The 121,896-nt window shown below is 38.8% G+C and overlaps 1 protein-coding gene and 1 pseudogene across 5 annotated transcripts; one reads left to right on the top strand and one right to left on the bottom strand.

Moving 5' to 3' along the window:
* The first annotated feature begins 377 nt into the window (after positions 1 to 377).
* Positions 378 to 110,743, top strand: Flt3 (fms related receptor tyrosine kinase 3). Of its 5 annotated transcripts, XM_021236324.2 has the most exons (25): positions 388 to 659; positions 1,313 to 1,365; positions 30,056 to 30,177; positions 52,623 to 52,825; positions 56,885 to 57,000; positions 66,117 to 66,246; positions 68,043 to 68,170; positions 68,581 to 68,720; positions 68,818 to 68,971; positions 69,985 to 70,153; positions 78,706 to 78,809; positions 80,025 to 80,133; positions 80,384 to 80,562; positions 81,925 to 82,031; positions 82,118 to 82,250; positions 82,341 to 82,445; positions 93,052 to 93,162; positions 94,492 to 94,645; positions 96,976 to 97,058; positions 97,349 to 97,476; positions 104,489 to 104,611; positions 106,400 to 106,511; positions 106,849 to 106,948; positions 107,402 to 107,507; positions 110,181 to 110,743. In XM_021236324.2, the coding sequence occupies exons 3-25, from the start codon at positions 30,070 to 30,072 to the stop codon at positions 110,301 to 110,303; spliced, it is 2,925 nt and encodes a 974-aa protein (XP_021091983.1). In that variant the 5' UTR covers positions 388 to 659; positions 1,313 to 1,365; positions 30,056 to 30,069; the 3' UTR covers positions 110,304 to 110,743. The 5 variants fall into 5 exon arrangements, with proteins under 5 accessions (XP_004854862.1, XP_004854861.1, XP_087055510.1 ...); XM_004854804.4 differs by lacking the exon at positions 1,313 to 1,365 and having other exon boundaries at positions 379 to 659; XM_087199384.1 differs by lacking the exon at positions 68,581 to 68,720 and having other exon boundaries at positions 387 to 659; positions 68,894 to 68,971.
* Positions 110,744 to 120,240: 9,497 nt separating this feature from the next.
* Positions 120,241 to 121,078, bottom strand: LOC101700317 (protein YIPF5 pseudogene; annotated as a pseudogene).
* Between the last annotated feature and the right edge of the window lie 818 nt (positions 121,079 to 121,896).

Here is a 121,896-nt window from a genome sequence, read left to right as displayed (position 1 = left end):
TCCAGCCATTCACTGGGTCCTGGGCATCCTAGGGGATGGAGGGGGAGACAAAGAAAACTACCTTACGATTAAGCTCCACCAAGCATAGAAAACCCATGGAAGCATCAGTGTGTGGCAGAGATTCAGCGCCCTTCTGGGGGGGGCCTCAAAGATCCCCGAGTGCACAAGGAGGGAGGTTTGTGGTTCCCTGTTGTCCCCTCCCTACCCCTCTGGAATCTAAACGAGAGGGTTTGGGGACTCCTGGGGACAGCAAAGCAGCCAGAGCCTTGGAGCCAGTGTAACTTCCCCGGCGGAACCGCGCCCAGTCTCCCCCGCCGCAGTCGGGGAGCCCCGGGCGCAGCCGAGTTCAGGCTGCGGACCGCGGCGGGCACGTGGGCTCGGCCGCAGCGCTGCGCCAGGCAACGGCTACCAGGCTGGGCCCAGCTTCGCAGCTCTCGCCTCGGCCCCTGCCTCTGGGGAGAGGGTTCCTCCCCCTTCCACTTTGCACCAGTCCGAGGGAATTTGCGGTCGGTGACGCGCATCCTTAAGCGAGCCACCTGCAGCGCGGGGCGCGCCGCTCCGGGCGGCTTCGCAGGGCTGGGCCGACGCGGCCTGGGGACCCCGGGCTCCGGAGGCCATGCCGGTGTTGGCGCGGCACGGCGGCCGCCTGCCGCTGCTCGGTAAGGCCCCGCTCGCCTGCTCGCAGCCCCCCGGCGTCCCGGGCGCGGCCCCTCGGCTCCCACCCCGCGTTGGGGGACCGGGCACGCGCCCCTCCCCGCGCTCGCTCGTTCCCTCGCCGCCGCGCCCCTCCCCTCTTTCGCGCCCTCAAGTCTGGCCCCAAACTTGCCCCCGGCCCCGGCTTTTCCCACCCCGCGTCCTCTGCCCTCTGGTCTGGCATAGCTCCCGCATCGCGGCCGCGGTCCGAGCTACGGCCCGGACTCCGCAGGCGGCCTCGCCAGGGCTCCGCGCCAGGTCAGGGGCCGCGCACGGGGCCGGGCCGTCCGCGCGAGTCTGCGGCGGCCAGCGCGGCGCCAGGTGGCTCAGGACCTCTCCCCGACAGACCTCTGCTCCTGTAGACTCCATCGGGGCCTCCTCTAACTCTTCTTTTGAGATTTTGATTTATGGAGTGAACTCTGATGGGAAAATGCGCCCGCATCCTCCTTCAAAGCCAGGTCATCTCCAGTAACGACTCCCTACCCCAACCCCTCCCCACCCCAACCCCGCCAGATTTTGGTCAGGTCAACGAATAGTTACTTTGGGAATATTATGCAAACAGGATTTATATATTAAAATACTAGCCGCCCCTTCCTCTGACATTCTCTTCTTATCCTAGGATTAAACCCCACTAGGATTTTCAAGGACTCTGAGGACTGTCCTCTCAAATAGGTAATCTGCTGGCTGGCATAGTTGTGGGGGAAAAAAAAAATCTTCCAATCTAATTCGCGTCAGCTCTCTGTTTGGAAATATGAGAGGGTTGAATCGAATTTGGGTTGGAGGAGACAGAGCGCTCAGAGCCTGGAAGCTCTGGTTCTGTCTGCAACCTTGGGACCGGCACTCACCGCCCCTCCTCACCGGCCTTTTCTGCCCAGTGACGGCTGCGTCCCCATCCAGCTCCAACATTCTAAGATTCTAAGTGAAGTCTGTGATAAACAGAGAAGATGTTTGCAATACAGACGCGCAGGATTTCTAATATTTTTTTACAATTAATTCGGAATTCTAGCATAAGAAATGTAAAATAAGGGAAAAATAGAAAAACAAAGACATTTTACGTTTTAAAAAAATCTTTACTAATTGCTGAGTATGTACATTTCAAATATATGGTACAATGTATTTTTCAGGTTCTATTAATATGAAAAGTTAGAGTTCTGTATTTAGTGTATTTTTCAGTAGCATAAAAAGGCTTTCTGAAGATACAAAGGGGCCTGGAAATGTAGCTCAGTGGTAGAGCCCACGAAAGACCAGTATTTACAACTGCATTTAAGCTACATTGAATTATTTTATATGTAGGAAAGATTTCAGAAATTTCTGTCTCCTTCCAGATTTTTGAAAATGCAGAATAACTTGCATACAGTAAATAGGCACAGATTTTAAGGAGTACAATTCCATTAGCAGTCTTAACATTAGTGTACCCACATTACTATGGACTCAAGGTACGAAACAATTCCAGCCCTGCCCTCTCTGTCAAAATGGGCCCATAGATAACCACTAAATCACTTCTAATATCATAGATTGTTTTTTAACCTGTTTTTGAAGTTCAAGTAAACCAAACCATTATTATGATACTTTTTAACTAATTAATTTGTTTATTTACTTATTTTTTGTGGTGCTAGGGATGGAACCTGGGGCCCAGCTCATGCTAGGCTAATGCAAGGACACCCCCCTTCCCCTATTATGTCTTTTATGTGGAACTTCTTTTATTCAACCTTATGATTATGAGATATAATGTCTCTGTAGCAGTGGTTCTCATTTTAAAAATTGGTGGTTGCCATCCTTGGTATGAATACACTTTATAATTCGTACCATTCTATTTGTATACCAACCATTTATCACTGAAAACATTTGTTTTATATTGTTATGAATAATATGGCTGTGAATATACTTTTACACACTTTTTGGCAGGTATGAACACCCATTTCTCTTAGGATTATATAACAAATGGAATTCTTGGATCATAGGAAAGACATATGTTCAGTTTTGGTAGATACTGTCCATTTCCAAAGTGGTTGTACCAGTTTACATTCTTACTAGCAGTATATGGCAGTTCCAGTCCTCATATCTTTGGAACTGCTTATTATATTTTTTAATAAAATGAGAAGCTTAAAAGCTAGGACCTTAAAATGTTTAAAAGCTTTAAATTCCTTGAATTATTAGGTGAGATCCCCATTTCCCTTATGTTGTAAATACTATCTTTCATGAACAGTGATGAAGTTTTTTTTTTTTGTACGGGGGATTGAACTCGGGACCTTGTACTTGCTGGGCAGGTGGCAGAACCACTGAGCTAAATCCCCGGCCCAATGATGAAGTTTTTGTTGTTGGAAGAATGTGAAAGTATTCTCCATGGCCTTATTTGCATTGCATGCTGGTAATGGAAAGAGAGGAGTATTTCAATATTTCAGTAACTGTGATACGATCTCTTTCATTAGTGTCAAAAAATTCATAGTCAAAGCCTTGAATTGCACACTCTAGTAGCCATGCTTTAGTGCCTTCTTATAGCAGGCACTGTGTCAGTCTCATAATAGCCATCCTTTGCCCTTTTGCTTTTCTTCCTGTATTTCCCTTCTTGTGAACTGCTGGCCCAAACAGGAATGAGTTAGGAGAAGGTGCAGGGAAACGATGCTGGGCAAAGATTAGTGTTTGGATTGGATGGGACACTAGACCTGGTGACCTGACATTAAAGCCCCTCAAGCTCTAAAAGTCTAATTATAATTCTTGCCATCATCTAGGTTTTGATTAGCTATTGATTTATTCTTAGGTACTTCATATGCAGGAAGTTTAACTGGGAACTACTTGCTTTACACTAAAAAGTAGCTCTTGTTTTTATAACTAAAAAGGTACTTATAGTAACTTTCAGTTAAGATTTGTTGTGGTTGAATTCTGTTGTTTAACTGAAAAAGTAATCAGGTAAGGAGATTTTAAATATGGGGAAGAAGACATATTCTTAGGGAAGACTTCAGATAAAAAAATGAAAAGAAAGCAGGGGGAAAACAGTTTTTAAAAGAATTATTTATAAAATTTTCTTGAATACCTATTTCTGTAGTAGCCATAAGGGGTTCAAAGATGAAGGAGATGGAGGTAGGGAAACTTACATTATTTAACTAGTTTTATTCTATTTAACAAGTCCATGGTCTTTTTGGGGGGGGAACATTTAAACATGATGCTTTCTTTTAGTTAATTAAACTTCCCAACAGTCATTTCTTACATGATTTTCAGTAGGTGATGGAGAGTAACAGGAGTCGAAGTAGTATCAATAGTTATTTTCATCATTAAACATCTACCAGGTTAAAAATCAGGGAAATTTAAACCAGTTCAGAATAGGAATCCAGTTTTTTTTTTTTTTTTGGTACCAGGGATCGAATTCAGGACCTTGTGCTTGCAAAGCAGGCTCCGTGCCACCAAGCTAAATTCCCGGTCTGGAATCCAGGTTTTTTACTCCCTAAAACTTCTTAAATATGGATTGATTTCTACAGCAAAGAAAATGCTTTATCATTTAAAATGAATGGACCGTTCCAAAATTAAATATGGCCACATTTTACGTCTTGGAAGGAAACAATTTTTTCTTTATTTATTTTTCTTTATTTATTTTTTTGGTATCGGGGATTGAACTTGGGTCCTAGCAACAACAATTTTTTTCTTTTTTTAAATGGGGCCTCATTGTGTTGCCCAGGCTGCTTTTGAACTCCCTGGCTCAAATGATCCTCCTGCTTTACCCTCCCGAGTGACTGGGCCTGCAGGTGCTTGTCATCACACTGAGCAAGAAGCAATTTTTAAGTGATTCTTTTTTTTCTTTTAAATTATTTTATTGGTACATTTTAGGCATATAATACTTTCACATTTATCATTGGGTGCTTTTACCTGTACATGATGTATCTTGGTTCTTATTTTTTTCCCCATTACCTGTGCATCCTTCACCCCCTCTACCCTTCCCTATTTGCATAGATTTCGTTTCCATTTTTTTTCTTTTCTCCTAATTTTTCCTTTCCCTTCTTTTCTTTCCCCTTCCCCTCCCACCACCCCTACACCTTTGGACCTTTTAATATTTCAAATTATCAATTAATTATTCATTTTAATCATTTTAATCCTTATTTTTACACTTTCAGTTTCTCACACTAGAGAAACTATTCGGTATTTACACACTTATGCCCTATTTATTTCACTTAAAGAGTATGGCCTAAATATGCATCTATTTAGCTATAAATGTCTCTAGTTTCTCATTCTTTATGGTTGAGTAGTACTCCATTTTATTAGAAAACCACATCTTCTTTATCCAGTCTCCAGTTGATGGGCACTTGGGCTGTTTCTAAGCTTTAGCTATTACAAACTGTGCCGCTCTAAACATGGGTGCACATATATCGCTGTGGTATGATTCTTTTAATTCTTTGGGGAAGATACCCAGCATTTTAAGTGATTCTTTGAAAATATTTGTTGACTACATTTTTTTCCCCCAGAGAGCATTCCTATTCCCTTGAGAAGCTCACAGGATGGCTCTGCTTTGATAATCTCTCTGCAGTTCGTAGGTTCCTCCTATGTCCTCACTCTCTAATGAATCTCAGATAGCAATGTGGCAGGAGCCCTGTCATACACTGCTCAAGACTGCCATCTTTAAAAAAGGTTGGCATCTTGCTTACTCCCAAATACCCACCAGACAGTGTCCCAGTCATTGAGTGAAGATTTCGATTTGACAAAAAGCAAGTGATATCAAGAGTACTGTATTTTATTATTTTTCTTGATTTTGAAAAGCATCTTGCAGATAATAGGAGTAATAAGAAGAAAGGAAATCTGAGGGACTGAAAATTGGCTTAGCCTGTTTATAGTTTGATCTTGCTTGTCCTTCATTTACTCAAATAGCAAACTCTTGAGACTCACAGTAGGCAGTTTGTCTGAGTGGAGCCCTTTGTTTTTCTTAGGTGACTTTGTGACCCTAAGATTTTTCCCCATCACTTCCAAAAAAGCTTTAGCTGTTTCTCAGGTAGCCATAGTTATACGGTTAAAGGTTTTTCTGTCTTTTGGGAGTCTGTGCGCTTTATACCTAACTGATTTAGTTACTTCTGATCTGTGCTTTCTATCACTGTATCCTCAGTGGTCCTGAAGTGATGAAAGCTTTTATAGAAGTCACTGATGATCGTTAGTTTGACTCATGCAATTCTGTTCTTTGGGTACCAACACATGTGAAGGAAATATAAAAATAATATAAAGTTCACACACACAATGTTCTTTTGTTGCTAGAGGAATTGCATAAGATCCTAAAAGAGGAACTCTTGGTATTTTTATGTTAAACAGTAAAAAATATTTTTTCACTGCTGTCATTATAAGGTCAATTGGTAGCCAAGAATCTTCCATGGAAGTCTTTAGTGTGTACTAAAGCAGGATATTGCCATTATTTTTTTCCTGTACTGCATTTTGATGATAAGATATTCCCCAAATTGAGTTTTATTTTTTGTTACGATTTTCATAAGGTTAGATATTCTGTTCTTGGAGGCAATGCAGATACATGTATTAGGACTAACAGCACAGTTAGGAAACATGTGCTCTTCACTTTGGCAAGGAAATTCTCTGCACTTAAGTTCCTCATTTGTAAAGTGGAGCTATCTTACTCTTTCATCAGATAATGCCTGTAGAGCCCAGCTGCACTACATATTAGGCAGGTGCTTTGCAGAATTCTGAAGAAATCAGTAGGATTTAGAGTCAGTCAGAAGGATTGACAATTTCCTTTCTTCCTCCCTCCCTCCCTTCCTCCCTTCCTTCCTTTTCTCACTCTCTCCCTCTGTTACTCTTCCCATAGAAGTTTTTAGAGCATTGTTTATGTCCAGGACCTATGTTAAACGTTGCACGGGGGCAGGGGATTTAGCGTAAAGGCACCGTACTGCACAAAACAAAACAACAACAGAAAAACCTGTTGCACGGGGCTGGGGGTATAGCTCGCTTTTAAAGCACTTGCCTAGCATATGTGAGGCCCTGAGTTCCATCCCCAGCACCACACACACACATACACTTGCCATCCAGCACTTATACTAGTTCCTTCCTTTGAAGAGCTCACAGATCAGTGATGCAGCCAGCAGGGAAAGATCAGACACGAAGACTGAAAATTATGCTGTGATTTTAGAAATATGCACAAAATTTAAGCCTCTGCCCAAACAGAAAGTAAAGCAAAGCTTCAACAAAAAGTAATGTCAGAGCCATGATTAGGAAGATCAGTGAGGGCTTACAGAGAAAATGGAGGGCAAGACCATTCCCAGCAAATAGGATAGTAAAAAACAAGGTTCAGAGATGACAAATAGGAAGTAGATGCTGCTGGGACCCAGTGTATAAAATCTCCAGGATTAGAGTAACTGTCATTATAAAGTTGCACATCAGCAAACTGTTTAAAGACTGCTCAATGAGTAGTTGGAAAAAAGATCCACCTTGTACACTGAGCATCTTATATAATGTACAAGGAATATTGTGGCACTGTGCCAAAGGACTGGGACCACACTGTGTAGATGGTCTCTGGATGGGTTTCAAGGGGCTCTGTGTGTGTGTGTGTGCACGCAGGCACACACACATACACACACATGCATGCGGGATGATCACGAGTTCAGTCGTTCATTCATTATTTATCTTTAGAGAGTGGATTAATTACTTTAATTAGATTTTCAAAAGGATTTGTGACTCAGAAAAGGGTAGGAACCATTGCTGTCAGTTGTGGAGGCTGTTAAACTGAGAATTTGTATTTTAGAAAGGCATTCTGCTGTCCATGTGGAGGATGGATACTGGGTCAACAGGACTATGGAGGCCAGGTAGATAGGAAGTTGTTGGCAGTAATTCAGGCCAGAGACAACCACAAAGGCTTTAGTTAGAGCAGTGGTAATTGAGATGCAGGAAATAGTCAAGAAGGCAAAATCAATAAGTTTGGTACTTGACTGGGTGATGGAAGCATGAAGAAAGAGTCAAAAATTACTTTGAGAGCCCGATAGGGTGGCATACAACTATAGTCCCAGATATTTGGGAAGCTGGGGCAGGAGAATTGCTTGAGTCCAGAAGTTTGAGACCAGCCCGAATAATATAGTGAGACTCAGGGCAGCGGGGGAGAAGGAGAAAAGGAAGGAAGGGGGAGGGAGGAAGGAAGGGGGAGGGAGGGAAGAAAGGAAGAAAAAGGGAGAGGGAAAGGCTTCTGAGTGTCTAGCTTCCATGATAGTGGATATGTTGGTACTAATTGAGGGAGAGAGATGAAGCAAGCCTAAGGAGATGAGTTTAACTTTGATGTAAGTTTCCCGGGAAGCCATACACGTAGAGGTTTGAAACTCATAAGTAAATAGTGGTTACGATCATGCGAATCTACAGAGAAAGAATACAGAATGGAAGGGTAGTGTGAATAGGACCTTAGTCTACTGCTGTTATTTACCAGATGAGGAAAATGGGGCTCAAAGAGGTTAAATAACTTGCTCAAATTCAAAGCTATCCAAGCTAAACTTTCACGGGAGGGACTTAGAACTCAAGTCTGTAATTCTTACCTGGTTTTCCTTGCTTCAGAAAAAGGTTTGGCTTGAAAATGTGTCTTGACATCTTCGTGTTTGTTTTGCAAGGTCTAATTCCATATATCTTTCAGTAGAGAGTAGAGCTTACGTTGACCTGAAGTGCAGTGATTAGTGCCAATTTTTTCCAATGTCCCTCTACTCCTACACCAGTCTTTTTCTTTCAGCCACTTTGAGAATTTTTTTTTTCTCTCAATTCCAAAGTTTCACTCTGAATGGGAATTTCCACTGGGGTTTTGCAGTGGATTCTTGGAAAGAACCTTAATATTAATGGTAGCAAATTTTCCTTTAGCCTTTCAAAAGTTAGATTTATTGAGGTATAGTTTTCATATAGTAAGTTTTGCCATTTTATTTTATTTATTTATTTATTTATTTATTTGGGTACCGGGGATCGAACTCAGGTCCTTGCGCTTGCCAGGCAGGCGGCACAACCACTGAGCTAAATCCCCAGCCCAATTTTACCTTTTTAAATGTATAGTTCTATAAGTTTATTTAAAAATAGTCATGAAACTGATACATAATATAGGTTTTTCTAGTCCCCCTAAAAGTGGAGCAGGGTTCCTCTTTCCCCACAACCCAGCAAGCATTTGTTATTGGTTGATTTCATGATAGCAGCCATTCTTTCTAGGGTGAGGTGGAATCTCAGCATTGTTTTCATTTGCATCTCTCGAATGACCAGTGATGTTGAACATTTTTTCATGTATTTATTTGCTATTTCTACTTTTTTGTCTGAGAAATGTCTGTTCATTTCAGATGCCCATTTTTGGATTGGGTCTTTAAATTTGGGAGGTCTGATCTTTTTTTAACTGTATGTACTTTTATTGGTACATTTTAGGTATACAATATAATGACATTCATCATTAGAGATTTGTACCTTTACATAGTCTCTCTTGGTTCTTATTTTTTCCCCATTCCTAGCCCTCCCTTCACCCCCTTCACCCTTCCCTATTTACAAAGACTTTAGTTCCATTTTTTCCATTTCTCATCATTTTTCCTTTCCCTTCTTTCCTTTCCCCTGCCCCTCCCACTACCTCTACCCCTTTGGACCTTTTCTTCCTATTTTGCATTATCGATTATTCCTTCTAATCATTGGTACATTTTAGGTATACAATACAGTGACATTGATCATTGGAAATTTGTACCTTTACATAATCTCTTGGTTCTTATTTTTTCCTCCTTCCCCTGCCCTCCCTATTTACAAAGACTTTGTTTCCTTTTTTTCATTTTCTCATATTAATTCCAGTCCCTTCTTTCCTTTCCCCTACCCTTCCCACTTTCCTTTCCCCTTTGCCCCTTTTCTTCCCATTTCACATTATCTATTATACCTTTTAGTCCTTATTTACACTTTCAGTTTCTCACACTGGAGAAACTATTCGGTATTTACACGTGTGTGTCCTATTTATTTCACTTAAGAGTATCGCCTCAATGTACATCCATTTAGCAATAAATGTCTCTAATTTCTTATTTTTCATGGCTGAGTAATACTCCATTTTATTTTTTTTTTAAAACCCACATTTTCTTTATCCAGTCTCCAGTTGATGGGCATTTGGGCTCTTTCCAAGTTTTGGCTATCACAAACGGTGCTGCTATGAACATGGGTGCACATATATCACTGTGGTATGATTCTTTTAATTCTTTGGGGAAGATACCCAGTAGGGGAATAGCTGGGTCAAATGGGACTTCCAGTCCTAGTTCTTTGAGGTATCTCCATACTGATTTCCACAGTGGTTGCACCAGTCTACACTCCCACCAGAAGTGAAGCAGTGTTCCTCTTTCCCTACAGCCTCACCAGCCTTTGTTATTGGTTGATTTCTTGATAGCAGCCATTCTTTCTTTTGTGAGGTGGAATCTCAGCATTGTTTTCATTTGCATCTCTCGAATGACCAGTGATATTGAACATTTTTTCATATGTTTACTTGCCATTTCTACTGCTTGTCTGAGAAATGTCTGTTCATTTCAGTTGCCCATTTTTGGATTGGGCCTTTAAATTTGGGAGGTCTGTTTTTTAAGGTTCTTTATAGATTCGAGATAGTAGACCTTTGTCTGAGGAACAACAGGTGAAAATTTTTTCCCACATTGTGGATTGTCTCCTCACACTATTGGTGGTTTCTCTTGCTGTGCAGAAGCTTTTTAATAAGAAGAGATCCCACTTGTTGACTGTGCTAGTTCATGGGCTACAGAGGTTTTGTTCATAAAATCTTTCCCTACACCAACGTCTTCAAGAGTTCTACCTAACCTCTGTTCCAGCCAGTTCAGTGTTTTCCATTTTAATATTTAGATCTTTAATCCATTTCGATTTTAATTTAGTGCATGGTGAGAGATATAGGTCTAGTTTTAATCTTTGGCAAGCTGAAACCCAATTTCTCCAGCACCATTTATTAAAGAGGCTATCTTTCCTCCAGTGAGGGTGTTTGGCTCCTTTGTCAAAGATGAGGTGGCTGAGTGTGTCTGGAGTTGTTTCTGTATCTTCTAATCTGTTCCACTGGTCCTCAGGTCTGTTTCTTTGCCAGTACCAGGCTGTTTTTATCACAGTAGCTTTGTAGTATAGTTTCAGGTTGGGGGTTGTGATACCCCCTGCCATGTCTGTGTTACCTAGAATTGCTTCTGCTATTCTGGATCTCTTCTTGTTCCAAATGAATTTTTGGATTGTTTTCTCAAGGTCCATGAAGTATGCTGTTGGGATTTCAATTGGGATTGCATTAAGTCTATAGAGCAGTTTTGGAAGTATGGCCATTTTCACTATGTTGATTCTTCCTACCCAGGAACAGGGGATGTCTTTCCTTTTTCTGATATCATCTTCAATCTCTCTTTTCAGAGTTCTGTAGTTTTCAGAGAAGAGGTCTTGATTTCTTTTGTTAGGTTGATTCCTAGGTATTTCAGTTTTTTGGATGCTATTGTGAAAGTAATTATTTCCCCTATTTCTGTCTCACTGAGTCTGTTGTTCGTGTAGAGGAAAGCTATTGATTTTTGTGTGTTAATCTTGTATCCAGCCACTCTACTGAATTTTATTATTAAGTCTAGAAGACTTTTGGTGGAGTTCTTGGGATCCTCTATATAGAGTATCATGTTATCTGCAAATAATAGCAGTTTGACTTCTTCATTTCCTATCTTTATTCCTTTTATTTCTTTCTCTTGTCTAATTGCTGTGGCTAATATTTCCAAAACTATATTGAACAGCAGTGGTGATAGTGGACATCCTTGTCTTGTTCCTGATTTTAGTATGAAGGATTTCAGTTTTTGACCATTTAGTATGATACTGGCTGTTGGTTTTTCATAGATGGCTTTTATCAGTTTGAGGTAGAGACTGTCTATTGCAATATTTTGTAGGGCTTTTATCATAAATGCATGTTGGATTTTGTCAAATGCTTTTTATGCATCTACTGAGATGACCATCTGTTTTTTTCCTTGGTTCCATTGATATGATATATTACATTGATGGTTTTGCATATGTTGAACCATCCCTGCATCCCTGACATGAATCCCACTTGGTCAGTGTGTATGATCTTCCTGATGATCTTCTGCATTCTATTTGCCAGGATCTTATTAAGGATTTTTGCATCTGTGTTCATTAGGGAGATTGGCCTGTAGTTCTCTTTTTTGATTGGGTGTTTCTCTGCTTTGGGGATCAAGGTGATGCTTGCTTCCAGAAATGAATTCAGGAATATTGCTTACCTTTTGATTTCATTGAAGAGTTTAAAGAGTAGGAGCAGTAGTTCCTCTCTAAATGTCTTGTAGAATTCAGTGGTGAAGCCATCAGGATCCAGGCTTTTTTTAGTTGGTAAGTTTTTAATTATGTTTTCAATTTCATTGATTGATACTGGGTTGTTTAGAAATTTTAGGTCATCTTTCTTCAACTTTGGTAATTCATACATATCTAGGAATCTACATATCTGTCCATTTCTTCTGTGTTTTCCATCTTATTGGCGTATAGGTTCGGGAAGTAGGTATTGATGATCCTGTGGATTACTGCTGGGTCTGTTGTAATTTCATCCTTTTCATTCCTAATTGCATGGATTTGGGCCTTTTCTTTTCTTTTTCTGATAAGGTTGGCTAAGGGTTTGTCAATATTGTTTTTTCTTTAGAAGAACCAACTCTTGGCTTCATTGATTTTTTTGTATCATTCTCTTAGTCTCCATTGCATTGATTTCTCCTCTGATCTTCATAATTTCCTCCCTTGTCTTAGCTTTGGGGTTGTCCTGCTCTCCTTTTTCTAGCAGCTTGAGGTTCAGCATCAGGTTGTTTAATTGGGCTCCCTCTGTTTTCCTAATATGAGTATTCACTGTTATGAATTTCCCTCGTAAGACTGCTTCCATTATGTCCCATAGATTTTGATATGTTATACTGTCATTTTCATTTAATTGAAGGAACTGTCTGATTTCTTCTTCAATTTCCTCTGTGACCCATTGGTTATTCAGAAGTATGTTGTTCAATTTCCATGTGTTTATGAAATTTTTGTGGTTTCTTTTGGTATTGATCTCCAATTTCATTGCACTGTGGTCTGATAATATACAGGGGATAACTTCAGTTCCTTTGCACTTACTTAAACATGTTCTATGAGTGAATATGTGGTCTATTTTGGAGAATGACCCGTGTGCAGCTGAAAAGAATGTGTATTCTGATTTTGTGGATTGGAACACTCCGTAAACATCTGTTAAGTTCATTTTTTCAAGAGTGTGATTGAGCTCTAGTATTTTGTTGTTTATTTTTTGTCTAGCTGATCTATCTATTTGTGACAGTGGGGTATTGAGTTTCCCCACTACTATTGTATTAGTGCATATATGATTTTTCATGTCCATTAGTATTTGTTTTATATAGTTGTGTGCACTAGTGTTTGGTGCATAGATATTTATGATTTCTTTCTCTTGTATTGTTCCCTTTACAAGGATATAGTGTCCTTCTTTGTCTCTCTTAATCAGTGTTGGTTTGAAATCCACTTGATCTCCAAAGAGGATAGTTACTCCTGCTTTTTTTCAGGTTCCCCTGTCACTTGGAGTATTGTTTTCCACACTTTAACTTTCAGTCTATGAGTATCTTTTTGAATTAAGTGTTTCCTGTATGCAGCATATTGTTGGATCTTGCTTCTTGACCTGTTCTGCCAGTCTATTTCTTTTGATTGGTGAATTAACATTAACATTGATGGTTGTAACTGATACCTATTGACTTATCATTGTCATGACTTTTTCTTTTTGATGGAGTCTCTCCCTTTGCATTTAATTTCTTGTCGTGCCCAATGGATTCATTCTGCTGGGCTTCTGGGGATTGTGATCCTCATTGTCTTTTCCTAGGATACTGTCTAAAATTTTTTGGAGTGCTGGTTTGGTGTTCATGAAGTTCCTAAGGTGCTCTTTGTCATGAAAATATCTTCTTTCACCATCAATTTTGAAAGAGAGTTTTGCAGGGTACATCAATCTAGGTTAGAGGCTGTTTTCCTTTAGGGCTTGGAATACATCACTGCAAGCTCTTCTTGCCTTGACAGTTTGTGTTGAGAAGTCTACTGTGATTCTGATGGGCTTTCCTTTGTATGTTATTTGTTTCTTTTCTCTAACTGCTTGTAGAACTTTGTTCTTCTGCTGGGTTTCTGGAATGTTAACAATTATATGCCTATGTGTAGATTTTTTTTTGATCAAGGCTATTTGGAGTCCTATATGCCTCACTTATCTGTATGTCAAGTTCTTTTCCACTGCTTTGGAAGTTTTCTGCCATTATTTCTGTGCACAGTTTTTTTTTATGTCATCTGCACTCTTTCCTGTTTCTTCATTGACTCTAATCAGTCTTATGTTATTCTTCTTTTCATCTTCTAGTAGCTGCTGGATTGATTTTTTATGGTCCCCTACAATTTTAAAGCAGTTTTTCTTTTCTTAGTCACTAATTGCAATCTTATCTTGTACATCTGAAATACTGTCCTCACATTGGCTCATTCTGCTGTGTAAACTTTCAGTGGAGTTTTTAATGTCCTGGAAATCTGTTTGCATCTGTTTTATGGATTCCATTTGTTTCCTATGTTGGGATTCCATCATGTTCCTCAGCTCCTCTCTAGATTTATTAATCATGTCTTGCACTATGAGCACAATCTCTGCTGTTATTGGAGAAATTATTATTATTATTATTTTTTTTTTTTGGTACCGGGGATCGAACTTGGGTCCTTGCACTTGCGCAGCAGGCAGCAAAACCACTGAGCTAAATCCCCAGCCCTGAGAAATTATTTCTGATTTCATTTTGTTGCCAGTTCAGGTGATTGAGTATCATAGTGTTCCATTTCTTTTACCTTTAGGGTTGCTGTAGGTGATCTAGAAGTCTGGTTTTGAGACTTGTTTACATGCCTTCTCATTTCAACAGGGCAGGGGTGGCGGTGGTGGTGGTGGTGTGCTGCTGATGCCTGCCTGGCTCACCTCCTCTGTGCTGGGAGCAGTGCTATGGCAGCCCAGAAGCCTCCTCCTCTGTCATTTTATAACCTGTTTGAGTCTGTTTATTTCTATTTGAGACTTGTTCATGTTGTTATATACCAGTATTTTTTTCCTTTCTGTTGCTGGGTAGTATCCTATATGGATATGCAACACTTTATTTATCCATTAAGCAGATGACTGTTTATTTATTTGGTCCCAGTTCCTGCCAGTTATGACATAAACAGCTATATGAATTTAAATACAGATTTTTCTTTGATCAAGCCTAGTTGGGGTCCTATATGCCTCACTTATCTGTATGTCAAGCTCTTTTCCCCTGCTTGGGAAGTTTTCTGCCATTATTTCTGTGAAGAGATCTTTTATGTCATCTCCACTCTCTCCTGTTTCTTCATTGAGTCCAATCAGTCTTATGTTATTCTTCTTTGCATCATCTAGCAGCTGCTGGATTGATTTCTCATGTTCCCTTATAATTTTGAAGCAGTTTTTCTTTTCCTGGTCAATAATTGCAATCTTATCTTCTATATCTGAAATTCTGTCCTCACATTGGCTCATTCTGCCTGTGTAGACTTTCGATGGAGTTTTTCATGTCCTGGAAATCTATTTGCATCTATTTTATGGACTCCATTTGTTTCCTATGTTGGAATTCCATCATGTTCCTCAGCTCCTCTCTAGATTTATTAATCATGTCTTGCACTAGGGGCACAATTTCTCCTGTTATCTGAGAAATTATTTCTGATTTCATTTTTTCCAGATCCCCTTTTGTTACCAGTTCAGTGGGTCCAGGTTGTTGAGTATCAGAGTGTTCCATCTCATTTCCCTTTGGGGTTGCTGTAGGTGATCTGGAAGTCTGGTTTTGAGACTTATTTACATGTTTTCTCATTTCGACTGGGGCGGGGGGCTGTTAGCACCTGCATGTATTACCTCCTCTGAGCTGGGAGAGGTGGGACAGGGGCTGGGAGGTATGGTAGGGATGGTTGCCCAAAAGCCCTTTCCTGTGGGCTGGGAGCAGCGGGAGGGATGGTGGCTGGGAAGTCCCTTCCTCTGGACCAGGAGCAGTGGGATGGCAGCTCAGAAGCCCCTACCTCTGGGCTGGGAGTGGTGGGAGGGATGGTGGCCTGGAAGCCCCTTCCTCTGGGCCAGGAGCAGCGGGACAGAAGGTGGCCCAAAAGCCCTTTCCTCTGGGCTGGGAGCAGTGGGAGGGATGGTGACCGGGAAGCCCCTTCCTCTGGACCAGGAGCAGTGGGATGGTGGCTCAGAAGCCCCTACCTCTGGGCCAGGAGCAGTGGGACTCAGTACCGTGGTCTGGGGGTCTGGTGTCCTCTGCGTCTTTGTAGTGTGGAACCAGGTGGCTGCCTGTCTGCAGTGGGGTGATTCGGTGTCTTCTGCGTGACTCGGGACCTCAGTAGAGCGTGCACAGACCTGCCTGTCTGCAGTGGGCTGATTCGGTGTGTTCTGCACCCAAATACAGATTTTTCTTCTAGCACAGGTTTAACTTCTCTTGTGTAAATACATAAGAGTGTTATTGTATTGCTGGATTGAATGATAAATAAATGTTTACTTTATAAGAAGGTGCTGGACTGTTTTTCACAGATTGTGCCATTTTTATGCACCCCAAGAATACATGAAAATTGCAGTTGCTCAACATCATTGTTAGCATGTGGGTCAATTTTCTATTTTTTTTAATTAAGTTTATTGGTACATTTTAGGTATAGAGTATGATGACATTCATCATTAGGAATTTGTACCTTTACGTTATATGTCTTGGATCTTTTTTTTTTCTCCGTTCCCCTGCCCTCCCTTCAACCCCTCCACCCCTCCCTATTTACACCTCTCCCATTGTTTCCCTTTTTTCCTTTTCTCATATTTATTTCATTTCTTTCTTTCCTTTCCTCTATGCCTCCTACTTCCTCTTCCCCTTTGGACCTTTTCTTCCTATTTCACATTATCTATTATACATTTTGATCCTTATTTACACTTTCAGTTTCTCACAACAGAGACACTATTTGGCATTTACACATATGTGTCCTATTTATTTCACTTAAGAGTATGGCCTCAATGTGCCTCCTTTTAGTTATAAATATCTCTAGTTTCTCATTCTTTATGGCTGAGTAATATTCCATTTTATTAATAAAAAACACACCTTCTTTATCCAGTCTCCAGTTGATGGACAATTGGGCTATTTCCAAGTTTTAGCTATTATAAACTGTGCTGCTATAAACATGGGTGTGCATATATTGCTGTGGTATGATGCTTTTAACTCTTTTGGGAAGACACCAAGAAGAGGAATAACTGGGTCAAATGGAACCTCTAGTTTTAGTTTTCTGAGAAATCTCCACCCTGATTTCCACAGAGGTTGCACCAGTCTATACTCTCATGAACAGTAGAGAAGGGTTCCTTTTTCCCCACAACCCCATCAGCATTTGTTATTGGTTGATTTCTTGATAGCAGCCATTCTTTCTGGAGTGAGGTGGAATCTCAGTGTTGTTTTCATTTGCGTCTCTTGAATGACCAGTGATGTTGAACATTTTTTCATATATTTACTTGCCATTTCTAGTTCTTCATCTGAGTGTCTTTTCATTTCAGATGCCCATTTTGGATTGGGTCTTTAAATTTGGGAGGTCTGATTTTTTAAGTTCTTTATATATTCTAGATTGTAAACCTTTATCTGAGGAAAAGCTGGTAAAAATTTTTCCCACATTGTAGGTTGTCTCTTCATTCTGTTGGTGCTTTGTCTTGCTGTGCAAAAGCTTTTTCTTTTCTTTTTTTCTTTTGGTACTGGGGATCAAACTTGGGACCTTGTGCTTGCGAGGCAGGCCCCAGAACCACTGAGCTAAATCCCCAGCCCAAAAAGCGTTTTGATAAGATGAGATCCCAGTTATTGATTCTCTGTGCTAGTTCCTGTGCTACCGAGGTTTTGTTCATAAACTCTTTTCTTATGCCAGTGTCTTCAAGAGTTCTACCTAACTTATCTTGCAGCAAGTTTAGTGTTTCTGTTTTAATATTTAGATCTTTGATCCATTTCTATTTTAGTTTAGTGCGTGGTGATAGATATGGGTCTAGTTTTAATCTTTGTCAGGTTGAAATCCAGTTTTTCCAACACCATTTATTAAATAGTCTGTCTTTCCTCCAGTGAGGATGGTTGGCTCCTTTGTCAAAGATGAGGTGGCTGAGTATGTCTGGAGTTGTTTCTGCATCTTCTAATCTATTCCACTGATCCTTGAGTCTGTTTCTTTGCCAGTAAAATGCTATTTTTATCACAGTAGCTTTGTAGTATAGTTTCAAGTTGGGGGTTGTGATACCCCCTGTCATGTCTCTATTGCCTAGAATTGCTTTTGCTATGCTAGGACTCTTCTGGTTCCAAATGAATTTTTGGATTGTTTTCTCTAGCTCTGTAAAGTATACACTTGGAATTTTAATCAGGATTGCATTAAATCTATGTAGCAGTTATGGAAGTATAGGCATTTTCATTATATTAGTTCTTCCTACCCAGGAGCAAGGGATGTCTTTCCATTTTCTGATATCCTCTTTGATCTCTTTTTTCAGAATGCTGTAGTTTTCAGAGTTGAGGTGTTGGATTTCTTTTGTTACATTGATTCCTAGGTATTTCATATTTTTGGATCCTATTGTGAAAGGAGTTGTTTCTCCAGTTCCTCCCTCAGTGGGTCTGTTGTTTGTGCAGAAGAAAGCTATTGATTTTTGTGTGTTGACCTTGTATCCAGCTTCTCTACTGAATTTGGTTATTAAGTCTAGAAGACTTCTCGTGGGGTTTTTGGAGTCTTCTAGATGGAGTATCATGTCATCTGCAAATAATGACAATTTAAATTCTTTGTTTTCTACTTTTGTTTTTTAGCTACTCTAATTAGAGTGTAGCAATGTTATTGTAGTTTTGATTTGTATTTCCCTAGTCACTGATGATGGTAAGCAATTATTCATGTACATGTTATCTTGTATTTTGTTTGGTAAAATGTCTCCTGAAATATTGTTCCCATTTTTAATTGGGTCATATATTTATTATTGGGTTTTAGGAGTTCTTTGTGTATTATGCATACCAATCCTTTATCAGACATGTCTTTTCTGGACATATTTTCTTCAATTGATGTCTTGTCTTTTCTTTCTTTTTTTTTTTTGGTACTAGGGATTAAACTCAGGACCTTGCACTTACAAGGCAGGCGTGGTGCCACTGAGCTAAATCCCCAGCCCTTGTCTTTTCATTTTTTAACAATGTCTTTTGATGAATCAAAGTTATTAATTTTGATAAAGTCTACTGGAAGAGAAAAATTTCCCATAGACTAAACACTACTTTGGTCATACCAAACCAAACTTAAAATTAGACCTTAAAGGAACAAAGTGTTTATAACAAATTTGAGAATATTTAGCAGAACACAAAAATATTGGACACCAGGTAAAATTCACAATGTCTAGCATGCAATTTTAAGTTATTAGAAAAAGAGAAAAATTTAATGAAAGATAAGAATTAAAAGAAGTCATCCAAAATAGACCTATAAATGACACAGAATATAGAATTAGCAGGCAAGAACATTAAAACAATTATTATAACTATATTCCATTTATTCCTGAAGATTGAGGGAAAACTGTATGTGTTAAGTGGAAACATAGATATGAAAATGGTTCAAATTGAAGTTCTAGACATGAAAACTATAAATGCGCTAGATAGGATTAGTAGCAGTTTTAAATACTGCAGAAGAAAATACAAGTGAAGTTGCAAGCATAGCAACAGAAACCATCCAAAATGCACAGAAAATCAGGGAGCTCCAGGAGAGCTTTGGATGGTCAAATATAAATGTAATTAGAATCCTAAAGGAGAGGAAAAAAAGTATAGAAAAAAATGTTTGAAGAAATAACGGAGGAAAAACTTCCAAATTTGATAAAAATGATAAACCTATAGATGTATGAAACCCAGGTACATGACTCATGAAGAAAACTATAAAAGGTCCATTATAATCAAATTTGTTAATACCCTTGATAAAGAGAAAATCTTAAAATCTCCCATAGAAGAAAGATTCATTGGTTCAGTAGACATATTGTCACAAATGATGTAAGCCAAAAGATAGTGAAGCAACATCTTTTTTTCCCCACATGCCCTTCACCAATTTATTTTATTTTTTAAAATATAGTAAAACATTTATTGGTGTGTTTTAGGCATACATAATGATAACCCTCCTCATAGGGAATTTGCACCTGTACGTTATACATCCCACCCCCTTTTTCCCATGCCTTCAAGCCCCCTCCTTTCCCTATGTACAAAAACTTTGTTTCCATTTTTTCCTTCTATTTTCATTTTTTTTCTTGTTCCTTCCTTCCTTTCTCCCTCCCTCCTCCCTTGTTCCCCTTCCCATTTGAACATTTTCTTCCCATTTCCCAATATCTATTATACATTTTAGTCCTTCTTTTCACTTTTGGTTTCCCACACCAGAGAAACAGTGCAGTATTTAAACATGTGTGTCCAGGGCTGGGGATTTAGCTCAGTGGTTCTGCTGCCTGCCTCGCAAGCAGAAGGACCAGAGTTCGATCCCTGGTACCAAAACAAACAAACAAACAAACAAACAAACATGTGTGTCCAATTTATTTCACTCAAGGTCCATCCATTTAGCTATAAATGTCTGAAGCTCATCCTTTTTTATGGCAGAGTAGTACTCCATTATATTAAAAAACCCACCACTTCTTTATCCATTCATTGGTTGATGGATATTAGGGATGTTTCCTTTCAAATTTCCAATTACAAATTGTGCTGCTATAAACATGGATGTGCATGTATTGCTGTGGTATGATGCTTTTAATTCTTTTGGGAAGATACCAAGAAGAGGAATAACTGGGTCAAATGGAACCTCTAGTTTTAGTTTTTTGAGGAATCTCCACACTGATTCCCACAGTGGTTGCACCAATCTACACTCCCACCAACAGTGGCAAGGGGTTCCTTTTTCTCCACAGCCCTGCCAGCATTTGTTATTGGTTGATTTCTTGATAGCAGCCATTGTTTCTGGAGTGAGATGGAATCTCAGTATTGTTTTAATTTGAATTTCACAAATGACCAGTGATGTTGAACACTTTCATATATTTATTTGCTGTTTCTACTTCTTCATCTGAGAAATCTCTTTTCATGTCAAATGCCCATTTTTGGATTGGATCTTTAAATTTCAGGGGTTCTGATTTTTTTGAGTTCTTTATATAAAATTCTAGATAGTAGAACTTTGTCTGAGGAACAGCTGGTAAAAAATTTTTTCCCATGTTGTGGGTTGTCTTTTCACTCTGTTAGTGGTTTCTCTTGCTGTGCAGAAGCTTTTTAATAAGATGAGATCGCAGTTGTTGATTCTTTGTACTATTTCCCATGTGGTCTGGGTTTTGTTCATGAAGTCTTTGCCTACTCCTATGTCCTCAAGCATTCTACCTATTCTCTCTTCCAGCACCTTTAGTGTTTCCATTTTAATATTTAGATCTTTGATCCATTTTGGTTTTAGGATAGTGCGTGGTGAATGATCTGAGTCTAGTTTTAATCTTTGGCATTGGGAAAACCAGTTTTTCCAGTACCATTTATTAAAGAAGTTATCTTTCTTTCACTGAAGGTGGTTGGCTCCTTTGTCAAAGATTATTTGGCTGAGTATGTCCTGAGTTGTTTCTGCATGTTCTATTCTGTTCCATTGATCCTCAGGTCTGTTCTTTTGCCAGGACCATGCTGTTTTTTTTTAATCACAGTAGCTTTGTAGTATAATTTGTAGTATAATTTCAGGTCAGGGTTTGTGATACCCCTTACCTTGCCTTTGTTGCCCAGAATTACCTTTGCTATTTTAGGTCTCTTCTGGTTCCAAATGAATTTTAGGATTGTTTTTTTCTAATTCTGTGAGATATGCTTTTGGAATTTTAATTGAGATTGCATTACATCTGATAATTTTGGAAGTATTACCATTTTCAGTATATTGGTTCTTCCTATCCAAGAATAAAGGATATCTTTCCATTTTCTAATATTCTCTTTGATCTCCTTTTTCAGAGTACTATAGTTCTCAATGTAGAGGTCTTTTACTTCCTTCACTAGATTGATTCCTAGGTATGTCATTTTTTGGGATGCTATTGTGAAAGGGATTATTTCTCTAATTTCTCTCTCTGTGAATCTGTTATTTATTTACAGGAAGTCTGTTGACTTTTGAGTGTTGACGTTGTATCCATCTATGCCACTGAATTTGGTTATTAAATCTAAAAGTCTTATGGTGGAGTTTTTGGGGTCTTCTATGTAGATGTTATGTTATCTGCAAATAATGATAATTTAACTTCTCCCTTTCCTATCCTTATTCCTTTTATTTCTTTCTCTTGTCTAATTGCTCTGGCTAGTGTTTCCAGAACAATGTTGAACAAGAGTGGTGACAGTGGACATCCTTGTCTTCTTCTTGATTTTAGAGTGAAAGCTTTCAGTTTTTGTCCATTTAGTATGATGCTGGCTGTTGGTTTGTCATAGATGGCTTTTATCAGATTGAGATAAAGCCCATCTATACCAATTTTCTGTAGGACTTTTATCATGAATGAGTATTGGACCTTGTCAAATGCTTTTTCTGCATCTATTTAGAGGATCATATGATTTTTGTCCTTGGCTCTGTTAATACAGTGTATTACATTTATTGATTTGTATATGTTAAACCATCCTTGCATCCCTGGAATGAGTCCAACTTGGTCATGATGTATAACCTTCTTGATGATTTGCTGCATTCTGATGTTTGCATCTGTGCTCATTAGGGAGATTGGCCTGTAGTTCTCTTTTTTTGATTGGATCTTTCTCTGGTTTTGCAATCAGGGTTATGCTTGCTTTCAGGAATGAATTTGGGAGTATTACTTCCCTTTCAGTTTCATTAAAGAGTTTGAGGAGTAGCAGCATTAGGTCTTCTCTAAATTTCTTGTAGAATTCAGCAGTGAATCCATCAGGGCCTGGGCTTTTCTTTGTTGGTAGGTTTTTAATTACATCTCCAATTTCATTGGCTGATATTGGTTTATTTAACATTTTAATATCTTTTTTATTAAGTTTTGGTAATTCATATGTATTTAGGGATCTGTCCATTTCTTTTGTATTTTCCATCTTATTAGAGTACTGGTTTGCGAAGTAGGTATTGATGATTTTCTGGATTTCTTCAGGGTCTGTTGTGATTTCAGCCTTTTTATTCCTAATTGCATGGATTTTTGAGTCTTTTCTTTCCTTTTTTTGATAAGGTTGGCTAAGTGTTTGTCAATTTTATTTAATCTTTCAAAGAACCAATTCTTTATTGAGTCTTTGTATTGTTTTTTAGTTTCCATTGCATTAATTTCTACTCTGATTTTTATAATTTCCTCCCTCATATGAGCTTTGGGCTTGACTTACTCTTCTTTTATTAGAAGCTTGAGGTCCAACATTAGGTTGTTGTTTGAGCCTGCTCTGTTTTCCTGATATGGGTATTCACTGCTATAAATTTCTCTTGTAGGACTGCTTTCATTGCATCCCATAAGTTCTGGTATGTTGTATTATCATTATCATTTAATTGTAGAAACTGTCTGATTTCTTATTTAATTTTATCTGTGACCTACTGGTTGTTCAGGAGAGTGTTATTTAATTTCCATGTTTTTATGAAGTTCTTGTGGTTTCTTTTGCCGTTGATCTCCAATTTCATTGCACTATGGTCTGATAATATGCATGGGATAATTTCACTTCCTTTGCATTTACTTAAGTAAATGAGCTAGTATGTGGTCTATTTTGGAGAAAGTCCCAAGTACAGCTGAGAAGAATGTCTGTTATGATGATGTGGGGTGGAACATTCTGTAGACATCTACTAAGTCCATTTGTTCAAAAGTTTGGTTCAGTTCTAGTATTTCACCGTGGATTTTTTGTCTAGTTGATCTATTTGTGACAATGGGGTATTGAGGTCCCCTTTACCACTGTATTAGGGTTTATATAGATTTTCATGTCCATTAATATTTGTTTTATATAGTTGGATGCACTACTATTTTGGTGAATATATATTTATGATTGTTATCTCTTCCCCTTGGATTGTTCCATTTACCAGGATGTAGTGACTTTCTTTGTCTCTCTTAATCAGTCTTGGCTTGAAATCCACTTTGTCTGCAAATAGAATAGCTTTTTTCTGGGTTCCTGTCATATGGAATATTGTTTTCCATCCCTTGACTTTCAGTCTATGAAATTGTTTCTAAATTAAATGTGTTTCTTGTATGCAGCATATTGTTGGATCTTACTGCTTGGTCTTTCTTTTTTTTTGCACCGGGGATTGAACTCGGAACCTTGTGCTTGTGAGGCAGGTGGCAGCACCACTGAGCCAAATCCCGGGCCCACTTCTTGGTCCATTCTGCCAGTCTGTTTCTTTTGATTGGTTACCATTAACATTGATGGATATAACCGATATGTATTGTCTTATTTCTGTCATGTTATTTTCCAGTTGTTGGTGAAGTAACATCTTTAAAGGACTAAATTAAAAATACATGCATGCAGAATTTTATATACAGAAAAATATCTCAGCAATAAAGAGGAAACAATTTCTTAGGTGTACCAAAACTAAAAGAAATCACTATCAGACTAGTATAATAGAAACTTTTAAATGCTGTCCTTCAGACAGAGAAAATAATATAAGATGACAATCTGAAAAAAAATAAACAAGAAAAAAACTGGAAAATCTGAATCTACACAAAGGCATAAAAAATACTGGAAATAGTAATTATATGAGTCAATGTAGACTTGCACTGTTTTAATTCCCTTAAGGAATTATTCACTAAAGAAAAAAAATAATATTTTGAGGGGGGTTTATAACTTATGTAAAATTACAGTGCATAAAAGCAGTACTATAAAAACTGAAAGGGACAAAATTAAAATGTAAGTTGTTTAAACATGAAATGGTATAATATCACTTACAGGTAGACTGCAGTAAGATATGGATGTATACGACAGACCCTAGAGGCACTACTAAATAACAAAACAGAGCATTATAGCTAATAATGCAAGAATGGAAATGAAGTGGAATCACAAAAAAATTCAGTTATTCCCAAAGGAGGCAGGAAAAGAAAAAGGAAATAAGAAAAAGGAATTAAGAACAGATGAGACAAGTAGAAAACAGAAAAAGATGATATATTTAAACTAATCATACTAATAATCTCATAAATAATGTAACTATCACAGTTAAAAGGTAGAAGTTGACCAATTTGGTGTAAAAATGCAAAACCAAACTATATGCTGCATAGATGGAGCCGATGCAGCGTATGAAAACAAGTATGTTAAAGGTAAAAAGATGGGAGAAAATTCCATGATAATATTAATCAAAAGAAAGGTATGGGTCTATAATATTATTGGACAAAACAGTTTCAGAGCAGAGAGTCAAGACAAAGGAGTCACTTTATAATACTTTAAGGCTTGATTCATCTAAAGAAGATACAAATCCTAAATATTAATGCATCTAATAACAGAGCTTGAAAATACATGGAGGAAATTCTGATTGAATCGCAAGAAGAAATGGATAAATCTACAATGATATCAAGAGTTCAGCATTCTTCCTTCAATAATTAATAGAACAAGGAAAAAGAAATCAGTAAAATGCAGAAGACTTGAGCAACACTATCTGCCAACTTGAGGTAACACATTTATAGAACATTTCACTCCACAACAGTTGAATGCACATTTTTTTCAAGTGGACATAATATGCTTACCACAACAGAACATATTCTAAACTATAAAGCAAATTTCAACAAATTTTAAAAAATTCAAGACATACAAAATGTATCTTCTGGCTGGAGTAGTACTGAATTAGAAATTAGTAACCAAAAGATATCTGGGAGGTTCCTAAATGTTGGGAAACCAAATAACACATTTTAAAAATAATCCATGTATCAAAGAAGAAACAGAAAATAAAATATGTTTTGCATTACATCAAGATAAAATTATTATATATCATAATTTATGGGTTGCCCCAAAAGCTGTATTTAAGCAAAATTTTATAATATTAAAGTATTATTAAAATTTAAGTGTTAATATAGCATGAAGCTATAATGCTATAAATTGTATTAGCAAAGAATAAAGTCTTGAATCAGTGGCATTAAATTCAGTCATAAGAAAACAATAGAAAAATAGCAAATTAAACTGCATATAAGCAAAAAAAAGAATAGAAAAGAACTATGATCAGAATGAAAAATCAGTCAAAAAAATACACAAAAAACAGAGAAAGTTAATGCAACACAGCAATAAAAGATCAATTAAGTTGATAAACCTCTAGCCAAAGCAACCGGAAAAAAGAGCAAAGACACAAATTGCCAATATCAGGAATGACAGAGATAACATTACTACAGAATCTCCAGATATGAAAAGTATAATATGTAAGACTGGAATAGCAGTTGAGTGGTAGCCTTTGCTTAGTATGCTCAAGGCTCAGGTTCAATCCCCACCACTGAAACAAAGAAACAAACAACTTTACGCCTTTACTTTGACAAGTCTGATTTAATGGAAAAATTCCTTGAAAGATATAGTACCAAAACTCATTCAAGAAACATTGATAATGTAAATATTGCTATAATAAAGAAATTGAACATGTAGTTTAAAACATACTCATTGAAAACTACTGGAGAATCTGGCTTCCCTGGAGGAATCCACCAAACTTTTAAAAAGGAAATAAAGTTAATTCTATGTGAACTCTTCCAAAAAACTGAAAGGAAGATAGCATTTTTGAACTTGTTGCACAAGGCCAGTGTTACTCTAATACAAAAGCCAGACAAAGATATTAAAGGAAGATTACAGATTAAAAACTGCCATGGGGTCTGGGGATTTAGTTCATTGGCACCATGCCTGCCTCTCAAGCACAAGGTCCCGAGTTCAATCCTGGATACAAAAAAAGAGACACTACATCATATCCAACTGGTATTCATTCCAGGAATGCAAGATTGGATAACATTTGAAAATCAATTAATGTGTTTTACTGTATTCACAGACTAAAAAGGAAACACACACACACACACACCCCTCAGTAGACAGGTAAGGATCTCACAAAAGTTAGCACAATATGATAAAGCTTCTTAGCAAAATAAGAATAAAAATGATCTTCAAACTAATTAAAGGTGCTATGAAAAACCAATAGCTGGCATCACCTTTAATAGTAAAAGAATATATATTTTCTCTTAAGATCAGAAACAAGGCAAGGATGCCCATTCTTTCTATTTCTATCAACAGTGTATTGAAGATTCTAGCCAGTGTGAAAAGGCAAGAAAAATAAATGAAAGATTTCTAGACTGCAAAGGAAGATGGAGACATGTCTCTTTGGCCTGATCGTCTATGTACAAAATCCTATGGGATCTACAAGTGATTGCAGCTAAATGAATTCTGTCAGTTAGCAGGATGTAAGGTCAATGTGAAAAATCAGTTGACTTTCTATATCTTAGAAACTTATAAGTGAAGTGAAAAATTGAAGTGAAAAATTTAAAAAGGCATCCAAAATATTAAATAAATAAGGTTGGGCAGGATTCGTATACTGAAAACTATGAAACATTGCCAAGAGAAATTAAAGAAGACATAAATGAGAGATATCCTATACCGTATTTATATATTGAAAGACTTGATGTTGTTAAAATGTCAGTATTGCCCAAATCAATCTCATGATTCAGTGAAATCTCAGTCTTTTTGCAGAAATCAACAAGCTGATTCTAAAATTCATATGGAAATGCAGAGACCTAGAAGATTCCAACACTATTTTGAAAAGAACAAAGTTGATTTAACTTGTAATATTTAATTTCAAGGCTTGTTACAAATCAATAATAATGAAGACAATGTGGAATAGGTATCCAGATAAACCAATAAATGAATGGAACAGTATAGTAATTTCAGAAATACATGGTCAGTTTCTCTTTTGACAAAGGTACAAGGATAATTCAGTGGAGAAATAAGTCTTTCAACAAATGATGCTGAAACAATTCAGTATTCATGTATAAATATATTCATATGCAAAACTTTGACTCGTATGTCACATCATATGAAAATTTATCTCAAAATGATTCGTAGACCTACATGTAAAACTAAAAGTAAATGTAAAAATCTAAAATTATGTAACTTATAGGAGAAAACTTTTCTGACTATAGATTGGGCAAAGTTTTTTATATTGAAAATTTTTAATATTTTCTGGGCAAAGATTTGTTTTAGATACAAAACTAAAAGCCTAACCCATAAAAGAAAATTGATAAATTGGACATCTTCAAAATGAATAATTTCTGATTTCAAAAAAGACCACAGACTAGCAGGAATATTTGCTAATTACATATCTAATAAAAGGAGTTATATCCAGAATATAATTTTAAAATAACTTTTGGCTAGAGATGTAACACAGTGGTAGAATGTTTGCCTAACCAAGTGTGAGTTGTGGGTTGGGTTCCTAGCATTGCAAAAACAAAATAATAATAATTTTTAAGAAACAGCAGCAAAACTCTCAAAAGTCAATCATAAAGAGTACATTATATCATTTGCACAGGATGAATACATTCTGGAGATTTATGGTATAGCATGCTGACTATATATTATGTGAAATAAATGTCAACATGTAATTATATTTTATGACATATGTTCTCTATTCTGAACCATTGTAGGTATTTGTTATTTTGATTGCATAGATCAGTGAAAAATAAATAAATGTCAAAATGTTCACATTTAAAGAATGCATTAGCAGGACATGGTGTCGTATGTCCATAGTCCCAGCTACTTGGAAGGCTGAGACAGGAGGATCACTTGGGCCCAGGCTAGGCAACCTAGCAAGAACCCATCTTAGAGGGCAGGGTGTTGCATATTTGGAAATTGCTAAAAGAGTAGATTTTAAATGTTATTACCATAGAAAAATAAGTATGTAAAGTGATAGATTAAATAAATATTAAAAATAAGTATGTGAAGTGATTAAATCATTCCATGGTGTATACCTATATGAAAACATCACGTATAATTTTGCCAATTGAGAAAACATCAATCATAACAGTAAAATAACCCTATTAAAAAGATGTGATTTAGGCAAAAAAAATGTAAACAGACACACCACCAAAGGCTGTCATAGAAGCACTGAAAGGTGCTCAGGATTAATCAATAGGAAAATGCACAGAAAACCTCAGAGAGATGGGCATGGTGGTGTGTGCCTATGATTCCAACATTTTCTGTAATTCCAGTATTTTCTAAGACAGTAGTTCTTAATGTTCTGTCTGCAAAATGATGATAAGTATACAAGTTGATAGACAGGTTAGTAAGTTTGATTGTAGCATTCATTTTACAATGTATATATCAAAATATCATAATGTATACTGAAATATTTACACTTTGTCAAGTACCCCCCTAAAAAGCTCTAAAAATACCCCAAACAAATATAAACATATAAAGACAGAAAATGGAAAAGAAGAAAATAAAATCTGAGAGGTTTAGATTAAGAATATAGCTCAGTGGTAAAGTGCTTGCCTAGCATGGCCAAGGCCCTGGATTCCATTCTTAGCATCACACACACGCGCACACACACACACGCGCACACACACACACACACAGAAATGCACACAAATGTACAAAGGAAGGGAGGAAGGGTAAAAGGGAGAGTAAGACGGGGAAAAAAGTTTGAGAGCTTTAAAGCAAATGAAGGGAGTGACTCGTAGCTGGAGGTTGAGAACAGAGAAACAGCCTGTTCTCCGTGGTAGAACCTGAAAAGAGTATAAAGTGCCAGGACCAGCTTCCAGAACATAGACAACAGGCAAGAAAGATGTTTTCTCCGGGGAATCTGACCATCCAGTGAGAAAAGTGGCCAAGACTACTGATTAACCTCCAGAGAAAATCAAGCAACAACACCCCACACCAGCTGCACAGTGCTTACCATGGACACAGTGCTTTTCCCATTTGTGAGCAGATTGTCAAGAACTGCCAGTCATTTGGCAAAAACGTTCATATGCAATAGTTAGAGGACAGAAAGTGAAAAGAAATCAAAGAGCTAATTCAAGAAAACTCTTAACAGAGATATATGGATTTCTGGATTGAAAGACTCACAGAGTACCCAGCACCATGGATGAAAATAGACTCAACGAGGCATGTATTTTTGAAAGTTTTACTGCACTGATTATAAAGATTCTATAAGCATGCATAAAGGAAAAAAGAAGAATTCATGTGCAAACAATCCATTTATTGATGCACTAGACTCACTGTTGAAGCTTAATAACCACATGTGGCTAATGACCACCTTATTGGACTGCTCAGGTGTAGAGGTTCCCACCACCACAGATAGTTCTGTTGAACAACCCTGCTTTAAACACCTCCATACCTGCTTAAAGTAGACTTACTTCATGAAATAATATTTCCTACATACTTTCATATTGGCTGATTTTCCCTGATTACATTTCATTTTTATTTTCTGGTAAGATAAATATGTGTTTACTTTTAAAGTGTGCATGTATCAATGTCATTGTTTTTATTTTGTTTTACAGTTGTTTTTTCAGTAATGATATTGGAGACTATTGCAAATCAAGATCTGCCTGTGATCAAATGTGTGTTAATCAATCATAAGAACAATGATTCTGCAGTGGGGAAATCATCATCATATCCCAAGGTAAAGTAATATTAAAATTATAGATGTAGCCATTCTTTTCTAGAGACCATACTTTGTAAACTGTTTTTGTTTGTTTGGTTTTTTTTTTTTTTTTTTTAGGGTACTGGGGATTGAACTCAGGACCTTGCACTTGTGAGGCAGGCACCAGAACCACTGAACTAAGTCCCTGGCCATACTTTGTAAACTGTTGAATTCTACCTTTGCTAAATGGGCTTTTTTATGCATTAAGAATATTAAACACTCACATGTGGTGTGACTGCACCATTTATATTCCTAGCTACCTTGCATTCCATTTCATTAAAAACTATGTTTTGGGGCTAGGGGTGTAGCTCAATGGTAGAGCGTGTTATTGGCATGGATGAGGGCTTAGGTTCACTCCTCAGAACTGAGGGCTGGAAGTGGGGCTGGGGAGATGTGTGTTTGTGTGTGTGTGTGTGTGTGTGTGTGTGTGTGTGTGTGTGTGTGATCCATATTCTCCTTTGGGTGTGGATTCAGAAAGGACATTGATACTTAGCATGAAGAAGTAGTGACTATTTCCCTTCCCTTAAAGAGAATCCAGGATTCTCTCCTAAGCTTGAATCCCTAATTTCTAACCATCTCAAAGTTATGAATAGATTTTTGCATTGGCACATTAGAATCCATTTATATTATTTATACTTTCCAAACTTGCTCTTATTCTTGTGTTATTGATTTTTATTTATACCTCTGTCTAGTTCACAGGCCTGAAAGTTGAACTTCATTTTGGATTACTTGCTCTTTCCTTGCCTTCACATTCTGTTAGTTACCAAGTCTTGGCATTTCTCTTTAATAGTTCTCATATTATCACCTCAGTTCTGTAGTCTCACTGCTACTTCCCTAATGTACAATGTTATTGTCTTCCTCAGAGTCACATATCTTAATCGCCCTCTTCCTGCTACAGTTCATCTCAGCTATGGCTGCCAGTCCAGCCTTTGTGAGGCCCAGCTATGTCCTTGACTGCTCAGCTCAGAACCTTCCATGACTTGTCACTACTTAGACTGACATCCACATTACTTCCTGATCTTGCTCTAGCGCTTTCAAATTATAACCCTTTTTCTCATTCTTCTCTTTTATGCTACTCATCTAACATAGCTATATGCACCTCATTACTTTTAAAAATATATGTTTTATAGCCCGGAGTGATGGTGCATACCTGTAATCCCGGCACTTGGGAGGCTGAGGTAGGGGGATAGCTGCAAGTTTGAGGTCAGCGCGGGCTAAGTAGTGAGTTCAAGGCCAGTCTGAACTACACACTGAAACCCTGTCTTGAAAAAAAAAAAAGTACTCCACTGAAAAAATGTGATTAAGACTGAAAATACTAGAATTCTCTATACAATAAAAATTGAACTTAAATGAGCCAACTTTATGGACATTTCCAGTCAGGAATTCAGATTCTTGTTTTCTTTTATATAAGTCTAACACACAAATACATGATATCATGGCCTGCCCCTCCCAAAATCAGAGAAACTAAAAATATTGTCAAGTTTTAAAAACAGTGTGAAATAGTTTTCAACAATATTTTATATGAATATAAAACTTTCAGTTAAATACACCATTTATTAAATGTCAGAAGTGTTGATTTAATTTTAAATAGATACAGGTATCATAATATAACAGCTCATTAATAATGAAGGCATTTCAATGTGGCTACAAAAATTTTAGTAGTATTTGCTAAAATATTTAAAAATTTTAGTGTTTATTCAATATAAAAAAATACCTGTATGTACTTGTTTTTTTGTTTTTGTTTTTGTTTTTGTTTTTGGTACCAGGGATCGAATTTGGGTCCTTGTGCTTGTGCAGCAGACAGCAAAACCACTGAGCTAAATCCCCAGCCCTACTTGTTTTTTTTTAATAAACACAATCTTCAAAAAAAATTAATGCTGATTGGTCTTGGTTCCTAGCAATAAATCTTGTATTTTAATCTAATATAAATTAAATTCTTATCTAATATTCAGGATGATGTGAAGACCCATTAGCTCTTAAACCACATTAAACAACCATATAAATCTGAACTGCTGCAAAGAAGTACAATCTTCATAGTATACTTTCATATTATTGAAATTGAATCTGGTCCTTTGGAATGTTTTTCCCCTTCAATGTCAAATAGATTGTTAGAGTTTCAGTGGCTTTAAAAATGGTTTTGACTGCTTCACAGCTTGTAGCTCTCAGATGACACATCTTTCTGGAAATCTTATGTTCAACAATGTTTTCAATAACTATGCACTCTTTAGTAGACAAAATTTCTCAGTGCAGCTGTCTCAGTCACTTTCTTATTGCTAGGACAAGATACCTGACACACACAACTTAAAGGTGGAGAGGTTTATTTTGGCTTATGGTTTTAGAAATTTCAGTCCATGCTTGGCATACTCCAAGGAAGAATCAGCAAGGTGGAAGGGCCTGGGAAGAGTACAGTTGCTCAGCTCATGAAAGCTAAGAAGCAGAAAGAAAAGGTAGGCAACAGGGGGGGAGATAAACCCTTCCAGGACACACTCCCAGTGAACTACCTTTTCTGACCAGGCCCCACTTCCCAACAGCATTTTCAGCTATGGATACATCAGTAGATTACTCCACTGATGAGTATAATACACTCAATCCAATTGCCTTCTGCACACATGAGAATTTGGGGGAACATTTTAGGTCTAAACTAAAACATTGTGCCCAGGCCCCAAAAGACTCATGTCTATTTCATTAGGCAAAATGTATTTATTCTATCTCTAAGACCTACCAAAGTCTTAACATTTCTAGCATTGCTGGAAAGTCCCTCCTCACCACAAGACTTAAGGCAAACTGTTAGATGTGAACCCCTGTAAAAATTAAAGAGAAAGTTAAACCTTGCCGGCATACAATGGCACGGGATAAACATTTCTATTTCAAAAGGGAGAAATGAGAAGATAGAAAGGAATGAGACCAAAAGAACCAAAATCCAAGAGGGCAAACATTAAATCCTGTAGCTCTGTGTCTAGCACCTGGGCAAGTTGTGGCAAGATGTGATCTCCAAAGGTCTTGGGTGGCCTTACCCCTATGCATTGCCAGTTGCAACCCTCATGGGCTCTTTAGGGTGGTTTTGCCTACTACCCACAGCTTTCCACAGCAAACATTCCACATTTCTGGCTTCTTCAAATTCCTGGTGTCTCCACTGCAGTTTTGGCTTTAGTCTCACAGCTTCATGCACTGGCTTCTCAGGGGCTCACTGCCTGGCCTCTTAGGCCTTCTTCTGAAAACTAGATGGAAGCCTCCTGGACCACACAACTCTTGTATCCTGTGTGCCCATAAAACCAGCACCATGTGGATGATGCCAAGGTCTTTTGACACCTTGAGCAGTAACCAGGCCCTTTTGGATCATATCTATAAAGGCCTTAGATAGAGTGCCTAGAAGGCTTAGCATTGTGTAATGAACCCTAGGAACCCAGTTCCCTAGGGAGCCCTTCTAATCAGGGAGCCCTGGGGCTCTCTTCTCAAAGCAAAGCCTTTCAAAGGAATTTACTTTTACCCTTTTATACCCTTGTAGGGTCTTGCTGATTCCTGAGATGCTTTCAAACCATCTTTACTGTTGTCTTGATGCAAAATCTTTGGCTTCTTTGTAGTTAATGCTAATCTTTTTAGCAGCTATGTTCTCCTTTACCCAAAATTCACTATGTTCTCCTTTACCCAAAAGGCACTTCATTTCTGGTGAAACTCAAAACTTTTAAAATCATTCAACTGTGGTATTTACACTTGATTCTCCATCTAGATTTATCTAAAAGCTGTGAACAGAACCCATGTCACAATCTGAATATTGAGCTGCCTTGAAATTTCCTCAGCCTGATTACTTAGTTCACTGCCTTTGATCTCAGTATCCCATAGAGTCTCAGGATATTGGGGAAACATAGACAAATTTTCTATCAGAGTGTAACACACATGGACTGTAGCCAAACTGCCAATGGAGTGTTTGTTACCAACTGAAATCTTCTGAGCCTGGCCTTTATAGTCTGCATTTTTATCAACATTCTGGTCTTCTCAGCTTTGTCCAGAATCTCCCATCAAGCACAGCTTACAGCATTCTAGAGCTTCTCTAACTGGAATCTTTCCCAAATCTTTCCAAACCCCTTCTACAAGCCAATTTCAAAGGTTTCTAAACCATATAGTCAGGTAATCGCAGAAAGAACCCTACTCCTGGTAGCAAAATCTGCCTTAGTCACTTTGTGGTCACTGGGACAAAATATCAGACAGCTGCAACTTAAAAGAAGAGAAGTTTATTTTGGTTCATGTTTTCAGTTCGTGGTCAGGTGGCTCCAAGGCAGAAATGGCATGGTGGAAAGGAATAGTGGAGGAAAACTGTTCAACCCATGGCAGCCAGAAAACAGAGAAAGGAGGAGACTGGGGGAGACGTACGTCCTTCCAGGTCATCCTCACAGTGAACTGCCTCTTCCAACCAGGCCCCACCTCCTAACCACATGTTCAGCTGTGGATTCAGTGGATTAATCCATTGGTGAATATAGCACTACCATGATCAAATCACCTTCCATACACATGAGAATTTGGGGGAATATTTTAGATCTAAACCATAGCAGTAACTCTAAATAAGCATCCACATCCTCAGGCTGTATTTCTAGTATATCCTGAACCCAAAAAGATGGTTTTACTGTTCCTACAATTCACTTAATTGTTGTTTAAAATCTGAATATTTCCATAATTTATCTTCTCTATTTGGAATGACAGTTCTGACCATTCCTTTTAATATTAGATAACTGTTAGCTCACAGTTTAGACCAACTATTACATATTGTTCAATTTTTTTTTTTTGGTACCAAGTATCGAACTCAGGACCTTGTACTTGCAAGGCAGGCGGCGGCACCACTGAGCTAAATCCCCGACCCTAAATTTGCTTTTAAGTAATGACTTTACTAGTGGCAATAATCTAGTATTACAATGAAACATACTTTTTTCTTCCTGTAAACAGTGAGCACAGACAGAGAACCTAGTACTACTTTGAGATTACCTCTCCTCCCAAATAAACTACAGGTTCACTTATACTTTTCTTCCTCCAGAAAGTCAAAGCTACATTTAATCTCAAAGTCCTCATGAACAGAATTTGTGCTATTGTGTCATAATTCTGAGAAACTTGAACAAAGCTAAAACAAATCCACACTATATTTTCAGGCAGGTGGTCTACACACACCATTTCATTTTATTTTCCCTGTCACACCCCACTTTTCTAGGGAATCTAGTCTTTTGTTTTTGGGGTTTCTTTTTCTGTAACAAGGTTTGAAAATGAATATAGACATTCTCTGTGTTATAGATCACCCTACCTAGTTTCTCTGGACTTTTCACAACATGTCTAATTGTTTTATTTATGTAAGCAGCCAACTATGTTAGGGATTTTTTATACTATGCCACATCTTTATTACTTAGTGTTCCTTATTCTAAGAAGACTAGTGGACTGACCCTCACTATTATTACAAAAGTGGCATTTTTTATTTAACATTGCAGGGTTTGGGGTGCCCCAATCTCTTAAATAATAATACTTCACTGGGCCCAGGGCCTCAGCCCAACTGGGTGCCAAGGACTTCCCCTGGCTCTCTAGCCACCAGGACTCAGTGCCTCACAACCTCTTGTATGTTTATCTTGTGGTTCCTCTTTGCCATTCTCTCCTCAGGGATCCTTAGATTTGTCTACTCAGATGAACCCATCTTGCATTTTAAAAAGTGTTTTATTTTGAAATAATTTGAGACTTATCAAAAACTTGTAGGAATAGCACCTGGAGTGGAATGAAGAAGTGTTGGTTAAGGGGTACTGAGTCTCAGAGAGGAGAGATAAGTTCTGGAGATCTATTCTACAGCATGGTGACTATATAATTATTATGTATTATAATTATCTTAAAATTTTTTCTTAAATTTCTCAAAGTCTCTTAAAAAGTTCTAAGAGATTTTAAGTGTTCTCACTACCAAAAACTGACAATAAAGATGGAAATGGTGGATATCTTAATTAGCTTGATTTAAGCACTCTACATTTTGTGTATTATATATAATTAAATATATATAATTTATATATGTATACAATATCAAAACATGTAGTACATGATATATTCAATGTATATTTTGATTATACCAAATATATATGTATATATCTAACTCATATATAATTTTTATGGGAATTTAAAATTTAAATTTAAAATTTATTGTGAATTTTAAAAAGATAAAATTTCTACACATACATTCTCCAGTTCCCATTAAGATATAATGTTCACATCTTATATCACCATAGTACAATGATCAAACTCAAAATATTAACAGTGTTACAAGCAACATGCCTAATTGAAATTTCACCACCTTTTCCACTAATACATTTTTTGTATTCTAGGATCCCATCCAGCATCTCACAATGAATTAGGTGTCATGTCTCCTTAATTTCCTTCAGTACATGACAGTTCCTCAGTTTTCTTTGTCTTTGATGATCTTGACATTTTTGAAAAACACTGGTAAACTATTTTATAGACTATCTCTTGAGTTGGATTTGTCTGATGTTTTCTCATGAGTTGAGATTATGCATTTGGGGCCAGAATTTCCCAGAAGTAGTGTGTTCCCTTCACAGTGCCTCATACCAGGTGTTGGCAGTTTGTCTTGTTACTGGCGACATGAAATTTGAGTGCTAGATTGAGACAGTTTGTACCAGGTTGCTTCCTATGAGGTTACTATTTTCCTCCCAGTATTTAATAAGTATTTTGGGGGAGATGCAAATATCCTACTATCCTCAAATTTTTGCCTAGTGAGGTTAGCATCCACTGGTGGTTCTTACCTACAGTTATTACTATGGTACTATGGTGTTTGCCTAATGGTGATTTTCTTCATCCTTCATTCTCTCTTTATTCATTAATTAGAATTCTTCTGTGAGGAAGAACTGTACCTTTACTATCATTTTATTTATTTATTTTGTTAGTTATTTAAATCAGTATGGATTCCTATATATTTATTTTATTCTGTGGGTTATAGTTCAGTATTGTCCTTATTTTGTTGCTCAAAAGTTCCAGCCTTGGCCATTGGAAAATACTTCAGCTTGGCCGCTATATCTTTTCCACATGTCCTCATCTTTTTTTCAAGTACTTCCTTACTTTCTGGCACTGTAAGATTGCTAGAGACCCCTGCACTAAGTCTCTAGTCCCCACCTGGTCAAAATTTTATGCAAGTGTGAAGGAAAAAAAAACAAACTAAGTATACAACCAAGAAAAAGAAAGAGAGGACTGGGAAAGCCAATGCTGGATCCCCAGCAAAAGATCCTGGTCAGTCACATCCACTGATTTTTATTGTTCATCAATTGGGGTGAATGTGTGCAGTACTGGCAGATACTGTGGAAATTAATGCAGGCAAAGTTTTAAAGAGAAGAGACAAATTATTTTCAAAATAGAAGAAAGATAGACAAAATATCTTATCCCACTCTCACTTTTCATTATCTTGGTGGTATCTTTAAATGTCAATTTCTTAATTTAATATAATTTTCATTCTTTTCCTTTTTAATGTCATTTATGCCCTATTCATAAAATCTTTTCTAATTCAGAGTTATGAAGATATTCTGCCATGTTAAAGAAGCTTATCATCTTATTTTCACATTCAAGCCTATATTCTACATAAGGTTGATTTCTGTAGGTGCGAAGTGAGGGTCAGGTTTTCTGCCTGCAGCCCATATGTATATTCAATTGACCAACAACATTTATTGAAAAGACTATACTTTCTTCACTGCTCTGTGGTGTATACACACACAAATCCTACCATGGATTTTGATTATGATTATACCAAATCTATACAAATGATCTTCCACTTATGATGGTTGGACACATTTTTTCAATTTTATCATGCTGTGAAAGTCACGTGCATTTAGATGCTCAGTAGCCCCTGTCCCCGAGGGACCTATGTGCTACAGAACCCTGCAGTAAGTCTCTAGTCCCCACCTGTTCAGTATGAGATGCAAGATTGAAGAAGAAAATACACTAAAAACAGATCTAAGAGAGAAAATGGGGACTGGGACAGCTAATGCTGGATCCCAAACAAAAGATCCCGGTCAATCACATCCACTGGTTCTCGTTCATCAGTTGGGGTAAAGGTGCAATACGTGTACAGATGTGTGGTATGTGCAGTTACTATGGAAGTTAATGCAGGCAAGGCTTTAAAGAGAAGAGACAAAGCATTTTCAAATTAGAAGAAAAATAGACAAAATGCATGGTTGTAATTAGAATGTTGTCCTTCTAGCTATGAAGGCACTAACTGTGGGAATGGAATTTGGGTGCAAATGACTCTGACCTCAGCTATGCATGTTATCTCATTTTAGGCCCACAGCTTCATAGGCCATTATTCTGGTCTTGGCCATGGCTGTTAGTGGGGGACGGCATGTTGACCTGCGTGCTACTGCAGTGCTCATGAGATGCTTCTGTGAGTCACGTAGCTTCAGTCAGACTCACTTCTTAAAGTAAGCCAACTGAGGAATTTAACTCTTTACAGCCTGCACTGCTTATAGCATTCTTTGGACATAATCAGTATTGCAGCATCCTGCACAAGATAGTTCAGGTTCATCTTGCATTTTTCTTGCCTTATGTCTATAATTAGGTATTTCTCCAAGGAGCATTGGTTTCACAGGAAATATAATTTACTTTTTTTTTTTTTTTGGCAGTTCTGAGGATCAAACTCAGGGCATTTGCACATTCTAGGAAAGCACTCTACCACTGAGCCACAGGCCCAACCCTAGGAGAAAATATATATAAACCAAGGGCTGATAGCTGATTGTGCTCATTTCTATTGGACTGTCATTGCTTCTAGGCCCTCTCAGCAAAGAGAACTAGGAGATATATTATTTTTACAGCAAGTTCATGGAGATAACTCTCATTTCAGTACAGCACTGAAATGTTCAGTTTAGCCTACCTTCTTTCCTCTTTGCACTTGTCTCTATAAGGTAAAAGTTTTGTCTCTTGGCATCATATTTTTTCCATCATAGAACACAGACAAATTAGTTCCAGAATTATTCACCAAGACCACAGGGAGTTAAGTAGAATGCAGTGCAAATGTAGAGTGCATCTTGTTTTTAGCCTTATAGTATCCAAAACATTATTTTCCAAAATTATTTAGGTTATTTTCTTTTCTACCCTCTTCACTATGGTTTTACTACTTATTTATAATACAGTTGAAGTAATTTGGTTTGTATTCCATTTTTAACTTTTAATTATATTAATATATGTTTGCAGTCATCTTGGAGAGTGGTTACATGTACCTACCGCAGCTTGTTTCTCTTCTTTTTTAACCCTGTTCCCACTCCTTCACCCTGCCTCGCTCTTCCTCTAATTCCCTGATCCCATTTTTCCTTCTTGTTGATGTTATTAATCTTAGCTCATGTTATGGCATATAATGTTTACATTATCTATTAGGTTTCTGTACATGGCATATCTTTATTCCACTTATTTCCCCTTCCCCTCCACCCCTTCTGCTTTTTCCCTTGGACCACTTCCCTATTGCAAGAGATCTATCTCCTTGTTCCTTTCTGTCTACCCTTTATTATTCTCTTTCTTTGTAATTTGCCTCACTCAAATGAGAGATACCATATAGGATTTAAGTTTGTATGTCTGGTTTCTTTCAGTCAACATTATATTTTTCAGATGCATCCATTTTCTTACAAATGTCTTAAAGCTATAATTCTTCATTGCAGAGCAATATTCCATTACATGTAGATGCCACATTTTCTTTATCTAAGCATCTGTTGATGGGTATGCATGCTGTTTCTAGGATTTAGCTATGGTGAGTTGTGCTGCTATAAATATTGGTATGCATGTATCACTGTAGTATGATGTCTTAATCTCTTTGGGGAAAGTACCTAGCAGGGGATCATTGGGTCATATGGAATTTCTAATTTCTGTTCTTTGAGAAATCTCCATACTGATTTCCATGATGGTTGTACTAGTTTACTTCCCATCAACAATGAAGGAAGGTTCCTTTTTCACCACAGCCTCACCAGCATTTGCTATTGTTTGATTTCTTAATGATTGCCATTCTTGCTGGAGTATGATGGAATCTTAGCATTGTGTTTCTGTAATGGGCAGAGATGTTGAGCAATTTTTTATACATTTTTTGACCATTTGTGTATCTTTGCTGTGAAGTATCTGTTCATTTCTCTTGCACATTTCTTGACTGGATCTTAAATTTAATTTTTTTGAGTTATTTGTATATTCTAGATATTAGTCCTCTATCTGAGGAGTAGCTTGAAAAATTTTTTTCCCATCCTGTAGGTTGTCTCTTCTCTCTACTGAATGATTCTTTTGCTGAGTAGAGGCTTTTTAGTCTGATATAATCCCATTTGTTGATTCTTGCCATTATTCCTTGTGCAATTGAGGTTCATCTAGAAAATCTTTTCCTAGCTCTATGTCTTCAAGTGTTTTACATTTTTTATCCTCTAGCACATTTAATGTTTCTGTTTTAATGTTTAAATCTTTGATTCATTTTGATTTTAATTTAGTATACTGAGAGATAAGGGTCCAGTTTCACTCTTCTGCACATAGATAACCAGTTTTCCCAGCACCACTTGTTAAATAGGCTATCTTTCCTCCAACATATATTTTTGACCCCTTTGTTGAAGATCGAATACCTGATCGTGTGTGGGGAAGTTTCTGTATCCTCGGTTCTCTTGATCCATGTATCCATTTTTGTTCCACTACCATGCCATTTTTATCAATATTGCTTTCTAGTATAGCTTGAAGTCAGGTTTGCTATCCCTCTTGCTTTGCTCTTGTTGCCCAAAATTGCTTTTGCTATTCTGGTCTCTTCTGGTTCCTTATGAATTTTAGGATTGTTTATTCTAGATCTGTAAATTATGCTGTTGGTATTTTGATTGGGACTGCACTGATTCTGTATAATACTTTTGGGAATGTGGCCATTTTGACCATATTGATTGTGTCTATCCAGGAGCAGGGGACATCTTTGCATTTTCTGATGTTCTCTTTAATCTCCTTTTTCAGAGTACTGTAGTTTTCCTTGAAGATACTGTGAATGGTATTATTTTCATAATTTCCTTCTCAGGCTGTTCATTGTTGGTGTGTACAAATCTAAGGATTTTTGTGTTGATCTTATATCCTGCTACATTGCTGAAGTTCATTATTCTAAGAATTTTTTGGTGGAGTTCTTTGAATCTTCTATGAAGAATATCATGTCATCTGCAAATAATGATAATTTGAGTTTCTCCTTTTCTATATGTATCCATGTTATTTCTTTCTCTTGCCTAATTGCTCTGGCTAATGTTTCAAGTACTATGTTGAATAGAAGAGGTGGTAATATACATCCTTGTCTTGTTCCTGATTTTAAGGGGAATGCTTTTAGTTTTTCTCCATTTAGTATGATACTGGCTATTGGTTTGTCATAGTTTTTATCATATTCACATATGGTTCTTCTAAACCTGTTTTCTTCAGAGTTTTTTTTAATCATGAAGGGGTGTTGGATTTTTGTCAAAAGCCTTTTCTGCGTCTATTGATATGACTATATAGCTTTTGACCTTGCTTCTGTTTAGGTATGTATTACATTTATTGCCTTACATATATTGAACCATCCTTGCATCTTTGAGATGAAACCTGCTTGATCATAATAAATGATCTATCTGATAATGTGCTGCATTCTATTTGCTAATATCTTGCTGAGGATTTTTTACTAAGGAGATTGGCCTGTAGTTTTCTTTTTAGTTGGGTTTTTATCTGGTTTTGGGATCAGGGTGATACTGGCTTCCATAAAGGAGTTTGGGAACACTTCATCCTTATCAATTTCTTTGAAGAGCTTGAGGAGTATTGGTAATATAATATCCTCAAAGGTTTTGTAAAATTCAGGAGTGAATTCATCAGGTCCTGGGTTCTTTTTAGTTGGCAGAGTCTTTATTACTGTGTCTATTTCATTGCTTGATACTGGTTTGTTAAGCATATTTATGTCTTCTTGGGTTAGTTTTGGTAGTTTGTATGTGTATAGGAATCTGTCCATTTATTCAAAATTTGCTAATTTGTTGGAATATATTTTTTTAAAGTGGTTACTATCTTCTGGATTTCTAAAAAGTGTGTTATGATTTCACCTTTTTCATTTCTGATTGCATTGATGTGAGTCTTTTCTCTCTCTTGGTAAGACTGGCTAGGGGCTTATGTATTTTATTTATTCTTTCAAAGAATCAGCTCTCCAATTCATTGATTTTTTTTTTAAATCTCAATTTTATCAATTTCCACTCATCTTTGTAATTTCCCTCCTTAATTTCAGTTTGGGGTTGATTTGTTGTTGTTTTTCAATTTTCTTAAGATTTCTAAAAAGATTATCTATTTGACCTAGTTCTGTTTTTCTGAAGTGAACAGTAATTGCATTGAATTTTCCTCTTAGAACTGTTTTCATAGTGTATCAGAGATTTTGATGAATTGTACCATCATTGTAATTAACTTCTAGAAATTTTAAAATTTCTTCTGTGACCCATTGGTTGTTTAGGAGTATATTGTTAATTTTCTAGGAGCTTTTTCCTTTTCTGAAATTTCATCTGTTGTTGATTTCTACTTTCATTGCACAGTGGTAATAGTATACATGGGCTAATATCTGTTCTTTTATATTTACCTAAGCAGGCTTTGTGTACAAGTAGTGATCTATTTTGGAAGAAGTACCATGTGCTAGTGAAAAGAATGTATGTTCTGTTGTAGAGGTGGAATACTTTGTATATATCCATTAGGTCCATATGTTTAAAGGTATGGTTCAGCTCTGAAATTCCTTTTTTGTTTGTTTGTTTGTTTTGTTTAGTTGTTCTGTCTCTTTGCAAAAGTAGGGTTTTAAAATCCCCTACTGTGATTGTGTTAGTGTTTATTTGATCTTTTAATTACAGCAGTTTTTGTTTTATGAAGATAGATGCTCCAGTATTCAGTGCATATATGTTTAACAATGTTACGTCTTCTTGTAGGATTGTTCCCTTAATTAGTATGTAGTGATCTTTGTCTCTTCTAATCAGTTTTAGCTTGAAATTTACCATGTCTGATATTAGAATTTCTACCCCTGCTTATTTTGGGGGTCCTAGTGCGTGAAATGTTTTCCACCTCTTAATTTTTAGACTATGCATATCTTTTGGGATTAGATGAGTTTTGTGAAAGCAACAGATTGTTGGATTCTGATTTTTGATCCAGTCTGCTGGTCTGTGTCTTTTAATTGGAGAGTTGAGGCCATTATCATTGAGAGATATTACTAAGATGTTTTGGTTACTTGTGATCCTTGCCTTTATCTGTTGGTGTGCCCTGTTTCTTTCCTGATTTTTTTTGTTGTTGCTGCTGTTTATCCATTGACCTCACTGATTTCCTCTTGTTGTTTCTGTCAAGAATATTCTTAAGTATTTTCTCTAGAGCTGGTTTAACACTCAAATATTCTGAGCTGTTCTTTTTCATGAAATACCTTATTTCTCTATTTTGAAGGATAGCTTTGCTGGGTAAGTTATGGGCTGAAAGTTAGGGCTTGAAATACTTCTCTCCAAGCTCTTCTGGTCTTTAGAGTTTGTGCTTAGAAGTCTGCTGTGATTCTAATTGGTTTGCCTTTATATGTGATTTTTTGTTTTTCTCTGGCTGCTTTTAAAATTCTGTTTTTTTGCTAGCTTTCTGTGAATTTAATAAGGATATGCCTTTGTGGGCTTCTTTTTTCATTGTAATTATTGGGTGTTCTATAAGCATCACTTACTTGTATTTTAAATTCTTTTCTCATATTTGGAGAATTTTCATCTATGATTTCTGTTAGCATGTTGTAGAATCCATCTATGTTATCTTGTTTTTTTCTCACTCCGATTAGCTTTACATTGGTTTTGTTGTCATCTAATAGCTGCTGGATAGTCTTCTCATGTTATCTTATTTTCTTTTTGGGTTCTTTAAGCTCTTTATTTTAATTCACTATTTTGTCTTCAATATCAGACACTGTCTTCACATTGGTCATTTCTGCAATATATGAATTTTATACAGTTTTTTATTTCAGGTATTTCTGTCTGACATCTTTTCAAGGATTCATTATCCTTATTGAATCTGTCATTAAAATTTTGAACTGTTCGGTTAGATTGTGCAGTATTTTTACCTTTTTCCCTGGAATTCACAGTGGGCATATTGAGTGAAATTGCTGTGAACTTTTGGTTCGTTTCTTCTTTGAATTTATCTATTTTCTTCATCCCTTCTATGAACTCTTCATACATGTTTGCTACCTGGTATTTGTTTTCTTCTCCCTTTGTAACCTCTTGCTCTGCCTTGGGAGAGTTGGGCGGGGATTCAAAAATCTTCTGATTCTTTGCTTCCCTGTTCTTCCATGTGAATCTTTGTTTATTTGCATATATATGTTTTAAATTATATATGGCCCCTTTCCCCCCTCCCTCCCTTTTTGGAGAGTTTCCTGTTGGTTGGGGCCTAGAGAAGTGAGGAGAGTTTGTGGCTTATATGGGATTTTTAATAGGTTGTTGATGCGCCATGAATAATTTTCAGCTTGTATGTCCAATGCAAGTATTTACTCCTTCTGTTATTTACTTTAAGTGATTTTGACTCTGTCCCTATGTTTCACCAAAAGAATCACTTCTGGTTATAACAGCATTCACAGATTCAGTCTTACAAAACTTCTATATGATAGTTTTTGCAGTTACACTTCCCCTCTTTCTCTATACTCTGTGCACACTATTGACTGTTTGCTATTTGTGGTTGTTCTGCAATGAGGTAGGAGAGGTGGGGTGGGGAGAATGGGAAGTGCTCGGGTGAGAATTGCTAGACACTAAGTTGGAGGTTTGAAAGGGGGAATAGTAGTAGATGAGAAGAAAAGGTTGATGTGGGGCCTGATTTTATTGGAGTACTTTTTAGTTGAAGGGTTAGGTTAGTACCTAGAGTTTTCAGGGATATTTTATGGGAGCAAGGGTGAGATATGGGAGAAAGGGGGTTTACTTTGTGATTGAGGAAATCTATGTGGTTGTCAGAACTTGCTGATAGGGAAGATAGTAAGCTAAGTAAGATATGGAAGAGCCAAAGCCTTAGTGTGGAGGATTGAGGAATATTACTAGAGAAGATAGGAGTGACTGTGAGGGAGCTAAGTATGGGGAGTTTAAAGACTTGGGAGAGGAGTTTATATGTTTGGAAAAAGAATAAAGAAATATGTCACATTGCAAACATGTCATATTGCAAAGAAATATGTCACATTACGTATGTGCTTCCCAAGTAGCTTCTTTGCCAGAGTGAGTGCTCACACCCCAATCACTCCTCTGATCCCTCCACTGCAGTGGTGAAGATGACTCAGACACAGGACTTCATTCTTGCAGAGTCTGATCCAGGCTGAGCTCTTGGGTTAGAAACTCTTGCTGTCCCGCTCCCTGGGTGTGATGATGGACTCAGCAGACAGGTTCACTGGCACAAAACTGTCCACTGAGTCAGGATTATTCCTATGCAATCAAATCAGCTACAGTAGTAATAGGCTAATCTGTTCTCATCATATCTATCAGGGCCAGTTGAGAAATAGCATGCATGAGATCCTGTTTTGGGTCTCCCTTTAGCTTAGAGAAGAAACCCACAGTTATAGTGTAAGCATCGTAACAGCCCAAGGATTGACCCACAGTTAATGTGCCCTAAATGTGCACTAAATGGGATGGTTGTATTTCCTCTAATGGTGAAAAACAGCTTTTAACAGTAATTTTATAGAATCAGCTATCTAAAGCCCAAGGGTTTGGGTACTGGGTATTGCCAGAGGAGGGAAGAGAAGATAAAAAAGAAAAAAGTTTTATTTTCTAAGTCCTCTGCTCTATGACACAGGAAGTAGGAAATAGGGTAAAAGCAAAGGAGCAAAGGACCCTAACGATGGTAAGGGTATTTTATATGTTTAGAAGAGAAAACTGGGTAGAAAATTGGTAGTGAGAAATGGGGATGGGAAATGATTCTATGGCTGTTAGAAATATTAGAAAAAAGTTAAAGGGAGACAAATGAAAAGGGAGAGAAGAAAGAAAAGGAAAATGGAGAATGAATAGGATATAGGAGAATGAAGTCAGGTGAAGAGCTATAGGTGAAAGTAGGATGGATATAAAGAGACAAGGAAGAATGCCCTTGTCTATAGTCCCCCTTGTTTAATAAGATAATTTCCCTTGTTTATAATATATAATATAGTTCTGTAGACTACATTGAAAGAAAAAAGGGAAGAGGAAGAGAAGCACACATACACAGACACCCTCATAAAAGAAAAAAGGAGTAAAATAATGGGATAAAAGTGTGAGGGGAAATGTACAGAAGGAAGAAAACAACAAAAAATAAAAAATTACAACTTAAAAATAATACAGTCAAGTAAAAAATAATAAAAGAGGGCTGGGGATTTAGCTCAGTGGTTCTGCCGCCCGCCTCGCAAGTGCAAGGACCTGAGTTCAATCCCGGTACCAAAAAAAAAAAAATCCAAAAAATAATAGAAGGAAGTTTTCTATTGTTTTGGATACATGGCTCTTTTCCTCAGCCTAGAGTTAAGGAGCAGAGCTTAGGCCAGGACATGTCTCTGTTCACACTGGAAGTCTAAGGTGGCAGTCTGCCCCGAGAACAGTGCTGGGAGTAGAGATCTGCTTGCGGAGATTCCCTTGCAGTGCCAACGTGAGCCTCCAGTGCTGTGTAACTCGGGCTGAACCCGGCCTCTGACTGCAGGAGCCTGTCTGTGTTTAGCAGCCCCAGCCTCTCAGCAGGACTCTCCCCAGTCGGCTCTCTAACTGTTGCCAGTATCCTGTGACTGTCTTTCCCTCATCCACTCTGTAAACTTGGTGGTGTGAAGCGGCCAAGGGACTGCTCTGGGACCCAGGTTCAAACACTCAGCCCTTCCCTGCAGTGGCGTCCTCACCCGCTCTTGCTTAGTGATTGTGGCTGCAGGCACTTGTACCAAGGTCACTCACCAAGTGTTGACTATGAAAGGCTGCTCTGGATGCAGTGTCCCATGTTTTCCTTGCTGGTTCCAACTGCCATGACTCTTTTGGGGTCCTGATGTACTTTTCCAGCTCTCCATAAGCAGAAACATTGTTAGTTTCGGTTTGCCTCCCAGCTGGTGGCTAGCCAGCCACAGGCACCAGTGCTGAGTGGTCTCTTCTCCGCAGTGAGATCTATTTCTTGTGTATCACTTAATCCTATTTTCTTCTCCTCTGTCAGTTCCCTCATGGCTACCGGGTAACCTCCACTCACTTTGGTTCCTCTCCACACTGTTGTTTTCCAGACTCTTGACACTGTCCTGGAGAAGCTGAGTTGCTGGTACTCACTGTGCCATTTTGGAACTCCTTTCTCTATTCCATTTTGACAACACCACTACCACCATATCCTGATTTAGTTTGTCCTTTTAATTTGTGAATCATCTATTGTCCTAAAAGTCAGAGCTGTATGAAAATATATACTTAGGGCTGGATATGGGCAGAGCTCAGTGATAGAGTACTTGGCCAAGCATGTTTGAGGCTCACTGCAAATATAGATAGAGATATAGATATATATTCAAAGAAATATTACTTCCTTTTCATTCCTCATACCAGTTTTCTATTCTCATCTCCTATAAATTATATAATGCCTTTCAATCTTTCAATATTATTCCTGTATTTTTATGTATAAATGAATGAATACATACATACATAGCCTCCTCTTTCTTTTTTGGTACTGGGGATCGAACTCAGTACCTTTCTCTTGCAAGCCAGGCATGGTGCCACTGAGCTAAATCCCCAGCCCCCGCCTTTCGTATATGGTGTAGGATTCTTGAAAGTAGAGACGTTTTGTACTTAGCTTTTTTCAGTTCATAGAGATTGTCCTCATCATTTTTTATAGTTCTATAGTATTCCATTGTGTGGATATACCATAACTTGTTCAACCACTCTCCTGTGTATGAGCATTTAGATTATTTCCAGTGTTTCACAATTATAAATAGTGCTATCACAAACTTGACTACATATTTCTAGAAGTTGGATTGCTGGCTCAAATGGTGAGTACATATATCATTTTATCAGGTATTGCCAAATTCTCCTTTAAATTCTTACAGCTATGTGAGAGTGCAACTGTTTCCGCACATCCTCACCATCAAAATGTGTTGCCATACGTTTATTTATTTTTAATTTTTTTTATTTTTTATTGATATATTAATTGGTACATTTTAGGTATACAATACATTTACATTTATCATTGGGTGCTTGTACCTGTACACGATGCATCTTGGTTCTTATTTTTTCCCCATTCCCTGTGCACCCTTCCCTATTTACATAGACCTTGTTTCCATTTTTTTTCTTTTCTCATAATTTTTCCTTTCCCTTCTTTCCTTTCCCCTTCCCCTCCTGCCACCCCTCCACCTTTGGACCTTTTCCTATTTCAAATTATCAGTTATTTGTTTTAATCATTTTCATCCTTATTTACACTTTCAGTTTCTCACACTAGAGATACTATTCTGTATTTACACATGTGTGTGCTATTTACTTCACTTAAGAGTATGGCCTCAATATGCATCCATTTAGCTATAAATGACTCTAGTTTCTCGTTCTTTATGGCTGAGTAGTACTCCATTTTATAAAAAACCACATCTTCTTTATCTAGTTTCCAGTTGATGGGCACTTGGGCTGTTTCCAAACCTTAGCTATTACAAACTGTGCTGCTATAAACATGGGTGCACATATATCACTGTGGTATGATTCTTTTAATTCTTTGGGGAAGATACCGAGTAGGGGAATAGCTGGGTCAAATGGGACCTCTAGCCCTAGTTCTTTGAGGTATCTTCATATGGATTTCCACAGTGGTTGCACCAGTCTGCACTCCCACCAACAATGGAGAAGGGTTTCTTTCTCTCCACACCCCCACCAGCATTTGTTATTGGTTGATTTCTTGATAGCAGCCATTCTTTCTGGGGTGAGGTGGAACCTCAGTGTTGTTTTCATCTGCATCTCTCGAATGACCAGTGATGTTGAGCATTTTTTCACATATTTATTTTCTGTTTTTACTTCTTTGTCTGAGAAATGTCTGTTTATTTTGGATGCCTATTTTTGAATTGGGTCTTTGAATTTGGGGGTTCTGATTTTTTTCAATTCTTTATATATTCTAGATAGTAGGCCTTTGTCTGAGGTACAGCTGCTAAAAATTTCTTCCCATAGTGTAGGTTGTCTCTTAGCTCTGCTGGTGGTTTCTCTTGCAGTGCAGAAGCTTTTTAATAAGATGAGATCCCAGTTGTTGATTCTTTGTGTTAGCTCTTGTGCTACTGAAGTTTTGTTCATAAAGTCTTTTCCTATGCCAATGTCATTGAGAGTTCTACCTAACTTATCTTCCAGCAAGTTTACTGTTTCTGTCTTGATATTTAGCTCTTTAATCCACTTCGATCTTAGTTTAGTGCATGGTGATAGGTATGGGTCTAGTTTTAATCTTTGGCAGGTTGAAATCCAGTTTTTCCAACACCGTTTATTGAACAGGCTATCTTTCCTCCAATGAGGGTGGTTGGCTCCTTTGTCAAAGATGAGGTGACTGAGTATGTCTGAAGTTGTTTCTGCATCTTCTAATCTATTCCACTGATCCTCAGGTCTGTTTCTTTACCAGTACCATGCTGTTTTTATCACAGTAGCTTTGTAGTATAGTTTCAAGTTGGGGATTGTGATACCCCCTGTCATGTCTCTGTTGCCCAGAATTGCTTTTGCTATTCTAGGTTTCTTCTGCTTCCAAATGAATTTTTGGATTGCTTTCTCTAGTTCTGTGAAGTATATTGTTGGAATTTCAATCGGCATTACATTAGATCTATATAGTAGTTTTGGAAGTATGTGTTGCCATACTTTTAAATATTTTGCTGGTCTGATAGATGACAAGTGATATCTCTATGTTTTAATTTGTGCTTCTCTCTTTTTAAGGAAGTTTGGACATTTTCCTCATATGTTTGAAAACTTTTTATATCTTTCTTTTTAAAAAAAGGTAGCTTATTGTGTTAATTACTTTTCTTGTTGCTCAGACAAAATACTTGACACTCAAAGTTAAGGGAAGAAAGGTTTATTTGGCTCATAGTTTGTAGAGGTTTCGGTCTATAGTTAGCTGGCTCCAATGCAGGGTGCCATGGCAAACAACCATCGCAGAGGAGAAAAAGTTCATGGTGGGTAGAAGGTAACAAAGGAAGCAAGGGGCATTAGCAACCTTTTTCTACCCCTTTTATACTTTATCTAGTAGTCTACCAGGATTAGGGTAGTGCCAAACCAATCAGTGGACTGATTTAGTAATCATACACCCTTAACCCCAGCATCACACACTCTACCTTCACCCACCTCTGAAAAAGCCCTCCCTATGACCACATGCAGCTTTGAGGGAACATATAGACACAAGCTGCAGCAGCCATTTTAATGTTTTTTAAAATATCTTAATAAATGTTTCTTTTATGGCTATATAGATACATTGAGCTGTTTGGTAGTATTCAGAAACATCACAGTAATGGTGGTTTTCCTGATTGGTTTATAGTCTTCAGTAATTATAAGGAATTACTTGTGGGAAACTTCTGTTAAACCAGTAAGATTCCATTTCTGCACCCATCATGTTCAGTATTGTTGGTTACCTGAGAATCTCCCTCCCCCCCACCCAAATTTTGCCTCATGATTCATAGGCCCTACTTGTTCGTGTTTACCTCACTGACAGTGCCTCTGATAATAACATGCAAAGTTATACAGTGGGGATGAGGGATTCTTTTTCAAACCAGGAGTTGGCAGGCAAAAGGGAGTACTCAGTTTAGAACATGTCCCTGAGTCTTCTTGAAATATAAGGCCACCTACCTGGTGAATCTTTCATATTAGGTGGTTTTCTTGTAATTTCATCTCCAACAAAGTACATTAGTTACCATCTTCTTCGATGCCTTCTTTTTTCTCCTTCCTTTTTGAATAACTTTTAATACGTCTGCTTCTCCATGGGTATGAACTCTGTCCCATAGCTTCCATTTTATCACCTTCCCATTTTATCATCTTTGTTAAAAAAATAACTTTATTATCAAACACACACATGTATAAAAAAATCTAAACCAGTCAGAGAACAACAATGCAAGGGGGAAAAAAACTACAATAATATTCAAATACAGTAGAATGCAACCAAAACAAAACTGAAAAGCACTTAAACATTTTTCCATATAACTTAAAAAAGCATCTCAAGCAACAACAAGACACCAGAGGATGTGATTTGTTTCAGAAAGGTCCGCAAAACCAACATTGAACAAATACTGGTCTGGAAAAAATCTCCAGTTAGTTAGCAGACTCTACATAAGCCAAACTTCTCCCTAATTTAAATTTTGATACAGTCATATGACACGCAATGGAAACACAATATGAGAAATATGTTATTAGGCATCATCATCCTTTTTTTTTTCATTTTTGTTTAATCATACTGGAAAGTACTTTCTCTCGGCATGGTCTTTCTCTGTGCAGCAGATAGATACTGCTCCTGTCTTTTCATTGTTCTTATGTTGATGTATCTCTTTTTATGAATCTTTATTTATTTGTTTTTTGGAGCTGCAGCTAGAAACCAAGACCTTTTGAAAACTCAGCACACACTACAACTGAGCTACCCTAGCCCTGATTGTTTTTTATTGGTATTTTCTCAGCATGACACTATTTATAATAGAGCTTTGCTTTCAGGCCAATATTTTCTTTTGCCTTCTTTAGACATTTATGAGCCCCTCAATTTTTCTTGTTTTCTTTTTCTCATGATCTAAATAATATCTAGTATGACTGGTGTTTACAGTGCAATTCAATATACTCATTTGAGACATGGTGACAGCCACAGAGCCACCACATGCAGCCTCCAGGGTTGGATGAAGCTCTCAACTTTAGGGTTTCAGAGACCCACAAGCTGATCCACACAGTCTGAAATGGGAAAAGGTCACTCTATACAACTTTGGTTTGTGTGTTTTTTGGTCTTGTGTCCTTCAGTTTTTCCAAAGTTCTTCATCTATTAACAGTATTAGCCCTTTATTTGCTAATCACATTGTGAATATTTTCTTCTAGTATGTCAGTTCCTTTTTACTTTCTCTTGTGGCTATCTGGTAAGCTCCAGCCCAACTTCTGGACTTGAATGAAGCATCCCTGACATCAGCCTGGAGGTCTCTTCTCTCCTCTGAAGTTCCAGAGTACTTAAAATTTACCTCTTAAAGTATCATCGTGTTTTAGTTATTTCTTGGTATTAGATTCAAAATTCTTTAAGGACAAGATCAGTGCTTTGTTGTTGTTGGTACTGGGGATCGAACTCAGGACCTTGCACTTGCGAGGCAGGCACAGTGCCACTGAGCTAAATCCCTGGCCCCTATTTGTCTTTTCTTTAAAGAATTATAAGCAACAGGATTTTTAGTTGATAGCATGCCCTCTGTGGGTTTCAGCATACCTGGGTAATATGTGCTAAATGTTAACATGCATGTATTTGGTACAGAAGAGGATGTATTAAACCTACAGTTGTTGTGAATTCACATTGTTCTATCTATAATGTAGGTTCCAGAATCCCCAGAAGACCTTGGGTGTACGCTGAGACCTGAGAGGGCAGGAGCAGTGTATGAAGCTGCCACTGTGGAAGTGGACATGTCTGCATCCATCACACTGCAAGTGCTGGTCACCAACCCAGGAAACATTTCCTGTCTTTGGGTCTTTAAACACAGCTCTCTGGATTGCCAGCCACACTTTGATTTACTAAACAGGTAAGAGAGGCAGGGTGCTCGGCCTCATGAGTTTTTAGAGCAATACTTTCATGCATAAAATACGATTCATTTGGAATGCCTCTTCAAGTTTCTGTCCATATCTATTGTAACTCTTATCTCCAATGAAATGTTGAATTAAATATAGAGTTAAGACATAAACACAGGACATTAGATATCTACAAAATCCCACAGAATGTATAATGCAAAAAGTGAACCTTAATGTATACTATGAACTTTAGTTAATGATCACATACCAATATTGGTTCATCTAGTGTGACTAATACACCACACCAGTGCAAGATACTAACAATACAGGAAACTACATGAGACCGGAAGAGCATATACATAGGATATTCCTGTACTTTCTGTTCAGTTTTTCTATAAATCTGAAACTACTCTTTAGAGCAGTAAAAGTTTTTACTTTTAAGTAAAATCTATTAAAAAGGTTTATATATAAATTATATATGCCATATATATATTTATATATATATAGAGAGAGAGAGAGAGACAGAGGCAGAGCTAGAATAAGAGCAGTGTTGAGTGCCTGCAAAATGTAAAACAGATAATGAAAAGGATGCTTGGGATTTTTAAAAAATGTCTTATTTTAGGGCAGGGATTTAGCTCAGTGGTTCTGCCGCCTGCCTCGCAAGCGCAAGGACCCGAGTTCAATCCCCGGTACGCAAAAAAAAAGTCTTATTTTTAAATTGGCTATTGTGCTAAATACAAAAAGAAAGTTTCCATTTCATTCTAGTTAAAGTAGCAAGAAACTTCTGTCTGAGAAATGCTTGGGGAGAGAACATTTGGTTTTATCTATCTTGTTCCATGCTATAATAAGAATTGCAATGTTGTATGACAGCCATACAGCATGGGCTATCTGATCTGTCTTAAGGAACATTGGTCTCATTATTAAAAAAAAAAAAGATCTTAGCCACAATTTGTGGCCAATGACCAAAGTTCTGTGTTAACTCTATGTTGATCACTGTCTTCCTCTTGTAGATGCTACCTAGGACAAGGGGCACAGGCCATTTAAATGTCTGCTTAATGATTCTAAGGCTGGTTTTCTTTTTAATTTGGGGGGATGTTCTGGTACCCCACAGCTGTAGAGAAAGCATTGCCTTTCTAGGAATAATGCAGTAAATGGTATCCAAATGGCCTGAAAAGGATATCATGCCCCTTGACAAAAACACTGGAGAACATCACTATGACTAACTTGTGCCAGCTTTACATTTGTATTTGTTCTTTAAGGTCAAACAAACTCTTGTGCAATTTTCAGGACAGTGAGTATAATTCTGAAGTTTAGGTCTAAACCTTGGAACACATTCAATTTCCTTTCCTCTTTTGAGTCTACTACCCACTTCTGGTTTTTGGTTACTTTTATCTTGAGGTTAAACCAAAATACTCTTCTATTAAGAATTTTGGCCCTGGGCCTGGGGGTATAGCTCAGTGATGGAGCATTTTACTTAGCATGCATGGGGCTGTGGATTCTATCCCCAGCACTGGAAGAAAGAAAGAAGACAAGAAAGAAGAAAAAAAGAAGAAAGAAATAAAAGACAAAAAATGAAAGAAATAATTTTTTTACTTAAAGAAATTTCCTGATAATCTTTTTAAAATTTTATGCCACCACATTGAGGCCAAAAGAACAAAGTAGCAAAAATAGAGTTCTTTTCACTTCATGGAGGTTGCCTTCATTGCTCTAAGACCGACAACTCAGTTTGTTAGTGAAAGTTGTAGCTGTCCTATGGGCTAGTTAGCTTAATAGCAAACAATTTTTGGTGATTTTTTTTAACAGTAGAGAATTATAGATGTTTATATCTGGACTCTGGTTCATAGGCAGAAAGATCAAACACCTAAGTTTTTAGGAGTTCAAAATGGGGGTTGGGGGTATAGCTCAGTGATGGAGCCCTTGGCTAACACTGGGAAGCCCTGGAACTCTCCTCAGCGCTAAAGAAAAAACAAAGCACATCATTAAAATCCATCTGCATAAGTAAATCAAACATATGTCCTACTAATTCACAGTCCATGTGAACAAAAGCATAGGGTTCTTGAACCATGCTGCCTAGGCCCCTAAGACAGAGCTTCTTAATTATAGTATGCATTCAGATTGCCTGGGGATCTTGTAGAAATGTAGTTTCTGATGGAATAGGTCAAACTAGGTCCTAAGATTCTGCATCTTTGTCAACCCCTAGCTGATGCTAACACTGTTAGAGAAAGACTACATTTTGAGTAATATGAGCTTAAAAGTCAAGAACTTGACTGTGGGGCTTTTCCCCACTGCAGGGCTGTGGGTAAAGAGAAACCCTGCTCCACTGCTGGTGGGAGTGCAGACTGGTGCAACCACTGTGGAAATCAGTATGGAGATACCTCAAAGAACTAGGACTGGAAGTCCCATTAGACCCAGCTATTCCCCTGCTGGGTATCTTCCCCAAACAATTAAAAGAATCATACCACAGGGATATATGTGCACCCATGTTCATAGCAGCACAGTTTGTAATAGCTAAAATTTGGAAACAGCCCAAATGCCCATCAACTGGAGACTGGATAAAGAAAATGTGGGGTTTTTTTTATAAAATGGAGTACTACTCAGCCATTAAAAATGAGACATTAGAGACATTTATAGCTAAATGGATGCACATTGAGGTGATACTCTTAAGTGAAATAAATAGGACACACATGTGTAAATACCGAATAGTTTCTGTAATGTGAGAAACTGAAAGTGTAAATAAGGACTAAAAGGTATAATAGATAATGTGAAATGGGAAGAAAAGGGGCAAAGGTGAAGGAGAAGTGGGAGGGGTAGGGCAAAGGAAAGAAGGGACTGGAATTAATATGAGAAAATGAAAAAAAAGAAACAAAGTCTTTGTAAAGAGGGAGGAATGGAGGGGTTGAAGGGAGGGCAGGGGAAGGGGGAAAAAATAAGAACCAAGAGAGATTATGTAAAGGTGCAAATCTACCGTGATGAATGTCATTATATTGTACACCTAAAATGTACCAATAAAAGGATATACAAAAAAAAAAGAACTGTAAATTTAAATCTCACATCACTCAAACTGCTGGAGACCACTTTATGCCTTAAGAACAGTGGGCATCACCAAATCCACATCACAATTATCTCTTTGAAGAGAATGGCCCTAGCCAAATTCATAATCAATTATTTGAAAAGTTAAGTATATGAAAACTAAGACATCCTTCTCTTTATATTTATGTGGTATGTCAGTGTTATGATTACTTCACAAGAAAATACCTTGTGTCAGATTGGCTTGAATTCTTTCATTTAGAGAGAGGGGTCAATTCCAGAAGGAAGAACATTTTTTATCTCAGTGTACCTTGCTTGTACAATCATTTGACTCTGCAATTGGGGAAATGAAACCACTGGCCAGGTGACAGGGCTAGTGTGATCATGGGGAGGTGCTTTGTCATTGATGGGAATCCCAGGCCAGTGTGGATGTGCATGCGCCACCATGGCTGTAGAATTGGGGATGGCAGACGTCCTTCTGAAGGGCTTGGGGAACATGAGCTGATGGTGGAATGGAGCTCATTCACTTTCTAGGATGGGACTCCTTAAAAGTCAAGGTCAAGGGCTGGGGAAGTAGCTCAGTAGCACTCCACCTGCCTGGCAAGCACAGGGACCTGTGTTCCATCCCCAGTACCAAAAAGAAAAAAAAGTCAAGGTCAAAGCCGGGCATGGGGGTTGTGTGGCCCTCTCTCTGGGAGTCCAAGGCAGGAGGATCAAAAGTTCGAGCCTAGCCTGGGCAACTTCGTGAGACTTTGCTTCAAAATAATAGAAAAATTATTTTAAAAATTAAAGGGACTGGGGAGGTAACTCAGTACAAAGGTCCTGGATTCAATTTCCAGTACTGCCAAAAAAATAAAGAAAGTCAAAGTCAAACTAACAATGCTCATGCTGTATTGGGTCCACAACAGAAGCTGTATTCTTGACGGAGCTGTCTGTGTGTCACAGTCATCGGGAACCACCAGCCCACCTTCTGACTCAGCATGAAATTTTATGTTTTTAGTTTCATACATATTTCACAGTAATCAGTTCTCTTTCTTGTTTTACAGAGGAGTTGTTTCCATGGTCATTTTGAAAATGACAGAGACCCAAGCTGGAGAATACCTGCTTTTTATCCAAAGTGAAGTTACCAATTACACAATATTGTTTACAGTGAGTATAAGAAGTAAGTCCAGCTTGCTACTAGATATTCCCACTATTCTAAAGATTGGGTTTTTAAAACATTAATTTTATTGGTACATTTTAGGTATACAATGTAATGACATTCATCATTAGAAATTTGCACCTTTACATAGTCTCTCTTGGTTCTTATTTTTTTCCCATTCCCCTGTCCTCCCTTCAACCCCTCCATCTCTCCCTATTTACAAAGACTTTGTTTCCTTTTTTTCATATTAATTCCATTCCCTTCTTTCCTTTCCCCTACCCCTCCCACTTCTCCTTCCCCTTTGCCCCTTTTCTTCCTATTTCACATTATCTATTATACCTTTTAGTCCTTATTTACACTTTCAGTTTCTCACACTAGAGAAACTATTCAATATTTACACATGTGTGTCCTATTTATTTCACTTAAGAGTATCACCTCAATGTGCATCCATTTAGCTATAAATGTCTCTAATTTCTCATTTTTTATGGCTGAGTAGTACAAGATTTTATTTATAAACACACACACACACACAAACACACAAACACACACATTTTCTTTATCCAGTCTCCAGTTGATGGGCAATTGGGCTGTTTCCAACTTTTAGCTGTTACAAATTGTACTGCTAGGGCCAGGAATTTAGCTCAGTGGTTTCACCGCCTGCTGCGCAAGTGCAAGGACCTGAGTTCGATCCCTGGTACCAAAAACAAAAAAACAAAATGAATTGCGCTGCTATGAACACGGGTGCACATGTATCACTGTGGTATGATTCTTTTAATTCTTTGGGGAAGATACCCAGCAGGGGAATAGCTGGGTCAAATGGGACTTCCAGTCCTAGTTTTTTGAGGTATCTCCATACTGATTTCCACAGTGGTTGCACCAGTCTACACTCCCACCAGCAATGGAGCAGGGTTCCTCTTTCCCCACAGCCTCGCCAGCATTTGTTATTGGTTGATTTCATGATAGCAGCCATTCTTTCCAGGGTGAGGTGGAATCTTAGCATTGTTTTCATTTGCATCTCTTGAGTGACCAGTGATGTTGAACATTTTTTCATATGTTTATTTGGCATTTCTACTTATTTGTCTGGGAAATGTCTGTTCATTTTAGATGCCCATTTTTGGATTGAGTCTTTAAATTTGGGAGGTCTGATTTTTTTAAGTTCTTTATATATTCTAGATAGTAGACCTTTGTCTGAGGAAGAGCAGGTGAAGATTTTTTCCCACATTGTGGGTTGTCTCTTCACACTGCTGGTGGTTTCTCTTGCTGTGCAGAAGCCTTTTAATAAGAAGAGATCCCACTTGTTGATTGTTTGTGCTAGTTCACTGAGGCAATTGAGGTTTTGTTCATAAAATCTTTTCATATAGGGGATAACCTCTCTTCCTTTGCACTTACTTAAACATGTTTTATGAGCAAGTATGTGGTCTGTTTTGGAGAATGACATGTGTGTAGCTTAAAAGAATGTGTATTCTGATTTTGTGGGGTGGAACACTCTGTAAACATCTGTTAAGTTCATTTGTTGAAGAGTTTGATTGAGTTCTAGTATTTTGTTGTTTTTTTTTTTCGTCTAGTTGATCTATCTATTTGTGACAGTGGGGTATTAAGGTCCCCCACTACTATTGTATTAGTGCGTATATGATTTTTCATGTCCATTACTATTTGTTTTATATAGTTGGGTGCACTAGTGTTTGGTGCATAGATATTTATGATTGTCATCTCTTCCTCTTGGATTCTTCCCTTTACAAGGATGTAGTGTCCTTCTTTGTCTCTCTTAATCAGTGTTGGTTTGAAATCCACTTGATCTCCAAAGAGAATAGCTACTCCTGCTTTTTTTCAGGTTCCTGTGGCATGGAGTATTGTTTTCCACCCTTTAACTTTCAGTCTGTGAGTTTCTTTTTGAATTAAGTGTGTTTCCTGTATGCAGCATATTGTTGGATCTTGCTTCTTGACCCGTTCTGTCAGTCTGTTTCTTTTGATTGGTGAATTGAGACCATTAACATTAATGGTTGTAACTGATACCTATTGACTTATCATTGTCATGACTTTTTCTTTTTGTTGGAGTCTCCCCCTTTGCATTTAATTTCTTGTTGTGCCCAACAGATTCATTCTGCTGGGCTTCCTGGGGTTGGATCCTTGTTGTCTTTTCCTAGTATATTGTCTAAAATTTTTTGGAGTACTGGTTTGGTGTCCATGAAGTTCCTAAGGTGCTCTTTGTCATGAAAGTATCTTATTTCTCCATCCATTTTGAAAGAGAGTTTTGCAGGGTACATCAATCTGGGTTGGAGGCTGTCTTCCTTTAGGGCTTGTAATACATCACTGTAAGCTCTTCTTGCCTTGAGGGTTTGTGTTGAGAAGTCTGCTGTGATTCTGATGGGCTTTCCTTTGTATGTGATTTGTTTCTTTTCTCTAACTGCTTGTAGAATTTTGTTCTTCTGTTGAGTTTCTGGAATGTTAACAATTATATACCTATGTGTAGATTTTTTTTTTTGATCAAGGCTATTTGGAGTCCTATATGCCTCACTTATCAGTAGGTCATGTTCTTTTCCCCTGCTTGGAAAGTTTTCTGCCATTATTTCTGTGAACAGTTTTTTCATGTCATCTGCACTCTGTCCTGTTTCTTCATTGACTCCAATCAGCCTTATGTTATTCTTCTTTGCATCTTCTAGCAGCTGCTGGATTGATTTCTTGTGGTCCCTTACTATTTTAAAGAAATTTTTCTTTTCTTGGTCACTAATTGCAATCTCATCTTCTATGTCTGAAATTGTGTCCTCACATTGGCTCATTCTGCTGTGTAAACTTTCAGTGGAGTTTTTAATGTCCTGGAAATCTGTTTGCATCTGTTTTATGGATTTCATTTGTTTCCTGTGTTGGGATTCCATCGTGTTCCTCAGCTCCTCTATTTTTTTAATCTGTGTCTGCCTAGATTTATTAATTATGTCTTGCACCATGGGCACAATCTCTGCTGTTATCTGAGAAATTATTTCTGATTTCATTTTTTACAGATCCTCTTTTTTGCCTGTTCAGGGAGTCTAGGTGGTTGAGTATAAGATTGTTCTATCTTGCTTCCCTTTGAGTTTGCCTCGGGTGATCTTGAAGTCTGATTTTGAGACTTGTTTACGTGTCTTCTCATTTCAACAGATGCAACCTGCTATGCCTTTGTTGAGGCAACTTTTTGCTCACCCAGTGTCTTCAATTCTCAGCAAGCCACCGAGCACCCTTTTCTCTGCTGCTCACCAGTACACTAATTCCTGGGTTCAGAAAGGTGGCCTTCTGAATCCCTGAGCTGACCTGTTGTCAGGGTGGGCTTCTGGCTGGGGCCTGTGCACACTTGGGATGGTATCTAGGTGTGCCTCTGGCTAGGGCCTCTATGTACCTGTTGTCTGGGTGGGCTTTTGGCTACAGGCTGTGCACCCCAGTTCCTGTTGTGTGAGCAAGCTTCTGACTAGGGTCTTGAGCACTTATCGATGGTATGGTGTGCCTCTGGCTATTGCTTGTGCACCTGTGCAGCTCTTTTCTAGCAGGCCCTTGGCTTGGGCTGGTGTGCCCAAGCCTCTGGGGTCAGGGTGGAGCCCTGGCTGAGATCTGCTTGCAGCCGTGCCGCTCTGTTCCATACCATTTTTCCCCCAACTAAGGTGGTCTGGTGTGCCTTTATTGCAGAGATTTTCTTCCCTTTTCCAATGGGCTTCAGTCTTCATCAAGGAGCCTCAGAGAGGCCCTCTTTCTGTTGTTCACTTCTGCTCTATCTTCTGGAGCTCAGAACAATGTCCTTTATGACCCCTGCAACTCTGTGGTGTGGATCCAGGTAATGGCTTGGCACAGCTGTGATGGTGGTGGGGTATTTCCTGCTGGCACCCTGGAAGCTCACCTCCTCGGTGCTTGGGGGTGGTTGTACAGTGGCTTGAGAGTCTCACCTCCTCAGCACTGGTAGTGGGGGGGCTCTAAAGAATGGGTTTTGAACACATTCCATTTTGATCCAGGGCTCTAGACACGGCCTTCAGACTTCTCTCAGTTTGTAGCTGATTTGATTGAATTCAGGTCAGCTATCTACATGACCTGTTGAGTACTGAGAATCTTTGACATGTTCCTGTGAACCCTCAGCATGTGAATGTTCCTTAAAAATCTAAAACATACTCTATTCAGGGGCTCCAGTTTTTCAATAACAGATGAGTGACAGAGAAAATTTAAGAAATATTTTTATTTTGGTATCAGAAGTTCTGGGTTCTGGTTGTAGTACTACTACCTTTTGGGTAGTCACTAAGTCTCTCTGAGCCTCAATTTCCTTATCTGTAAAAGGAGGATAAAAACACAATTTCATGGGATTTAAGGTCTCAGCATGATCCAGGACTTCCTGATGTGATGAAAATGTTCCTTGTCTGCTTTATCCATAGTCCCTGGCTGCTTGAACACTTGAAATGTGGCTAGTGTAACTAAGAAACCAAAGTTTTAATTTTATTTATTTTTCATTAATATCTGTATTTAAATAGTCACATGTAGCTAATTGCACCTATATATTGGGAAGTGCAGGTAGGTGTATGGAAATGCCATGGTAAGGAACAAGACAAACCCTTTTTTAAAGTTTTTTAAAAAAAATTTTTTTTTTTTTGCACTGCTGGGAATTGAACCCAGGGCCTTATGCATGTTAGATGCAGCTCTACTCTGGCTGAGCTACGCTTCCATCCCAAACATTCTTTTTTTTTTTCTTTTTTTTTGGTACCGGGGATTGAACTCGGTTGTGCAGCAGGTGGCGAAACCACTGAGCTAAATCCCTGGCCCTTAAAATGTATTTTATTAGTACACGTTTTCAGTACCTAATGATTGCATTCATCCTTACAAGAAGCACCTGTGCAGCCAGCAGAGTCAGCACTCCATGTGCTTTCTAACTTCTCCCTTCATCCCCACCGAGTACAGGCTCGGGCTGTGTACACTGCATTTACTGCTGCATCTCCCCTGACTGGAAAGGTGGCTGTGTTACATAGGCTCCTGTGTCTGTGGAGGCGGGCAGTGCTCTGCACACTATGGGTTCACACCACTTTAGATGAGCTTCCCTGACCACCATCAGAACAGTTCCCTGGGCTCTGTGGCACAGAGGTAGGGGTGGCACCTTTGTGTGCAGCCTGAGGGACCCTGGGTCAGGAAGACCACAGCTACTTTTTGCGAATGGTGTTCTGCGTGAATCATCCCAGATGCTCACAATGATCCTGTCTCCTCAGAGATGTGAAAATAGAGAACTGAGATGTGAGATGATGGACAGCTAGGGGCTACACTTTCTGTACTTCACTGGCCTAGGCCTTGTGTAAGAGTGTGTGACCTTATAGCTACTGACGGAAGGAGCTCTTTAAATTCTTGGAAGGGTCATTGTTTGGGGGTTAAGACAGATGTTAGGTTTCAAAGTCAGCCTGTAAAGCAAAATTAGGTAACATCAAAATTTGTTCTGCAAAGCCCTTCAGTTACTCTGAAATTGGGAGGACCAGAACCCTAGCAGTGCAAAATCCAAAAGTTGCCTTTGTTTGCTCTCTGATTTTGGTCTTGATCCATCCCTAGTTCCTGTGTTCCAGGTTGGAAGAGGGTAAGGAATATCCCTCCCTCCCTGCCTCTCTCCCTCTCTTCTTTCCCTCCCTCCCTTTTTCCTTCTTCTCCTCCACCCCCAAAGGTACATAGTTGTGTAAGATAAATGGATATTTGCCTATTGTATTTCTTTCACATAAGATTCTTTCACATAAGATTCACAGTGCAAAAAATATAACAACCATCATTCTAGTCAATTATAACTTTTTAAGCATTATGCTGTGAGGTGAGGCTCAAAACAAAAACAAAAACAAAATCAGGTAGGAAAAGACTTGCCAACAGTCAATATGAAAGTCAATCCAGGCTCGGTATTTACCAAAAGTAAATTTGAACCTTGGCATTGTTTTTTTTTGTTTGTTTGTTTGATTGTTTTGTTTTGTTTGTGGTACCAGGGATCGAACTCAGGACCTTGCACTTGTGAGGCAGGCGGCAGCACCACTGAGCTAAATCCCTGGCAATCTTGGCATTGTTTATGAAAATGTAGTATCAGCTTCAGGAAATAAATACATTATTATTTTCAGGGTTTTTTTCAGATAAATAGGGACAAAACAGGGCAGCGAACATAGTGAAGAACTTGGAATGCCTTAAATTAGGAGCAGCTCAGGGAATTGGGAACATTTAGCATAGAGAAGGAAGTATTTTGAGGAGTGGAGATTGATTATGGTGGTAATATAGAGGAAGTTCTTTTGGGATTTGAGTCAGAAACCCGGGCTAACTAGTTAAAATACCTGGGATGGTGATTACCTCCCTTGACCTTGGTTTCTAATTTTAAATATTTAAGGGATTGTTATATGGAAGCCAAGCTAGACTTTAACAAAATTGTTTAGAGAGTAGAATTGAGACCAAAGTTAAAAATTACAGAGAGAAAAAGTAAAGCCAGCCAGCCAGCCAGGCAAGGGTGTGCGTTTCTGTAATCCCAGCTGTTTGGGAGGCTGAAGCAAGAGGATCACAAATTCAAGGCCAGCCTGGGTGACTTAGTGAAATTCTGTCTTAAAATTTTTAAAATATTTTTAAAATTCTAGGAATATAGCAGTGTTCCCTGGGTTCAATCCCCAGTACTACAAAATAAATAAATAAATAAACAAGCCTACCACAAAAAAGAGACAAGATATCAACAAAGTATTAATAATCTTAATAGTCACATTATTTAAAGAGCTTTTTTGGTTTTTTTTTTTTGGCACTGGGGATCAAACTCAGGACCTCACACTTGCTAGGCAGGTGCTGCGCTGCTGAGCTAAATCCCCAGTGTTTAAAGAGCTTTTATAAATCAATAAGAAGCAAAACAAATTTTTTAAAAACAGTAGAAAATGAACTGAAGACATGAGTGATCATTTTATTTCTAGAACATAAAACATAAACAATCTATAGACATGTGTTAACAGATAAACTTAGGTACATTAAGCCTTTAAGTGTTTTAAGCAGTAATTCATGAATCCGGCAATACCAGATGTTAAATGATTGGGCTCCACCAAGGAGATTTGAGGGGAAGACTTTCACACAGTGTTTACAGCAGCAGTAGGGCTGGGGGTTTAGCTCAGGGTTTTCACCACCTGCTGTGCAAGCACGAGGACCCGAGTTCAAGCCCCGGTACCAAAAAAAAAAAAAATCCAACAAAGTGTTTACAGCGGCAAGACAAAGACAATATCTGATAGATCATAAGTGGAAAATTTGTAGTTAAGGGTCAGTCAGCAGGGCTTTTTTTGTGTGTGTAAAGTCTCTAGTTAGAAGCTGGTTGGCAACTTCTGATGGTTAAACTCAAGTTTCACTGTGCTGCTTACACTGAGTTGGGTTTTGTTTTGCTTATGCAGGAATCCAGAATACTGGAACTATCTCAGCCTAATGGGTTTCTAATTCATTATTTGTTGGTTTGTTTAGTTGGTTTTTTGAAACAAGGTCTCACTATGTCATTCAGACTGGCCTTGAACTCACGATATAGCCTAGGCTGGCCTCCAACTCACCGCCATCTTGCAAGTGCCAGGATTACAGGTGTGCACCACCACACCTAGCTCCAGTTAATTATTTTACTACATGGTAAATTAATAATTGAACGATAAAATTAAGATCACAATCAGATGCTATTTTTTACCCACTAAAAAATTAGTGGGTTGGGGCTGAGGATTTAGTTCAGTGATTCCGCTGCTTGCCTCGCAAGAGCAAGGTCCTGAGTTCAATCCCCAGTACCAAAAAAAAAAAAAAAAAATTAGTGGGTTGAAAATTAAGAAGTCTTGATAAGTGTATAGAGCACAGGAATTCTCACATTTTAGTGTGTAAGTGTAAATTAGTTTACTCACTTTATCGTAATGTACAAAGCAAGCTGAACATGTTCACACCATGTCAACCAACACTCCCACTCCTAGGTATTTTATTAAAGAAGCCATTACACAAGTGCCTCATAGAAGTGTCTGGAATGTTTATAGCACCATGGTTGATAATATGAAAAACTAGAAAGAATTCAAATGTCTACTATGAGAAAATAAACAAGTAGGCTGTGATATATTTACCAGTGGAATACTGTGTAACAGTAAGAAATGAATGAGTATATAGCTGCAAGCAAAACTATGGGTTAATCTTAAAAACATAAGTTTAGATGAAAAAATGAAGTCGTGAAAACTGCATATCAACTGATACTCCATTTGAAGCTCAAGAACAAAGGAAATCAATATGTTGCTCAGGAACGCTTCAGGATAAAAGTTGCCAGGGGTTGAAAAGTAGAGAGAAGCACAAAAGTAGACTAAAATATATTTATTAATATTCTAGTTATTATATTGGATAGTGGATCCATGAGTATTTGTTACTATTATTATGCTTCAAAATTCATGTATTTCTAAAAAAATTAATGTATTTCTTCATCTGCATACATTTATTTATATGTTATATATCAAACAATACATAATATTTTAAATAAAGTTTATTATAAAGAGAAAGATTAGATAGAATTAAGTGTAGGAAATTTTTCATTTAACAAATCAGTTAAAAAAAAAGGAATGATCCAGCCTTGGATATAATGACTTCCAGTCCTAGAAAAATCCAATCAGAAACTAGAAAGGGTATATGTTAAGCATATCTGGGAATGGAGAATGGAGAGTATGTGTGTGTGCATGCTCCTGTGTGTGTGTGTGTGTGTGTGTGTGTGTGTGTGTGGCTCAACTAAACCTCTAAATTCTGTTCCATTTCTAACTTCATCCTACTCTACATCATGATACATTTCTACCTAGTTATAGATAAAATTATGGGAAGAAAATTGAGTTTAAACTCTATGCTAAACAAAGGTTGCAAGTATTATTGTGAGTTTCCTCTTATTATACATCCTGTGTCCATATTTTCATATGACTTCACACCACTTATTTTAGTTTTCTGTGGGTTTGTAAAACACTCAAATAAATTGGCCAAAAGGAGAAACAGTAAAGCTGACATTGCAGCCAGAATTGAATTTAATGTATTGGCTGGGTGGGGGGAGCCGAAGACACTGCTATGGTATAAAATATTAACTTTTAAAAAATGATACAGAATTCTTCTTTGAGGGGAAAGTTAAGACAATTATTTTTAAAATATTAAAATGTTAACTTATGATGCTTCAGATACACTGCTCTACACATTAAGAAGACCTTACTTTAGAAAACTGGAAGATCAGGATGCCCTGGTCTGTATATCCGAGAGTGTTCCAGAACCAACCGTGGAATGGGTGTTCTGCAATTCACAGGGTGAAAGGTATGGCATAGGTTTTATTATTTTGCTATTATTATGTTTGTTTCTAATGTTGCTGACATCATATTGTATGTGAATTTTAATTTATTCCATTTCAACGGCAAACATTGGCTCTTTAAATGTAAAGAATGAAAAGAAAAATGTAAAGAATGAATAGTGTGGGTTTTACAGGGGCCAAGGTAAGGGTTTGTCTTTTAAGTAAGGGGGCATTTGAAATGTCCTCAGATCAACTACAGGATCCTCCCTGTGTGTTACACTATACAAATTAAAATCCCTTCGAGTTACCAGATAGTTGGTTCCCTGAGCATTTTGGTTGGAGAAAAAAGAAAAATACTGCTTTTAAAGTATAATTCCCTTATAAATAAACTCCCTGTGATTAAATGTTTAATTAATGGTCATTCTGTTTATTCTCGACAAGCAGCTCACTATACTTGTGTAAGAATACACATTCTAGAGCCAGATACCCTGGCTTTAAGAAGTGGTTTGCTTACCAGCAGTGTAGCCTGGGATGAGTTACTTAAACTCTCTGTGCCTCATCAGAAGAATGGGGGCATGACAAGTGCTTAACTTAAAGGACTATGATGATTTATTTGTGAAGCACATGGTGGGCTGAGAGATAGTGTATTCAGAATAAGTGCTTAATTTTACTTTCAGTATGTGGCATAGCTGAGTTCTCCCTAAGTTAAGAATTCTTACAATTTGAACAAGTTAAAATCTACTAAACCACTTTTTTTAAAATATGAGAAAAAGTGGGGGGAAAAAACCAGGTTCCCAAATTATATGACTACAGTCTTAAATTTTAGAAGAAAGAGAAAAAAAGATCACCTGAACCATACATAAAATATATTGTGTGTAGAGAAAAAAAAATTGGAAAGATACACATTAATATAGTAACAGCTATCTCAGGGTGATAGGAATTTGAACAACTTAAAATTCTTTGGTTTTTTCTGTATTTTCCAACATTTCTAAATGAACTCAGTTATTATTGGCTTGTAATAAACATCTCAAAGAAGGAGGCATAAACAAAGAAAAGAATACACTTAATTCAAGGGATAAAGGGAAGAGTGACTCAACCCACTTCTGCTTTGGGAGAAATTATATGTAGAAAGCTCTCATTAGGGACCAAAGTCCATTTTCAGCCAAGGTGGAAGACAGAGCTACTCTATTGAACACTGAGATGCTCTTGGCCAACTTCCTTCAGGAGGGATGTCTAGGCTCTCTTCCTCTGTTTGCTTTGGGAAGTCTGGTGCCTTTGGCATCTTTAGCTTTTTTCCTTCTCCCTGATCTTCTGTGTTCTGAAGACAGATGCTGACCTTGTCCAGCTGCATTAAAACCCAATCATACCTTTCCTTTGCTCTTTGCTCTTTATTCTCTTTTTTCTGATTTTTCAGTTCTTCCTTTCCCTGTCTTTAAACAATAACCAAAGAAGTCCCCAACAAAAGAAAATTAAATTAATTTACTCCTTTGAGTAAGTTGAAATAATAAGTAAAAATGAGTTGAAATAAGGAGTATGTATGTAGTGAGTGCCCTTTGAACCCCTTGGCCGAAACCATAGGTTTGTGTTTGTTCACCTTTTGACCTTTTCTTTTCTTCGGTGCTTTAAAAAAGGCTCTGGCAGCTGTAACTTTATTCTTCTCCTGAACATTTATTTGTTTTGTTTTGTTTTCAGTGTTGAGGATACAATACAGAGCCTTGAGCTTATTAGGCAAGTGCTCTACCTCTGAGCTTCATCCCCAGCCCATATTTATAATTTTAAAATATGGTTAGTTAAAGGGCATTTATTAATTTTCTGATTGCAGCTGTAAAGAAGAAAGTCCAGCTGTTGTTAAAAAGGAAGAAAAGGTACTTCATGAATTATTTGGAACAGATATAAGGTGCTGTGCAAGAAATGAACTGGGCAGAGAATGTACCAAGCTGTTCACAATAGGTAACACTGGGATATCATGTATTTGTATTGTCAGTGGCTGACTGTTTCTTAGAAACTATTTAAGACTAACAGCAACTGCTTAGGTAATCATTCAACTTGAGAGATTCTATCTGTCTTTTATACATTTTATTTTATTTTATTTTAGTGCTGGGTATGGAATCCAGAGCCTAGTGCATGCTAAGTACATGCTCTTCCACTGAGCTACACCCCAGCTCCTTTTATATAATTTTAAATGTAACATTATATATTTTGTGTGTACAATTTCTTCATCAATGAGTAGTCAATCTCTAAAAGATTAATTTATTAACATGGGTAGTAACATTGGTTAGTAAAATCTTTGTTCTTTAGTATGTTCAGTGATGAGGACAAAACCACTTTTTATGCTTGTTTGGGGTGTTTTTACCTTCTAGATCTAAATCAAACTCCTCAAACCAGACTTCCCCAATTATTCTTGAAAGTGGGGGAACCCTTATGGATAAGGTGCAAAGCCATTCATGTGAACCATGGATTTGGGCTCACCTGGGAATTAGAAAACAAAGCCCTAGAAGAGGTAACGTGACAAGTTTATATTCTAAAAACTCAGGGACAATGAGGTATCAGTACAGGCTGAAAACATTAAATGCAAACTCTGTTTTATTAATACCTAGGGCAACTTCTTTGAGATGAGTACCTATTCAACCAACAGAACTATGATACGGATTCTGTTTGCTTTTGTATCATCAGTGGGAAGAAACGACACTGGATATTATACTTGTTCTTCCTCAAAGCATCCCAGTCAATCTGCTTTGGTTACCATCCTAGGTAATACAGGCTACTCACGCAATCTTTATTCATATTTCTAGTTGCTTTTAGTGTGGAATTCTGATTCCACAAATTCTGATTTCAATATAATGTTACCATCAAAAAACTGAAAAAGCAATTGTGTTAGCTTTGCGAAGATAAGCTACCTATTCCTTTCCTTTTCCAATTAAACTACATTCACAAAAATGCTGCTGTCTTTGTACATACCGCATTGTAATGTTTGCATACTTTTGACCTAGTCTCAGACCCTGCTTAATAAACACTTGTCCTAAGAACCTACCGCCAGCACAGTGAGCCATGTCTGTGACAGAACTGCGCAAGTGCCGAGATGAACAGAGATTTGGGTGGGCTGTGTCGTCTTTGAAAATGACCGCTCTTAAGTAATCTCAGATTGGGGTGCAGCCTTTAGCCATAATAAACATACTAAGAAATGCTATGATTCTTTTAGCAAACTAAAAAAGAAGTATTCCATAAGGAAATCTTGTGAGTGTTGCTAGCCAGATTTTTTTTGTTTGTGCCTTGAGATTGTTTTATGTAGGACCTGTTACTGAGAGTTGTGCTTGCTGAGAGCAGGGTGTTCCAAACTCTGTCCCCAGTATGTATATGTTGGTCTAGCAGTGGGGCAGCCCTTCAACCTCTTGAAATTGTCTGCAACATCTGTAGGTTTATTTGTATATTTGTGTGGAAAGAAGGTAAAATGTTTGCACGTCAATCTTAAGCAATTTGGCAATTTAACAACAACCCTAGGTTTAATCTCCAGGGGTGGGGGTGGGGTGGGGAGGGGGAGAAAGAGAGAGAGAGAGAGAGAAAGTATCACTTGACTCCCAAGGATTATGAGCTCAGGCTTAGAACTGAGGAAGCCTCCTTCATTTCTTCTTGACTATCAAACCTAACCTATAACACGCCAACATCCGAGTTTTCTTGTGTTGAACTGATTTTTTTTAAATGTATGATCTCAGTACATTTCCATGTGAATCCACTTGTTTAATAGATAAATGCATTTTGCTTTACAGAAAAAGGATTTATAAATGCTACCAATTCAAGTGAAAATTATGAAATCGATCAGTATGAAGAGTTTTGTTTTTCTGTCAAGTTTAAGGCATACCCACAAATCCGATGTACATGGACCTTCTCTCGAAAATCATTTCCTTGTGAACAAAGTGGCCTTGAAGATGGATACAGGTGAGATGACAAAGAGTCCTAAGACTTGACATTCTTAGCATGATCCTTCCTTGTTGCCTTCAAGGACAGTTTTATACTTAGTGAATTCACTTGTTTTGCATTTATATAGATAGGCAGTTTTCTTTTTTGTTTTTTGTTTTTTTGCAGTGTTAGGGATTGAACCTAGAGCTTGTAGTCTACCACTGAGCTACACTCCAGCCCCATGAATTTATATATTGTTTTGAAATTGAAAACAAACACCACAGAGTGAGGATACAGTAACAGTCTTACAGTGCTTCAGAGAATATAGCTTGCTGCATGAAAAACAAAATCATATTAGTTGGAGCGTGGGTGTGTGCCACTTTCTCAGTCATAATATTGTTACTTCCTATTTGAGAGTACTGGGCTGTACTATGTTGTCTTCCGGAGCATACTTGCAGATTATTGAGGAAGTAAAACTCTTTAAAAACAGGAATACATTACTATAGGTGTATTGATTTAAATTTAAAAAAAATAAATGCAGAAATAGCCCAAACAGAAGTGGTGAAGAAAATTTGCGGATCTGGGCAACTGTATTCAAGATTGTCTTACAGGAGGAATTCTCCTTTCTATCTTTGAAAAGCAAAATCCAACTCTTCCCTTGCATCTTCTAGAGTTATGACCCCCTCTTATCTCTTAAAACTAATCCTGAGGGCCGGGGATTTAACTCAGTGGTTTCACCGCCTGCTGTGCAAGGACAAGGACCCAAGTTCGATCCCTGGTACCAAAAAACCAAAAACAAAACAAAACTAATCCTGTGTGATATGGTTTCAGGCTAGACTCTGAGGGACTCAGAGGCACATGCCATTTCTCAAGCAAGTCGATGGTCTGGAATAAATCAATGTTTTGCAGCACATGGAATCATAAACCACATGAGAATCATCTGGGCAAAAGTTAAAAACGTGTATTTCTGCCTCTTATTTCAGACATACTGAATCAGAATTGGGATAAATATCTCATATTCTATTTTCTTTTTTCTTTCTCTCCCTCCCTCCCTCCCTCCTTCTTTCCTTTCCTTTCCCTTTCTTTCTTTCTTCCTTCCTTCCTTCTCCACCTCTTTTTGTTGATACGGGATCTCACTATGTGACCCAGACTAGTCTTAAACTCTTGGGCTCAGGTGATCCTTCCTGCCTCAGCCTCCTGCCTCAGCCTCCTGAGTATCTGGGACTACAAGCATGATGCTTTATTTTTAAGGAGAAACTTTGGTGATTTTTTATCACAGATCTAGATCTGTGCTGTCCAGTACAGTAGCCACAGGTATATGTGTCTACTGAGAACTTGAAATGTGGGTAGTTCGAATAAAGATGTTGCTAACTATAAAATACACACTATATTTTGAAGATTTAGTGTGAAAAAAATTATAAAATACTAATAAATTTTACATTGATTATATGTCAAAATGATGGGATTTGGGCTATATTTTATTAAGTGAAATCAATTCTTAAGCTTAATTTCACCTGCTTTTTTTTAGTTTCTTTACATAATTAGTTGGGAATTTCAAACTGGTGCTTGTGACTCATATACTTTATAGAATAACTCTGGTCTAGAAGAAGAGGAAGAGTAAACTCCTTTTCACCTTGATTTCTCCTTGATTATTGTGCTATGTTTTTATTCCCAAAAATGATTTGTAATTGGTTTTTGCTTGTATGTGTGTGTGTGTGTGTGTGTTTTCCTAGAGATGAAATCCAGGGTCTTGCACATGCTAAAAGTACTCCATCACTGAGGTACATCCCTAGCCCTATGTGGGTTTTCTAAAAGAGTTTCAATGCAGGGTTGGTAAGGAACCATCTACCTTCTTTTTTTTTTTTTGGTACCCGGGATTGAACTCAGGACTTTGCACTTGGGAGGCAGGCACGGTGCCACTGAGCTAAATCCCCGACCCCCATCTACCTTCTTTTGCTCAAACCTTCTAATGTTCAAAGGATTCATTTTCAAGATCATTAAGAGCACAGCCTTTGGTCTGTGAGCTGACTAATACATATTCCACCTAACTCAAAGTTTCTCCACAGCAGCACACTGACATCTGGAGATGGATAGTTCTTTGTTTTGAAGGACTATCCTGTGCATTGTAAGTATCACCAACATCCCTGGCCTCCACCCACTGGATGCCAATAGCACATCTCCTTTCTCCCAGTTGTATTGACTAAAAATATCTGCAAATATTGCCAAATACTCCCCTGATTCAGAACCACTGCCTTAGTGGGGGCCCCCCAACCCATGATCATACAACCTTGTTCAGCACCACCAAACTTCTAAAAGGAGCAGGTAAAGGAGTCACCCCTACTCCTCCCTCATTAAACTGATTACCCATGGCCTGTGTTCAGAAGGATATCAGTGTATTAACTGTTTCCTCTCTTCTTTGTATTGTATACCAATGCATTATCTACCACAATGCTAGAGAAGCTTCTTGCATTATAACTTCCTTATGAACTTGATTCAAGGAGAAAAAGGATCAACTCAATTTAGTTCAACAAATGTCACTTCAATATCTTCTTGTTGGGTTTGAAACTATGAGGGGGCACAAGAGTGATGAGATAATATCTCTCCCTCTCCTTCACTAGTTACACAGATTGCTGCTGTCCTGGTGACATCTTGCATAACCTTTGGAGATTTTTCAGAAGCACTGATTCGGGAACTATCTCTAATGGATCATGGGCCAATTAATGGGCTAGTTTATTTGATTTCATTCCATTGCCACAATCTGCACTTCTGGCCCCCCTAGTAGTTTTTCTATAGAGGTAGTGAAATGAATGAGTTGAGTTGGGGCAGATCCTCACTCCTGTACTATTCTGTACCTCTCTCATTCCTAATTATCTGGTACCGTAGTTACTTCATTGTATGTTGAATCTCACCTCCGAGTTTATAATCTCCATAGAGGTAGGTGTTCTGTCATTTCTCTATCGCTGTACAATGCTTTTTTCTTTAAATGTGTGTCTAGTAAATTAATGAATACATCACCACCCCTAGAAAGCTGCTCAAAGTGCATAGTCTGGGCCAAAAGTAATCCATTAGCACCCTCTGCACTACTAGGATCACAAGAGCACTTATAGCAACACCCTACACTCGGTATCTGTTTAAAATTTCTCAGGCTGAGGCCGGGGATTTAGCTCAGTGGTTCCGCTGCCTGCCTCGCAAGTGCAAGGACCCAAGTTTGATCCCCGGTACCAAAAAAAAAAAAAAAAGTTCTCAGGCTGGGGATATAGCTCAGTGATAGAGTGCTGGCCTACTATGAATGGAGCCCTGAGTATGATCCTTAGCATAATAACCAAACAAAAAACCTTTTTGGTTATAAAAAGTTTAAAATTTACTAGTAAGCTAAATGAATAGTAAAGTGCATTTCCTTGACCATCACCTAGATTCAACATTTAAATGAACTGGATGGCGAAGTACAGTATTTTAATCATGTTGCAAGAACTTTTCAGTGACAAAGTGACAGGAGTTTTAAATTTTGATCTGTAACCAAAGGCCCTTGTAATAAAACTACTCCTGTGACAACACTGGTGTGGTCGTGGCGTGTGTGCCAGAAGCCACTCAGCTTCCCCACCTTCCCAGCTTCATTTCTCCAATTTACTTCCTCAAATATCACACTGAAGCCTGTTATATTAGGGCTTGCCTTTATGTGTTTGCATCTTACAAAATGGTACCCTCTGCAACTCCGTGCTGGCCTTGATAAAAACTTCCAAGACATTTCACCTCTGAGTTTGCATAATTTCTTATCTATAGGCTTAATAATAAACACCAAATCTACTTTAGTTTTTCTCAGTTTTATGGTAAAAAAATAAACTTGGTAGGCCGTAATAATTATTTAGAAATTTCTTCTGAAAGATTCTCCTTAGCCTTGCCCAAGTCTTATATTTTCCTTTTCCCTGAAATAATTAGTTTTCCCACTGTGAATCTCAGTTCTGCCCCTAACACACTAAGTAAACATTTCCTGGGTAAACAGTAGCAGGTGGTTGTGTGGGTTCTGGGTGGTGAGCCAGGGGCCTGCCCAGGACAAGAGCAGGCACACAGAAAAGCAGGCTGTTAAATACAGTCAGTGAGATTGCAGAGGCCTTTAGAGCCTCTGGTGGTGAAGAGCCTGGGCATACAAGGAAGGAGGAAAATGATGTTTCAGTCTTGTGACATAACCCAAGCTCCCAACTAAGTCTTATCCTGTGCTACCGCTTCTGAAAGTGGTCCTAGATCTATTTTTTCCCCAAGACTCTACTCCGTTATAAGTTACCAAGCACATCCTATAAAGCAGTGGTGGCGAATCCATGGCATGCATGCTGCAGTGGGCACAAGGAGCCCTCCTTGTCAGCACAAGAGCCAAGTCACCCCAGTGTTGCCCCAGCAGCCAAGCATTGGGTAACAGCGCACATAGGGGTCACGCGCATGCTCAGAAAGGAGTAGCAGCACCAGCTGTTTGTATCAGTGAAAGCTCTGTGATTGTCTTTTTCTTTTAAGACAAAAGATGTATGAGTTTTTTCTAAATTAAAACTTCAACATTCAGGTTTAATTGCAGTTTTGGCACTTTATGATAAATCAGTGGGTTTTAGGTTGCAATATGGGCACTTGGTCTCTAAAAGTTTCTCCATCACAGCTATAAAGCCTCTTACTGAAGCTAAGACACTTTGAGCTTTCACCATGTGCAAGACAATGTGCGAGTCCTTCCTGTGGATTTTCTCACTTAATCCTCCTAATCCTATTTTATGAACTGTGGAAACTGAGGCTGAGTTACCTGCCCAATCACACAGAGCAAAGTTAATACCCTTCACTCACTCATGCTTTCTGAAAATTGTCTTAAGAATAGAAATACCACCCATAATTCCATCTCTGAGAATAACACTTCAGACTTTCTCTATGTAACCATAATTGTAAGTATAAAATAGAAACCTTTGTACAAACATGAAATTGTGACATTTGTCATTGATTTTTCTTTTAATAGCTGAACTATTATATTTATACTACCATTTTAGTGGCTGCATGGTATTTGACTTTTTAGAAGTTTTTGTTTTAACCAACTCCTGTTGTTGGGCACTGACTTTAGTTTATTCTCCTTGCATCTTTCTTTTTATTTTAATGTGATTTTCATACTTACTATACACCCCAAATTAAAACTCTTGCTTTTTTTCTTTCTCTCTTTTCTTTTTTTTTTCTTTCTTCGTCCCTTTATCCTTCCTTCTCTCCCTTCTCCTCCCTTTCCATTTCCTCCTTCCTTTCTCTTTTCTTTCCTTCCTCCCTTTCCTTCCCTTCCCTCCCTCCAGCTGTGGTGCATATTAGGCACGTGCTTTCTACCACTGAGCTACATCCCAGCCCCTAAATTTCTTTTTCATTCAAAATGATCACTAGACTTAATAAGCCTCATAGCAGTGACAACCCAACACATATATTTTGTTTACTCTGTGCTAGACATTTGTTATAAACAATTTGTATAGAATTGCTTTTTTATTTTTGAAAATGTCTTCTCCAAGAAGTCAATAAGTTGGGGGCTATTCTTACCCTCATTTTATAGACAAGGAACCCGAGGCCCAGCGAGGCAGTGTCTTGCGCACATTCATAGCACCAGGCAGTGGCAGAGCTGTGTTTGCAGCAGAAACAATTAGCTCTGATGTCTGTGGTTTCAGCCATTTCTCTGTGGTGCTGCTTGACACTGACTCATTTCAAATTGTGAGGTTCTCAAACCCAGGGTGTAAGAAAACAGAAATACATTGATGGGGCTATGGCTTAGTGTTGGAGCACTTGCCCAGCATGCACAAGGCTCTGGGTTCCATCTCCCACACCGCAAAAACAAGGACAAAACAGTGAAAACAAAAACACACCCCCCCCACTCATTCTCTTAGATTATTGAAAAATAAAAGTGTTTATGACCAGCATGTGCCATGTTTTGGTACTGAATTTTGTAAATCTTTAGGCTTGTCAGAGCCCTGACATAAAAATGCACGTGGTATTGTACAGAGAAATTGTAAATCATCAGATCTGGCCCAGCTCTATCTAACTCAGAACAGAAACCTTCATAGTCGGATTGCACTACTGTGGCCTGAGGGAGCTGGGCTTGGCTCTCTGTCCACATCTTTCTATGGAAAGCCACTTTCAGTGTGTTACCTCCTCCTTCCCCACTGCCACAGCTCCTGCCTTCCCCAATACATGCTTTATGATTCTCTGCCTTTTGATTTGACTTACATATCCCCTTTCTCTTTAAAGAAAACATTCTTTACCCAATAGTAAAATTACTCCTGGCCCACTGGAAAGAGCTGGCCCTTTTCTCTGGGTGCTAAATGGATAATAAAAGTGACCTGCATTTTGATGACAAAGGAGAAAAATCCTTTTCATAATTGTAATGTGAGTACATCTCCTTAGTCTCTAAGATATTATTTCACCATGAACTCAAATTTCCTGATGGCCCATCTATGTCACATGGGCCATTTTAAGAAAAAACCCTCCGCGAAAGAGAAAGTATTGAATCTTCCAGTCAACTAATCAGGTTAGCCCCCTTGGAATTTTCACAAGTCCAGCCAAATAAATGTTATTGCAAGAGTTAACTGTCAGAAAGGCGAGGAAAGGCAGTTTAAAATAGGCTGGAGATTCAGATTTGTGTTCTATTTATGTGATCAGTTTCCTACCTGGTAATTGTTTAGAAGAGTCAAACTATTTCAGATACTACCTCTGTGCAAATCACACTCCATAAAGCCAGCACAAAAGACTAAGGGGGAAAAATGTCCACAAAACCTTTTGCTTTTATACACATGATGATAAATAGACTGGGTCATTACTTTCCCCACCAAACTGGCTACAGCTTTTGGCATGGTCCCCAGATAGCCACATGGCTGGCTGCCCCCTCCCTCCTTATTTCTCTTTCTTAGCTTCCTTCCTGTCTTTCTCTCTCTTTTTCTTTAATGTGAGCATTCTTGGTGTTTTTTTTAATTAATTAAGTTTATCAGTACAATTTAGATATACATAACGATCACACTCATCGTAGAGAACTGGGACCTGTACATGATAGATTGTGATTCTTCTTTTTGTTCCCATTCCCTCCCCTCTCTTCAACCCCTCTTCCCCTCCTTATTTATAAAAGCTCTGTTTCCACTTTTTTCCTTCTTTTCTCATTTTTTTCTTTTCCCTTCCTTCTGTTCCCCCCTCCCCCTCTTAGTTCCCCTTCCCATTTGAACATTTTCTTCCTGTTTCATAGTATTTAGTATACATTTTGGTCCTTATTTATACTTTTGATTTCTCTTTTTTAACCTCTTCTCTTCTTCCTTTTTATGGTCTTTGGCCAGTGCCCCCCAAAATGATATTTTCCCTTTTAGAAGCTCATATCTTTTCTTAGGCCACTTAAATACTGCCTTTCAAAAGTCTAGGAATCCCATGTAGCTAGACTTATTCTTCCCCTCCTTAAGCTGTCTGTCTGGCATTCCCCTCAATCTTTCTCCTGCCTCCACTTTACCAACCATTTCCTCCTGGTTGTTCAGAAGTTGGACAGGATGAGAAATCCCCCCTTTTTACTCCTTCAGTCTTCATGTTAATAAAGCATATTTAAAAAAAAAAACAACTCACTAATGCTCAGCTTTTAACTGCTGGAAACATTTGACAGATCAGAGAAATGAAGTCTGTCATCACTAGAATTAATGTTTCACTAGAAGTTAAGATCACACAAAGAACACCAGTGTCAGATCAACATATGCTCAAAAGCTGCAAAATCCAGTTGTCTGTTCTGAGTCTTAGAGATCAACTGGGACTCTACCATTGCCTTCTTTTGCTGTATACAGTCCAGCACCTCGAATTTCTTTTTGCTTGGTGCCTTTTTGCTTGGTTTGCTCTTTTCTTTCCCATTTTCACAACCTTAGATGACATTCATCTGTTGTGCTCTGAAACCCCAAATCTGAACTTTTACTTCTCTTTTCATAAGACTTCCCAACTTCCCACACTACTGTAACTGTCTCTTTATTTATCTGCGTTCACCACCAAACTATATATTCTGTGAGAACAGAAACCAGTTTTTTTCAAATACTTGTATACTTGATTTTTTTCTACAAAATAAGATTTTTGACTGTTGAATGACTGAATTCCTCAGCATTGATAATTGCTTCATAAATTAGAGGTTCTACCTTGGACCAACATCAGCAAGCTAGTCATTTCAGGAAGCAGGACAACTCTCCCACCTGCAGAGCTTCTTCCGTGTTCTGGGAAGTCAGACTATCCAAAATATATAAGGGGAAGGAACTTGCAGGTCTCTCTGAGATACCCAACTAGCCCTAGCCCTTAGTGTACATAGGGGGGCCACCTTAAAACTACTGTATCAACTGAAGCCCTTGCTTTAGGGTAGGGTCTGAATTTTGCATTTCTGCCAAATTCCCAAATAACACTACACTCATACTGAGGCTGCCTGTCTATGCATCACACTTTGAGTAGCAAGGGTCTAGAATACAGATACCTCCTGGATCCCTGAACTTTAGCAGTGGAGATAGCCTTGCAGAAGTCTCTTTCCATGCAGTCTTTCATTGCAGTGTCTTCTGTAAAAATCAGGCTAAGTCTGTCTTTCATTCTTTTTCAAACAGCATATCTAAGTTCTGCAACCATAAGCACCAGCCAGGAGAATATATATTCCATGCAGAAAATGATGATGCTCAGTTCACCAAAATGTTCACACTGAATATAAGAAGTAAGTCCAATCAGCAAGAATTTCATTTTTGTCTTTTAATGCCTTTATATTCTGTTAATCTTAACTAGCATGCACCAAATCATAGCTTAGAAAGGATGCTTTGGAACTTTTTTTTTTTTGGTATGCTAAATGTCTTGACATTTTACCTGCTGGTTAAGAGACTTGATTCTGTATCTTTTCTACATGTACTTTAATGTTGTAACTTTATTGACTTTAATACTTCAAAAGGTCATGTTAAGGAAAAGCTGAAAGTCATATCACTGCCATTTATTTGTTTGAATAATTATCATTTCTTTGGCCTATAAAAAGATAAGAGTAAAGAGAAAAAGACAAGTATATGTTTCATTAAACTTTTTGCAGATATCCTCCTGAAGCTAAGAGTCATTTTGAGATACAGTATGTAGGTAGAGGCCTACACCTTAGCTTTCTCCAGGAGGAGTCAAGCAGTGAAAAAGTAAAGTGCAGTGGAGAGCTATTGTTAATATGGGACATGTAGAAACTTTTGTCTCCAGGATAATGAAAATTAAAACTGAGGCAACAGCACAAACTTACAGGCAAACACTTCAGTTAAGAAAGTAGAGAAAATGGGGAAGGGACGTCAGCTGAAAAAGAAGAAGAGCTGAAAGGGGCACAGCTCTGATAGAGGATATCAGACTAACCTCCTTAATAAAGGAAAGAGACCAGGTTTTGTGGGGTTGCTGGTCTAGGGTTTGGTAATTTTCCACTGGGTCATGAGTATAGAACTTTTTAGAACCTCTTCATACTATTTTAAGGGATTTCTTCCTGGTGTAAGATATGGATCAGTAGCATATAGCTTATCCTTGGAGATATCATGGTGCCCCCTCATTGTCCCAGTATCCCTGGTTCTTGCCCTGAGAATAGGGGAATAAGGGAAGGGTGCATTCCATCCATTGTTGGCAGAGGAGAAAAGGAAAAAGACATGTCTCCACCTTCTGTGGGTAACAGGTCTTGGATTATGGCCCAAGAATTTCTCCATCTCTTATACCCATGAAGGTTCCTGACTGCCGTATCAGGGCTACCTGATATGGTTTCATGGCAAGGAGGAAGGAGGGAGTAAAAGACATCCCAAATGAGACACCTGCCGGAAGCACACACTGCCTAGAATAAATGGGAAGCTTATACTGATGTCAAATTTGAAATTATTTCTGGAAAGTATCAACCCCATGAGCTCATTATGCATGTTATTCTCTGCAGGAAAACCTCAAGTGCTGGCTGAAGCATCAGCAAGTCAAGCATCTTGTTCCTCAGATGGATACCCATTACCCTCTTGGACCTGGAAGAAATGTTCAGACAAGTCTCCCAAGTAATCAGAACCTCCCTGGATCAAAAGCTCTCTCACATATTATCTTTTCCCTGAATACAGTTTAGGAAGAAATGATGACATATGTAAAGTTATGACCTTCTGAATCAACCATAATTTTTCCATGGCCATAAATTGTTTCTGATAACTTGTCATAGATAAATGCCTATGAGAACTCCTTACAGAAACCCTGACTTCCTCTCTGGCAACAGCTGCAGCTATCTTAACTGTTCTGCCTGTTATTGGTTTTCAGCTGCACAGAAGAAATCACAGAAGGAGTCTGGAATAAAAAGGCTAACAGAAAAGTGTTTGGACAGTGGGTATCGAGCAGTACCCTAAACATGAGTGAGGCTGTGAAAGGGTTCCTGGTCAAATGCTGCGCATACAATTCTGTGGGCACATCTTGCGAAACAATCCTTTTAAATGCACCAGGTATGCTACAGTTGCTGTTGTAATACTTCACCCTCAGGAATTCCCCAATAGAAGTAGTCCCTGTTGCTAGTTTTTATTGGGGAAATTTTACAAGAGAATATAGGTTGGATGTGTAAAAACAGAAGGCTTTTTGGTAAGGCAAGAATCCCCACTGACCTATATTGTACTGTTTTGCATTTCAGGCAGAGTTCTACTTACATTATTATGACTCATAAGTTATTGACGTGGAGAACTCATAAACTCATGATATGATAAAGATCCAACTCTAGCAAAACAGATTTTTAAAAATTATTACTTAAATTCTTTTATTGGTACATTTTAGGTATACAACACAATTACATTTCTCATTGGGAATTGTACCTTTACATGACGCATCTTGGTTCTTATTTTTTCCCCATTCTAGCCCTCCCTTCACCCCCTCCACCCTTCCCTATTTACAAAGACTTTATTTCCATTTCTCATCATTTTTCCTTTTCCTTCTTTCCTTTCCCCTGCCCCTCCCACTACCCCTACCTCTTTGGACCTTTTCTTCCTATTTTACATTATCGATTATTCATTCTAATCATTGGTACATTTTAGGTGTACAATATAACGACATTCATCATTGGAAATTTGCACCTTTACATAGTCTCTCTTGGTTCTTATTTTTCCCTCTTCCCCTGCCCTCCCTTCGACCCCTCCATCCCTCCCTATTTACAAAGATTTTGTTTCCATTTCTCCATTTTCTCATATTAATTCCATTCCCTTCTTTCCTTTCCCCTACCCCTCCCACTTTCCCTTCCCCTTTAGCAAAACAGATTTAATAATTCAGAGCCTATCATTTTCCTTTTGGTTAATCTCCTTATTTACCTTTAGCCTACTTTATTTTTTTATTTTTTTTCGGTACTGGAGATTGAACTCAGGACCTTGTGCTTGTGAGGCAGGTGCGGTGCCATTGAGCTAAGTCCCCGGCCCTAGCCTACTTTAAAATAATTTTTTATTTTTTTCTTAGAACCCTTGCCTGAATTAAACAGTTTTGTAACTTGTCCACCTACACTACTGGTTTAGAATCACCAGCATCACAAAGCTAATGTCTCCAACATTCGGATTCATAGGAGGAACATTCATGGGGGAACACAGACTTTTAAAAAATCTGACTTGTACTTCCCATGAGTTTAAATGGATGAAATTCTTATAACCCTAGTAAATGATTTTTTTTTAATGGGTTCAGAATCATTTAAAATTTTCTAGGAAGGGAACTTGTCCTTTATGGGTACGTTGCCTTAGTTTCTGTGGGAGCAGAATGTGTGAGGTTATAGTAAGAGATTACTCACAGTGAACGGGAATTGTATTTCATTGCTTAGTGATGCTCTTTTGTTGCAGGGCCCTTCCCTTTCATCCAAGACAACATCTCATTCTATGCAACAGTTGGGCTTTGTCTTCCCTTCATTATTGTCCTAATTATGCTAATTTGTCACAAGTACAAAAAGGTAAAAGCAATGGGGAAAATTCATAATTGTTTCCTATATCTGAAAAGCGGCCTATTGCTCACTGACTCATTATTTCATCTCTGAAGCAATTTAGGTATGAAAGCCAGCTGCAAATGGTACAGGTGACTGGCTCCTTGGATAATGAATACTACTACATTGATTTTAGAGAATATGAATATGATCTCAAATGGGAGTTTCCAAGGGAAAACTTAGAGTTTGGTAAGAATTGAATGTCCTAGATGTTTCTGTAGTATTTCCTTTTCATTGGGAGACTGTTAAAATACACTTATTCCCTGTTTACCTTTACAGGAAAGATACTAGGATCAGGTGCTTTTGGAAAAGTGATGAATGCAACAGCTTACGGAATTAGTAAAACAGGAGTCTCAATCCAGGTTGCAGTCAAAATGCTGAAAGGTACAGTATATACAGTGGAATAATGTCAACAAAGATGTGCAGAAATGGAAGGCAGTTTCCCACTCTCCCCCTTCTTTTCTTTTCTTATTTTTATGGTTCTCATCTGCCATGTATCAAGGATTTAAAGGAGTAGGTTGGGGTCAGGGCCAAAATTCTTTCTTTTCTTTTCTCTTTCCATCTTTCTTTCTTTCCTTCCTTCCTTCCTTTCCTCCTCCTCCTCCTCCTCCTCCCTCCCTCTCTCCCTCCTTTTTTGTGGTACTGGGGACTGAACCCAGGGTCTTTTCACTGAGCTACAGCCCTAGTCTTTTTATTTTTTATTTTGACATTGGGTCTCACTAAGACACATACAAATTTCTTCATGTGCATGGGGAAAATCACTGGAATCCAGCACTGAATTCCAGCACTGGAATCTAACACAAAATATGAGTCAAATGGCTGAAAGGCCAGATGGTTGAAGCTTATATATTATCCTGAGTTATAGAAAGGAATAGAAACTTGGATGGGTGCTTGGGTTTCTGGAGGATGGTGAGGAGAACATATAGGAGAGGTGAAGGAAGAAATGCATAGGGGGGTATCTGTCTGTCTTATTATGTACATAAAATCTGTTAGATACTATTCTCAGAAAATACATGAAAAATCTTTCTGGGGACAGTGTCCTGAGCTTGGAGAATTTTAAGTCTCATCTTTTCTGAGAATTGATCTTTTCTGGTTAATGAGATTTCATAACAATTGCATTTCTTTGGGGAAGAGAGTTTCTCTCAGAGAAGGGAACTTCAGAAGGCCCCTCTCTGTGCTTTGGGTGTGAAAGAGGATTAAAAGACAAGACTTGGCTGGAGAGGAGGCATGAGAGACCTTGAGTTGCCATACTTTAGGGTCTGGAGTATTGTTTTCTGAGCCTCAACACCTCCAGCCAACTAAGCCCAATGAGCATTTTTCTGTTTTCATGTTATTTGATTTTTCAGAATAAATTCATGCTCCTGACTGGTCTTTCCATCTTGCAATGCTTTCTTCCTCCGGCTTCTGCATTGCAATATTCTTTTGCATCTCCTGCTACTTCTCTGACTGAGTCTCAGTGCTTTGTTGGCCCACTCCTTCCATCTGGCTTTAGATGTGGAGTTCCTGTGGGCTTGTTCCTGGACCTCCTCATGTTCACCATAGGTGATCACCTTATACCCTGGAATCCTCTTGTGTACTAATGGTTCTCATGATTGCATCTCCCTCTGAGCTTCAAATTCTTATAGCCGAATGCTTAGATGTCTTAAAAGTCCCTTTAATTCAACTCATCCAAACCAAATTCCCCAACCTAGCCTTCCATCAATATTCCCTCCTTTTAGTGATTGGTACTAGGTGCATGAGGAACTATATTCTGCACATTTGGGCAAGCCAGAATATCAGGTGATGCCTAACAGTTGTTGGGGGATACCCAACCACCTGAATGAAGGTACAGCAAAGAAAGAAGGAATAATATACATAGAACAAGGAATAAAGAAATAAGAACAAACGGTAATTTATTACTTTGGGGGCCAGGATCTGATCTTAGCTCTCTCGGCTAAGACCATGAGCTCTGGATTAGTCAGTATTTATATTATATAATATAGCAAGGGGCGCAAAGGGAGATGTAGGGAATAGCAGGACTTGAGGCATTCATGAGCCAGGCTGTAAAAGGGAGGAATGATTGCATTTTTTTGAAGGACAGGTCACACTTAACAAGCTACCTGTGTTGTTTTGCAGGTTGTAGCTAACAAGCCACCTGCATTATATTTAGCTAATGTTTGATCTTGGAGAGTGGCTGTATAAAGTCATAATTCTTCAGCTGTAGTGTCACCTTGCTATTAGAGATGTCACAATCTCATCAATCATTGAGATCTCAATTGTGAACATTGGCATAGGGAAGTCTCTCCCCATACACAAGCCCAAGGCTCATTTAGCAAGTCACACATAGGCCTTGGAATGACATATAGTTTTAATCAATAGCCAAATTAAAAGCCAGTTCAATAATCTCTAAAGCTTTATCAGTGCAGTTTCAAGCTGGTCTCCTGCACCAGAAAGCCAGGACTGTCCTTGACACTGCCCTCTTTCTACCTACCTCCCCGAGCTATTCCTGTCAGGTTTCCTGCTTAGTATCTCTCAGATCCATCTTCTCTTTCCACCCTCGTCCAGGCCTGTCTCTCCCGAATGGCTGTAATAGTCTCCCAAGCAGGTACCCTGTATCCACTCTTAACTCCTGGTGGATTCTCTGTGCTGAAGTCCAGGTGGTGATGGTGATGAAATAAATGCAAAACAGATTGTATCATTTTCCTGCTTAATATTTCCATTGGCTTTCGGTTATTCTCACAATGGTCCACATAGTCCTGAATGATTTGGCTGCTGCCCAACCTCTCCACCTCTTGCTCTCAGTGCTCCAGCACACTGCCATTCTTTCAGCTTCCCCAGAGCATGCTACTCTTCCTTTCTGAGGGCCTTTGCACAGGAATATTCTTCTGGCCAGCCTTTCTTCCCCTTTCACTCGGGTATCTTAAATATCACTTCTTTAGGGACGCTTTCTCCCTCCCCTGCTGCAGACAGGACCCAACCCCTTGAGGGTGGGGGTCTAGCTCAGTGGATAAGCACATGCTTAGCTTGCAGGAGCCCCTGGATTCAGTCCTAAGCACCCCCCCCATCAAATCTCTTGCATTATGTTACCTTAGCTCTTCGTTGTCTTTTCCCATAAAGTTTCTAATAATTGTAATTAAATGTTTAATTACTCAAGTAATATCTTATCTGCTGCATTAGTTCATAAGCCTGAAGAAGACAGGGTCTGTGTCTATCTTGCCATACTCTGTCTCTCTCTCTCTCCTGTCCTCACCTTCTTCCTCTTTCCCCTCCTCCTCCTCCTCCTCCTCCTCCTCCTCCTCCTCCTCCTCCTCCTTCCTTCCCCCTCCCTCTGTTTCCTTCTTCAGCAGTACTGGGGATTGAACCCAGGGCCTTTACACTAGTGACATCTTCAGCTTTTTAAAATTTTTATATTTTGAGAAGGGTCTCACTGTGTTGCTAATTTGTTCAGGCTGTGCTCAAAGTTGTGATCCTCCTGCCTCAGCCTTCCCAAGTGCTGGCATTATAGGTGTGTGCCGCCATGCCCAGTTGGTCTCTTCTTTCCTTTTTTTTGGTACCAGGGATCGAACTCAGGACCTTGCTCTTGTGAGGCAGGTGGCGGCACCACTGAGCTAAATCCCTGGTCCTCTTCTTTCTTGATCTTTGCACGTCTGTCATTTCAGTCTACAAACTTCTCCACTCCCAGCCCTCACTGTGAATTCACCTGGCTACCTCTTATTTTTCTCCAGGTCTCAGTTTAGACATCAGAGGTCCCTTTCCCCACCCCTGCAAGGCTATGTTAGGTGTCCTTCTTTTTTTTATTAAATTCTTTTATTGGTACATTTTAGTTATACAACACCTTTACATTTCTCATTGGGAATTGTACCTTTACATGATGCATCTTGGTTCTTATTTTTTCCCCGTTCCTAGCCCTCCCTTCACGCCCTCCACCCTTCCCTATTTATAAAGACTTTATTTCCATTTTTTCCATTTCTCATCATTTTTCCTTTCCCTTCTTTCCTTTTCCCTGCCCCTCCCATTACCCCTACCCCTTTGGACCTTTTCTTCCTATTTTGCATTATCGATTATTCATTCTAATCATTGGTACATTTTAGGTATACAATATAATGACATTCATCATTGGAAATCTGCACCTTTACATAGTCTCTCTTGGTTCTTATTTTTCACCCTTCCCCTGCCTTCCCTTCAACCCCTCTATTCCTCCCTATTTACAAAGATTTTATTCCTAGTTTTCGGTGTTCTCATATTAATCCCATTCCCTTCTATCCTTTCCCCTAGCCCTCCCACTTCCTTCCCCTTTGCCCCTTTTCTTCCTATTTCACATTACCTATTATACACTTAGTCCTTATTTACACTTTCAGTTTCTCACACCAGAGAAACTATTCAGTATTTGTACATGTATGTCCTATTTATTTCACTTAAGAGTATGGCCTCAATGTGCATCCACTTAGCTATAAATGTCTCTAATTTCTCATTTTTTATGGCTGAGTAGTACTCCATTTTATAAAAAAACCACATTTTCTTTATCCAGTCTCCAGTTGATGGGCATTTGGGCTGTTTCCAAGTTTTAGCTGTTACAAACTGTGCTGCTATGAACATGGGTGCACAAATATCACTGTGGTATGATTCTTTTAATTCTTTGGGGAAGATCTCCAGCAGTGGAATAGCAGGGTCAAATGGGACTTCCAGTCCTAGTTCTTTGAGGTATCTCCATACTGATTTCCACAGTGCTTGCACCAGGCTACACTCCGACCAACAGTGGAGCAGGGTTCCTCTTTCCCCACAGCCCCACCAGCATTTGTTATTGGTTGATTTCATGATAGCAGCCATTCTTTCTGGAGTGAAGTGGAATCTCAGCATTGTTTTCATTTGCATCTGTCGAATGACCAGTGATGTTGAAATTTTTTCATGTATTTATTTGCTATTTCTACTTCTTTGTCTGAGAAATGTCTGTTCATTTCAGGTGCCCATTTTTGAATTGAGTCTTTAAATTTGGGAGGTCTGATCTTTTCAAGTTCTTTATAGATTTGAGATAGTAGACCTTTGTCTGAGGAAGAGCAGGTGAAGATTTTTTCCCACATTATGGGTTGTCTCTTCACACTGCTGGTGGTTTCTCTTGCTGTGCAGAAGCCTTTTAATAGGAAGAGATCCCCCTTGTTGATTGTTTGGGCTAGTTCACGGGCAACTGAGGTTTTGTTCATAAAATCTTTTCCTACACTGATGTTTTCAAGGGTTCTACCTAACCTCTGTTCCAACTGGTTCAGAGTTTCTATTTTAGTATTTAGATCTTTAATCCATTTTGATTTTAGTTTAGTGCATGGTGAGAGATATAGGTCTAGTTTTAATCTTTGGCAAGTTGAAGCCCAATTTTTCCAGCACCATTTATTAAAGAGGCTATCTTTCCTCCAGTGAGGGTGTTTGGCTCCTTTATCGAAGATGAGATGGCTGAGTGTGTCTGGCATTGTTTCTGCATCTTGTAATCTGTTCCACTGGTCCTCAGGTCTGTTTCTTTGTCAGTACCATGCTGTTTTTATCACAGTAGCTTTGTAGTATAGTTTAAGGTTGGGGATTATGATAACCCCTGCCATGTCTCTGTTACTTAGAATTGCTTTTGCTGTTCTGGGTCTCTTCTTGTTCCAAATGAATTTTTTGATTGTTTTCTCAAGGTCCATGAAATATGCTGCTGGGATCTCAATTGGAATTGCATTAAATCTATAGAGCAGTTTTGGAAGTATGGCCATTTTCACTATATTAATCCTTCCTACCCAGGAACAGGGGATGTCTGTCCATTTTCTGATATCATCTTCAATCTCTCTTTTCAGAATGCCATAGTTTTCAGACAAGAGGTTTTTGATTTCTTTTGTTAGGTTGATTCCTAGGTATGTCAGTTTTTTGGATGCTATTGTGAAAGGAATTATTTGCCCTATTTCTCTCTCAGTGAGGGTAGAGGAAAGCTTTTGATTTTTGTGTGTTGACCTTGTAACCAGCTACTTGACTGAATTTGGTTATTAAGTCTAGAAGACTTTTGGTGGAGTTCTTGGGGTCTTCTATATAGAGTATCATGTCATCTGCAAATAATGACAATTTGACTTCTTCATTTCCTATCTTTATTCCTTTTATTTCTTTCTCTTGTCTAATTGCCGTGGCTAATGTTTCCAGAACTATATTGAACAAGAGTGGTGATAGTGGACATCCTTGTCTTGTTCCTGATTTTAATGTGAAGGATTTCAGTTTTGACCATTTAGTATGATATTGGCTGTTGGTTTTTCATAGATGGCTTCTATCAGTTTGAGGTAGAGACCATCTATTCCAATTTTTTGTATGGTTTTTATAAATGCATGTTGGATTTTGTCAAATGCTTTTTCTGCGTCTATGGCGATAATCATAGGTTTTTGTCCTCAGCTCTTTTGATATAGTGTATTATATTGATTTGCGGATATTGAACCATCCCTGCATCCCTGGGATGAATCCCACTTGATCAGGGTGTATGATCTTCTTGATGATCTTCTGCATTCTGTTTGCCATTATCTTATTAAGGATTTTTGCATCTATGTTCATTAGTGAGATTGGCCTATAGTTCTCCTTTTCGGTTGGGTCTTTCTCTGCTTTGGGGATCAAGGTGATGCTTGCTTCCGGGAATGAATTTGGGAGTATTGCTTCCCTTTCAGTTTCATTGAAGAGTTGAAACAGTAGTGGCAGCAGTTCCTCTCTCAATGTCTTGTAGAATTCAGCAGTGAAGCCATCAGGGCCCAGGCTTTTCTTAGTTGATAAGTTTTTAATTACATTTTCAATTTCATTGGTTGATATTGGATTGTTCAGAATTTTTAGGTCTTCTTCGTTCAACTTTGGTAATTCATATGTATCTAGGAATCTATCCATTTCTTCTGTGTAGTCCATCTTACTGGCGTATAGGTTCTGGAAGTAGGTATTGATGATCCTCTGGATTTCTGCTGGGTCTGTTGTCATTTCACCCTTTTCATTCCTAATTGCATGGATTTGGGCCTTTTCTTTCCTTTTTCTGACAAGGTTGGCTAAGGGTTTATCAATTTTGTTGATTCTTTCGAAGAACCAACTCTTGGCTTCATTGATTTTTTTGTATCATTCTCTTAGTCTCCATTGCATTGATTTCTCCTCTGATCTTTATAATTTCCTCCCTTGTATGAGCTCTGGGGTTGTCCTGTTCTTCTTCTTCTAGAAGCTTGAGGTGCAGCATCAGGTTGTTTAATTGGGCTCGTTCTGTTTTCCTAATATGCATATTCACTGCTATGAATTTCCCTGGTAAGACTGCTTTCATTGTGTCCCATATATTCTGATATGTTTTATTGTCATTGTCATTTAATTGAAGGAACTGTCTGATTTCTTCTTTAATTTCCTCTGTGACCCATTGGTTATTCAGAAGTGTGTTGTTCAATTTCCATGTGTTTATGAAATTTTTTGAGTTTCTTCTGCTATGGATCTCCAATTTCATCGCACTATGGTCTGATAATATACAGGGGATAACTTCAGTTCCTTTGCACTTACTTAAACATGTTCTATGTGTGAGTATGTGGTCTATTTTGGAGAATGACCCATGTGCAGCTGAGAAGAATGTGTATTCTGATTTTGTGGGGTGGAAGACTCTGTAAACATCTGTTAAGTTCATTTGTTCAGGAGTTCGATTGAGTTCTTGTACTTCATTACTTATTTTTTGTCTAGTTGATCTATCTATTTGTGACAGTGGGGTGTTGAGGTCCCCCACTACAATTGTATTAGTGCATATATGACTTTTCATGTCCATTAGTATTTGTTTTATATAGTTGGGCACAGTAGTGTTTGGTGCATAGATATTTATGATTGTCATCTCTTCCTCTTGGATTCTTCCCTTTACAAGGATGTAGTGTCCTTCTTCGTCTCTCTTAATCAGTGTTGGTTTGAAATCTACTTGATCTGCAAAGAGGATAGCTACTTCTGCTTTTTTTTCGGGTTCCTTTGGCATGGAGTATTGTTTTCCACCCTTTAACTTTCAGTCTGTGAGTTTCCTTTTGAATTAAGTGTGTTTCTTGTATGCAGCATATTGTTGGATTTTGCTTCTTGACCCATTCTGCCAGTCTGTTTCTTTTGATTGGTGAATTGAGACCATTAACATTGATGGTTATAACTGAAACATTGACTTGTCATTGCCATGACTTTTTCTTTTTGTTGGGTTCTCCCCCTTTACATTTAATTTCTTGTCATGCCAGATGGGTTCATTCTGCTTTGCTTCCTGGGGTTGTGATCCTCAATGTCTGTTCCTAGGATATTGTGTAAAATTCTTTGGAGTGCTGGTTTGGTATTCACGAAGTTAGTTGTCCTTCTTGCATGACCCCGTAGCACCCTACATTCATTTGCCACATTTTATTTATAGTACTACAGTCATCCCTTGAATTGCTCCCAGGACCCTGTCTGAAGATAGCAAAACTCCAGATGCTCAGTTCCCTTCTGTTTTTTTTTTTTTCTTTTTCTTTCCTTTTTTTTTTGTTGTTGGTACTGGGGATCAAACTCAGGGCCTCATGCTTGCCAGGCAGGCGCTGTGTCACTGAGCTACATTCCTGGCCCCTTCAGTTCCCTTTTGTAAAATGATAGTCTTTGCATAGAGCCAACACACATCATTTTGTACATTTCAAATCACCTCCAATAATTAATGCAATGTAAATGCTATGTAAGTAGTTGTTATACTGTATTGTTTGGGTAGTAATGACAAGGAAGAAAAAGTCTGTGTAAGTTCAGTACAGATGCAATTTTTCCCAAATAATATAATCTGTGTTCACAGTTGCAGAACTCACTGTATAGAGCACTGGCTGTATATTATAATGGCTTGTTTACTTGTCTCCCTTTTCCAGGATACTCTAAGCTCCAGGAAGACGGGGCTATATCTTGGTTATATTTCATTCCTTGACATATTGCACAGCAGGCACTCAGTAGATACTTGTTGAATGAATGCATGAATGAGTGAAAAGGGTAATGGTATATGAAATCACTCTGAAAAAATTAATCATGGCATGAAATATAAGCTATTACTTTGTTCCCAAGGATCAGCATATGGACAGTTTAAAGTCACAAGTCCCTTTCCAGTCACAATCACCTTCAGAAGCAACTGAAGGTGTGATGTGCTGGTGGGTGTTGAGGCTCACAGAAAAGGATCCAAATCCAAAGCCAAGATCTTGGAGACAAGAAATACCCCTCAGTATTCACTCAAGACAAAGTAGGTGATATCAGCACTCTGAAAGGCCACCATAAAGGCTAGGATGTCTTCCAAATATCTGGACCTGAAAATTTAATTGAATCATCATTGAATATAAAACAAATTACTATTTCTGTAACTTTGGGGTGGGTGGCTGGAAGTTGGAGTAAAGAGTCCAAAGACCCTGTCCTTGCCCTGGGCTGTACCTGGGGCAGGGTGCCCTGACCAGCCACACAACAGCGTCATCATCAGTTATAGACGGTGAGAACTTGATTCGTAGGAATTGTCCTCTTTGGCTTCCTCTTTGGAGTTATCAACAAATGGAAGGTTCTAGACATGAGACACACAGGCTGGAGCCAAGCACCCTTCCTGACACACCTATCTTGACTTTCTTTGACTTGAATCCTTGGAGAGACTGAATGAATGAATGAAATATGTTTCTCCTTTCAGTATATCTGTTAACCTCTGCTATGGAGGAAAATCATGTGTTATTATTATCTTGTTTGTTTTTTACTTTTAAAAATTATTTTTTATTTTCTATGCACTAATTTATGGTACAAAAATATTTGATATTAAATGTTCCTATAAGCAAATAATTTGTACTGCAGATGGTTTTTATTTTCCTGACATCCCCATTGTACAACTCTAATCACTAAATTCTTCCTCATCACTGAAGTACGTGCTCTTCTTTATCCTTGGGCACCATGAATCCTCTGGGTTGAGGGGTCCCCTGCACTGGGTTTCCATTTGTTCTGTTCTTCAGTCTTGGCTTGCTGGGCTGAGATGGCTTGGCTGAGACTGTTGAGAGCAGGGTCTTCTTTGTCTTCACATTCTGCTACATCCTCAATTTTTTCTGGTTCAGCAATCTTCTCCTCCTCCTCCTCCTCCTCCTCCTCCTCCTCCTCCTCCTCCTCCTCCTCCTCCTCTCCCCCCCCCCTCCTCCCCCTCCCCCCTCCTCCCCCCGCTCTTCTCAGAGCATACTTTTCACACAGGCATAACTTAAGTGTCCGCTTTCCCTACATTCCTAACACTTCCATTTATCAAAGTAGTTTCACCTTCAGATGAATTCAGCTGCTTTCCCATTGTCAATAGCAATGCCTGCCTTTATCACTGTACCAAACAACTGTTTCTTGGTTATGGCTCTGGTGCAGTTTTGTGCAGAGTCTTTATCGAAAAATAATATAAATGCAACCCCTTTACTCTTCCTCGTATCTTTGTCTTTCATTACAGTAACCTTCACAACTTTGCCATTCTTGGGAAATATCTGGTATAAGTGGTTGTCAGGGAGAAGGACAAGTGGGTCACATACACAATCCTTTTACTTGGAGCTAAGCTACCATTCATTTCTTCAGGGAGGGCAACCCCCGCACAGCTGGGGCTCAACCCCAACTTTTCTCGCCCCTTAAAGTGCCCTGGGCATCCCATGCCAGGGTGTGGGGGGTAGGGGGGAGTGGGAGGAAAGGAATCGGTGCAGAAACCCAAGGGTCACAGCAGTGGAGGGGCCCTGTGCAGCTCCCTGTTATCTTACTGGTTTTGAGAGCCAACTCTAAGGATTTTTATATTGGTCAGTAGAGGAGGTCCTAGTAGAAAGGCATAGTAGATTCAACATTGGTACCAGTCTTTGAAATTCTGTCTTAAAACACAGGGTATTATTATTTTAAATTCATGCATTATTTTTTATATCTATGTCTCTCTTTATAATTTTGATAAGTAATACAAGTCAGATCTGACCTGGGGAAATTTTTAATTTATTAAACAAAATGAAATTTCTATTTTACTTGAGTTTGACATTTCTTTACACTCCTCCATTGACAGAAAAAGCAGACAGTTCTGAAAGAGAAGCACTCATGTCCGAGCTCAAAATGCTGACTCACCTGGGGCATCATGAGAATATAGTGAACCTGCTGGGGGCGTGCACACTGTCAGGTAACCAGCTGCCACCAGTACAAACCATTTCAGCCTAAAGACAGGAGACATTTGTTCCCGTTTTTACTCTCTTTTCTCAGTCCCACGTGGGGCCTCAATTCAAGTGAAGTTAGACATAGAACACTGCATAAATCAAATGGATCAATATTACTCATTCCATTGGGATATATTACATAATTATAACCTGCTTAAAAACATAAATGATCCTGCAAGTATGTTTTGTGATATCTGAGCTTCTCTTCTGCTTGAATAAATTCAATGATGAAAATAATTATAGAGTCTGGCCAATGCCCCCATCAGGCTGCTTTCACACAAGTCATAGCCAAGGTGGGATTTCAAACTATCTTCCCAGAATCCTCTGGGGAATCCTCTCTGATTCTTTCATATCCTCCTAGAAATATCCAAACTGAGTGTTCAAGGATCATTCTTTCTGGAACAGCAGGGCTGGAGCTGGGACTAAAAGAACAGAGAAAAGAGAAAAATGGATCTAAGAGATGATTGAGAATATATTTCTCCCTCCTCAGGCAAACAAGAAATCAAGTATGTTAGTCAGCTTTCCTTCACTGTGACCAAATACCTGAGATAATCAACTTAAAAGGAGGAAATGTTTATTTTGGCTCATAGTGTCAGAGGTTTCAGTCCATGGTCACTTGACTCTGTTGTTTTGGGCCTGTGTCAACATAGTACCATAGTAGAAATCATGGTGGAAGAGGCCTGTTCACTTTATGTAGGTTAGGAAGACAGAGAGACAGAGAGAGAGACAGAGAGAGACAGAGAGAGAGAGGGAGGGAGGGAGGCAGAGATAGAGTAGAGATAGAGAAAGAAGTAGAAACAGAAACAGACACAGAGAAGCTGGGGTTTCAATATCCCCTTCAAGGCATACTCCCACCAAAGACCTAACTTCATCCAATGAGGTCCTACTTCTTAAAATTTCCACCACCTTCCAATAGCACCACTAGCTGAGGACCAAGCCTCTAACACATGGGCTTTTGGAGGATATTCCAGATTCAAACTATAGTACCAAGTGTTCACAATGCAGATAGCATGTGATTCCCAGTTGGAGACTGGAGAATTCTGGATGCCAGCAGCATTGGGGAAGCCGTGTGTACAAGGGCCCAAAAGAAAGGTGAGAGGTACTGATTTCCAAAAAAGTTGGAGCAAAAAGCTGAAATTGGATTTAAAGAATAAGAAGAGCTAGACTATGCTCAAAGTTGGGGGAGAACTAAGCTCTCATTGAGTGTGTTGACCACAATGAGGATTTCTGAAAAAAAAAAAAAAAAAAGCAATGTAGGATTTGCATACCTATAATGAAAACTGTCACTATTTCAGGGCCAATTTACTTGATTTTTGAATATTGTTGTTATGGTGACCTTCTCAACTATCTAAGAAATAAAAGAGAAAAATTTCACAGAACGTGGACAGAGATTTTCAAAGAGCACAATTTCAGTTTTTACCCCACTTTCCAATCACATCCAAATTCCAGGTAAGTGTCTGGGTAAGGTTTCATCATTATACATCACAGGACATAGCCAAAGTGTGATTGCTAAATCCCCACTGCCCCATTGGGCAGTTTCAAAAGGCATTTTATGGTCTGTGGATCTAAGACCCAGAAAAGTCACTGATCTTTGCTATAGGGTAGCCCCCCATTATCTGTTTTGCTTAATATGGTTTTATTTACCTTTGGTCACCTGCATTCCAAACTATTAAATGCAAAGCTCAGAAGTTTTAAATAGCTTTTATGAGAGTATATTTTATAATTGTTCTATTTTATTTTTAATTGTTAGTAATAATTAATGCTGAGGGTCTTGGATCATATCTCCCATGGATAAGGGGTCTCTACTGTAGTTTCTCTGTTGATTTAGAGCAATGAGACCTTTCCTTTTCCTTCAGGACAGGTACTAGATCTGAGCCAGTCTTTCTCTACCTTTTCCTAAATCACACCCTGGATACATATTTGATTTTGGGAAAAGTTCATTACTCAATCTTTCAGGCCTCCTGCTTGCCACATAGGGATTGGTGGAAGACTTTTCCCAAAATCCCTGACATATTCATAGAAAGTAGCTCATGTCCTGGGACTGTTGCACAAAAGTGTTCTGAACTCATAATCTGAATTTTAAAATATCGGGATGGATTCATTGGCATGTGATGAGAATACAGTGATCACTTTGTCTCTGTGCTTTCCATGGGGGTCCTGAGTAATATGGAGTCCTAGTGGGACCTTTTGTTTCAGCGAACATAAATGAAAGTGTTAGGGGTCTGGTGGCAGGCTTGAAATCTCTGGCTAATGACCTGACCATTATGGCTTTCTAGCACCTTTCTCTGAACAGATCTACCGGCATGCTATGAAAATGCTTCCTCTCTCCAGAGTGCATTCCTGAATCCCCACATGGTGAACACTCTCCTTTACTCCAAAGGCAGACTTATTGTCAGGGACTTCAATGTTTTCTGGGGCCCTCTTGGGAAGAGTTTGAGACGCCTGGGGCCAGGGATTTAGCTCAGTGGTTCCGCCGCCTGCCTTGCAAGCGGAAGGTCCCGAGTTCAATCCCTGGTACAAAAAAAAAAAAAAGTTTGAGATGCCAGCTTTGTTTTCTAAGAATATAAGTATCAGTGGAGGACTTTGTCCTACAAGCTCTTACAGATCCAGTCTACTATGGCTGTAGGCCCCAGGCAGGTCCCTGGGCATGTCTGTAGTAGGCACTTGACCTTACCTGAGCATACCTGTCACACCAGTTCTCCATTTTAGCCCTGTTTCTCAGTTCACATTCTTGAACTGAAAAAATTCTATGTTTTTTGTATATGTGCTGCCAAAGTGAGCACAAAAAAAATTCTATGTTTTTTGCATACCTTTTTTTCCCCAGTGTTGGGGATTGAACCTAGGGCCTGGCACACGCTAGGCACATGCTCTGCCACTGAGCCACACCCTCAGCCTGCCTTGCATATTCTAGAACAGAAAATCAGTCTATCTTAATGAGTCAGGTATGCATGACCAGCACTCTGGTCAATAATTAGCTTCTTTGATTCATTCTGATCACTGGGGTATTAAATATGCTGAAGTAATTCATTTTGGAATATTTGTGATCAGAGAACATTAAGCCATTTTCCAAAGATATGAAAATTGTAAAGTAGGATAAACTCATACATTGGAATAAATTGATACATAATGTGTTTATAATTGGCACAAAACTCAGGATTTTTATATGATACTCCTTAAAAGAATCTTTCATTATGACTATTTATTATTATTACTATATGTGGAAAGGCAGTGAACTTCACAAAAAGCAAACTCATAAAGATGTAGCTCAGTGGTAGAGCACACACTCAGCATGCTTGAGGCCTTGGGTTCCAGTCCCAGCACAAAAAAAACCCAGAAAGCAAAAAACCAAAAATGAATGGTAAAACAGTTCATGTCTTTCTCAAAGATCTGTATCACACCAGCTTTTAAGGGGAGAATGGGTTGAATTTAGAAAATAAAGCATGAGATGTGATTATTAGTCCCACTCCTTTTTAGCTTTGTAGTGTAGCAAATCATATTCATCTCCTCATGCCTAATTTCCCCTTCATAAAGTGGAACCTTAACACTCAGCTTATAGATGACAAAGCTTGTGTGATCACTCTTACCCTGCTCAGACCACCAAGCCCAGTGATACAGATGTCCTTACTGTACAGAAAAAAATTGACAAGTTGACTGTGTGCTTTTAATGTAAAAGCCCATTTGTAACTGGAATCCATTTCTCTGATGAGTTATATTTTTAAATAAAATGTCTACCCAGAAGGAGAATGTAAACAATGAAAAAACAAATTTCTCTTTAACAGCATGCCTGGTTCAAGAGAAGTTCAAATACACCAGGACTCGGATCAGATCTCAGGGTTCAATGGGAATTCAACTCATTCTGAAGGTAATAGTTTATTCTAATTAGTAGCACTCTGAAATGGATACAAGAGTTTTGTGTTAGCTATTTTTTACAAAGCACAATGGCAGAAACAATTTTTTCTATGCTAATGTCAATGATAGGCTTTCTATATATATATATTTGGTCTCCTGAGTCTAGAGCAGCTCAGTCCAAACCAACCACCACCTATAAATTTTATTTAAGACAACTCATCTAACTTTAATGGCCTTCCCATGGAGATTTAGTAAGGCAACTTCTTAGCATTTTGGCAAAAGTGAGGACTGACTATTTTACAGATGAAGTTGAATATGAAAACCAAAAGCGGCTGGAAGAAGAAGAGGACTTGAATGTGCTTACATTTGAAGATCTTCTTTGCTTTGCATATCAAGTTGCCAAAGGGATGGAATTTCTGGAATTTAAGTCGGTAAGCTCCTTTCAAAGGGAAAAAAAACCTAACAAAAAATAAATAAGATAATTATGAAAAAAGAGATGTGCTTAATTTTAATTATGAAAGGATGTGCTTGTATTTTTTTCTTATTTTAACATGTCTTCATTAATGTCCTTTGTTTTTCCCCCTCTTCACTGTTGAAGTCATTTAGACTGTTACCCTTGACATCACCTAGAATATTACCCCAGCCCTTTGCTATTTACAGTACAAAGGCCTACCACCCCCTTTTAGAAAATGGCTAGCATAGCCTTCCTAGGTTCTCTGAAGTCCCCTGGAAATTCCAGGGCAAAAGGTCAAGATAGGGAGTCTGGTAAATCCTCTACTGAAGATGAAATGCAGTGTTGTCAGTCCCTCCTGGGATTATGGGGTTTTAGGGTCCTGGAGTCTCCTTCTGCAGGTGGTGTTACTGGGTTTTGGGGTGCTGGAGTCTCTTTCTGGAGGTGGTTTCTAGGCTCTTTCTGTCCTGAGCAAAGAATTGGTGAAGACAACCACAAATGATAGCAAAGTTTTATTAAAGGTAGGAAAAGAAACAGGTTTGCCGAGTGAGATTGGGCCAAATAAAAGTAGGAAAAGAAGAAGCACACCCTACAGCATGAGGGTGGGCCATCCACACAAGAGAGAATACAATGGCAAAAACTAAATGTGGAGTATTGTTTTTGTATCATCCACTCCTCAGGCTAATGTCAGGTCTAGGCCATCCTATTAAAAAGCAGCTCACCTTCTCACAAGAAGTCCTTTCTAGGGCTTTGGGAACTGCTCTGCACATGTGTTCTGGGATTTTGTAATTAATGTCATACCGGGCCAGGGATTTAGTTTAGTGGTGCCACCACCTGCCTCACAAACACAAGGTCCTGAGTTCGATCCCGGGTACCAAAAGCAAATACAAAAAAATCAGGCCATACCTACTCCCAGCCAGCTTTGCCATGCCCTAATCACCTGTCTCATTATTCCCCTGAGAGACACATATTCCCATAATTCTTTATGGGGGTGCTGAAGGAGTGAAGTTTTCTGTCTTCAATAGCCTCTTCTGGCTGGAAGAGGCTATAGACCCTACCTACTGGGAGTATGTGCTTTCCAACTATGTTGAGTGTTGTAGCTCACTGGCTGGGTTGAAGAAAAAAACCTGTCAGAAGACAATGTGGAAATAACTAAAGATGATGAGTTAATGACTAAAGTAACTTTACTACAGTGGTACTTGGTTCACGAACTTGATTCTCTCCATGATTCTAGTTGCAAATTGAACTGGATGAGAACCAAATTAAATTTCCCCATAAGGTCAACATTGAACCTAACCATTGAATTTGATTTAGTTCTCATCCAATTCAGTTTGCGACCAGAATCATGGAAAGAATCAAGTTCATGAACCAAGGTACCACTATATTATGTTGGGGATAAGGAACCGAAATATGAAGATCAGGTTAGATTTCCACACTTCTTGTGGAGGACAAAGTATGGCAAAGAGGGAGGGTCGATAAATTATCAAGAACCTGAGAGCCATAGCCTTAGCAACTCACATAATGGATCTAATTAAAACTGGGAGCCTCCGTACAGGTGCCCATTTAAGCTTTGGTGAGTTAGGGTCATTGGTGACTCTACTTACGTGCAACTGGAGAAATACTAGGGTCTTGCTTTCCGAAGAGGAGCCTCAGGTCTTCCAGAGGTTCTCAGGAATAGCTTTCTTCTTAGTCCAGTGAAAATTCTTGTAACTACTTCCCATCTACAATCTTTATAGCTTGTCACTGCATCCCTTGAGGAAGGATCAGAATGGTTCCTTAGGAACTGGGAATAAGGCTAGGGCCTTGAGGTGCTGTATGGCTGCCCTTTTTGTCTCCCTATTAGCCTTTTGATTTTCCAAGGAGACTTTAAACATGTCTCTTTGGGATCCCTTACAATGCATGACCAAAACCTGCTTGGAAAGATGAACTGCATCTAGGATTTGTAGAATTTCCTGCTTGTGCTTTATAGATGTTGCTTTTCAGTTAGCAAGTTCCTTCTTTCCAGACTGGGCTTAGTAGCAAAGTTAGTGGAATCTGTGGGGCATGGTTCATGAGATTTCCCCTCCCTCATCTTGGGGCCTATAGTGGGAGACAACTAGGTCTTGAGTCCTTAAGATGGCATCCCATGTAGAAGGAGGAGGCCCAGTGAGCCCTCAAAGTATCCCATGTGAGACTCAGGTATTCACTAGACATTCCTCTCTGTCCTAAGTGCCAGCATCTTTCATAGAAGCATAGAAGAAAAGCTCTAATGAGGGCTTTTTGTCTCCTTACTGGAGCCCACTGACTTCTTAGGGAGAGGGCTTTGAGCTACTTGATGGCTCTACCTAGTCCTTTGAAATTCCCAGGAGATCAGGGTGAAGTCTTTCACCACCGAGACTCCCTTAGCCACATTGAGTCACTTGTAGACTACTTACGCAGGGTGGAGCCACTTGAGAAACAATATCTCTTCCATTTACTCTGATAGTAAAAACTTTGGTACTTTGTTTAAGGTAGTAGAGACGGAAACCTTTTCTGAGGAAAAAAAAAACAACCCTAAAAATCCTAAGAATGACTCATAGTCACTTGAATTAAACTTTACTGTCTGGTTTTTTTTCTGCTCAGGCTGCCAGACATATGTTTCTAAATTACCTACATTTTGTTAGATGAAACAAGGAAGTGATCTAGCCTAATTGAAAAGAAAAGAGAGGGCCGAGGATTTAGCTCAGTGGTTCCAGCATGTGCCTCGGAAGCACAAGGTCCCAAGTTTGATCCCAGGTACCAAAAAAAAAGAACAGAAAGAACAATAAAATCAAAATAAAGATAAAAAACAGAAAAAAAAACAAAAGAAAAAAGAGAAGAAGCCCACATTTATCTAAAATCAGAGCTTAGCTCCTATCTACCAGGGTGAGATTCTCTGGTGACCACGGTGACCATAGCAGGACCCATGTGGGTCACCCAAACAGGCAGCCAGTCACATGACCAGACAAAATGGCAACCTTAATTAAGATAGCACCCCAAGAAAGAAACACCCATCTAGGGGCCTAAAGCACAGATGAGACTTTGAACACAAAAAAGGAGGAAACTGGGGTAGGCGACTACTCAGGAAGGCTACCAAGTTACCAACAGCAATTTTTTCCCCTAAAGAGTGAGAAAGCTAAGCAAAGTATCACAGAGAACAGAAACATGAGGATGAAACAGGCTACCTGGCTACCCAACTTGTATCCACAGAGTGACTGCAAATGAGAAAAAGAAAGAAAATGGGAGATAACCTTGAGGTGGACCTGTAAGTCTTTTACCAGCTGAGAGAAAAAAACACAGCATTTTAGAGAGAAATAAAAAAAAAAAAAAAAAAAAAAAAAAAAAGGGCCCAACTACCTGCTCTCCTGGCTGGCTAGCCAAATATGTTACCAGATTTTAGGGTGCTGGAGTTTCCTTCTAGAGGTGCTTTCTAGGTTCTTTCTGTCCTGAGCAGAGAATTGGTCAAGACAACCACAAACAGTAGCAAAGTTGTGTTAGAGGTAGGAAAAGAAGCAGGCTGTGCAGAGTGAGTTGGGGCCGAGTAAAAGTAGGAGAAGAAGTACACCCTGCAGCCTAAGGGCAGACCACCGTGGACGTGAGAACCCTGGCAAAAGCTTAGTGTGGCTTGTCCTTTTCGTATCGTCCACTCCTCGGGCTGATGTCAGGTCTAGGCCATCTTATCAAAAACCAGCTCAAGTTCTCACAAGAAGGCCTATGTGCAGGGCTTTGGGAACTGCTCTGCACATGTGTCCTGAGATTTTGTAACTAATAGGTCACGCCTACTTCCCCAGCCAACTTTGCCATGCCCTAATCTCATGTCTTACTGGGACAATTGTTCAGGTTGTGCACAGAACATTCGATTCAGGAGGTGAGAGGAAGCCAAACTTCAGCATGCTCTGCTTGCTGAGCTTGCCACCTTGAGCATCTGTCTAACTTGAAGTGTTGTGCTGTGGGCTCATGGCAGCCCTGCTTTCCACTTCTTCCTCAGTTGCTAATCCTAGATCCATCAGGGTGGTGACAGCAAGGCCACAGAACCTGCCCCAAACCATAGTCTCTCTCCTCCTTGGCATTCTTCTGGCATTGCACTTCAGCACTGCTCTTCTGTGCCATTTCACATCAGATGATTGGAGCTTAAACACTTTCTTCATAGGAGAGAGAGAAGTGGGAGATGTAGACAACTTTAGAGAGGTAGAAAATGATTCTGAGAGGGAATGAATGGGGTGGGCTGTAGTGGTACAGAGAATTGCGTAGCAGGCAAGAGGCCTGGGTTCAACCTCCAGCATGGTAAATAAACAAACAAACTGACAGTGATCTGGGACAAAGGTCTTCTGGCAGCAGGTGTGATGTTTGATTTCACTCTCTTCCTCTGTGAGGTGACTTTAATCTTCCTTGGTTAATGACATTTTAGTAAGAAGCTTTATTAGAGGCAGTCGTGTTCCTCATTGGCAGATCTGGTCATCAGGGGGATAGGGAACTGCAGAGAAAAGCTTCATCCAGAATCTGATGATTCCCAAGTGCCTAATTTAAAATAGCGTGCAGGGGCACCATATTTAGGGGTGACATCCTTGACCTCCTTCACCTTCCATTACCTTTTCTTTATTTCCAGATTTTGTTCTCTTTTATCTTTTTGTCTCTTTTGTCTTCTATTCCTCTCCTTCTCTGCTTCTTTCTCCTCTCTTTCATCTGCAGTACATTCTTTTCTTCACTTCCCTACCTGTTGTTTGGATTTCCCTTTCCTGAAGCTTCTCGCCCACCTCATTCTTTGCTGATGGTTCAGCTCCACCCAGACAGAAGTGGTTCCACGAGTATCTTTACAGATGTTGGAGGCAGCCACCTAGATCTCCCAGCCAAGTTTGCTGCCCATAGTTAAGTAAATGCAGACAATCCCCACCCTCAATGGCCCCATTTAAGATTTTATGATGATGTGAAAGCCATACACCTTCAGTAGAAACAGTCGTACTTGGAGTTTTGAATTTGATCTGTCCCTGGGCTAGTGATGTACAGTCTGCTCCTTCTCTCCATGCTGGGCAGTGGCAGCATCCACAGCTGCAAGTTACCCCCATGGTCACAAGGAGACACACTTGGTGCAGCACAGGGTCCTGCTGCTAGTCTAGGATGTCCAATGGACTACTTGTATGCAATGCGTTTTTCACTTACAGTATTTTCAACTTACAGTGGTTCTATTGGGATACAACCCCGTTGTGAGTTAAGGAGCACTAGTATTCAAACTACTCACAATGGGTGATCAAGGCACTGTTTTTCATTTTCTTCCTCTAGACTTGTAATAACACGAACTTTTGAAGAATATCCAATTTCTTAGACCTTCACCCCTTCTGTCTTACTATAGGCCTTCTCTAGATCTTTTTTTTCCATGCTAGGGCTTCATACATGCCAGGTAAGTGCTCTACTACTGAGCTATACCCCTAATTCTGGCTTTCCCCTGTGAATCATGCATACCACTTGCTTGCCTTCCCTCCTTACTACTTCTCAGGTTGCCCCCCGTCTCCTCCATGGGCTCTTTGACATCATCACACATTTGCTGAGCAGTTCCTACATGCTGACACTATGCTGGGCATGGGAGACACAAGCTGTGATGATATGGCTCCTTGGCCCAAAGATCACGTGTTTGGTAGGGGAGAAAGAGACAACCCGACGTACAAATCAAAGATGACAGTATCGTGTGATAAATACTGTGACTGTAGTGAATTCTGGGAACCCGGGAGAGAGACATACACATCAGACCTGGTGGGGAGAGGGGAGACAGAACAGAAAAAGTGTTCATGCAAGAGTTCATGCTTGGACTAGAGGAGGTTTTGAAGGGAACAAAATACCAACAGGGAACATGGGAAAGGGTAAGGAACCTGGAATTAGGAGGATGATTTTTGAGTAAAGGTAATGACTCAGATATTTTGATTGTGGCTGATGGAGTCAAGTTTAGTGTAGTAGATGCAGTACTTGGCTACTCCTCTCTGAAATGCAAGAGAAGTGTTTGGGTTGGAAATAGAGATGTGGATGATGGTAGCTGCACCCCTGGACTTGGATGAAATGGATTGGTGGAGGACGTGGAAGGAGAGGATGGATTTCTGGGAAGGAGAATGGGCTTATCCTGGGGCCCTGGAGGAAACATTTGGAACTTCCAAAAGGAAGAAAGCAGTAGAGATACAGAATTTGCAGGGAAGAAGCCAAAGAGGGATGGCTGGCCAGTCTTACCAGAGACCAGAGAGAACTCAGATCAAATTGGGACGGGATGGATGCCAGGCTGGTGGGTGGGGCCTTAGCCAAAGCAGTTGAAGCAGCAGGTGGGAGGGGAAAACAGGCTGCATGGTAGTAAAAAGGGCAAAACCCAAGCAGATGGTACTCAAAACACTGATTTTGGGATTGGGGAGAGATAGAGGAATCATGGCACCAGCATTTCAATTTTTATGGGTTTTGCTTTTGTTTTTTAAAGATTGAAGAGAGCCCTGTGGACCTCTGTAACTAGCACTCTGTTCCTTTGAAAAGTTTCCTGCGAAGAGTTAATTTGTCTGCTCTTGGATTAATATCATAACATCACTCAGTTCAGAGATTCCTAATTCCGCTTAAGGAAACCTCCCCAAAGTCACGTTTGGTTGTTTCCTGAATGGTTTCTTTGACATTACCCCCATTTTATTCCTAATGTCATTTCTCACCAAGAAAAGAGCTTACCTATATTCTTCCTCCCTACCCTGAGAGCACTGGCAGATTAACCTCAGAAATCCCTGGGGGGCGGGGGGGAGGTCCTCAGCCAGCACCGCCCCCCCCCCCATATCGCTTACAGCAAGCTCTTCTTTCTGAGAACCCATCCTCCCTGGCCACAATAGCCTGGGAATGGCTCCCAGGTTTGCTCCATTTGTTACACATCCATCTTGACTACTGCTCATACTATGTTGTCTGTAATTCTCCTGAGCTAGAAGACAGATCGCACTTTATGATAGAATGTACTGTGGTAAATAACACTCCAATTTCATTCTTTCTAGTGTGTTCACAGAGACCTGGCAGCCAGGAATGTGCTGGTCACCCACGGCAAGGTGGTGAAGATCTGTGACTTTGGCCTGGCTCGAGATATCCTGAGTGATTCCAACTACGTTGTCAGGGGCAATGTGAGGCTGCTATTCCTTCCGTGTTTTCGTGTTGCTAGTTTCTCTTTTGTCATTATTATAGTAAACGTCTGCACTCACGGTAATGCATTTTTGATTTATGGAAACATAAAGAAAACCCTCATAGCAGTTTGCTTCCTTATGTTTAAAACACTTTTCTACAGCTTCAGGGAATAATACATCTATGATAAAAGTTGAGTGAAATAGCCACACATCTATCCTTGGGACATCTGGTCAGAATAGATCCATTAGGGACTTTTGAGTGCAATTTTCACTTTAAAAAACAAAAATCTCATTACCTGAAGTTATTTCAGTTTCCTTAGCTACAAAGTGACTGTTGAGTGATGTTTCCAATTATGAGAAAAAGGTCATGGTTACAATAAAGTATTTTTCAAAGTGTACAACACATAAATTAAATATTAAGTATAAAATTTAAAGGACATATTACTTAAATAGAAATTAAGAAATATTTGTCATACTGTTACTGTTAATACAAGGAAATCCAAAACACCACTGAATCTTACTACTAAAAACACACTAAAGACAGGTGTGCTATTTACAATCAAAACTAGAAATACTAGATTAATTTTGTATTTGAAAGAGTGGTTTTTAAGAATTAGAACACCTGGGTTAAAACCCCTATTCCATTCCTTTTTGGTTATTCATTTTTGGAATTTCTCTCTGCATCATTGTCTTTGTGAAATAATGGCCACTGATACTGATCACATCCTTACTAAGTGCTAAGTGTTCTTCTGGGTGCTTCACCTACATTAATTCATTTATTCCTCAAAGTATCCTCTTTGTGGATATGGAGACTGAGTCACACAAAAGTAACTTTGCATGGTTACACAGCACATGGATTTCAACATGAATATGCTAAACCCTAAATCTGTGCCTAACCTCCTTGGGACTGTGTTTCCCGCACTTCCTCTACAGATTTGTGTGAAAAAAAACACGAAAGAGTAAAACCAACGCAAAAAGTGCCTGTTCTGGGTAAATGTCTAATAGATGTGAAAAATAAAATTAAATGGTATTCAAACAATCATCTTAGTTGATTTAAAATCTGCTCATCAGTTACTATAGCTGAAGTCATAAATCTGCTAGATGCTCCTACATAGATGAGCAGTTTCTACCCTCCAGGCTGGCTGTCTCTTATGTGGCAAGATGAATTCTACTTGGAACCACAAGTAATTCTTTAATGAATTAAATGGACCAGACTAGCCTGCTCTCCCATTTGTATAGGATTTAAGTGATGGTTTCTTTTTTGGGCTTTGATTTTATTTGGCAGATTAAACATGTGCCATGAAGGGCTCCCTAACCTATGACAAAAACAAATGAATTCACAATACTCTGCCCCAAGATATAGGTCACCCTGTGCCTTGATTCAAATTGAGGCTGTCCTCATTCAAAACCCACCTTCCATGCTGCTGGAAGTTATTAAAGCCACAGAAGCCAGCCTGCTTGCTATCACTTCTGGAAGTGATGACATAATTCCCCTCTCCATGTTCTCGAGGATGGCATTTCCATTAACCTTCTTCTGAGAAATGCTGTAACAAAAGATGCCACTCGTTTGCTTGAACTCAAGCCTTTGTTCAAGATGAGTTTAAAAGAAGAGTGTGTGTGTGTGTGTGTGTGTGTGTGTGTGTGTGTGTTACTATTATTGAATGGTAGCTTGAAAGTGAAAGAATTGGCCTTAGGAAGAGAATACATTTTATCATTTAATGAAAGAAAAGAAGCCATGGATGTGCATGTGGAAAATTCACTTTTGGCTCTCCTCTTGGGTGTATGCAGGCACGTCTGCCTGTGAAATGGATGGCCCCAGAGAGCTTATTTGAAGGGATCTACACAATCAAGAGTGATGTCTGGTCCTATGGAATACTACTCTGGGAGATATTCTCACTGGGTATGTTGGGCACTTTGCTGGCTTCTTGGGTTCTGGGTTTTGTGCATTCTGTTCCCTCTGTATTCCATCCCCCTCTCCCTTGCCTCCTAAGTACAAAATGCCACCTCCAGTGTCGCCACACCTCCCAGTCTTGCTTCTATCACAGCATGTGCCACTTGATGTGTTAGTTCCCCTAAGTCAGTTTTCCCTGCTGATCCATAACCTGTCTGGGAAGACTTGTGACTTCTTTATCTAGTTGTAGAACCAGCTGCAGGCTGTGTCTGGCAAGTTCTCAAGTGAACAAATAAACTGACAAAGAAATCGATGAATAGCCACATTGGTTTTATGTTTTTCTCAGGTGTGAATCCTTACCCTGGCATTCCGGTCGATGCTAACTTCTATAAACTCATTCAGAGTGGATTTAAAATGGATCAGCCATTTTATGCTACAGAAGAAATGTAAGTTCAAATTAGACTATAGATTGGTTGCAATCAGACATTTACAGCCTGTCTACTTCAAAATGCATGAAAAAAGGTAAAATAAATATAAAAAAAAGAATCAGATGATTCTTCTTTAAACAACAGAGAAAAATCTCCCTTTATGTTTTAGAGATCCTGAAGTAAACTAAACCTTGCCTATCATCAGAAGCACCTAATTTTTGGTTTCGATTCCTTTGCTAGAAGGATCCAGGAGGATTAGACCACATCTTCTACATCATATTTCTTTAAATGAATCCCTATCCATCATCTAATTTCTCCTTTCTGAGTACAAAATCTAGTAGAGTTCTTGCTACAAGACAAACATGCCATAATTAGCTCTACACAATAAAGAGTATGGTGTTCTATGGGAAATTGGACCATTTTATTTCATTCTGCTTTCCTCAGCTTGGTCTTGTGTTGTCACTTTTGTAGATACTTTGTAATGCAGTCCTGCTGGGCCTTTGACTCCAGGAAACGGCCGTCCTTCCCTAATCTTACTTCTTCTTTAGGATGTCAGCTGGCAGATGCAGAAGAAGCGGTATGTAACAGCTGGTTCTTGATAAGCCATGACCATAAAGGAAATTGGTAATTTACAACACTTGTGTTAACTTCCTAAGAGCCAGATGTACCAAGTTGTCTTTCTCACCACACTTTGTCTAGGTTGCCCTTTGAAAGCTGTATTGGGCGAGGTGTATATTGACAGGTGTTTTTAGAAAAATAATACCTTTCCTGAAGATTTCAGCCAATTGCTTAATAAATTAATAGCTTTAAGGTCCAGTGCAGAGGATTAAAAGACAACATAAAATTTAATCCCTCCAGAAGACACTATCCTTTTCTAACTCAGCATGAAGCATTCATGTGGAATAATGCTGCCCGATCGTGTAATATAGTAGAATCCAAAGAGCACTGGCCTGGCATTGTCAGAGCTGAATACAAGCTCTACTGTTCTGCCTCCTACCAGCCCTGTCCATTATGGCAAATCATATTACCTTGCCCTGCCTCAGTTTCCTCCCTTTAAAATGGGTTTCCAAGCTAGATATCATGTGAGCTTTGGGGACTTGAAATTACTTTGCTAACTCATCCTCCATCAGCAACCCCCTAGTGAAAAGAGCCATTCCTACATGATATAAACAAAGGCTGGAACCTTCAGCTTCGAATACCCAGGTTCAAATCTGAAGTTACTTAGTCTTTTTTGGGGGGAGGGTGGAGGCCCATTGGACTCTGTCTCAGTTTCCTTGTGTGAAATATGAGATTAACAAATCTTAATTCATGACAAACAAACAAAAAAATAACTGACCTTACCTCTATGCCCAAGATGATTCTCCATGGATATATATGAGTGGTTGCGTAGAATCTACTTCTGCTTCATCAAGGACTAGGCAAGGAAAATGACTTTCAGAGAACCAGGCAAATGGGGATAGAAATAGAGAAAATGTAGGTTATGACAGTTAGATCCAACCTCAACAGCAAAAGGATTAGATCAGGGAATCATTGAATAACATGCTCAAATGTTATTTAATGAATGGTGACCCAGTGAAGGCTTTTGGATTGGGCTGAGGTGGTAGCTCAGTGGTAGAGCTCTTGCTTAGTGTGTATGAGGCCCTGGATTCCAGCCCCAGAGTCTATATACAGAAGACTTTTAGGATGAATGATCACACCTCAGTCTTCAGACCCAGATCAATTATTCAGTCCTCTGCAAAGCCTCCCAGCTTCCCATGTCAGATTTCAGTTGCCTTCTGAACTCTCAGCACTTCACATAGAATATAACCTTATATGGGACTCATGTCATATTCTATGCTGATTTGGCTTTATGGGTCTCTTTTTAATCACCACTTGACCACCACAGAACAGCATGGATGCTCTTCTGCTCATCTGTATGTTGCATGATGTAGTGCTGGCCCCACATTTATTAAATAAATCCATGACGGTCATTGTGAAAATAGATTAGAAACCACATCTCCATGGCACTGTCCTGCTGCTAGCTTCATGGTTGGCACAGAGAAGGTGCTGAGCAAACACTTCTGGAAAGAAGTAAAGAAGGGAGGGAGGGAAAGAAGTGTACAAGCATTTTTGGAAAAGCAAGGCAAAAGATGGAACATAAGGACAGCAGTTGAGAGGTGACTGTGACAACAGAAATAGGCAATGATAAAGGGATAGACTGGGGCAGCTTCAGGGGAGATGATGGGAGGAGGTGACGAAGATATCACAATCCAACAAAGTAGAGAAAAACAAAAAGCAAAAAGAATTCATGGAGATTGGAAAACATAAGAGCCAGGCATGGCGGTTTGTGCCTATAGTCTTAGCACTTGGGAGGCTGAGCCAGCCTGGGTCTATAATGAGACCCTCTCTTAAACAGAATCAAAAAAAGAAACATAAATGACAAGAACTGGTAAACCCACTGAACAAAGAGAATTTCAGCATAAATAGAATTGTTATCATACAGGACACATTCATTAACCTCAAGGCAATGAAATGAAAACTCAGGGCCAGGGATTTAGCTCAGCGTTGCCGCCTGCCTTGCAAACACAAGGTCCCGAGTTTGACCCCTGGTGCCAAAAGAAAAGAAAAGAAAAGAAAATTGAACAGCAGCAATGCAAAACATATACCTAGATTCATATACCAAGAATTTTAAAGCATGCTTCTTACAGAAGTATTTGGTTAAGAAGCAGGAGGAGGAGAGAAAATAAATAAAAATGGACATGGCCTGTTAAACATTGTGAAAGTTAATCAGAAAAAAAAAAGTAAAGCCATTTTTAGTTTGGAAAAAAACTTCAAAAGCCATAAAACTCCCAGGAAAAGCTCAGCCGTCAGTCCCCTGTATTAATTGCATAATGTGCAGATTTCTCTTGTGGCCTTTCTCTTTTATGGTTTTTCTACATGGGTCTGGAATTTCTAGAGTAACACTTTATATCTAAGGGTAGATTTTGTCTTTAAGAATAGACACAATAATGATGCTTGAGGCTCTGGGTTCAACCCCACAGATACAAAAATAATGAAATAAAATACTGGACTTTGATTTGTTTCTCTACAAATGTAAGGACTAAGATTGCTTTGTCTCATAATATGTAGAATATTTTCTGAAACCCATGCATAGTAAACGTAATGATCTATATGAGACAGTCATTTTATTTAAATAGTTTGCCACATAGGCACATAGCGTGTAAGTCTCAATCAAATGATAATTAGTGTTCTGTCTCTTTCCCACTTTTAGATGTATCAGAATGTGGATTGCAGTATTTCAGAACGTCCTTCCATATACCAAAACAGGCGACCCTTTGGCAGAGAGATGGGTTCAGAGCTGCTCTCCTCACAGGCTCAGGTTGAAGATTCATAGAAAAGCAAATTAGTCTCAAGGACTTCATCACACATGGCAGACCCTAAACAGGCTGTAGATTACTAAAACAAGACTAATTCCATCATTAAAAGAAAATATATTATCAACTGCTACTTCGCTGGACTTTTGTCTAGAAGCTGTCTGCAATTAGTCTTATTTTCAAAGGGACTTTCGTAAAATCGGATCTTCTCATGCACAAGGTGGGAAGAGCCAATAATTAGCTTTATTGGTGTCCCTACCTGTATCCAAAGGCCTTCTCAGGCTGGCTTGAGGGAAGAGTGTACCTTAAATATGGTCTAATCTTGTAAATACATAAAACAAAAGCATTTTGCTAAGAAGCTAATATGATTTTTTTAAATCTATGTTTTAAAATAATATGTAACTTTTTCAGCCACTTAGTGATATATTTTATGGATGGAAATAAACTTTCTACACAGAAATGTTTATTTTTGAATCGTATATATGGATGGGACATTTAGAGCATGAACTAGCTGAAATCATGGGCAATGCTTTGTATATATATGTTTTTTGTAGAAAATACCTCATTTTTGCATTAGATTCTTTTTTTTTTAAGTACTTGGGTTTGAGCCCAGGGGCACTCTACCACTGAGTTACACCCCCCAGCCCTTTCAATTTGTAAATGTATTCATTGATTATGGTACTAGTGATTGAACCCAGGGGCTTTGTGCCGAGTTACATCCCCAACTCTTTTCTTTTTCTTTATTTTTTATTTACTTCATTTTGAGACGGGGTCTTGCTGAGCCACTGAGTTGCCCAGATTGGGCTCAGATTTGTGATCCTTTCTGTTTCAGCCTTCCAGAGTTTATAGGCATGGGTCACATGCCTGGCTGGCTTTGTATTTTCATTTCTTTATTTTTGTTGCCCAGATTGGCCTCAAACTTGTAATCTTCCTGCCTTTGCATCCCCAGTACCCAGGATTACAGGTGTGTACCACAGTGTCCAGCTTCATCATGTTCTTAAAAGCATCTCTGACTCCTGTCTCACTGGGTTAAGGATAACAGGTGCTGTGTCTGCTCTTTTCTCTGTAGCTCCCCACTATGTGATTAGCCCTGGGTCCTCATATCCCTTCCCTTGGGCTCATAAACTTGGCCATGCGTGTATGTGAGTGTGTGGTTTGTTGTTGTTGTTACTGTTTGTGTATGTATGTGTTTTGTTTTGTTTTTTGAGATGGGATCTTACTATCCTGCCCAGGCTGGTCTCAAACTCTCCTGGGCTCCCCTCAGCCTTCCGAGTAACTGGAACTACAGGTATGGGCCACCACTCCAGCTTCCGCCTTTCTTCTTGGCCTCTTGCAAGTGTAGTGGCAATGGATAAGGGATCTGGAGCTGTCCACAGAGCCTGGGATTCCCTATGCTCTGCTTCCCAGCTGTTGGGGGGTGGGGGTGGGGCAATGCTATGGCTTGGAAGGGGAGAGGGGAGGGGGAGAGAGATTAGGAAAGCACACTTCTGGGTGTGTCTGAGGGTGTTTCTAGGGATTATTGATACGTGGGCTGATAAATTGTGAGGAGGAAACCTGTTGGAACACGGGTAGCACCATCCAGTAGGTGGGACACAAACAGAAGGAGGCAGGCCATCGGTGCGGACTGGCTCTTTCTCACTCTCCCTGTTCCCTGGTCACTGTGCAGTAAGCAGCTTTCTTCCATTACCCCCTTCAGGCATGAAGTTTCTACCTCACTACAGGCCTAAAGCAATGGGGCCACCTGACCATGGACTGAAACCTCTGAACCCATGAACCAAAATAAACCTTTCTATCTCTAAATTGTTTTTCTCAGGTATTTGGTCACAGCAACAAAAAACTAACACATCTTAACCATTTTAAAAATACAGTTCAGAAAAAAATAAAAATAAAATAAAAATACAGTTCAGGAGAGTTAAATATATACACACTGTTGTAAAACAAATCTCCAGAACTCCTTGTCTTGCAAATCTAAAGCTCTGTGCCTACTAAATACTAAATCTCAGTTCCCCAACCCTTCAGCCTCTGCTAACCACCATCATACTTTCTGTCTCCATGAATGTGCCCATTCTGGGCATCCTGTAAAATTGGAATTATATAGTATTTGTCTTTTCCCAGATGGGCTTACTTCATTTAGCATAATGTCCTCAAAGTTCATTCATATTATAGTATATGTCTGAATTTACCTTCCTTTTAAGGCTTGTGTAATATTCCATTGTATGCATATGGCATGTTTTATTTATTCATCCATCCATCCATGGATATATGGCTTGCTTCTACCTCTTGGGGTGTTATGAATTATGCTACCAAGAACATGGGTATGCACATACCCCTTCAAAATCTTGTTTTCAATTCTTTTGGGCTTCATATTCCCAGATGTAACATTGCTGAATCATATAGTGGTTCTATTTTTAAGGTTTTGTTTGTTTGGTTTGGTTTGAGACAGGGTCTTGTTATGTAGTTCATGCTGGCCTTGACCTCACTATGTAGCTCAGGCTGGCCTCAGACTTACGGCAATCCTCCTGCCTCAGCCTCCTGAGTGCTGGGATTACAGCCATTCTCACCATACCTGGCTTGTTTATTATTTTTAAAGGCTCTGTTGTAGTGATCATATGTTTTTTCGGCCATCCAGTGTCAGTGCCAGTTTCGGGGTAACCACACCTTGATGTGAGGTATTATTTCTCCATAGCCTAGGCAGTCTAGGGAGATTCCAGCCAGGGGGCTTGGCTTTCTAGCCATGGAGGGTCCTTGACCTACACTAGGCTAGTACAGTTATTTTTTTGTTCTGGAGCTTCGTGCCCAGGCTAGATTTGGACCAGGATGAGCAGGAGCTTATGTATCCAGTGCTAGTCTTGCCAAGAAAGGCAAGCAGGTCCACTTCCCACCTCCTGGGAGCTACTTTGGTCCCCCCTTTCCCCTGAGCCTCTGTCTCCAGCCTCCTTTCAAGGCAGCCAGTACCCTTTTAAATCCTCTTCCAGTGCAGTAAGTGCATGTTTGCCTGTGAGAACCTTGCAGATGCTGTGCTGACCCGCAGGCTCCTCAGAATGAGGGTTGCATCTACTCTGCCTTCTCTAGGAAGGCCTGTCTGCATTTTGCCAGTGGCTGTTCTAGTTTTGAGTGCTTTCCAGGGTCCTTTTCATTTTTGCATTCCTCTACTATTCTGATAGGGTTTTTTTGTTTTGTTTTGTTTTGTTTTTGTGGTTACAAAGTCTTTACTGAGTGATTGATTTTTTCAAAAGTTACATATTGAGAAACCATGTTCTTGGTCCATGGTTGTTTACAACTTAAATTCTTTTGATAGTGACATGGAATGAGAAAGCCACCTCTAATTTTGGAAAAGATGAAAATTTCCTCTTCTTGGTTTATCATCATTTTATCAGTGAAGTAAGCCTCAGTCATGAGTGCCAAGTGTAAGTCATTGATTTGGTACCTCTCTCACATTGTTCAGACATTTCCGTTTTAATTGTTTCAGTTAACTTCTGTTTGCCAGAATTTCAAAATTTGGTCTGAAGGCTTTTTCTTGGGACCACAAAAAGATCCTTTACTCAAGAAAGGGCTGGTCCCTCCGGTCCCTCCAGTCCCCATAAGGAACAGCCTCCTACTATTTTCTTTTGATGTTTTAGATACCACAGGCTCTTTTTTTCCAGTCCTCAGTTGGGGTGATCGTGATGTGTTTTGCACTATTTCTGTTTCTCTGCATGATGAAGTACATGTGACCCAATCCGACGGTGCCCTGCCTAGCATTCCCCTTGCCTTAGTCAAGGCTGCTGTCACAAAGTACCATAGATTGGGCAGCACATTAATTTGTCATAGTTGTGAGGTTGTAACTAAAGTGATTGAGTCACCAGTGTGGTATAATTCTGGTGTGATCCCTCTACTAGTTTCAGATTTCTGTATTCTCTTTGTGTCCATTCATGATGAAAAGAGGGAAAGAGAGATCAGCCCGCTGCAGACCCTGATAGGGTTTAAGGAAGAAATAGTCACAGGCTGGCAATTCCTCTCGAACAGCTTGTCACAAAAGTCATGTTGATGATGATAGGGAGACAAACCAATGTTATATAACATCCACAACAATGTTCTCCTTTTCCTATGGCCTTGGTGATTTTAGTCAAGGCCCATGTACATTTTCTGTGTGACTTCTCAAACAAATGTTTTGTACCTGGGCTCACCAAAGGTGTACACCTTTTGTTGAGTGCAGTGAGAAAGTCAGCAAAGGATTTGTTTTCCTTACAAATGAATACTGTCTTGTTTGCAGGCATTATAGTCTATATAGACTTCCAGATCTCACTTTCTTTTAAAAATAATCAACATTATGCATCTAAGATTTACTCATGGTATAGATTGAGCATACTTAATCCAAAAATCTGAAACCCAAAATGCTCCAAAATCTGAATTTTGGGGTGGGGGATGCTGCAGTTAGAACCCAAGTCCTCATACTCTACCACCAAGCTGCATCCCCAGGACCCCAAATCTGAAACATTGGGGTCACCGGTAGAAAATTCCATACTTGACCTCTTCTGACAGGTAACAGTCAAAATGCAGCTGCAGTAATTTATATTGCAAAAAATTACCTTTAGTGTGTAAGGTACATTTGAAGGGAAAATGAATTTTGTGTTTGAACTTGGGTCCCATCCCCAAGATATCTCATTATATATCTGAAAATACTTGAAAGTCTTAAAAACGCAAAATTCACAATATCAATTATGTGAAATAGGAAGAAAAGGTCTAAAGGAATAGGGGAAATGGGAGGGATAGGGAAAAGGAAAGAAGGGAAAAGAAAAAATATGAGAAAAAAAAAAAATGGAAACATTATTTGTAAATAGGGAAGGGGGTGGGTGAAGGAAGGGCTGGGAATGGGGAAAAAATAAGAACCAAGATACTTCATGTAAAGGTACAAGATCCCAGTGATGAGTGTAACTGTATTGTATACCTAAAATGTACCAATTTTAAAAAAGGGAAAAAATGCAAAATTCAAAGTGTTTCTGGTTCCCAGCATTTTGTATAAGGGATGCTCAACTTGTATTACAGGGGCTGAATTTCCTTCATTTCACTGAAGTACCCTGTAAATACACAGACACCACTAGTCATACATTCCCACACTAGTGGCACGTTAAGAGATTTCTTGGGTTAAGTTGTATGACGGTTCACAGGTGCTCTTTATAGAATTGTACTTTGTAACATGCCCTTTGCATATGCCAAATGTGATTCCAAGCCAACGTTCTCTAGGGAATGATGGTGCTTTAAAACCTCTTTTTTTTTTTTTGGTGCCAGGGATTGAACTCAGGTCCTTGCACTTGCACAGCAGGCGGTGAAACCACTGAGATAAATCCCCAGCCCTTTAAAACCTCTTAATGGAAAATAAAATAAAATTACATTCTGATTAAAACCAACTCTTACTGTAGATTCAGTTTTAGTTTAGGGCAGGTTAGATAACTCCCTATGTTTATCAAGCGGTCAGCACACAGCTCACAAACACACTTTAGAAAAGTGTTGCAGCGAGGCTGTGGCCGCCCTCGCCCAGGTCTTGGCAGGGATTTGGCCAGCAGGTGGCGCCCTAGCACCAAGTTTGTAAACTGACCCTCAATCACCAGGCCTGATTTCATTGCTACACTTTACCCTGTTCTGGAAGGGCAAATTTTAAGGATCAGAGTTTAAAAAAAAAAAAAAAAAAAAAAAGTCAATCCATTGGTTAGGAAGAAAAACAACGCTTTATGCAGATTACTTCATTTATTCGGGAGTCAGTTGTTTCTGATTCATGACCATGATTACGAGTGCATTGTTTGTCACAATCCCAGTACTAAGTAGCCTAAACCCATTACCTGGTTTTCTCCACTCTGTTCTATTCACGGGGTACCTTCTGTGCTTATGGCTGCTGCAGCCTGCTCTGGCTTTCCATATGGAAAACAGTCTCTCTGCCTCTCCTAGAGACTTTTTAGGAGCAAGATACTCAGGCCTTGAGTCAGGAAGGTGTCCTGGGCAACCTCTGCCCTCATCACAGCCACCAAGGTTTTCCTAATCTTTCCTTTCTCTCTTTTCAAATCTTCCATGAATGACTTTCTCAATAACACACTTAGCTGAACTCTTCTGCGCTTGCACGATCGTTTTTGTCAAACATCAATAACACGTAAGTATTGACATTTAATTCTGTCTAAACCACAGTCTCAGAAACAGGAAAAAATAATGGGGGAAAATGGTCTCCTCAAATATACAGTACTCACTTTTTTTTCTCCTAGAGTGCCCACCATGTGTTACATCTCAAATTATCTTAATGAGGCAAAAGAGGCTTTGATGATTTTTTTATGGTAAAGTGCTCATTTTAACCGAAGTTTAACCAAATTTAAGTGGACAGTTCAGGGTCATTATGTATATTCACACTGCAGTGCAACTACCACCACCATCCACCTCTAGAAGTTTTCCATCTTTCCAAACTGAAACTCTGGACCCACTCAACAAAATCCCCTTATGTCCCATCCCCTCAGGCCTTGGCAACCACTATTCTACTTTTTTTTTTCAATAATCACTTTTGTCTTCCATATTTATTCTTTTATTACTATCACTTTTTCTTCTCTTATTTTTATTAGTACACCTTTACAGTACATAATGTTTTCATGTCCATAACACGTACCTTTTTTCATCTGGTTTTCTTACCCTTCCTCCATCTCTTGATCTTCTTCCTATTTGAGAAAAACTAATCTCCCTACTTCTTATTGTCTATCTCTTATTTGGCTCTTAATTATTTTCTTAGGTTTCACATATAAGAGAAACCATGTGATATTTAAGTTTGTGACTGATTTATTTCACTTAAGATTATAGGCTCAGGGTACATCCATTTTCCTACAAATGCCTCAAGTTTATATTTCTTTATGGCACAGTAGTACTCCACTGTGCAAATACCACATTTTCTTAATCCATCCATTTGTTCATGGACATATAGCCTGCTTCCAAGATTTAGCTATTACGAATTGTGCTGCTATAAACATGGATACGCACATATCACTTTAATATGATGCTTTAACTTTTTTAGGAAAATCCTAGCTAGGTCAAATGGAATTTCTAATTTTAGTTTTTTGAAAAATCTCCGTATTGATTTCCATAGTGGTCATACTAATTTACATTCCCACCAACAATGTGGGAACTGTTACATTCCGTCCTCACCCCCACCCCCCAGCACCACCAGCATTATTCTGTTTCTTGATAATGGCCATTCTTTCTGGGGTAAGGTGGAATCAGGATTGTTTTAATAAGCTTTTTTCTAATGACCGAGATGTTGAGCATTTCTTCGTGTATTTATTGGCCATTAGAACTTCTTTCTCCAAGAAGTGTGTACTCGATTCACTTGCCTATTCTTTCACTGGGTCTTTGGGTGGGGCTGTCTAGCTTTTTAAAGTTCTTTATATATTCTAGATGTTAGTCCTCTGTCTGAGGAATAGCTGACAAAAGTTTCCATTGTGTAGGTTGTCCTTTCACTCTGCTTGTTTCTTATGCTGTGCAAGAGCTTTTTAATTTGATATGATCCCATTTGTTGATTCTTGGTACTATTTCCAAGGTTTTGTTCAGAAAGTCCTTGCCTATACATATGAATTCAAGGATTTACCTATTTTATCTTCCAGCAGGTTAAATGCTTCTGTTTTCACATTTAGTTCTCCGATCCATTTTGATTTTATGATGGTGAGAGATATGGGTCTAGATCCAGTCTTCCGCATGTGGTTAGCCAGTTTTTCCAGCACCATTTATTAAAGAGGCTATCGTCCCTCCAGTGTGTTTTTGGCCCCTTTGTTAAGGATCAAATAGTTGAATGTACTTAAGAACTGGTTCTGCATCCTCTATTCCGTTCTTTGGATCCTCATGTCTGTTTTATGCTAGCACCACGTTGTTTTTATCACTGTTGCCTTGTAATATAATTCAAGTCTGGGATTGTGATACCTCCCACTTTGCTCTTGTCACCCAGGATTGCTTTTGCTATTCTGAGTTTCTTCTGGTTTAATATGAATTTTAGGATTATTTTCTCCAGTTCTCTGAAGAATGCTGTTAATATTTTAATTGGGAATTCATTAAATCTCTATATCAGTTTTGAAAGTATGGCATTTTGACTACATTGGTTCTGCCTATTCAGGAACAAGAGACATCTTTCCATTTTTCTGATGTCCTCTTTGATTTCTTTTTTCAGAGTAGAGATCTTTCACTTTCTTAGTTAGGTTAACTCCTAAATATTTAATTTTTCTTGGTTCTAGAAACTCTCCTGGTACTATTATAAATGTTATTTTTTCCCTAATATTTTTCTTAGTGGATTCATTATTGGAGCAGGAATGGTATTGATTCCTGTATGTTAAAATTGTATCCTGCCACATTGCTGAATTTGGTTATTAATTCTAGGAGTCTTTTGGTGGAATTTTTGGGTCTTCTATGTGGAGGATCGTGTCTTCTGCATTTAATAATAATTTGACTTCTTCCTTGCCTATACATAACACTTTTATTTCTTTTTCTTGCCTAATTGCTCTTGCTAATGTTTTGAATACTATGTCAACAAGAGTGGTGATAGTGTACATCCTTGTCTTATTCTTGATTTTAGAGAAGATTTCAGTTTTCCCCCATTTAATATGATGTTGGCAGTAGGTTTGTCATAAATGGCTTTTATCAGATTGAGATAAGGTCTTTTTATGCCTATTCTTTTTGGTGTTTTTAATCATGAGAGATGTCTTTTTTGGTTGGATCTTTGCCTAGTTTTGGAATCGGGGTCATGCTAGCTTCCAAGAATGACTGTGGGAGAACTCCTTCCTTTTCGATGACATTAAAGAGCTGAAGGAGTAGTTGTGTTAGATCTTCCCTGAAGTTTTTGAAGCATTCAGCTATGAATCCATCTGGACCTGGCCTTTCTTAGTTGGCAGGCTTTTTATTATTGCTTCAATTTCATTGCCTGTTATTGGCTTATTCGGGCTTTTAAATCTTGACTCAGTTTTGGTAATTCATCTGTATCTAGGAATCTATCCATTTCTTCTGAATTCTTCAATTCATTGGTGTATATATTTGCAAAGTAGTTGTTAAAAATCTTCTTGATTTTGGGCCGGGGATTTAGCTCAGTGGTTTTGCCACCTGCTTCGCAAGTGCAAGGACCCGAGTTTGATCCCTGGTACAAATAAAAACAAAAATCCTAATTTTGGCAGTGTCTATTATTTTTTAATTAATTGGGAAATTTTTAAATAATATTCATCAAATATACTTTACATTGATAACTGAAATACCAAAATTGTGAAATTTTAAATATTTCTCTCAAAAAAGGCTAGTGATTATCTTTTTCTTGGGAAAGGTGGAGACTCAACAAAGCATTAATGTGGCCAGTTCAGATCTAATGAACAGATATCTGAACAGCAGTTCACATTTCTCATCTACAATAAGGTAGACTGTGAACTTTTCAAAACTGAATTTTAGCAAAAGTTTCATGAGATAATTTACAGGAATGTCAAATCTTTGAACCGCAAACTCAAAACTCTGCATTGAGATTTTGTTTTTTTTGGCTTGAGTGTTCCTAACTTGAGAAAATAGACAATTTTCTTTCCTAATTCTTAGGAAAAACATTTCCACAATAAGTCTTGTGTCTACTTTACTATAACTGGGTTGTTTTTAAGAAAGATTACCAGCTTTGTGGTTGGTTTCCCACTTTTCCCACAGTTAATAAAGATCTATCAAAAACATCATAATATAATTTGTAAGGAAAAATGTTGTTTTGCAAAGGCAAACGCTTAAAGTTAGTCACACTACAGATAAATACAATATAGTATTCAAAAGTTCTATAAAAATGAACAAAAGACACGTGTTTACTTCCATTGCTCCAATGTCCATCATAAATCTGCATGAGAGTTGTGCTGCAGCAGTTCTCTGGTCAGATTTAAGAGTTCAAGGGCCCGGGATTTAGCTCAGTGGCACTGCGCCTGCCTCGAAAGCACAAGGTCCTGAGTTCGATCCCCAGTACCAAAAAAAAAAAAGTTCAAGGTCCTCTTTGTGTCTTTGGCCCACTGATGTCCACATTCCAGATAAATTCCATTCAAAAGGCAGAAATGAGGGCAAAAACTCCATATAACAAAGCACAAGGATATGCTACTAAAAGTTGCTGTCCTTCCTTGGCTAATGCAGAAATAAAAATCCTGGAAGCAGAAAAACTACACCATCCAATAATCCCATCAGTGAGAATGATTCCTAACATTTCTTGTAAAAAAAATATCACTGCAAAGCTGGAAAGTAAGATCATGGGAAGAAAACAATATCCAAGGACACTTGCCACACAACCAAATGAAACACCTGTCATATTCATTAAGTTTAATAAACAAAACATTTCTAGACATCCAATTGCACTGATCCCATATACATAGCCAAACTGGATTTTTCTAGCCGGTAACAATTTGGCTCTAAAATCAAGGCAAAAAACTATTGGTTCCACTGAATCAGCTTCATTAATGATACTGCCATCTGCTCCTTTTAATGGATGTAGTACTGTTGGTGTTTTTTGTCAGATGTGGTCAAAATTGATACCTAACTCTTCTAATAAATGTGGCTCAACCTCAAAGCTGTTTCCGTAGAATGTCTGAGGTATAGCTGGAGTGTATGCCTGAGTTGGCTGGAAAATTTGCCCAGTGTATGGCTGCTGTGGCTGCATCATGTCTGGAGGGATAAATCGGCCTTGCTGCAAGCAGTCATGGCTATAGGGTCCTCCACTTCCTCCATAATCATAGGATTGATGAGACTGGTCATCAATGCTGTAACTTGTCTGGTAGAAATCTGAGTTTACATTATCAAAACCTGACATCACAAAAGATCAAAGGCAGAAGGAGTAGTGGCAGCAGTGGCTATAGCACCAGCGGCACCAAATAACCCCTAAATTCAACTCCAAAACGTACACCAGCCTCTCACTACATATCACAGGACGAAAGAACTGCTCTTCAGTGTCTATTGTGATTTTGCTTTTTTAATTTCTAATTCCATTGATTTGGGTCTTTTCTTTTTCTTTCTTTCTTTTTTTTTTTTGGTAGTTTAGCTAAGGCTTTATCTATTCTGTTTATTCTTTCAAAGAACAAACTCTTCAATTCATTGATTCTGTATATTGTTTCTTTGGTCTCAATTTGATTGATTTTTTTTTTGCTCTGATTTTTATAATTTCCTTCCTTGTACTAACTTTGAGTTTGGATTGTTCTTGTTCTTCCAGGACTTTGAGGTGCATTGTTAGGTCATTTATTTGGACTCACTCTGTTTTTGTGATGTAGGCATTCAGAGGTATGAACTTCCCTTAGGATTGCTTTCATTGTGTCTCATAAGTTCCGATATGTTGTTATCATTTAGTTCTAGAAACTCTCTTATTTCTTCTGTAACTCATTGATTATTTAATAGTGCATTGTTTCGTTTCCATATGTTTGTACAATTTCTGTGCTTTCTTCTGCCACTAATTTCTAGTTTCATTGTGCTATGATCTGATAATGTACACTGTTTAACTTATTTTGCTTGTACTTAAGATGCTTTGCTTTATTGGTTAGTATGTATGGGGTTTATTTTGGAGAAACTTCCATGTACTGTTGAGAAGTGTATTCTGTTGATGTTGGGTAACTCTGTAGCTATCTATTAAGTCTACTT

This window comes from Heterocephalus glaber, unplaced genomic scaffold (genome assembly GCF_053883595.1).
Source record: "Heterocephalus glaber isolate CG9 unplaced genomic scaffold, H.glaber_assembly_v1.0 deba00001719, whole genome shotgun sequence".
NCBI lineage: Eukaryota > Metazoa > Chordata > Mammalia > Rodentia > Bathyergidae > Heterocephalus > Heterocephalus glaber.
The sequence above is the reverse complement of the archived record's forward strand: the minus strand, read 5'-3'. Positions and strand labels throughout refer to the sequence as shown.

Coding starts and splice junctions, on each gene's coding strand:
- Flt3 (XM_004854804.4), top strand. CDS start 617: ATGCCGGTGTTGGCGCGGCACGGCGGCCGCCTGCCGCTGCTCG. Junction 82,251..82,340: donor AAGGGAAAACTTAGAGTTTG/GTAAGAATTGAA, acceptor TTACCTTTACAG/GAAAGATACTAGGATCAGGT. Junction 82,446..93,051: donor TGCAGTCAAAATGCTGAAAG/GTACAGTATATA, acceptor CTCCATTGACAG/AAAAAGCAGACAGTTCTGAA.